General features: G+C 42.9%; 5 protein-coding genes and 1 long non-coding RNA gene across 14 annotated transcripts; 1 reads left to right on the top strand and 5 right to left on the bottom strand.

Annotated features, from left to right (window-relative positions):
* Positions 1-8,120: 8,120 nt before the first annotated feature.
* WNT8A (Wnt family member 8A) lies at positions 8,121-11,626 on the bottom strand. Its single transcript, XM_074838700.1, has 6 exons — positions 11,556-11,626; positions 11,431-11,464; positions 11,079-11,217; positions 9,990-10,115; positions 9,724-9,866; positions 8,121-8,687 (listed from the first exon to the last, which is right to left on the bottom strand). The coding sequence occupies exons 1-6, from the start codon at positions 11,624-11,626 to the stop codon at positions 8,121-8,123; spliced, it is 1,080 nt and encodes a 359-aa protein (XP_074694801.1).
* A 14,621-nt stretch (positions 11,627-26,247) lies between these two features.
* LOC141929275 (thymosin beta-12-like) lies at positions 26,248-28,608 on the bottom strand. Of its 2 annotated transcripts, XM_074838492.1 has the most exons (3): positions 28,579-28,608; positions 27,567-27,674; positions 26,248-26,578 (listed from the first exon to the last, which is right to left on the bottom strand). In XM_074838492.1, exons 2-3 carry the CDS (start codon positions 27,664-27,666, stop codon positions 26,541-26,543), a joined length of 138 nt encoding a protein of 45 aa, XP_074694593.1. In that variant the 5' UTR covers positions 27,667-27,674; positions 28,579-28,608; the 3' UTR covers positions 26,248-26,540. The 2 variants fall into 2 exon arrangements, with proteins under 2 accessions (XP_074694593.1, XP_074694592.1); XM_074838491.1 differs by lacking the exon at positions 28,579-28,608 and having other exon boundaries at positions 27,567-27,735.
* A 10,459-nt stretch (positions 28,609-39,067) lies between these two features.
* On the top strand, positions 39,068-90,443 carry FAM13B (family with sequence similarity 13 member B). 5 transcript variants are annotated; one of them, XM_074838119.1, is made up of 25 exons: positions 39,069-39,329; positions 50,189-50,355; positions 51,347-51,537; positions 51,995-52,207; positions 56,158-56,335; positions 56,939-57,083; positions 59,680-59,837; positions 66,635-66,676; positions 67,728-67,883; positions 69,834-69,969; positions 70,208-70,231; positions 73,687-73,754; positions 74,513-74,567; positions 74,969-75,116; positions 77,679-77,744; positions 78,815-79,025; positions 80,790-80,919; positions 81,400-81,481; positions 81,762-81,991; positions 82,337-82,420; positions 83,607-83,702; positions 86,042-86,125; positions 86,227-86,399; positions 86,831-86,932; positions 88,075-90,443. In XM_074838119.1, exons 3-25 carry the CDS (start codon positions 51,381-51,383, stop codon positions 88,196-88,198), a joined length of 2,862 nt encoding a protein of 953 aa, XP_074694220.1. In that variant the 5' UTR covers positions 39,069-39,329; positions 50,189-50,355; positions 51,347-51,380; the 3' UTR covers positions 88,199-90,443. The 5 variants fall into 5 exon arrangements, with proteins under 5 accessions (XP_074694224.1, XP_074694220.1, XP_074694223.1 ...); XM_074838120.1 differs by having other exon boundaries at positions 39,073-39,261; XM_074838121.1 differs by lacking the exon at positions 39,069-39,329 and adding an exon at positions 39,485-39,603.
* A 1,254-nt stretch (positions 90,444-91,697) lies between these two features.
* PKD2L2 (polycystin 2 like 2, transient receptor potential cation channel) lies at positions 91,698-105,014 on the bottom strand. Its single transcript, XM_074838353.1, has 14 exons — positions 104,858-105,014; positions 104,498-104,628; positions 103,048-103,301; positions 102,059-102,280; positions 101,245-101,473; positions 100,541-100,711; positions 98,853-99,034; positions 97,601-97,721; positions 95,966-96,067; positions 94,746-94,825; positions 94,586-94,652; positions 93,686-93,807; positions 93,150-93,281; positions 91,698-92,055 (listed from the first exon to the last, which is right to left on the bottom strand). Exons 1-14 carry the CDS (start codon positions 105,012-105,014, stop codon positions 91,698-91,700), a joined length of 2,328 nt encoding a protein of 775 aa, XP_074694454.1.
* Positions 105,015-108,574: 3,560 nt separating this feature from the next.
* Positions 108,575-122,323, bottom strand: MYOT (myotilin). 4 transcript variants are annotated; one of them, XM_074838785.1, is made up of 10 exons: positions 122,221-122,318; positions 119,885-120,487; positions 117,602-117,752; positions 115,019-115,120; positions 112,916-112,965; positions 112,214-112,346; positions 110,887-111,094; positions 110,249-110,414; positions 109,600-109,733; positions 108,575-109,170 (listed from the first exon to the last, which is right to left on the bottom strand). In XM_074838785.1, exons 2-10 carry the CDS (start codon positions 120,319-120,321, stop codon positions 108,998-109,000), a joined length of 1,554 nt encoding a protein of 517 aa, XP_074694886.1. In that variant the 5' UTR covers positions 120,322-120,487; positions 122,221-122,318; the 3' UTR covers positions 108,575-108,997. The 4 variants fall into 4 exon arrangements, with proteins under 4 accessions (XP_074694886.1, XP_074694887.1, XP_074694888.1 ...); XM_074838786.1 differs by having other exon boundaries at positions 122,103-122,239; XM_074838787.1 differs by lacking the exon at positions 119,885-120,487 and having other exon boundaries at positions 122,221-122,323.
* A 5,093-nt stretch (positions 122,324-127,416) lies between these two features.
* Positions 127,417-128,791, bottom strand: LOC141929404 (uncharacterized). Its single transcript, XR_012625016.1, has 3 exons — positions 128,688-128,791; positions 128,039-128,062; positions 127,417-127,485 (listed from the first exon to the last, which is right to left on the bottom strand). It is a non-coding gene; the product is annotated as an uncharacterized LOC141929404 (long non-coding RNA).
* Between the last annotated feature and the right edge of the window lie 3,174 nt (positions 128,792-131,965).

Here is a 131,965-nt window from a genome sequence, read left to right as displayed (position 1 = left end):
CGGAACTCGTTGCGGCGCAGTTTGGAGCACTGGCAGCCAGGCTGTGTGGTGGCACGTGGAGTGCAGCCGCCGTCCCAAGCAGAAGAGTTTGCAACCAGCAAACTCGGTCCACACATGGCCCGAGTTTGAGCCCGAGTGAGGTAACGCTTGTGCCTCTCCCCACTGTTTTACAGTCTTTCCACTAACCTCGTCATTATCATCTTTTATGGCATCCCATGAGCTATTGAAAGCATCAGAGGAGGAAATTAAGGGCCGTATACTGTCCAGGCTCTGTGGTCGTATGTCCCCCGACGAGCTATTCTCTCCTGGCTGTGCCCACAAGTGACTTCCATTAATGTTGCATAGGACACTGAAGAAAGACTAGAGAGAGGAAGAAAATAAAAGCTAAAATACTGCTCAGGATCTCCCTCTTTATTTCCCATCATGTCCTTCTCCTTGTAAACCTCTACACCCCTTTCTACAACAGATTTAGACATTCTCTTTTATTTTCTGGCCCTGTCCCACGTGGTTGCTACTCTTATTTGCATCCTAACTGCATTTGGTGAACATTTCCTAGCCGTGGTCATCAGTCTGCTCCTTACTGCACTTGGAGTTACCATCAACTCCTCCTCCTTTCCTCTCTGCATTTCAGCCCTCTGGAAGGGATGCGTTCGGGCCTAAGACCTAATATAGGGTCTTTTCTGAACTCCAGAAGTGTTTGGACTGAGTCCACTTTGGCTGGAAGTGCTCTTGTGGGAGGTTGTCCCAGAAGTCACCTCTGTGCCTAAATAATAGTTTAGTTAGGGAACATGTTGTCTTTCTTGTTCTTAAATTATGGGCCGTTGTGTGTGTTTGGATGAAGGGAAAGTGGGATGGGAAAAGAAAAGAGGAGGAAGGAATTAATTTTGAAAGTACATTGCAAGTTACACTTATTTGATTTTCTCTAATCCATCAATCTTCTGTTATATTGCTCATCTCCTTGGGGCTTGTTTGAAAAGGGGGAATTTACTGCACTGTAAGCCTGGGCAGTGATTTGCAAAGTGGGGGGCATGAAATGTATCCTAGGAGAGAGCAAGGAACCAGAAAAAGAGGTGGGGGTGTTCGTGAATCCCTCTGCAGAGGTGTAAATCTGCCGAACGTTACCCAGTCCCCCCCAGCCACCCGTGGGGGCATCTTTGGAGGGGAATAGCCTACCTTATCCACACCTCTCATACACCGTCACGTGTGGCCGTGCCAGAAGTGAGGAAGGATCAGCAATAAATTCACACCCTGGCTCCCTGTACACCTCTTTCTCCTTGGAGTAACCTTTGGATAAGAAACTTTCCCAGCAGACCTGTGCTTGCTGATCAGGCCTCTCGGGTGGAAGCGCGGTGTGAACTCATGGAGAATCTGGACTTGTCCTCTCCAGCCAGGGAGAGCAGATGTAAGCATCCCGGTAGGCAGTTATTGTAGGTGTTCTCCCCAACTGAGAAATGTTTGGGAAACACTTGTAACTCTTTTTCTCAGGTGTTGCAAAGAGGATTTGTTTTGTAAATAGTGAAGCTGTTAATTGCCTTGACTTTATTAAGAGGGAGCTGAAAAGGTGTTAACAAGTTTCTGTTGCACTGTGCTGGCGATGAGCCACCACAAGGTGCTGCTTAGGGGGAAGGTGGCAAAGTTGCTATGAAAGTACCTTTGCTCTCTAGAGAAGAAAAAAAAAAAATAAGGTGCCAGTTTAGCCAAAGACTTGGGGTAAGGTGTGAACTTCGTAGGAGGGATTTAACTTGAATCACCATGCAGTTCAGTTCCAGGGGATTCACTTTCTGTTGAGTAGTGTGGACTGGAGCATCCCCACAGCAGCACAGCTGGGAAGATCTGAGCTGGAAGGGGTTTTAAGGGTCGTTTTCTCCCTCTGCTTCTCTCAAGGCACAGGTAGAGGAGAAGCTCTTGGTAGGCACTGTGGGAAGCCCAGGTGCTTAGCAGCTTTGAAAATCAGGCTGACGGGGTTTAGGGATCTAACTTTAAGCACCTCATTTAAAAAGATGTTGCTTACAATTAGAGTTGAGGTTTCGAAGTCACTAAAGTCACTAACTGGTCACAAAAAACTTTCCTATACACTCCAGCAAGCCAGACACCCAAATCCCCCATCTTTCCCTGAAAATCCCTGTCAATAAATCCTGTAGAAGGCATCGCACAGATGCTTTTTCGTCCTTCTCTATGGGACTGGCACTAGCAGGGGCTAACCAGGGGCTGATTAAGGCCCTTTAACTTTGTCATGCTAAGAGTTGGTTTTGCAAGTCGAAAAGGACCTGTGACTTGTTTTTTAAGACTTTAGGGAATTGCTGGCACTCCCTGGGTTCACTGCACCAGATGCAGTGTGACCGGGAATCTACGCTGCATATGAAAAGGTCACTTACCCTGTTCAAGAGAAGAGATTCTAACACTTGTCAGCTTGAGTGATGGAGACTCTGCATTGAGAGCCATAATATTCATGTCAGAGAATTGCCAAGCCCATGCGGAAGTGTTGAAGATGGATGGCCTGGGGATATACTCCTGACACTTTAATATGGGGGGAGGATACAGCACGAACATCTCATACAGAATTATAATCCATGAAAGGGCACTGGCAGCGTAAATTAAAGGTAATCCACCAGACAAGGAGTTTAACAGCTGAGGCACAGCAGGCAGGGGTAAAGGAGGGCTGAGGGAGGGATACAGCCCTGCCCCTGCGGTGGGGGCTGCTGTGGGGCATCGAGGGAGAGAGCAGCCCTCAGCTGGGGTGGGAGCGGGGCGGGAAGGAGCAGCTCTGGGCCAAAATCTGGCCATCTCCAAACTGCTTTGCAAAGACCATCTGCCAAGCCTGCGCTTTGTGAATGAAATAAACTCAATTCTCAGCTTGCTGATGGTCGCTGTACAGTGACAGGACCTGTCAAGGGGAGGGGGATGGGGGCAGGTGTTGCTCGCCGTGGTATCTCAGCCTCTGAGCACCAACGGCCCTGCAGCTGGTGGGGAGAGGCTGGTGAGGCCCACGGCCAATGATGACAGTGTGAGTGCTCCATCGGAGCCGTCCCTGCGCTCTCTTCTGGGAGAGGGACCCAAAGCAGCCGCATGGATCCAATTCCTGTGGTGGGGGATATCCCCAACCTGTTGGGTCTGTGGGTCTGTGCTGCTGCGGCCCAGACAAACGCAAACACCATCCTGCCTCGGTGTGCTGGGGCTGCCCTGAGGACCTCCAGGCCCTCCCTGTCAATAGCAGCCTGGCATGGCCCACGCCTGAACTTCACCTTTCGTCCACGCAGCGATGGAGGCGACCCTGACCAGCACCGGGCGTGGAGTCGTGCCCGTGGTGCTGCCTGAAGGGGAATCAGGCTGCGGGGGCATTTCCACTTACAGAATCACAGAATCATCTCGGTTGGAAAAACCCTTGTAGCTCCTCCAGTCCAACCATTCACCTCACACCGACCGTTCCCAACTCCACCAGGTCCCTCAGCGCTGGGTCAACTTGACTCTTCAACCCCTCCAGGGATGGGGACTCCCCCCCTGCCCTGGGCAGCCCATTCCAATGCCCAACAGCCCCTTCTGCAAAGAAATCCTTCCTAAGAGCCAGTCTGACCCTGCCCTGGCGCAGCTTGAGGCCATTCCCTCTTGTCCTGGTGCTTGTTCCTTGGTTCAAGAGACTCATCCCCAGTTCTCTGCACCCTCCTTTCAGGGAGAGGGTGATGAGGTCTCCTCTCAGCCTCCTCTTCTCCAGATGAAACCCCCCCAGTTCCCTTCACCGCTCCCCATCAGACCTGTGCTCCAGACCCTGCACCAGCTCCGTTGCCCTTCTCTGGACACACTCAAGTCATTCAATGGCCTTTTTGGAGTGAGGGGCCCAAAACTGAACCCACTCATCGAGGTGCGGCCTCACCAGTGCCGAGCACAGGGGTAAGATCCCTTCCCTGTCCCTGCTGGCCACGTTATCTCTGGGAAGAGGAAACAAGAAGAAAAGCTGGTGGCTACTGCTCCCGATGAGGGTGCTGGGATGGGTGTCTGGACGGCAGCACAGTCTAGCCAAGAGGCGACAGGTGAAACGGTGGCAGTGATGATCCTGGTTGGGTGGGAAGGGCTGGGAAAGCTTGCTTGCTTAACCTGGGCTATTATTATGTTACAAATATCCCAACACTGGTTTTCTGAAACACCATTAGCTGAGCAGGGACCTCTGACATAAACCTGCCCTGGTCTGTGGTAACGCTAGAGCTGGACTGTATTATTTCTTCATTTAGACTGTGTTTCTCTTTCTCATTAAAAATGAAATAGAAACATGTCCTTTCCCACAATAAAGGCACAAATATGCTGCTGGGACAGTGGTGGTAAACCTCCACAAAGGCAATGGTGATTTCAGGCCAATTCGACTGCTGTCTCGCAGGTTTCTTATCACACAGGTTACTCTGGCCATGGCAGTGCCCTGCAAACAGCAGCTTTGGCAAAGCCAGTTCAAACGTGAAGGTGCTGCTCCAGGAGTGTCCAAGCAGCTCCACAACCCTGCCCAAAGTGTCCCTTTGGGGTGCCTGGTAGGGTGTGCCTGCTCCAGGGCACCCCCAACACCCCTTCCAGTGCCCCAGTGCTGTGAGGAGCCTTTGGCCTCGACAGGCAGAAGCAGTGCCCACAGCTCTTTGGGGGCAGGTGGCAGGATTTTGGTTTGAGTTCATACAGCACCTGGCCCAGATTAAGATTTTCACTTTTTCTATTTGCTATTACTGTGGAACAGCATTCAGGTTTCTCCTCGAGGTTTTATAGGGCCTGTCCATCCATTCCTCCAAGCATGCAGTGAGTTACAGGTGGTCAGGATCAATGTCCCAAATTGGAGTTGACTTTGGGCAATCATGGGTAAAAACATTCAGGTGTGAAGACATCATCAGTCCCTTCAAATGCTCTTTGGCTGTGGTTAGAGAATGAGCCTTTACAAATGAGCAGGTGATGGGACTTTGCTCTACTATGTGTGGTGCTATTTATTTTGAAAACTGCTACGTGGGAGTTTGCTGCCCAGGTAAAATCACTACTGGAATGATGAAACCAGCCTGATGGATCGTGTCCTGCAGGCAGTCTCAGAGTTTGTTACCCTGTGCCACTCTGTGCACGTGGCATTTCTGTGTATGTTATTACAGGAACAGAGTACCAGTGGGCAGGGGTGTAGGGGCTCCCTGACAGTGCTGTGATGGATTAAGATGATCCTGAATTTCTATTGTTTGTAGTGAATGTAGTGAGAATTGATGACTGTGGTATCCAAGCAACAAGGGGGAGGATGAGAGAGCTTCAGCTTTTCCAGGACTGTAATATCTCTGGCAAGGTGCAGCTTGAAGCTATAGAGTTGTTTTTTGTATTTGTTCAGACTTGGTATTATCTCTGCAAGCTACAAGAAGAGAATGGCAATTTGTATCATGGGATGGTACATAACTTTGTCCTGAGTTTGCTTCAATTTGCATTTGGTCTCTGGCTTTTGCATGGGATACGCTTGTTGCCTTAGGTAGTCTGGGTGCCAAAAATGTAAATGGATTGAAAAAAAGCAATTAGACAAATTCAAGGAAGAACAGTTCATCTCCAGCATTTAAATGCAATGGAGTGGATACGAGCGCTGGCTCGGCAAGCCCCTGGCTGTGTGTCTGTGGGAATGGGAGGGTTCAGCCCCAGTATCTCTGCTCCTCTCTGCAGCCCCAATTCCCCAGGATGGGGGGAGGCAGAGATCTGGTCTGGTGCTATGGGCACCTGCAAACCTGTCACTTCTTATTTTCTGCAGTATCGTTAGTTTGAAAAGATGCTGTGGAGAGACATGTAAAATGATACACAGCATGTCCTGACCATGCCTGCTCACAGGGAGTCCTCAGCTCCTGGTATCTACCTGTGCAGTTTATTAACCCTGCTACTGGTATACAGCAAACTGGTTTTTATGTGTGCTTGGGAGTTACCCTAGTGAAATACTCTGAGTGCTCATCAGCAATGACTGTCCTGTGCTCTGTGTAACCTCATTTTACGGCTCCATGGGATTTTGGCAGCACCCTGTGCTCCGCAGCTCCCAGGGCTGCCCAGGCATGGGGCTGGTGCTGCTGAGCACTGGCCTGGGACAGCAGCAGGTCAGGCAACCACAGTGGATAATACAAAAGTAAAGCCTGTTTTTTTGTGCAGACAAGCCAGCCCGTGCACAAGATGCAGGAAGGGGGTTTTGTTTGTCTGTTTTTATCATTTCCAGTTTGGCCTAAATTTTGGTGGGTTGCAAATGCTGTTGTGGCAACACTGTGCAAAAATCTTGGGGTTTTTTGCTTTGGCGTGTTAGTTATGGAAATTTTAGAAATATCTGCTCCCAAGGCAGCAAGAAAGCCTCCCAAACTGATGGCCTGCTGGCGTAGCCCTTCCAGCTTTAATGAAACCACTCTTTGCAAAAATAAATGCTTGGAACTCAGTTGTGCTTCCCAGCTTTTGTGTTTTACACCTTGAGCTTCCCGATTTGGCTTGAGCGTGTGTCAAGGCTGTGTTTGCACTGGGAGCCATAGGGATACCCAGATAAAATAGCATCAAAGCATTTGTAATGTGGGCGCAATATGCTGGCAGAGCTGTAGGGTGGTGGTTTTTTTTTTTTTTTGACTTGTCTCTCCTCCTCCTCCCCTGGCTGGAAAGCAAACCTGGTAGAGCATCCTTTGCTCCCATATCATGGGTGCGGGTGGTGGCACAGCCCTGGCTCCCTCCAGAGCAGAATCTGGGCTGAAGTACAGCCCTGGGGAGGCCAGGAAAAGAGCAGGACCCCTCCTGCTCCTGTTCCCTCCTGCCCTCCCTGCCGTGGTGTGGGGCTGTTTGCACCAGGAGCAGCAGGGAACCAGCAGACACATTCACAACTGTCCCCAAGTTTTCTCTCCTGCCCCTAGTTCAAAGGGCTTCTCTTGTGCCTCCAAGAATTTTGCAGTGAGTGCCGATGCTTTCCACATCAAAGCTGGGCAGCCTCGCATTGTCTGGGGGATGTTGGGCCTAGGCAAATTAAAGAGGCACTGGGAGCTTCAAAATCACCTTTAGCCAGGCAGTGCCTGCATACTCAGCACTTGAAAAAGGTTAGATATTACAGTGATAGGTATTAAAGCAAACCCTCTGGGGACTGAAGGCTGGAGCCAACTTTTATTGAGGTCTAGGAAAAAAACTTCTCGCTGGCTTTTGGATTAATGATGAGAAATCTTGGAAGTGCTGAGTTTTACACAGAAAGGGACGATTTTGCACCTAAGTCGTACTGCTAGGAAGCCAGAAAGGAAAAAGCCAATCCTTTTCATTGTGGTGTTTATTGTAAAATACAGTCCAAAATCTAATTCTTTAGGGATACCTTCAAAATATATGGAGAGAACAGGTTGTGCTAAGCAATAATACAACTTATTAATAACAACATTAGGCATAAAGAATTCTGAATTCTTACCTGCTAATTAAAAATGAAAAAAGCATAGGAATTATAAACTGCTTGCTTTCATCCAGTACAAGTACATGAAGTTACTGTCTATTGGGGGCAGGGGTTCTGGTACCAAAATACAAAATTTAAAAAGGAGGGGGGAAAAAATAAAATGAAATCTGTAAACACTGGCCGTAAACTTATCAAAGCCCTCAAAAGGCTGCAGTCTTTGTAATACACACCACGACACTGCAAAACCTCCTCTCCCATCAGAAAGTGCATAAGTTTTCCACTAGAAATGCTGCCGAGCAGCCACTGTGCATGAACGGCCCCAGCTGTGGTCCCTGGGGCTGCTGGGATGGAGCCCCCCAGCAGGACCCGCTTTTGGCCACAGTGTCTGTCCCCACCTCACTTGTCGTGGGGCTGGAGCCCCACTGCTGGTGGTGACACAAGGGGTTGAGCCCACCTAAAAAGTGAAATTCTTCCCTCTGTCCGATACACAGATAAAGTGGCTCCCAACAAGAAAGAAGCTACTGGTAAATGTTGGAGGATAAACCATGGAAGCAAGAAGGACCGTGGTCCCTCAGTGCCTGCGCCTTGTGCTTCCTCATCTCACAGCATCCATCCGCAGGAGGCCCCATCGCCTCGTGTGGTGCCCGCTCAGCCCTCCGGACCCTGGGGACGCTCCTTCCCACCCAGCTCCACTGGCAGCTGCCGAGCGTGGGGACACCAAAGCGTCCTCCTCGGGCACCACGGCTGTCCTCTATCTCTTATGGCCCTTGTTCCTCCGCTTGATGTGGTTGGGGGCGGCGGCGGCGGTGTCGCGGCGGGCGCAGAAGTGCTTGGCCACCAGCTGCCGGCACTGCTCGCACCGCACCGTGCAGCACCAGTGGAACTTGCAGTTGCAGCTGGCCACCACCTCCGTCCTCCTCTCCTCTACCCGGAGACCGCACTCGGTGCACAGCCGCCGGCAGCTCCTCTTCTCCCACTGCGAGAGGTTCTTGCCAGTCTGCAGGCACTCGCGGCCCTCGGTGCCGTGGTGGCCCAGGCTGGCGTTCCTCGTGCAGTAGTCGGGAGAGTCCTCCAGGAAGACGAGCTCTGTGGCGTGGACGTGGTGGAAGGTCTCCGCCGTGGCCCCGCGGCTGTCAGCACTGTTGCCGGCTCTCATCCGCCTCTTGTCCATCTCCAGTTTGTGGGCTTGGTCGTATTTTATCTTCAGGTAGTTCCCAATCTCACGGAACTCAGCTAGCTGGAGCCAGCAGGTCTGGATGCTGCAGCTGCCTGACACCCCATGGCACTTGCAGGCTCGTTTCATCGTGGCTTTCACAGCCTTAGTGGAAAAGGTGGAGAAATTAGGAGCAGCAGAGCATCATAATTTAAATCTCAAAATCAGGCTCTATGGCACTTCTAATTCAGGGGGCAGTGGGTCAAAAGTGGCTCGTGCTTGGCATGACTTCAGGTCCTTCCAAGCCACAAGCTAATGCTCTTATTTCAGTTCCTGGAAAACATCTGTCCTTCTTCACTAATTTAAAGAACAGAGATAACGAGTGGGCACAAACTACTGTCTCCTTGCAGGTGCTGTTTCTCCAGGCCAGGAAAAAAGTGCCTTTGTTGGGTCATGCCCTTCTCACGCAGCTCACCTCGCTCATTGCAGCATCCACGCATCATCCCTCTCAGAGGTTTCATTCAAAATGTGTGAAACTGCTTCGGAATAATCATACCCAGCCTCTCTGCATCTCCTCCAGGCCAAGCACTTCACAGATATTATCTACCTATCTCTCTCTGGTATTTATAAGGTCCCAATCACTGGTATCTATGTGAGATTAAGCCTCGACACACCCTATGAGATAGGTATGTTAAGTGTTGCCATCCTTGTTTTTACAGACAAGGAGGTTTGGCAAGATGCTGAGAGCCTCTGCTGGCCCAGGCAGGGAGTGGGGGGTGAGTCTGGCAGCCAGCTTGCAAGTGGGGCTGGCTCACACCTGGTTTCCCCAGCCAAATAGCTTGGAAATGCATATTGCAAGAAAATAAGGTGGTTCTTGCTTTGTTTTACAGACCAGAGAAGCACAAGGTGAGTATAAAACCTGTGCATTTCTGAATGAGTGGTGCGTGCTAGTAGTTACGTTTAATGCATTACACACAGCTGCAGCAGCTGGGAGTGGGAACAACTCTTACTGTTGAACAACTCTACAGTTCCTTGAGTTCAGGTTTAGGGACAGATTCTGGGTGTATTTTTTTTCCCCATGCAACACTACAGGGCCTAGATTGTCACAGAGAGCTGGAGACGGGGACCTGAACAGCCTACCAGACTCTCGGATTTTGTTTTCAATATAAACATTATTATCATTATAATATATTTGACTCACAAGTCTCCCGACTTCATTGTTGTGCAGGTTAATCAGCGCACGGGTATCGTGTCCTGTTTCCAAAGCATCCACAAAGAGCTTGGAAATCCTCTCCCCAAAATCCACGTTGTCGCTGCATCCTCCCCAGACCCAGCCTCGGCCACCTGCAAGACAGACACACGCTAAGTGCAGAACCGCCCCCTTGGGCCAAATTCTGCCCTGAAATCCCGGGGGTTGCATGCGGGGACGGAGAGGTGATGTCAGCCCGTCTTGAGACAGCAGCTCACCGACGCGGCCGTTCCTGGAGTCGTCGCAGCCGCAGCTCTCGAAGTCACCCATGCTGCAGTTCCTGGTGAGGGTGTACATGACACCGGCCGAGCTGATGGCGTGTACAAAGGATGTTTCCCGGGTAGCTGGGGGAGAGGGGAGAAGCTGTCACATGCAAACATAGACATCAGTCCTGGTTTACTGGGAATGAAGCTCTTATGTGCTGCAAAGGTGCAAGAAGGAAAAAAACCCCAACAGTTTGTGCTAAAGGTAAAGTGCTACAGAAATTAGGTGCTCATGACCGGAGTCTTTTCAGGCTTCAGCATCAAGGATTTCAGCAATTTGGCATAATATTATGCAGGTGTCCACACACGGGATGGTGGTTCTTGGCAAGAGTAGGCTCTGAAGGCAATGCCTCAGTCCTGCTCTGGCCAAGGTTAGTTGTCACTCCCTTCACCCAGCACTCAGTTCGTCTCTGTCCTTTCCTGCTTGGGGGTATGTTCCTGCTTTGATCTTGCCTGCTGGGGAAAATTGTCATTGATCTTGTTTTAGTCGGTGGTTGAACCTGTGCTAACAGTTGTCTGCACTCACACTTCTAATTTAGTTTCTTCTTTGGCTTTCCTAACAGATTCAACCAGAGATGCTGCTCTGAGAAAAAAGATTTCTGCTTGTTGAAGTAGAAAGTATTGAAATATATCCACAACTTTATGAAGACAGTTTCTCTGTGCATGTCTCTGGTTTCTCCCTTCCTCTCTCCTGCACTTCTTTTCCCCATTGCAAGCTCGGGTGCCTCTCGCACTGCGCTCCCTGGGATGCTGCACAGAATGTGGCAGGACCGAGCCCACGGAGCAGCGCTGTGGGAAGGACCGAGCTCTAGCCTAGCATGGATAGAGACCCAGAGAGAGCCCGGCATTCCTAAAAAAAATGTTAGTGCTATTTTTTACATTAATTAATACAGATAGAGAAAAACAACCCTGATTTTTGGGATACCAAAGCCCGAAAGGTTGGTTTCATTAGCAGCACCAGCTCTTTCCAGAGCGCATCCCAGCTCGTACCCGAAGGCATCCCGGGAGGAGGATGCTGGTGCTGGCAGGTAAAGGCGCACTCACCGCTGCGGAGCCGGTTGTGGGTGGAGAGCTGCAGGGCGCTCTCGGGGCAGTTCCAGCGCTCCCACCCGAACTGGAACTTGCACTCCTCCATCCCGCTGTGTGCCCCGGCCGCCACGCTGCTCGAGTATGTCAGGTAAGCCTGGCACGGGAAACAGCGGGGTTAAAACCCACCGCGCTTTACCATTGATCAATGAAAACAGACATAAATGGTTTGCGAGTCCTTTCCCTTGTTACTCTGCAGGATTTGGAGCCAATATGCTCTGGGAAATTGGGTTCCTTGGAAAAGTCTTATTTCCCGTTTGCAAAACAAAATTGCTCTATTTAAATTCCTGATAGACTGTATGTTAATTACCTTAGGTCCTGTCATCAGAAAGTTATTCACAGACCTGAAACAAAGAAAAGAAAATGAATCGCACAGTTTACCACAGGCTGAAGAGCATTGCTGAAAAATATCCTTTCCGCTGAGTTGGACCCTACCATGCTGCTGCGTGAAGAACGGCACCGTAGACCCCTGCGATGGAGAGGATGAGGAAGGTGCTTCTCTTCATGGCTGTCACAAGGAGCAGGGTTGGATCCCTTTCGCTGATCCGGAGCTCTCTGCACCACAGGTCCCCGAGCGAGCAGGGCCACCTCCCTCCGCTCCTTCCCAAGGTGAGCTATCAGGATGGAGGAAAGCTGCAGGAACCTACAACCCTGATATTTATAAGGTGAAGTTGTGAATAGTCAAAACCCCCCATTCATTTGCTACCCAATGACTTAATGTGGTAAAAAAGCTCCTGCTCCAATGGGTGACAAGGAACCGCCTAAGGTTGCACTTCAAAAGGCGGCGCGGTGTCCCTGGGAGCGGGATGGTCTGAAGGAGAGCAAACTTCCCTAACAATGGGAAACTTTTAACTCTCTTCCCCACCACCAGCCATCCCTTTCTCTTGGCCTCGAGTCCGCTTGCTTTCTCCTTTTCATCCTCTGCTTGCCAGCAGAGGCTCAGTCCCTGCGTCCCTCTGAAATAACAAGCTGATGCATTTCTATAGTTCCCCTGCTATCTGCCTGCTCCCTCCTACGAGAACTCCCTGAGGGGTTTTAACAACCGTTCTGTAAAGATCTATAGGGGATAGACCTCCCAGGCCTTCTTGATTTGAAGAGATGCATTTAACGGCGGGGCTTTTTACCCTCCTTGCCTCTTTATGATGAAACTTTCTGCATTTCCATCCTGATAACAGCGTGCACGACTCGGGAGTGTTTGGAAATCTCTCTAATTTACGCGGCTGCAGCTTGGGAACACTGTGTGAATCATTTATGTGGTTTGCTCCATGCTCCAACGCTGTAATTAGGGGAACAGTTTTCTGGGGTTAGTAATTTCCCTACGGTGAAGGCTGCCGCAGCAGAAGCACGGCTGCTCGCTGGCTCTGCAGGCAGGAGCACTGCCCGCACCCCCCGAGCAGAGCGAGGGGCCTCCGCCACTGCCGAGCCATCGGCTGTGCTCAGGAAAGGAAAATCCTTATCAGAGGAAACCCAAAAAAGCCTCTTAATAGTTATGGCCAATGTCATTAAGGGCTGTAATGCTGTGGACAGAGCAACAGCGCGATGGTGTCTGTGGAAACTTCTTGGTCTGTTTTCTTGTGGCTGAACGGTCCCAACTGGGGGCTGGCTCACCCTGGGCAGGGATCCTGCCTGCTGAGTGGGCAGTGTGGGTGCTTAGCCTGAAAGCAGCGCTGTGCTGTGCCGTGTCAGCAGTGCCAAGCAGCCTCCCAGCACGCGGGTGCAGCATCTGGCTCGACGGCAGGGCAGCGCTGCCTCCCTCCTCCTCCGCTCAGCTCCCTGGCTGACCCCAGGGTACACCCCTCTCCTGGTGTTACTGCAAGGGGACTCCTGAAGGGGCTGCAAATGTGAGGTTCAAGGGAACAGGGCTGCACTGCACATGGCACCGAGGGGGCTGTGCCACCAGCAAAAGGGGCCACACAGGGATAAACCCTATCTTTGCCCCCCTGGGCGAGCAGCTGCAGCCAGCGGCGCTATGGCCAGGCAGGAGTTGCACCTTAAACACATTTGTGAAGGACTTTGCTGTCTTGCCACGAAACGTGTGAAAGCGTTGCAAAGGCAGCAACCTGCCCTGTGGTTGTACGTGCTGCAGCACCGGGTGTCTGATGCTCAGGTCTATCGGCTCAGGTCCGGGGCGGCTGGGGGGCTGTTGCTCCTGGGAAGGAGGGAGAGGAGTAGGCATATGAGCACCTCTGGCTGCAGAAAGCACGGGGATTCTCCCTGACCTGCTCTCTGTCAGCACGTTAGTGAGCGAGAGGAGAGCCCTCTCCCTCCAGACCCTGCAGAAGCGAAACCTGGAGTCAGTTGGGCAAAGCCGCAAAAAACTGTTTGCAGCCAGAGGATTAAAATTGCAGATTGGTTGAAAAGCAAGGATGCAAAATACCTTCCAAGTGAGCACAAAGCTGGTGTAGTCCCGCCAACATGGCAAAACCCTCTGTGAGTCAGCATTTTAATCATTACCATCCCGAACAGATCCTACTTGTTAGAGCTGTCAAAGGACAATTACTGGGAATAAAGTGTTTCCCATGTATCAGTGAAGTTCATTGATTAAAGCCCTTGCATACGGTTTGGAAATCTGCCGTGCATTTTCTATATGCACACAGGTAATTTGGGGGTTTGTGTCTGGCTGTCCCTGGGGGCATATTGATTTTTTTTTTTTCCTTGTCTGAGGGAGCTCGTACAGCTAAAAAAATGTTGGCATGTCTGCTATGTCAGTTCACACATGATATTCCTATCACACGCCAGAAGAATAACAGCGTCTCTGGGCGTGAAGCTCTGCCGCGAGCAGCCCGGCAGTTGGCAGGATCACACAGCTATTTGCCTGGGCTATTGAAAATGTCCTTTCCAGTTAAAGTCACAGGGATCTTAGAAGTCACTTGTAACATTGTCACTTACGCTAGTTGTCAGCAAACAAAGCAGCGTGCTGGGACAAGCCTTCCTGTGCTGCCACAGTTTTTTACTGCATTTACAGCTCAGTCCTGGCGAGCAGGAGCCAGCACTTCTGCGGGGTCAGCCAGCCCGGCAGACCGATGGGACCGCAACAATCCCAGTCGTATCGCTGCTGGACCTTCCCACCTTAGGCAAAAGCAGACTTTGGTCTTGTTGTGTTAATAAATTTTACACTTATAGAGGTCTTCATGCAATGTCCTTGCAGTAAAGAGATTAAATATAGGTGCTCTGTTGGCAGTTGGGTAAACTGAGGCACAGAGACGGGTGGTCTTGAGATCTCAGGGCAAATCGGTGGCAGAGCTGGACTGGGTGTAGCTGTTTGGAAGCTGATTTCGGTGCTTTGCTCTGTGCATCACCGGGCACGTGTGGGCGAAGCCTGGCCGGGCTCTGGAGGGCTGCAGGGCTGGGTGCTCCCCCACCACCCGTGCGAAAAGCCCGCTGGTCGCAGCCTGGGTCGCCTGAGCCATAGGTGCCATCTGTGAAATGATGCTGAAGGAGTTTCTCTTTGGTTTTCCCACTGCCTAGAAACTTGCTTTAGGTTTGGTCTTTCAGAAAAAAAAATCTGAAAGGAAAATTCTGTTGAATTTACCTGGTTATGCAGAAAATGAGGTGTTAGTCGTTCTGGGCAGCCTCGGACCTCAAAGTCAACCGTCAGCCGCCCGGCACGGTGGCACCACGGGAGGTTGCATTGGCTCCGCGCGGTGTTGCAGGGCAGGCTGTTTGGAAAGCGGTGTCCTGAGTGTCAGCTGGACCCCTTGGCTTTGCTGATAAAATGTTGATGCTTTGTTTCTTATTTTCTTGCTACGTGACCAAACAGGATGATCGAAATCCTAAAATATTTCGGTATCTGCCCCCAGTCAAGAGACAGTAATAGTATATACAGCCCCATGCACCCATAAAACCCTCTTCACATCAGACTATGTGTTTTAAGGGAAGGCAGACACGAGATAAATCGGTTTATGTAAGTGCCACACGCTCTGCCAGGTGGCAGGTCCTGCAGTGACGGGCTCTCGGCTTGTCAGGACAGCGAGCCCCATGGCTGTGGACAACAGGAAAATAAAGCACAGACCACTCGCTAAATTGCCCTCGGCAGGTGACACATTCAGACCCCTAGCGTCAAATCCTGCATTGCTGGCTTCATTACAATAAAAATCCACCTGGGTAATTAGAAAGCCACCCCCTTGCTGGTGAGGTGGAGGATGTTTTATGGTGCTCTCCCACACCGCTCGCCCCGGGAAGCCGCCCGAGCCCCCGGTGGGTGATGCCACGTCCTTGGTCTGTACACAGCCAGCTGCTCAGCAAAGGGGACGTGTCCCTCTGCTTCAAAATCGCAGAGGGCTGAGGCTGCGGGACAGTCCTCCTGCATGCTCAGCTCTATGCAAGAATTGCTTTTTTTTCCAGTCTTCCCAACTTTCTCGATTTGGGGAGAATACACCCCCGTTGCTCTGCCTGCTGCACGGTCCCTTGTGGACTGCTGCTGTTCCCAGCAGGAGCAAACACCGGCAGGACCCGAGCCTGGACCCGGCAATGCTGGTGGGAGTTTTGACTGTATGATGAATATGTTTTGATTAATGAATGGTAATTGAGGATGGAGGTGAAACTGAAATCAGGTTTTATGCCACGCCTGTCTCACAGGCTTAGTCCTCTTCATTCCTATTTTGGCACATAGTTAGAAGTGGCCCAACGTTTACTGAAAAAAAGGGTTAAAATGTCTAGCGGTGCCAGCTTAGGGTGTGCTTTTCTAGTGCAAAAATTATCCTGAGAAGTTTTGGTCTCCTGTCTGCCCTCAGCACTTTGTCCCCCCCTCAGTTGTACCAGTGCAACCAGTTTCTCTCTTACTTTTAATCCTGATTCCCAACACGGCCTCATGTGCAGCGTGATGGGGTGAGCAGTGAACTTCATCAGAGAGGCCAGGAACGAGCAAGTCCGAGGTAAGAGGCTCTGCTACTGAAGGAGACACATCCTGGAGTAGAATACAGGACCATCAGGATGCTGAAAGCAGGATCACAGGAGGTTCTGGGTTGAAGTTTGGCCTTTATGTCTTGGTTTCAGGAAGCAAAATATTTGGTTTCAGAACTAAATTCTGGTTGTATCAGCCACAAGCCGGCTGGGAACATGGACGCTTCCCAGCAAATGGCTCTCAAGGTGATTTGGGAAGAGTGTAATGTCCTGATGGGGGTCATAGAAATGGCCCTGGGCCTGTGTGCCCAGGATGTTGGGTTTATGCTAGGAATGAGAAGATGGAGCAAACAAGGGAGGAAAAACCTCTTTTTTTCCATCAGCAAGAGGCAGAACAAGGGGCTCGAGGGGGAGTTTTCATTTGCTGCGGGCCCATCATGTGTCAGGAATGAGGTGGGCGAGCATGTCCCTGCCACGGCTGGGGGGGGACAGGCTGGGTCGCGGGTTGGGGCAGCTCCACCCCAACTAACAGCTCCTCCGCTTGTGGGGGCAGCGGCTAGAGGGGGGTGTTCTCCCTGCGAGCAGCAGTGCCCCTTTCCCTGGGGAAAGTTGCTTGTTGATCTCTGGATTCCCATGCAGTGCTGCCAGCCCTGGATCCCGGCGGCCATCCCCTGGCACCCGGGCATGGAGCTGAGCGGCTCGTCGGGCCGGGACGGCCGCTTGTCGGCGTGGGGCGAGCCAGGAAGGCTGCAACCCCTGGCCAAGATGTCTGGGGGAGGCTGCGGGCGCTGCTGTGCTGGAGGCGCGGGCGAGCTGCACAGCTGCTGAAGCAGAAGCTCACATGAGTGTTTGAGATGGCAACCTCAGCCCAGGAGCCAAGCCGGGATGTTGCCCATGGGAAGAACTTGCAAGCAGATAAAGGGCATTTCTTCCCCTTCCTTTCCCCTGGTTCTGCATGGTGTGTTTCAAAGCTGTACTTTTCCTCTACCTTCTCACTCCAGTGACTTCCCCACTCCCTTCCTCACCCATTTCCAGACTCCCAAAGGCAGCTCCCTTCCCCTCCCAGTATGGGGGCAATGAGCAGATGAGCTGCAGAGTCAAATGTCTATGTAAAAGCTCCGGCACGTCCCTCTGCGGGGGCAGCAGCATCCCCTCTGCACTGCGGAGGGAGGTGACATCTCCTGCCCCAAACTCTCCCGGCCCTTCTAGTGGAGCAAAACTTTTCCTTGCTGAGCATCTACCCCCTGGAAAAGGGCCGTTGTGGGGCTGTTGATCTGCCCTGGCTGAGTTTCCTAAATCCCAGTGGCTACTCCATGCGTCTGTCTCCACAGCATCCAAAAACGATGCAAAGCTATTTTGGGGCAATGACGTGTCTAAACTTGGTCCTGCTACATCTTGAGCTGCCCCAAAAAGCGGGGCAGAATAAAACACCCATGTTTAGATCAACCTTCATATCTTGGCGACTCCCGAGAGGACTCGGCTGCCGGTTGGCCCTGGAGAAGCAGCTCCATGACCTGATCAGCCCCACCTCACCTGCCTCCTTTAGGTGTGTCTTTCAAAGCCTACAGGGCTGTTTACACAGCAGCATTATAAAGTAGGGATAAGTGTTTTGTTTTTCTCTCCTTCTTTAAAGGAAGTGTCATGCAAAACGGTGTTAGTGCAGCAGATAGGTTACTGCCTGGGCATCTGTGTGAGAGGAACAGATCTCTGTCCTGGCAATGTGTCACCTCAGCAGATAAAAGCCTGTCCAGGAAGAGATTGGGCACTTGATACAGAGGAAAATTATCACCTCCTTCTTAATCATTCCTGGCCAAACTCAAGTTAAATTAACTGATTACAACCTGGCTCATGTGGTGCTCCCCAGCCTTTCCCAGCATGGGTCCTCACGCTGTCCCTTTGCGGTATTGGTTCTGTCACCCCTCCTGGCCCACATCCACTTCATGTCACAGAGAACAGATTAAACCCAAAGATCTTAACTTCTGAGCTGGAGGATACATGTGACGGTGCTGGCTGTGTCTGGCACACCAAGTGTGGGAGGTTTTGAGACTTGCAGAAGAAAATGGTGATTTGAGCTATGAATATTTTCTTAAAACTCATCTGTATTTCTTTGGACAGAGGTGATTCTGAATGCACAAAGCTGAGGCTTCCTCTGGAGGATCCTGGGCAAAAGAGTAACTTTAAAAGCACTTTGAGTCTTGCTGGGAAAAACAAAGTGAGGACAAAACTTGCTTCTGGCACCTGCTTTGCCCACAAAGGCAGTGGGGAACCTGTGCTGCTCGGGGGCTCACTCCCCCCATGGTGCCCACTGTGGCTCCAGCACTTTGCTGTTCTCCCCCCAAGGAAGCTCTGCTTGCCTTGCCTGTCTTTTCACAGGCATCGAGCTGCATATTTCCATTTCTTAATATAGTGGGGCATTGATGTCATGTTCATATATATGCTTTAATCAGTTTGCGGGTGAAGGCAGTGCCATGCATTTATTAATCTCTGATGTGGGAGGAGACTTATCCAGTGTTACCTGAGTTCAGAGTGAGGTGACAACTCGTGGCAAGGTCTCTGGCTTTATTAAACCAGTTTTAAGCCTTTACTGTTTGGTTTAAAGTTGACCTGATGGGAAGGTGTAAGGTGGGGATCTGCCTCACCAGTCCAGCTTGTCAGCATCCTCCAGGCATGGAGACTGGTTAGGACCCTCCGTAGGCTGACACCCTTTGAAGACAGATTTCCTTGATCGTATTCCCCCCTGAAAACCTGAACTGTGTTATTTTTGGATGGATGAAAGGGTGAAAACAGAACGTTTTGCATCCATTACTTCAGAGAGGGTGGAAATGGAGCAAAACCTACAGTGCTGGCCTCAAACACAACGGTGCAGTGCAGCATGAGCAGAGGGTGCAGCAGCCGGCGGGGATGCCTGGGTGATGTCCCCTGGGTGATGTCCCCCCGCCCCGGCAGTGTCCCCTGCAGGCTGGTGACGAGGCTCCCCCCTGTGGGATGTCCCCGCACCGCACACCCGTCCCAGCCTGTCCCAGCCGTCCAGTGGCACTTGGGTGGCCGGTGGACACATACGGATGGGACAGGCTTGCAAAGCCCCCTCCCATCTGAGTAGCTCAAGCAGCAACTGGGGTAAAAGCTGCCCAACGATCCCACCTGCTGGAACAACCTCCAGTGATTTTTCAATGCTCATTGCTCAGGTTGGCTGGCCCATCCCTGGGGATTTCAGGCTGTATGGATGATAAAAAATATCCATATCATGGCTCTGTGGTTCATCTGGCTGCGCTTGGTGAGAGGAGGAGTTGTATTTTAGCAAAATGCTCTTTCAGGGACAGGAAGGCTTGTTTGCACGCAACAATTGTGGAATAACAGAGACCATACTCAGGGACTCGGCATTGCACCAGACTTCTGCTGCCTGTGTGAACGGGAGGGAGGCTGCCCAGGCCTCTCTTGCGCACAAAGGTGGTTGGTATCACCGCTCCTGATTCACACATGGTGAAACCAAAGTGTAATGAGATGACAAGACTTGCTCAAGGGGAGAGACCTGGAGCACAGGTTCCTTAAATCCCATCCAATTCACCTCACTGGCAGCCCACCTCCCTTAAATCCCCCTCGGCGCAGTTGGCGTTGTTAATATATATTAACCGCAGGGTAAGCTGGGTGCTGCCCATCCTGAACACCAGCAGGTCTGGCTGGAGGCACCCGCTGCCAGGGAGGAAACCCAGCCCTGCTCCCACCCGTGTTCTGGTTCCTACTTGGTTTATGCAGAAGTTAACAGTTGCCAGGGGGTTAATCTCAAGGCTCAACAAATTGAGTTTCCGAGGGGTCTGAGTGTGGCACTGTCCCCCTAAGCAGGACCCCTCCCCAGGGATTTGGTGCACACTGAAACAGAGACCAAAGTCATCGTCAGGTATTGCTGGTTGGTGCATTTATCTTGGTGTTATAGAGAGAAATAGCATCCCTGCCATTTGAGCACGGCTCTGGGATTTATACTTTTTAGCCTGTTCTGAATACTGAGTGCTATTTTAGGTTAAACTCTCTTATTTCCTCCTCAGCCGTGCACCACTGAATGCTTCAGAACTAAAGTTTATAAAAGCAGGTAAGTTAAAGCTTTATTAGTCCTTTGTACAGCCAGGGTCAGAGCTGTGAGGAGCCAACGCTCACATTGAGGCAGCTCCCATTTGAAATAGTCTTCAATTATCTATTGTGAACAGGGAGGCAGATTCCCACGGCCGATACAGCCATGCTGGTGTCCTGACAGTTCCAATTCCCTGGGTATTCATAAAACACATTAAAAGAGAAGTAAAATTAAATTGGAGCCCTGGCTGCGTGTGTTGCGCTTGGGATGTTAAAGCAGCATGATAATAAAAGGGTGCCAGATGTATATTAAAACCGATTTTCAGCTGGGTGTGTTAGGTGATGCCAGGTGCAGACCCAAGCAGGGTGGCACACCCCTGGGAGGGACCACCATGCCATGCTGTGCCATACTATGCCATGCCATTTCACACCATGCTGGGCTGCCCTGGGGCTGCCCCGGGGCTGGGGTATGTCTGGGCAGAACCGTGTTTACCGTTCGGTCATGGCAAATCCCTACTCACTCACGCTGGGAGCAGTTTCCTCCAGGTTTTCCCCACTCTGAAGCCCTCCATAGAGCAAACACCTCCCTTTGCTACATGACTAAGATGTGGGGAGCGTTGGGTGGGCAAGAGCAGTTCTCCAGTGCCGCCCGCAGCCTTCCCGCACCCAGGCTAATATCATTTTAGCTGCCCCCATCTCAATCTGGACTAATGCTGCTAAAGTCATTAACGCTAATGGGGATGTCTGCCAACGTGGGAGAACTGCAGCTGGCACAGAAGTTGTTTGACACCTTGTCCCTCCGAATGCCCTCGCTCCTCGCCACCCTTGCCGGTACCAGGTGGGGTCCGTGATGGAGCTGATGTGTGGCGGGTGATGGCTGGAGACGGCACAAAGCAGCGCCATGGGCTCGGGTTACCCAGCTCCCACTGAAATAGGAGCCTGGACAGGACAGAAATAAAATGGTACAAGTCAGGAGGAGTGACAGGGAGGCTGGAGCTATTATAAAGCTATTATGGAGCTATTACAGCACTATTAGCTATTGCTACTCTTGCTCTCTGGAGAGAAGGGTCACAGGAGCGATGCTGCTGCCCCGGGCATCCCTGCGGCCTCCATCCCCTGCCCTGGGGCTCAGTCCCATGAGGGTATGCCTTCAGCCAAGGCATCTCATGGCTGATTTCTTTATTTCTAAATAAAATGTGTGATATAGGACCCACACATGTGTTTCTTTAACACTTTGAGGTGGTGGCTCCAGTGCTAGAAGGGATGGGGGGAGCAGCCATGGTCAGGCATGACCTGGAGTAACTCCCATGATGAGACAGAAAAAGAAAAACCCAATTCTTCTCTCTGAAGAGGAGAATTATTTCCAGCATCACGAGAAAACAAAGCAGACCAAGAGGGATTATTTTCCCCAAACAAGATGCTGTTTGAAAACACCCACTTGGAGTCACACATCATTTTTTTCCTCTCTGCTTGTTGCATCTTTGCCAAATCCAAAAATTTCGATACCAAGTTGGCCTCTAAATTCACAAGACCAGCTTAAAATTCCCGAGATTGTTGTTTTATTTTGAAAAATCTCATTTTTTTCATTCACTGCTTACTGCTGGAGCCCTAAAAGACCCCATTTTCATGTGTCTGACCACACTGGCTAGAAACCCCCTTTTGCCCCCTATTTTCTTGATTCCCCATCGATTGAATGAGTTCTGGAGCCGGGCCTTGAAGCAAAAACGAAGCATTGGGAGATTTGCAATTGATGGTAGGAGTTGTCAAGAGCTGTTGTCAGCACAGCATACAAGATGTGCGTGAACCATCCCCAGCAACTGTTCCTTCCCAAGCCAGCTCTTCTGACAAGACAGAAAGCACACGGAGCCGCCTTTCCCGGCACAGATACCCGCCACAGAAGATGAAACGAGAGCTTACCCTGCTGTCAGTTTGAGCGGCGTTGGGTTTGAGCTGGAGAAACACCCCCGCACATGCACACACCTGCTCCCACATACTCTGGCTCAGCCCCAACCATCCCCGCGCTGCGTTTCACGTTCAAGGCTGAGCAGGTTTTACTGCCGGGACACGTCTCGGTGCCCAGGATCAGGTTGGGACGGCCAGAGCTCGCCGGGGACCCAAGGACCTGCTGGGTGGGAGCAGGTGGAGCAGCCGGGGCTGGCTGCCCGTGCCCAGGCTCCGGGAGGACACAGCGGCTTTGTTTGCCTGTGTGCGGTGTGGGAGGCTCCCCCAGCTTGGCACCAGAAGGTTAGTGCTTTTTAAAAGACTATTGTTTTCACCCTGTGTTTTTGGAAAAACAAGGGGGGAGCTGGGCAGAGGCATGAAACCCATCCTGGCTTCTTCTGCCTCGAGTTTCTGCTGCTGTGGGCACCTCCCTGGCTGTGCTCCCGGCCCCCCAACCTCCTCCTTCCCACGCAACTGCAGCTCAGATCCCTGATCCCGCTGAGCTTGTGTTCTCTCACGTCTCCCCCTTGTTTCTTTCCCTGTTCTTCACTTGGTAGGAGAGGTCTCTGCTGTGTCAGGAGCACCACCAACAGCAGAGCAGAAACACACAAAGGTGTTTCTCCAAAGCCAAGACTTCTCTAGCCTTGGCCTTGCATGGGCATCTCAGCTTTCGTTGTGGTAAACCTGGCCAAAGCCAATTGCCCTCATCGCTGCAGAACCAAACCTAAACATTTGTTGTGAGATGCCTCAGTAACCATGGGGCTAATGACCCAAATAAGAGAGAACACACAGATAGAGTTGGAAAAAACCCCCACATGTGCTCTGGGACTTGGCCTGTGGGATCAGCAGGATCTCCATGGGGTTTTAGCTGGACTCCAACTGACACCCAGCACACACGTGCCTTTTTCTTGGGAGAGCTAGGTTTAGGTTTGTCCTCCCTGGCTTTCACTGTTATCAAATGCCTGCCTAACAAGATTTATTAAATCAACGAACTTCTGTATAATAATGACAGGAATGCAGATTTCTTCTGCTTAGCCAGGGCTTGCTGTGACTGTGCAGAGCAATTAGAGGTGACTCACAGGGGCAGGTGGACTTGGCCAGGATCCCAGGAGGGCTGGCCCTGTCCCCGGGATGCAGGGTGCAAGGTTGGCTTCATGGTGATGCCAAGAAAGCAGGTGTTTATTTGCATATAATGATTTTTTTTCTGTAGCTGGATTAGCATGGAAGGTGTTTTTCCTTTGGAGGAGTTGCAAGGTAACGTCTCATTATGTAAGGGATCCAAACAGCAAAGGGCTGTTGATAATTGGCAAAAATATTTAAGCTTCCCACCTGGAGCTGGTTGGGTTTGCTGATGAAGTTGTCTGCAGCTCAGGTGCCCACCAGCACAGAGGCTGGGGAAGGATCATAGCTCCTGGAGTGGGTGGCTGTCAGTGAGCCTCAGCGCTGGAGGATGCTCTGCCAGGGAGTGAAGGTCAGGAGCAGGTTAACACTCAGAAGGTGTTTCCTAGGTGTGGGCAAGGTGTTTGGTTTGGCTTGTCTTGTAGCTCCCTTCCAATGGCAGGAACAAATATTTCCTTAGTATAATCACTGGAATGATGAAAATTCACTGTCTCAGCCTTAAATGATGAGCAGCTTCCTGGTCTGTGTTCCCAGCTTGCCCCACAGATAAGGGCTGTAATGCTCTTTGGTTAAGATAACATGGAGCCAGACCTGTCCCTGCTCTTGACAAATTTTAATCCCATGATCCAGTTCCTGGCTGAAGTGGTTTCACACAGCAGCAGAGAGGGACGCTCCTCAAATTGGGGTACTGTAACTACATGTCTTTAGCTTTAAGCCTCTCTTCACTGCTAATGATGAAAGAAACAATCTCCACACCCTGCCATAAAGTCTGTTGCACCTGGGGCAGGTGGGTGAAGGGTGGGAAGTTCTGGCCTTTGACCCTCAGGAGTTTTTCCTGGTGTGAATCTGCTGTGTACTCTGCTGTAGCATAGCTTTTGCAGTCAGATCCAAGGGTGGGGAACTAGATTCAAGTGTTTCTTGTCTACATCGCTTTTCCAGTGGGGTGAGACGTGAATAAAAGCCCTGAGACTTTGGGTTTATGGTGTCAGGCTTTAAATTCGAATGGCTAAATTGGGAGGAGGTTTCATGGGGACAGAGTGAGCCCTGCAGTGGCACCAGGAGCAGCCCCGAGCCAGCTGCTTGAACAAATCTGGTAGGCAATGTTCTGATCTCTCACATCACTCCTTAGAGCCACACTGCTAATCCTTTGTATCTGTGCAAACATGAGGGGAGAATCTCTCTGTTATTTTTTTGCTCTGGCCAGACCTTCCTTCCCTTCCTCCTGCAAAGTGCAGACTTGAGGACGCAGCCCAGACCTTGAGTTTCTGGGAGAACTTGGAGGCACAGACACCGGCCTCCGGCTCCGTCATGCCAAAGAGGTTTTTGGTGATTTACAGTGTATTGTGCTGAGCGAGTTGGCAGATGCTCTGAACTGGCAGAGAAGGAGGGACATCGTCATGTGGAACAAAACACTGTCTCCTGGCAAAAACAAGGAGAAAGTCTAGTCTGTGGGGTTACCCGCTGAGTGCAATACGGTGCTTAAAAATCATCCTCTGGAAAAGTGATGGGTAACCTGGTTGAACGGTATTAATTATATGAGTTTCCAGTAGGTGTTGTTGCTCTAAGTGCTATCTCTGAATGCTTTCTCCATGAAGGAATCATCATCAAAGCAGATATTTAAATAATGTCAAAGGCTCTTTGACCCTGAAGCGTGCGGGGGTGAGGGGAGGGCATGAGTCACAAAGAAAATAGCACTGTTTTCCTTGTTGCTCAACCTTTCATATTCTTCACCTTTTAAATAAAAATGCGTATTAATAAATACAGCAGACCCTGAAAACCCCCCTCAGAGTCAGGTGCCAAGGGGAACGAGGTCCTCAAAGGAGAATGTGCAAGAACACTTGGTCATGAAAACAGCAGCAATGTTGAACTGATGAGTAGTGGTTGAAACAGCAGTCTTGGCCCTTTGAATACCACTGACATTAATGAGGCTCTCACTGAAGTCACTAGTCCTGCATGCCATGTGTTTTCCCTTGATCTCTTTGCCATCTCTGTTTGCTTTTTGTTGCCACTGAAAGTCACCCGTTTTGTGGCTATGCTGCTATTGTTTAATTGCAGTTCCGACTATTTACATTAGATGTCAAGTGTCAAACAGCCCTTAAGTAAATGAGAGCTTTCTAAACACCACCCCAACCATTCATTTCTGTTTTCTGAAGCCTGTAGGACAGTTTCTGCCTCACCTTATGCAGGTATAAACCCAGAGTAACCCTGCTGAAGTACACAGAATTATTCTTATTTCACAGTGCAAGTAGGATCAAACAGAAGCTCCGGGGACAGCAGTTTATCTTCCCAGAGTAAGCACTTGTTTTTCTAATATGATTGCAAATTAATTCCAGAGATAGCGTGATACCATGTAATTGAGAGTCCCCTGAGCTGGTACCAGAGTATTTTTGCCGAGCTCTCTGCAGATCCGTGAGGATGTTATTGCACCACCAGTAATGAAGATTTAGGGAGTCCTTGATTGCTTTGAAGGTTTGTGTCCTACGCCCCTGTGCTGCTGAAGGTCTCTCTCTCATCCCAGAAAAGCAGTGCAATAATAAATTTTCTTTCCTTCTCCCACCTTCCCTCATTCCTATATTGCTTGATATTAGATGGGCTAAAGGCTACATGTGCTGCAGTTGTCCCAAGGGTGATTGGATCTTGGCAGGCTAAAGAGAGAAAAAAGCTGTGAAGGGGGTGCTGCAGCCCTTCTCCCATCTGGGATGCTAATTTGAGTATTTCCTCAGCCCAACCATCAATTTTTCATGGAATTTGTAAGTGGGTACTTGCCTCTGAGACCTCTAATCTACTGTTGGACAGGACTGAAGCAGGCCAGCAGCTTCCCCTCTTATTCATGCCTGCTGCCAAGCTGAGGGTTTAAAAGCTTAGGAGCTACTAGTGTACAAAATTTGCCTCTCAGAGTTCCCCTGAAACGCTCTTTTGAGTGACACAGGGAAAGGGAGTTGAAGTCTCCAGGCTGCTGCAAAAGGAGGAGGGGGGTGTCTGGGGCTCTGGGAGTCTGCAGGGCTGTGTGCCAGTCTGGGGGACCTGTGGGTGCCTGGGGTGACTCTCCCCAACCTGGCTGTTCTCTCCAGCACAGTGTAAATGGCAATGCAACCAAAGTGAGAGGGATGCTAGTAAGAGTTGCAGTGTAAACCCTATTTCTGCAAGGCTCAACGACAGCTGATCAGAAGAAACCTGTTTATTGTGAGGTTTAGAAAAACAATTTTAATGCAAATTGCTTTTTTTGGCAAGTAATGGGGTTGATACAGAACTTGGAATTACAGTTTTAAAAACACAAATACATAGTATCTTGTTTGACAAACACAAAACAAACTTCTTCCCCAGGGAACATTAAATGAGCAAATGTTTGCTGAAATAAATAGGCAACAGACACGGGATGGGGGGACAAAAAAACCAACCCAACTCAGAAGCCAAAACCCCACTGAAGAAGCAGCAGTCACATCTTCAATTTTATGCTCAGGCTGTACTTTCACTTTGCTTTTCCTGTTCGATAGCTGCCAGAAAAACAGAGGAAACACAAACATCATCAATAAACATTATAACAATTCTGCAGGATACAGATTTCTACCATCATTCTTAAAGCCTTAAATGACAAGTCCCCACTTGCTTTCTTTGGCCACCCTTGAAATGTCAACCTGTTCCCACACCTGCATAGCTAGTAGGGTGCAATTCATGATGTGCCAACCTCCTCTTGTTTTACAGCTTTAGCATCAGTAGGGATGATAAAACGGAAAAACCAGGTATCTTACATCGAGGGACAGTGCGTGTCCGTGGCTATCAGTACTGACATATCAAAAGCGGTTAGTGATATTCTTCTGAAGGAAACCACTCACAATTTCTGGTTCAAATGAAGAGAAAAAGCCTTTTTCACATCTGAAGTTGAATGTGAATCATAACCCTCACCTGGCCGCCTGTGCACAGCGTGTGTGTGTGAAACCATGCATGAGGAAGATTGACTGTTAGATGAGGATGATGATGGGTTCCTCTCACAGCTTTATTCCCAGAGAAGGTGCCTGGAGCTCTCCTGGCCAGGGCTGACAGCAGGTAACAGTGGGGGGCAGCAGCTCATCTGCCTGGTAACATTAAATCCAGAGCTCAGGCACCTTGGGGGGATGCTGCCAGGCCTGCCAGAGATGTGCAAGGGTTCCCCCGTGGGTCTGTGCCTCCAAAGAGGCTGGTAACGTGTTAATTACAAACACTTTGATCTTGTTACCTGCAACCAGCAGAAAAACTGGTCTTGCTTTTAGCAGAAGCAAGAGCAATCCCATCAGAAAGGATTTTTCAGACAAAATGCACCATCAATTATAACTGCTCATGTGCTCGGAAGCCCAGCATGGAGTAGGAGTCTTAGTATTATCCCCAGTTAAAGTCAGGGATGAGTTTGAGCCTGTAATCCTATGATTAGTATTCATTTTGCATATGAACTGCAATACAGATTGTGTCCTTGCTACTCGTAGTTCAGATAGCCTCATAAGCACTTACTTTCTTTAGTGGGCAATGGATTTTTCTCTCTGGTTTCTGTCTTCTTCAGCTTGGTCTTGTCAAATGTTTCAATTTCTGCAAAATCTGGTTTGTCGGACATGATGGGTCCTGACAAAGAAAGGAAAAACACACCCGTGGTTTCATTAGCTAGTGCTGTGATATCAGCCATCTGCAAAGCACTTTCTGCTCGGAAGAAAAAATATGAAAATACCATAAAAACGTTTATTCAAAAAGCCCCCACAAATCTAACACCTCAATCTGGGACCTCTCCCCGTGGCTTGGCTCTTTCAGAGCAAAAGAGGAAAGGCATAAATAGAATTTTATCTAGATTTCTCAGATGGAATTTCTAAAAATCATATTTTGCACATGGAAATGAGAATATCTCAGTAAAGAAAAGACAATGCATTAATTGCCAGTAATCCATGGTGCCTCCTAACGTAAACCTCTCTTTTAAGAAATGCTGCTAACCAGAAAGTCTACAATAAACCCCAAATCCAATATGAACAAAGAGCTTAAATTATGATTTTGTTTTAATTAATAGAGTTTGTCTTTAATTCTGAGCATCCTGTCCTGAGAGCATACATACCCCCGTATCTGGATGAGCTGCTGTGGACACTTGTGCTTAACAATAGAGGACCGGTTCACCCAGCCCTTTGTTTGCTCTCACACTCAATATCCCAGTCACAGGCTCAATGGGTTTGATTATACTCTATTATAAGAGAAATCCACAAAGCACACCAGCATTCAACACTTCACCTGTCAAAACTTCCCTAATCCAATTACTGTTTTTAACAGAAATTCAAGTTAAAATCCAGCCTGGGTGTTATTCCCCTGATTTCAGTGGAGTTCCCCATCAAGGCAAGGTTTGGCCCGGAGATGGCTGATATAATTCAATTTTTTCCTTCCTGAAGACAAACAAATTTCATTGCTATCTGCACTGAGACAACAGAAGTAAATATTCACAGGAAAAAAAATTAAAAAATGAAAAGCTACTAAAACCACATGGCATTACCGTCTGGCTGCTCTCTCCTCAGCTGCTTGGTGGCCGTCTGAGGCAGTGTGAGTTGAAAAAGGTCAGGGTAATCCCTCCTCTCCTCTCCTCTCCTCCCCCCGCCCGAGCCCATCGCTATTAATATTGATTAGTTTAGTGCTGGGATTGCTCAGTGTTTAGGGAAAGGACAGATTGCTGTTGCAAAAAGTGCACGAGGGAGGGAAATGGGAAAACTGACATGGAAAACTGCCAAAATACATCTTGATTTTTTTTCCTTTTTTTTTTTTTCTCCTCGCTTACCAAGACAATAATATTTAAGTTTCCCTTCCTGCCCTTCTTTTACAATGCTGAGGTTTGGAGTTATGGTGAGGTTTGAAGTTCATTTAAGGGTTGGTGCTGCAGTTTGTGGGGAGTTTTTAGGTGAAATCAGCAATGTTCCTGGGGATCATCCGCCACCCGCCCAGGCTGGCAGAAGCACGTGCTCAGGGGGGCTCTAAGCACAGCCGTGGTACGACTGCCGCAATCGAGGGTCAAATCTGAGATAGGCATGGCCTCAGCACTGTGCTGGCGTCCAGGAATGTGTCCTGAAAGGAAGAGCAGCATATCTTTCATTCGTTCCCGTTTTGGTGGCTACAGACCCACTTGCTGATGCCTCCCTCAGCCTGACGGTGCTTGGTTCTGCCAGCCCGCCCGGGCAGCTGCCCACAGCCGACCTTCCTGCTTCACTCTGCAAGAAGCTGCGTTTGCCCATCCCGCTCGCGTGGCCGTTCCCTGCACTCGCCCATCCTGATGGCCTGGACCACGCTGGGCTCGCAGGGAACCTCTTCAGTTGCAGCGAAGGGAGAACGCACTGTAGGTGCCAAGTGATGGAATTCAGAAAAACCTTTAAAATGGCTATTAGCCCGTGCCTGTATTTGCAAGACACATTTTGTATTGGATGTGGACACTACCTATAGCCACCTCATAGAGCTGCTGCTGTTGAGAGCTGTGGACATCCCTATGGCTGTGACATGGCTCCAGCTGTGCAGCACAAAATTTCTTGGGGAATCTTTTTTCAAAGCCCTTGAGTTTGGGAGGGAAGGGCTGTGCGCATCCTTCTACATGCTGGTGTGAATTTCCTCTTGTGTAACTTTGGATGTCTCCATCTGAATTACTTGTCTAGACTCCATGATAGTCAATACGGAGGCAACTAACTTGGGATAAATTAATTGTGCCCTAGGAGTATCTGGGTTTCTCTGCTGGCTATAAGGGATCCTGGACAGCGAGCTCAGGGAGACAGAGATTTCTCACAGCTGATTGAGAGCCCTGGGAAGGTGCTGTGGATCCTTCTGTTGGCATAATAGGCTTAGGTAGAGAGGGTTTGAGTCTGGTATGTGTGCATGGAGAAAATGGTTTTAATGTGTTTAAATGTGTTTTAAGGACCTCTTCTTCCCATGATTGTTTAAATTAAAATAATGAAGAGGCTTGCAGTTGGACTAGATGATATTAAAGGTCTTTTCCAACCTAAAAGATTCTGTGAAATTCAGAAAAAATGATTATGTTTCCTCATCAGCATTCATAAACAGTGGTTCCTTTCCACTCAGTGATTCTTTCCTTTATCCCTCCTGTTTTCTGTATCTTCAGAGATTGCAGGGGTTGCTGCATGCCCTGGCAAACACCAGTCTAAGAGCACTTTTTCTCTGTACCCATTTCTGCAGTGTTTGAAGTAAAAGAGAATGGAGTACCGTCGTGGTGGAAAAACCTGCATAATGTTGCTCAGCTGGAGCTCCAAAGAGATGGTCTGGGTCCCACTGAGCTCAGCCCTGTGTAAACCTGGCTCTGCTGCTTCTGGACCTAAGATTGTCCTGGCAGCAATATAGCTCCAGTTTTGTTATGCTAAAAGCTCAGTTGACTTGTGCAGGCTGGCTCTGTTACCTCTGCGTCTGCACTGACTGTCCACGCAAAATCAGTGTGTGTGCATACCAGTCATATTTAGCATCAGGACTCGGTTCCCTTGCTTCCATCCCATTAGTCCAATCAATTGTCAAAAATAGAAAGCTGTGTTCTTGACCAAAAACCCCCTGGGAATAAACAGGAAGGCGGCCACTGGGTGAATATTCGATGTAAGCCGCAGCTCAGGTTTGGCACTGAACAGTCTCAGTGTCTGTTTAAAGAGAGAACATTAACCACTTCTTGTTAGGCTGGACACCAGATTTAGAAGATCAGAAAAGACTTTAAAACACAATATGAATGATTCATGAATTCAGGCAGTTCATGAGTTTCAGTTTTTTAAATATTTGTCCATTTTTACAAGTAACAATTGGAATTCTTATTATGAAGAGAGATTACAAGGGCAAAACCTCTTAAACTATTAAGTTTAAGTTTAATTCTCTCAGATGTAGTGAGTAAATGAAGTGTTCAGGACAGCAAAGCAGAAGAATCTCTCTCCTGGCTTTCTGTGTACAGTCACAAGCTCAGACCCTACCATCCACAGCAGAGCTCAGGCTTTTCTAAACACGCTAAGACAGGGTGGGCAAACTTTGGTTTTTAATTGCCTGATTTATTGGCAGACCTAGTATTAAAAACAGTTTGGGATACATTGTTTAGATTTTTAGGCTGAAGATGACCAGGTTAATATTGGGTAGGGTTTCTGAGGAAGGTGCAATAGTGTTAGTCCACGTAACATAATGATGAGAAAGTTGAAATCAGTAGATACTCATCTCCATAATGAACATCTTGACAATTGCATAAAGGGCCTGTCAAGTTTCTGTAGCCTGTAAGTACAGTACTGTGGTCAAACACAGCTCATGTTGGATTTAAGGCTCATGTTTACATACTGTGTGCAGGACAGAGAGCCATAGGTAGTTTTCATATGGAAAGTTTGGAGTTTGGCCTGAGGGCATTGCACAGTGCGTTGAGGCTGGTCATGGGAGGGAAAGATGGGTAGGTAGTATTTTACTCAGATGCCTTTTACTTTCTCTGGGAACTGAAATATTCTTGCTATATGAGCAGCAAAGCAGTTATTTGACAGGTTTTTAATGGCAGCATTTCAGAGTCACCACCTTCAGTAAGGAGAACGTGGCATTTGCCTGGCCTTGGGATGACTGTGGTAGCAATGAACCACAGCGGTCTGTGGGGTGCAGAGAGGCAGCTGGGTGATCCAGCATACAGAAGTGAGAAAAACCAGCAAGGCAGTGGAGCAAGCAAGCTATAGCATCTTAACAGATCCTATACACATAGAGCATGTAAAGCCATTTTGCTATGGCTGTGTCTGAAAAGCTGCCTCAGATACAATGGAAATTGCATTTTTTCTTCCAGTCTGCTGCCAAAGGATGAAGGGCTGAGTCAAACCTGCCAGGACTGACACCTCTGATACCAGTGAGTCACCCGCCACTGACAGCATTAAACCGTGCCTGGCAGCGCAAGCGACCGAGTGTCTGTCAAGACACCCACAGAGAAACAGGAGAAAACAAATACTTGCTACCAGGATGCAGTAATAGGTGAGAGGAAATGTTTATAGGGAGCTCAAGTGCAAAGAAAAATTTGGAGGGGAGTCTGAAGAGTGAGGCTGGGAGGTTTGAAGCCTGCTGCCGCTCGGTTTTTTTCCCTTGGCTGTTGTCACTTGGAAGCAGTGAGCCCAGCCTGCGCGGGGCTGGGGCTGCAGGGACATACAGATATCTATAAGGGCTACAGCCTTTCACGGGCCGGGGGGATGCTGTGCTCGTGTCTGGCACAAGAGGTGCTCTGGAAACGCCAAGTTTCATGGCGACTAGTGGGCAACTGGAAGAAGGGGTTTCTTTGGTGCAACAGTGGGAATCAGATTGCATCTATTTCTATACAGAGCTGAGGAGGGACAAAGCACCCTAACGCGAGCAGCCGGTTAGAGGAACAGACGCTCGAGCAGATCAGTGTCTGTAGCCGAGCCAATAAGCTGACACAACTGATTTTATAATCACATTAGTGCTGTCTCGAAATAACACACCCACTCAAATATAACAGTGATTTCATTTTCAAAATGTTGTGGTATTTTTGGTGCTAAAGGTAGAGGATTAATTTTTCAAGGTCAAAAGCTGGGCTGGAATCTGCAAGCACCCCAATTCCTTTAGGTCCCTATGAGCATTGAGCACCTTCCAGTAAGGTGGCAGGATTGGGTGTGTTGTAAGCTATCCTTAGAAGGTTTCCCGTCCTTAGGGGAACAGAAAAAAAAAAAGACTACAGCTTCACTGAAAGGGTTTTCTTAGTTCTCTTTGTGCCTTTTGTTCCGTCTTGCTGCCAAAAAAAATATCCATGTTTGGGAACGGAGACAGGTTCCCAGGCTAAGAGACAATGAATCCTGGGGGTGTAAGGAAGGCAATGATCTCTCTTTGGCAGAGTGTCTGCTGTAATGCTGCACTGCTAGGGTGTAAATACTCGATACTTGTCTTCTACTGTATGTTTTAGCATTACCTAAGGTATTCCATTTTCCTTATTGAGACCACTGAACCTGAAGGGTAGGTGCGTACAGAGGATGAGGGGAGAGGAGAGGCTAGTTCTAGATAGTCCTTCTGCTTGGGCTATTTTTTCCACCACCATGTTTTCCAAATTGCTCTGAAGTTTAGACAGACTATACCAGGAGTCCCATCGCAGCAAAGAGCAAAAAGAGAAAACATAAGCTAGTGGGAGTGGAGATTTCCTCTCTCCCTCTTTTTTGGTTTTATAAAACTTGGTATGGGGGTGAATTTTGAAAAGTTTAACCAGATGGAGATTCTTGCAACAAAACTTTCTTGAGGACTGACCCAAAAGTGTGTCTTCCAGCATAAAGTGCTTGGCTTCGGCCTGGCCTTTTCTAGCAAAATGCAGCGACACATGCATGCATTATTAAAGGAAAAAAAATTAATAAAAAAATGTCCATGCCCATGCTTCTCTCCCAAAGACAGGGTGGGTAAAGAAGCGTGTGATGTATTAGTCACATTAGTTATTATGCTATAGAGCACATGACAGTTCATGATGAATGCTGGTCTAGAAACACTAGTTTAGCATGACTTCCAGTCTTTACTAACAGTCTTTTTTCTAGCTCTCTCCTTTCTGTCTCTGGACAGAGCATCTCTTGCAAGCAGCAGCTCTTAGAGAAAGACAGAGAAGTCTTGGGTGAATGTTGGAAGTGTGCTCAAATGTGGCTCTTCTCAGCGCAGCTGGCTGCTCTGGAATTAAACAACCCACTGTTGGATTTCTCACTCTCTTTGCTTTAAACAAAAGGAAAATAACCATTCCTTATGAAGATTAAATTGTGGCACCCAGCGTGCAGCAAATAGATAATCCAAGATAAGATAATAAAATCCAGAGATCTACTAACTTGATATTAATTTCAGATTTTCTTTTTGCCCAGCGCAAAAAGGACAATAGGTGGCTCTGTCGTTACAATCCACGTTGTGCTGGGGTAGACACAGAGGAGTGGTATCCTTGACTTTGGGGACATCGGGTTGTGGATGTAGATTTGATGGGTGCTTAACCAGCACTTCTCTTTGTGCTGCCAAATCATTCCATTTTCAATAGCCTGGGACCTCCTGGCAGCTTAAGTAGGTTTTATGTTTTGGGGGAAAAAAGATAAACCCTGAAGTTTTTCAGCTGCTTAAGGAAATGAGGCTGCTGAAGCAGAGGAACAAACTAGGCAGCCAAGTATCTTTTCTAGCTGATATCCGTGAGCAATTTCCAGGATAAAAACTTGTATTTCTACTTGAAGGGATTCATACATCATCTTTTTTAAAAATAATTTTCCAATTTCATAAGCTTGTTATACAGAGTAAGCCAAACACATAGGTATTACGTACTGTGTACAAGGTCAACAATTATGTAAGAAAGTGGTGATCAGTTAGTTCCACATCTGTTAACTTCTGCCTGTTCTAATGAAAGCTGCAAGTATGTTATGTTAAATGCTGTTTTTCTTCTCTAAAATGTAAAAAAAAAATAAATTATGAGACTATTTTCCTCTCGCGACATCAGAAGTGAGCAGCTACCTCTTCAGAACCTGACTGAATCAGAATGTTTTCAGTGACTACTTTTATGGCTTTTTTCTTGCAGATATATATAAAGTGCAGAAATCAGTTGCAGTCTTATTAAGGCTGTGTCTTCATAACAGGGTTAATCTGAGCTCTGTGCACTCCAGCTGACTCCTCTGGAGTTAGGATACTTTGAGTGTGAGTGACCACACCATGGAAAAACATGGGAGCAGCAGAGAGCGATTGTGTTGGCAGCAGATAAACTGTGCTAACTTGAACTGTAGCCTTTCCCCAGCTCAAGGTAAAAGCATCACGGCAGCTCAAGTATAAATCCTTGTGAGCGCTAAGAACAGGAATTCAAAAGGGACGGGGACATTCAAGCTTTAATTCAAGTTAACTTTTAAGTGGAGACTACCTTTAGGGCATGAGTTCATGTCTGTCCACAGCCCAAGCTAGTGAATGCAGAGAAAAGCAAACAGGAATTAAAAACTGAAAGTGTGCAATATTGTAATTTTCGCTTGTCTGATGCATACATTGAATGATTTTTCCCTTTGGATGAATACTAGCTTGCATAAAATTCAAATAACTCAGCTGTCTACAGATGGGGGGGGAGTGTGGGAAGGGGAACAGAAGGAAGGAAATGGAACTGAGAAGATTGAATTAACCTTTCAATGTCTTGAATTTCAAGAAGGGGAGAATTATCTCCTGTTAAGTCTGCAACCATGTAATTAAAATGTGAACGAGCCTTAAAAGCCACATTTGCCCCATATTCCTAGACCCCTACTTTAAAGACAGATCTTCCAAAACCAAGACTCAGCTCCAAAAAGTATTCAAAGGCAGGAAAAAAATCTTATGCCGTAAATGTTTATTTTAATCACAGAACTCTGGTAGGAAAACGAGTAAAAATGTCTGACATTTACACAGAACATGTGCTTTTGATATTGCATTAAGTTTAAAAAAATCCTTACATATGTGTCTAGTAATGGCAGACAGTCTTTGGAAAGATGAATGGTTTTCTCTGTGCTGGAGGTCCTGTTTTCATAAAATAGATTTTTTTCACCTGCTTGAGCATTGTGAAGCTTCATTTGTTAATACAGGGCAAAGCTTTAAAAATGGGCTTTGATTCTGAGGTGCCCTTTTGGACACTGTGAGTCAGGAGAACCGGATACTTGCTGATTTGAGAGCCTCCATGAAGAGTTAGGGATGTCCAAGATGGCCAAGTATCTTGTGCTGGGCATACTGTAACAAAGTGTTTGTTAGAAAATTTTATAATGCTGGAAAAGAGGAACAAAGTAAAGACTCAGTCTGGGGATTTGTCTCTGTTTCCGGATGAAATACGCAGGAAAAGAGAGCATTTTGCAGAGCAACCAGCTGGAAAGTGTTACTGTTTGCTAATTCTTCTTTGGTGTTGAAAGGACTCACGTTTGTCAATATTTTTGTGAGATACCAATAGGATACATTTAGGACAAAAATTGAGCACTTCCAAGTCCAGGAGAGTATATCAAGTAATTTGTTTGTAGATGGACAATTCAAACCAAAAGCAAATACTTTGCTGACACACAGATAATTTCCCCTGCAAGCCCAAACTGTTGGCATAATACTGGTATTACAGCAGACAGTGTCTTGCTTTGCTACGCCTCAGATTTCCATTTCCTTCTAGTAAGATAATGACCCACTATGAAGGTAAAGAATTGCATGGCAGGTGATCAACCTTCAGCGGATTGGATGGCATTGCAAAATTGATTTAAGTTCTGGAGTATTCTAGCTCAGTTTGTACTAAGCCTTGTACAACAGTGAGCACAGTTGGGATAGGGCTATTTTTCTTTCATTTTCTTCAGTTTCTGATGAGGAGTAATGCAGGGCTGTTGTGGGAACTAGACTTCACTGGAAACTAAAGTGTTCAGAGAATATTTATTCTAAAGTCATACTAGGTCAGGACTGACATTGGGGACCCATGAAGGAAATACAGCTTCTTCTGCAATATATACTGGGAATAATGACTTGTGCTGATGAATAGCTCTTCCCAAAAACAAGGGAATTACACGAATAATTATTGCAGATCTAATGAGTTACTTCGTGAGCACCTAGCAGCAGAATCTCTGCAAAACTTTTAGGTTGAGCAACTTAACTGGCCTTGTAAAATGACACACTGAGCTACAGCAATGGCTCACCCCTCACGGTGTGGCTCTGGCCATGGATTTACGGATGAGACAGGGATGCCATGGCACTCCGGTCTTAGGAGCCAGACACTGAGCAGACGCATCTGCCAAGCTCCTGGAGCTGTGCAGCAGCTGGGGAATGGGTCCTTCTCCTCGTGAGCAGCCTCACACTGGGGCCTTGCCACTGTGCAAGGCAGGGTACTGTCATATGTCCTGACATGTGGGTGACACTCCTATGTCATGTAGTGGGACTGCAGCCATGCACCTGCACAACCCCTGCTCGTGCTGGGACTGCTCTGCGTGTGCCTGCAGGTTTGGAGGGGGTAAATGAACCTCTCCGAGCTGGACTTGCCTGGACTGCTGAAACCGGGCTGGGTGTCTGAGCTGTGCAGCCATCTGCAGATCATGTAAGCAGGAGAATTACAAAACGCTCCTATAAAACTTGAGCTGTGTCCTGAGATAGTGGAAAATGGATGGGGACAGCTACCACACTGCTCCATTGTCATTTTTACTGTGATTTGAGAGGCACACGCCTTCAATAGGTGTATTTTGTGGGTGTAACCACACAGCCGCTCATGAAGTTCTTGCCTCCCGTCCCTCTATATTTACTATCTTAGAGAAAGTGGCTAAAGCACCAGCACTCCCAGGTTCTCCTCAACCTTTCAGAAATAGGCAGCAAGAACACAAAGTGAGCAGAAAAGACTAAAATGGCAGCCTGGGACTGCATATGTCTGCCCCCTGCAAGGAACGTTGGAAGCGTCTGAAAGGAGGTAGGATAAGCTGGCACGAAATGGCGTACTCGGAGCCAGTTCAGAGGAGGGAAGACACTGTCTTGGACTCAAAACCAGCGAACAGGTGCTGTGCAGCGCCTGCCTACCTGCCTGCCTCTGCTGTCTGTCTCCTCTTGCCGCGTGTGTTTTCTGTGTCAGGTTTCTTGCAGTTTTATTCCTGTCAACTGGCCAACGTATCTGCTGAAGAGCCAGCTGGAGTCCGCTCTCTCCCATGTTTCATCAACAAAATTGCCAGCTTGTTCTGATTCAGTATCTTTATTGTTGTTGATGAGGCTAAATGAATCAGAAAGAACACAGCTATGTATACAAAATAGAAATTCGGAAATCTCATCCTGATGTGAGGAAATTTTATTAGCTGTTCAAGTGGAGAAATCTGCTGTGGAAGCAGACCGACAGCAAATATGGACCTCCTGAGAGGTCATTTCCCCTGACCCTACGCATTTTATTGTCTTTGTATGGCACCTCCTAATGATACCAAATCTTCTAGTAGGAAAATACAGTTTTAGATCTGCCAGGCTAATTTACTGTGGGATTGTGACTCTCCCTTCTTCGGATTCTAAATGTAAAAACTCTTAATGAGTCTTATAAATGTATCTCTAGATAAAATTTAGAATCCACGTTGGAAAACCTGAAACAAAACCCTCGCAGCTATTGACAATATGAAAGCTTCAATTAATCCCATCCTAATTCTATCGGGTTTTTTTCATTTCACATATTCTTTGTCAGCTTTTCATGGGAAGAAAAGATTGTCTTGAGAGGATTTTTACTAACTAAATCCTTATTTCCTTAAATGCTTTATTAAACCCACCACCTATGGCTGCTGGCACTGCATGACAGAAAAAGCTGTTGTAGTTTCAACGTGGCATGTGGGAACCGCAGACTGTCAGGCACGGCTTTTAACACCTCTGGTGTAAGCTTGCATCTCCTCACTAACTTATGCTAACTTAGTTTAAGGGTGCTAAATTTTGTATTTCAAAACGCATTAGCTCTTTGTCAAAGGGCACTTTGTTACTTCTGGCGCGCTTACACTTGGGAAATGTTTGGGAGCGATCACTGTTGACGCTTTAATTCAGAAAATTTACAGGAAATATTTTAATATGGTTACGAGAACTGCAAAACCGTACAGGAGCAGGAGCCTGCACGGTGACACCGACGGCCGTGGTCACTCTCTGGGCACCCCTGAGCCCGCACGGGCCGAGGCCGAGGGATGGCTGAGTCACTAAGGTTAAAAACAAGAGAAAAAAGTTAATCCCTGGGCTGCTGCTCGTTGTTCGTGGGTGCGGTGTTGCAGTCGCTGCGGCTCTGGACAGCCCGGGGCTATAACGGCCGGCGGACCCACCGGCCCGGGGCAGGCCGCACCAACCTGCCCCCGGCCGCCAGCTCCTCCCCTCCTGCCCTCCCTCAGGCGGCTCTTCCCGCCCGCGGGCCGCCGCTACCGAGCCTCGCCGCCGGCCTGAGGGAGCTGCGGCCCAGGGCGGGAACCGGCTCCCCTCAGCACCGCCCCGCTCCGCCCCGCCGCGGCGCCACCGGCGACCCCTCCCCGCCCCGCAGCACGTGACCCCGAGGGAGGGGGGCGCGCGCCTGCACCTGTCAGTCAGCGCGTCACTTCCGCCAGTTGCCGCCGCTACCGTTGGGGACCCCCCGCTCGCGGAGAGCGCGCTCGGGCGACGGAGCGGCTCTGGGGACGGACGGCGCCCGGGTCGGCAGCGCGGCGGCCGCGGCTGGACGGCGGGGGCGGCCGAGGGAGGCGGCCTGCGAGGAGAGCGGAGCGGCGAGGAGAGGCCCGCGCTGGCCCCCGGGGTAGGAAGAGGCGGAGGAACCTGCTGCTGGTGCTGAGGACGGCGGGGAGGGCGAGTCACCCGGCAACGGTGAGGGGGGCTGCGGGGGCGCATGCGCGGCGCGGCGCGGGCCGGGGTCGCCCCTCGGGGGCGGCGGGCTGAGGCCGGGTCGCGCTCCCGCCTCGGGAGGCGGCGTGTGGGGCGGGGAGGGTGTCACGACAGGCTTCAGGAACCTTCTGGGAGCGGCGCGGATCAGGGGCGCGGGAACTTCCTCGTCTGGGCAGCGGAGGTGGCCGAGGCGGGCGCGTTGCAGGGTTGCGTGGTGCAGAAGTTGCTAGAGCCTCTCGGAGGGAGCTGTCAAGTGGTGCGTTCGTTTCCCAGGTTGCACTTGTGTCGGTAGGACCTTCGAGGCAGCCCTGACAGCCAGCAGGGATTTCTTGGCTCCTCCAGCGGAGTTGTCTGCTGAGCCTGTTCCTCCTCCCACGGTGGATCAGCCTTATCCCCCCCGCGATGGGACTTGGCACGCAGACAGTATTAGCCTAGCAGCTCCCTGCCAGCAAAGTTGGTTCCAGAAGTTAAAGGGTAGTCACTAAATCTTCAGTGAAGACGAAGGCAACGCTGGCATGAAGAATGCTAGCTTATGGACTTAATGCTGCAGCCTGTGACCAAATGTGTATCTTCTGAGGAATCTGCCCGTGTGGGTTTCCATTACTCTTGGAAGCTCCTTAGGGGTTTAAACATTTGAGTGTAAATGCTTCTTGCCTCCAAAAGGTTGCTTTAACGTGAGATGCTCCAGTGTTAGGGTATTTCTTCCAGGTTTGAAAAAAACCCAACAACAAAAAAGTTGTAATCAAACGCTGCAACTTGAACTTTTACTACACAACTCTTGAGTTCGTTTGGTCTGGCTTTTTAAAATTTTAGACAAAATTTGTTACTGCTGTCAGACTCAAGACATAGACTCAAAAAATACTAAATGAAGAAAGTAAATGCCATCTAATCACTCTTGCCTGTTTAAAAAAAATAAACCGAATATATCAAAACCTACCCAGTTGTTTATTTTTTTCAGGCATGTATTTCTGAGTGTCCTCGGAGATGAAATAGTATGTGACTTTGAAACAAATTCTTGAACTGGATTAGCATTTAGGTTTGAAGTTTTTCTGTCTTCTGTGCAGTTTAATCTGCCAGCATAAAAAAAATTTTAAAAAGCTAGTTTGTTTGCCTATATTATAATAAATTCAGCTGTCTTGTTATTCCACTTGTTTTCTAGCTTGTTTTTTTTTACTGCTCATTGCTAGTAAATCGCTTTACATGTTATCTGTTGCATAGATTTGAAGGTATTTAGAATCTTTTTTTTATCTGCTTTGTCAGTCTATGTGTTGTCTAGCACCATAGGGATCCTTTCCTTCTCTTGACAACATCATAATAACAAAATAAATACCTCAGTGTTTTGAAAGCATCCAACTGGAAATTTACAGTATTATTTTAGAAAAATCAATCAAGTAGAGTGCCTCATGGTTACGTGTAAAGAAGTTGATTAGGAGGAGCTCATGATAATTTCTAATGCTTGCAAATTTTGACATGGACAGCATGTCAAAACATCTGAGTTTGGCAAATGATAGCTTTTATCTGCTCAGTCTTAGTCAGTTTGGGCTTTTCCTGTATGCGCTGCTTGTAACATCAGAGGACTTTCTAACAGCTCATTAAAAGACTCAATTTAACATTTTTCATGTGCGTCTCATAATATGAGACCTGTGCAAGCGGTGAAACTTTTCTTTCTAATGTACATAACAGCATGTTTGCAAAAGCATGTGAGGCTGAAGAAATATTCCATGCCTTTGGAACAGACATTACTAAGTTTTGTGAAACCCTCTGCTTTCTGTCTGTGAAGGCTTTTTGTGGTGTTTTTTTCCTTTTCAAATACTCAGCCCTTTGATCTGTGGTCAAATGTTTATAGCTCAGCAATGATGCCCTTTTCTAGGGCTCATTAGAAAGTGAAACCTGCCAAGTCTGAGGTGATTTTTTTAGTTTGGATTTTTTTTTTTGGTTGGTGTTTTGATTTTTCCCTCCCTGCTCCCCCCCCCCCCCCCCCCCCCAAAAAAAAAAAAGAAGCTGCAGCTCTAAGGAAGAGGAAGTGATGTCGGTGAGAGAATGCCTTCAAGTTGTCCTTAAATTCTGTGCGTAACACCAGATTATTTTTTGCTGCCATGTTAGCACACAACCCAAAAATCTACTAGCCATTGGGATGAGTGAATTGACATCTTGCGGGGCAATTCAGTTTTTGGATCTGTGAGGATGAAAGATGGTAAACCTTTTAACTTTTTTTCTTGTATTGCAGACCCAGTTATGTATTTATTAATAATTTCAGATGTGAGGACTGTTACTTAGGAACCAAAAAAATAACACTTCATCCAAATTGTCTGAGGAGGAGATAGAGAATTGAAGGAATATTAAATCTTGTATGAAGGGCTCTGAAAGAGGAGTATTTGTTACTTGTCATGCAGTTTTTAAAGTGACAGATGTATCTGTTATTCAGCAGAGAGGCTGTATGCCTCGTCAAAATTGTATTCAGGCAGAGAATCAAGAATTTTGCATTGCTATCTGTAAAGTTAGTAAAATTGGGCAGTTAATTTTTGAGTCTCTTGCTGACTATTGTAAGTTATAAATTTTACCTGCAAAAACTTTGAGAATAATGATTAGCTGTCTCAAGGTTTTAGTAAATTCAGATTTGGCTTTGCAGTTTTGTACTGGCTTCAGAGCCAGCTGTTGGGATTTGTGAAAGTTCAGTCAATTCAGATGAATTCTATGTATTCTTACAGCCTAAAAGGGAATGTATTTGTTACTGCATCTTCTACCGGGCACTTTTTTTTTTTTTTCTGTAGAGCTGATTTGTTTTGAAGTCTTAAAAAACAGTTTAGAAGGTGATTATGGTGCTGAAAACCTGTTATGTTTGCAACATATGGGTGGAGTCATTCAGTACAAGAAATGGGTAATATTTTGCAGCTGGATCTAGGACCATATTTTGATTATAGTGAAATGTATAGTTGTATTGTGATAGTAACAAACAATTCTGCTCTTACAGTCTCTCACCTGTGAAGGTGTGAAATTTTATCCTGTATATTTGTCTTTAAAGGAGGAAAAATATGACAAACTTGAGCTTAAAATAAAGGTACTGCATTATGTTTGTGTTCAAACAGCTTGTAACAAAGACTGTGGCTGCAGAGGCTTTTTTTTATATCGAGAGGTTTAAATGGTTTATTCCCTTCACTATCTGGACATTTGTGAGGACATTTGGGTGGGGCAGCTGTTGAATGGGGACAGAGTATCTGGTGGGAACCCTGAAGCGATTGTCCAGGTTCCAGTCTCGCTAGCTGCTCTCTTCATGTGTCTCTGCTGTTCAATGTTCCCTGCAGTGTGTTCAGGATTAAAATTTGTGCTCAGCTGTGTAGGATAATAATACTTGGACAAAATTGAAAAGATGAGAGCTGGAATCCTATGAATGTGGTTCTTTCTTCCTTTATACTCTTTTTTTAAGCGTGTATATGTGAAAGGTTTTTCCCCCTTTTTGCTGAACTTCACATTTCATTAAATCTTTTGTTGTCTTGTCACTCTTTTAATGTAATCAGGTTACCCAATTATAGTCTGCTATGTAATTTCTAACCTTGTGATTTCTGCTGGTATCTTCAAATTTGGTCATGATCAAGTTGTGACAAGAATTGGTTGTGGAGGAGACCTCATTAGCAGTCCTCTCCCCCCCCCCCCCCCCTTCTTTTTTTTTTTTTTTTTCCTCCCCACCTCCCCTGCAATTCAAAGAGTCATTGCTGCAGAATTGAACTCTTCATTGAAATGTCTACTCCTTCAGTGGGGATGCTAAGACTGCCCTTTATTTTGGTGGCACATGGTCATCGTTCTGACAGAGGCAGTGTTTCTGTAGCTAATGGGCAATGTGTTACATTTTGTAATGTTTTGAGTTCCGATGTATATTTCTGCTTACCTGTTTGGGAGGTGGAGAAACAAGCTGATGATAAATGTATGTAATAGGATAACTTATGTATAATAAATTAAGTGCATTATATATTTATAGTTTGCTTTTTTGGTGTCTCTGAGGTAGCCTAACTTCTGTTCCAAAGTCTGTCTTAACAGCAGTGACAGTTGTAAAGCTGTTTTGGTTTTATAATGCGAACCTCTCAAGTTGCATAGTTTTACTGGTAATTTCTTCCTGTCTGTTACATTACTGTATTTATTATAATGCCTTTGCAATTACGTTCTGTATTATCTGATGTAGTGGCAATTATACATGTGTGGTTGGTGGAGTAGAGCTTTACTTTGGGGGGAGGCAAGTAGGATGAATATAATTAGCTGTTACACAAGATACAAAAGCCTTTTTATTTATTAACTACTGTTGTTAAGAATGTGATGGGATCTGTGTGAGCAGGAAGTTTCTTTATAATTCTGCACATGTGCACTGGCAGCAGCAGCTGAGAGCAAATCTGGCAGTGTTCAGTGGTGGGTGTGAAGCAGTGAGCAAACATCTACTTTTTTCTGGTATCGCTGATGGTTTTATTTAATTCCTCTTGCTACAATATAGTTGTAGAAGGATTATGCGTTGCTGCAATGCTGTTAAAAAGCCTTTGGATTTTATCTAGTAAGTTAATATAAAATGTTATCTTTGCATATCAAAACACTGGAAAATCAGCTAACATTTTGATGATCTCTCAGCTTGCTCTTGTAAAATGTAAGAATCTTTTGGAATGTTGCTTAAATCAGTCATTGAGGCTTTACTGATGTTACTGCAATACAGTTGCTAAACGCTTAATTTGCTTCTTAAAATTTGAAGTTTTGTAGGTTTATTTTTTTCCTAAATTTTGCATTTAGTCTAACTAAAGCCTGCTCACTTTTCTGCCTCTCGTGGAGAGGTAGGTAGGATGTACCTCTTGTAAAGATCTGTATTTGTTGATGGGCTTTTTCAGAGAAAGTGTAATCAGGTTCTGTCCGCTGAAATCATAGACTAAACTTTAATGACTGGAAAATTAATTAAGACTATGGAAAACTAAATACTACATTTTTTTGGCTTATAAATTTAAAAATTAAAATCCCAAATTCTATCAATTTTAGTAATATGTTTTTCAGAGGAGCTTTCGTGAGTTGTTTTGTTTTCTTCCATGGGATGGACATAAAGGCTTAATTTGAATTGTTCTGATTTGTAAATTAGAAGGCTTGCTACTGCATATCCAGGGAACAAAAATCGCATTACAATTGCACTCTACTAAATCTGATGATGTATTTTTTGTGCTTTTATTTGCTTTGTCAGTATAACCAGTATTTTGTTAGTTGAGTATTTTCTGAGGCTATCTCAGAAGCACTAGTGGCAGATGATGGAGAATTTCAGCTAACTGAGCTGGGGTCTAGTGTGTGTGTGAGAGAGCACAACTGTGAAGGCGTATATATGCAAGTAGTGAGTTTATTAATTAAAGAGCTGGTGTTCATGCTTCTGCTGACTCCTTTTGTGATTGTGTGCAAAACTGCAACAAGCTTGTTTCCTTTTGATTCCTATTTAACCGAAAAGTAAATGTGTCAGTGAGGAGTTAATAATTGTACTGAGAAATGAAGGGAGCAGGAAAGTTGCATCTGCTTGAAAAGACATTTGTTCTAACATGGTTTCCTTCAACACTGCAAGTGAAATTCTGTGGTTATACCTATTTTAAAACATTATGCTTTTATGGGGGTGGGGAATGTATTCTTAAGAAGACCAGCTTGTTAAATTTAAAATAATAACTGAGCACAATTGTCTGATTTGCCAATCCAGACTTTTGACTAAAACGCCTTTCAAGAGCTGATTTCACTGACAGCTAAAAAGAGGAAATCTTGCTTTAAGAATCTGTTTCAAAACCAGCAAGAGTAGCTTAAAACTTCTTTCTTTAAATGATTTTTGTTTTGACTACTCATTTATTAATGAATACTTAAATGTTGCTTTAAAATTGAATATTCTTTTTACATGGAGGATATTCTGTGTGTCTCTCTTCATATTCGAGCACTTGCACAGCTCTGCATGCTTTTAACTACGCTCTCAAGACAAGTATTGTTTGTCCTTTTCTGTGTCCTGAGTTTGTGGTAGTTTGTTTGCTTAAAGCTTGGGGTGGGTATTTTTTCAGTTTTTCTTTTTGCTAAATTTTTAAAGTTTTCCTCTAAGCTGTGTCCGCTGCCCCAACTTGGCCATCTTTTCAATATTGACTGGATTAATTTGAATGAGCAAAATACTCTATTTTTACTTGTTAGCTGAACAAAAGCTGAAAGGCTTTTATGCCCAAAAGCATTGCAACCATTGGGAATGGTAACAGTAATTTGAGTATACAAATGGCATAAAAATCGTCAGTTAGTGTCAGTTGTTATGGTCATGGCATTACATTAAAAAATTTAAAAATCCGTTTCCTTTTTTCTTGATAAAACTTAAGAGCAAAGAGCCAAGTGCTCGTTGCCAGTTTTTAAAAAACATAAATTAAATAGCGTGTAGTACAGCAGTTGCCAAATGGGGCTGTATGTTCTACAGCGAGCTGGTACAAAGTTTCCCAGGCAAGCCTTCTTGCTCATGCTCACACCTGGCAGCTGGCTCTGGATGATGTCATTATGGAGGAAAGTTTCTGGGATTCCAAGTTGGAATCTGTGTCATACGTTTAGGCCATCATTTGAAATGCTTAAAATCTGTTATAACTTCAAACATTTCAAACTGAGCTAAAGAAATTAATTCTTTATTTGGATTTGAAAGTAAGTTTACTATATGCATCCAGAGGGAAATCACAGGTTTTGTTTAGTTATAAGTAATACATTCTTTTTATTTATCAAATATAGAGTAAGAAATCAAAAACTTTGAGACACCTTAATGTTTTTGTGGAATTTTATTTGTAAAGAAACCTCCTTGTATTGCAAAGAATGAGCATCGATCCTCTTTGTACTGAAGGATGTGTGCGTGTTCGGTTACGACCCTGTGTGCAGGCATGTGTGTGGCTCACAGGGTGACAGCACTGCGGGCCGAAAATCCAAAGTCTTAACTTGAGGTGTATTTCCTGAGAAGTAGAGACAAGTGGTTTTGTTTCCCTATAACACTTTTTTTTCTATCTGAAAATCTTACATTTAGTTTTTACTTTTCATATGTTACAAAAAATCACTAATGATGTCTGCTAATTCCACAAAGTAATATATTAAAAACAGAGCAGAACGGCTGCCACTGTTAGCTTCATTTTTGGCTTCACAGATGATACAAATTTCTTCCTAGATAAAACAAGCAAATAAAATAATTGCTTAAATAGTTGAGACTCGTGGCAGAAATTCTACACGCAAAATTGATGTTTTCATTCCTATGGCATGGTTTCAGTTTGTAGCCTTTTTTATTTTGGTTTTACTTCTTGTTGTTTCATTCCTTTGTTTTAAGGAAACGTGGTGGAGCCCTGAGGACTTTAATTTAAAATGACACCCATATATTTGTAGCTCAGCCAGTAATGTAAAAGCTGAACTAAATTTAAGTCTAAACTTTCATATGTATTCCTCAAATATTAAGTTAGCCATGTATTCTGTGTTTTCTTTTGTGGCATTTCATATGTGGGTGTGAATACTTCTTTAGTTGCCAAGATAAGTGAATGCTATTATGATGGCAAAATGAAACTCATGGTGCTGTTTTCCCAGCAGACTCTATGAAGTACTTGCCTTATTTAAAGAAAAATTCAACCCAAAACCCAGATTCTTTTTAAAAAATAACAGATGAGAGCACTGAAGTACACAATACAGAATGAAACTCTGTGTTTTACCCTCATTTAAGATGCTTGGACTCAAGATGTTGCAGAGGACATAGTATAGTTTTTTTCAGCCTCTTGTAAAATTGTGGTGCAATATGTGGCCATAATGAGGTGTATTTTTTTAGTTTTCTGTACTTAAAGTTTTGTAGCTTAGGGGATCTTTGTAAATGTTTGTAATAACAAGGGGTGGAGGTAGGTTGAGAAAGAAGCAACCAGAATGTAATAAAGCACAAGCTAGTTGGTTTTGTTGGTTTTTTTGGGTTTTTTTTTTGTTGTGTTTCTCCTGATAGGACTTGTGAAGCATATAGGTTGTGAAATTGGGAGGGGGAAGCACATGTTCAAAAGGGTCAGGATAATACAGACAAAAGTAGGAACAGTTGACTGAATGCATCTGCCCCTGTTTTCTGAGGTGTTTGATCATGGCAAACCCCCCCCCCCCCCCCCCCCCAATGTATTGCTTAGTATTTGTAAAAGACTCTAGAAATAATTTTGAAGGTTATATATCTTGTCCTAGGTTTCATACGTGTCTGCATTGAAGTGGTGTATGTCCTGATTCAAGGGATGGCAAGTGGAAAAGGTGTTGATCAATATAAAAAGTGGAGATATAATATTTAATTATTAACAGTTTCTGAGCCTGTCCTTCAGTTTTACAACGTTGGAAATAACAGGAAATAAGACTTGCTGGAAGTCAGATAACTTTTCAGAAGTTTCTAGCTGGCTAAAGATCAGATGCATTGTATCACAGCTTGTGAAGATTGCACCAAAGCCTGGATGAAAAGGCAAAAGACTTAAATGCTCTGAAAAGAAATTCGTGTGTATGATATATTGAATTGTGTGTGTATATAAGGATGTGTGTATTGGAGAGGGTGAAAATTAGGCTTTCACTAGTTCTTCTAGGTGGTGATAAGCCATATAAAATTTTAAAGTAAAAACTTGGGTTGTAAATCCGGTTTTGCTCTAACAATGAGACAACCAGGCTGTTTCAACTTCATTGTTATGTTGCCAAGCTAGTTAAAATAGAAGTCTTTCTTTTCTCTTTTTTTTTTTTTTCATGTCTCCTGAATGAAATTAATATTCAGGTAGCCTATTTGTCTGTAGCACCTGGTGAAAATGGTTGTGCTTTTATGTCAGCTGACTAAGTGCAAAGTTATATTTGCTAAGAAAGCTGCACCTCAAGATTGTTCATTTGGTGCTGAATTATAAAGAAGTGGTTGCTTCTAATTTGCTCTTTTTATTAGGTGATGTTTGTTTTGAAGGTTTGTTTGTTTGCTTTAGCAAGGGAGCCTGAAGCATTGTTGCAGATCCAGAAAGGATTTTTTCTCATCTGCTGTTAACCCCACAGTTGTCTAACATGAGTCTTTCTGGTTCATTGTGGATAGGTTGACTTTGTTAGAACTTGAGAAAATAGACTGTGTGCATCTTCGTATTTTTAAAATCACATGATATATTAGGATTGATTGAAATCTACTTGCATGCAAAGATTATGTTGACTATCCCTTAATATACCAAAATAAAAATGGCTGGGCAGTGTCTACATAAATTATAGGAGAATCATGAATTGCAGCTGCTTCACTGCTGGCAGGCTCTTTTAGTAACCAAAATACACAATGACAGATTTGAATGTGATTGGTTAAAACAAACACACACACAAAAAAGTAAAGCCTGTTGAGTGGAATATAACCCTTTATTTTCTGTTGTCAACTCACCTGGAGTCCTGATCTCAAACCAGGATCCACTTGCACGAGACACATAACAGATTTGCAACCTGTGTGTAAATACAAGACAATAGATAAGAGACAGATGATAAAAAACTGGAAAGAATATTGGTCAGTATTTCTTACATCGATAGATTGTAAGATTGCAAAAATTTAAACTCTTGTAAACCTGAAATACCTTTTCCTCTAGGCCTCAATGCGAGAAAATTTTGAAGAGGAGGATGAAGCACTCTTGTACAGAGCTTGCGGCCAGCTCCCTTAAAACATGGGTGCAGTTTGAGGAGGATTGGGATCAGGAAAACATTTATTCGACTGTTGAAAGGACTCTGGATTCCTGGTGTCATAGGCTAATAAATGGTCTGGCATTTGGTACTGAAATGAGAGTAGCAGGTTGTAAGGACTTTGAAAATGAAGATGAAGTTTATTTGTTCTGATGTGAAATAGAAGCAAGAGCCAGTGTGGGGGAATAAAGAGAGGGAAGGTACTTTTCTCAAGTCCGTCAACTGAATTCTCATATGATCTCAAATTATGAAACAGAAGGTTTCCTATGTGTACTTTCAAGCCAGGGAAAGCCTTTTTTATTGTCTAGTTTTGGTGATCTGTGTTGTATTTGTGTGTGTATGAGCATGTTGCAGGCTAGTTTTGCCCGGTTATAGTTGCTTGAGTTGTAATTAGAACAGGTAATGGGTGAGATCAGGGGACTGAGATGACCCTTTGACTGTATCTGGATGTTAAATCAGCTCCATTGTGTAATGAAACTGCAGTTTAAATTTTTGGTATCACAGAAAACCGAAGAGGCTATTGCTGTGGTCCATAGCTATTTTGAGAGCTGAGAACATGAAAAATGTCCAGATAATTGGGATTGTAAAAGGTGGCAAAACCTGGGGGAAGTTGCTTCCTGTATCCAGATCTGATTATCACTTGGACTTTGAACTGGCAGTTAGAACACATAATCAACTTTATAGAAAAGGTGATCTGTGCTGCTGCAAACTGGTTGACTCTGTGTTGTTCCTTAGTTAGGACTTTGTTTTTGTTTGTGCCGTGTAAAGATAGTGTGTTAAACCAGTGCCTTCTGGTTTAAAGATAGGGTGTTAAACCAGAGATCCTTCTACAAATTTTATAGCCATTAGATGTTTTCATATGGTACGTTCTATAAAATACTTTTGTCTGATCTCCTTAGCCCTTCGTGATTCTTTGGAAGAATGAATGAGTCTGAAAATTATTTCATAATTGTTAAGGCTAAGTTTGGTTAGCTCCTAAGTGAAAAAGGGGATTTGCTTTTCTGCATGCTCTCCCATGAGCCATGCTAATGTGGTCGTTATGCTATCTTGTTCAGAACAAGAAACTGATGATTGACAAGGAGAATTCCTCAAACGTGATGTTTAGACTTGTGACTGGGTTTAAAACTGTTGAAAACTTTATGATCTAATAATATTTTCCTTATTTTCAGATTAACTGCTGAAGTACTGATCGAGTTCTGCTATTCTTCAATGAGGAACTACAGGCTGATCTTTTGCCATAATCTTAAACAACCATAAATGACAAAGGAATGCTTGGTCAGTGAGGGCAGCTGGCGCAGAAAACGTTTTTCAAACTCGGCTGTTTAAGTACTCTGAGGTTGGTTTCTTACACTACTCTACTCTGGCTGTTAAAATCAAAAACAACCAAGAAAGGCAGTATGAATTTCAGTATGTCTAATCTGGTAGAATTTATCAATCCATTAGTAAACAGAGAATTAAGTTTGGTTGCAGTGCTTTGACAGTATGTACTTTGTGTATTATGTGCCATCCTCTATGAAAATGTTGCTTGCATTTAAGCAAGAATTTTTTAAATTTATTTTGAAAAGACAGTTTTTTCTTTGTGAGAAGAAATATTTTGGTTTTGACAGGATAACAGTTTAACTGAGTGACTTACGCTGCCTTTGGTAATACCTTTGATATCTATCTAGATCCTGTATCAAGCAAAGACTTGCAAGTGAAGCTTGAGCTTCTGCGTGATAGGAAGAATGGTATCACTGAGCATCTAGAAACTAGTTTTGGGGGTTTTGTGTTCATTAAAATTTTTAATTTGATGCAGGTGTTGAAAGCTTTATTGTGTAGACCGGAAAATGCCAAATATATTAGAAGTTGATTGCAGTGCAGTTGTGTGTCACAAAATACTTAATCAATTCATGTAACTAAAACTTGGGGTTTTGGTTTGGTATGATCCACTAGTTTAATTTCCTCTGGAGAGGCTTTTGTGTTGGATTTTCAAAGCCTGACAGATAAATACTGTCAGAAAATGTACTGAAGAATCTCGCTCTCCCAGAGTACCTTAGAACTTAAGTAACGATGTTGTAACTAGAATTTTCTGAGTTTTCTCTGCTGCTATATGTATTCTTACTAGTCCTCTATTGAGGATTGAACAGAACACCTCAGTAATAGTAATTTTATCTAGTTAGCTGTATTTAGAGTCATTACAGAACTTCTCATTAAATCAGTGAGCTGATTGAGAGAGACTGGAGAGTATTTGCATTAAGTAATTAAAGCACATTGTGTTACAGATCAATATGTTCAACAGTGTACACTGAAGTATGATTTTTTGGTTTTAATTCCTCTTTATTTGACAGAAAAGACAGCTTTGATTTTTGGCTGCAAAAAGATATGAGGAAGAGCTCCTCCCCTTCCTTGAGTAACTGCAACTCTGTTCTTGCTAACAAAATATTTGGAATTCCACTTGATGAGCTGCAGCAAGAAGGGCAACCAGACAATGAGGTTCCATTCATAGTCCGCCATGTTGTGGACTATATTGAGGAACATGGTATGTATTATCTTGCTGTACTTTAAATAATATATTTAGCTGTTATTTTTACAGAACAGATTGTGGTTTTTGAAAAGTATTTATTTTCTTAAGTTATTTATATTTAATTGGATATGGTTTGGGTTGCTTTTTTTGGTGATACATACTTCCTTTATTCCCTCTGTTATGTTTGATTATCCCTCTTTTCTAGCTAGGACTGATGCAGTCAGCTCAGTAGGGTACTTCATAGGAAATGGTGTGGTTCAGGTACTGCTAACATTTACCTTATTACTGTATTGTTAGCTGGGCATAAGACTGTGTTTGCTGGGAAGAGGACTGCTGCAAGTCTTGCAAAACTGTTGTCCAGAAAGTCTTTCACTCAGTATGTGAATTGTGCATATCTGATTATCAGTATTTTCTGATATATTTGTCCATACTAGATTTAAAAGTTTATTTCTGCAACTTCTTTCTAACTCAGGGGGTCTGGAACAAGAAGGACTTTTTCAAGTCAATGGGAATGCTGAGACAGTGGAGTGGCTTCGGCAACGATATGATAATGGAGAAGATGTGGACCTGGTTAAAGAAGCAGATGTACCCTCAGCTATTAGCCTTCTTAGATTTTTTCTTCAGGAACTTCCAGAGCCAGTTATCCCAGGCAGTTTGCACATACATTTGATGCAACTTTCTCAAGGTAATAATTATTTTTGATTCAGTGTTTTTATTTTATTAATTTGAGAGTAAAAAGCAGTATTAAACTGAGATTTGTAGTGGCACTAGGGTGTCTGTGGTGGTCTTTGTAATAAAGTGTGTATCAGGAGGCATTCAAATATATGTTTTCTTAGCACAAAACTCAAATAAATCGGTCTTTTTTAGGAAACTCAATCTGAATTCAAAGACACAGTTTAACCATCATGCAGGAAAATAGTGAAGCTGCCACATGTCCTGCTGATTAGTTCTGAATATTCTATATTCTTGTGTGTGAATACTGCGACCCTGGTCAAAGCCACTGGAATCAAAGTTTGAGAGTTTCCCAGCACTGCTTTAAAAGTGCTGGGGAATGCTGTTGTCTGTTTTTCTCTTATTTCCTCTGAGTTTCACTTATTCTGCTTATGCTTCCATGGCACTTAAAGCTTTTGTCTACTAGAGAAGAGATCTCAAGCCCTATACTCATGTCATATTTGCTCTGCCGCTGTGGATTTTTGTCAGCTTAAAATTCATTTGTGGGAGGAAAAAACCCAACCCTGTCATCCCCATATTGTTGCTAAGTATGTTTTTTCATATACTGCAAAATCTTGCCCTTTCAAATCAACACCAGTATGCTGGCATAGTATTTTCTTTACCAATTCCCAACTTGTCTATCTGTAGCTACTCTCCTGGGTCTTTTGGCCTCTGCTGTGTTGAGTGGTGTTGGAGTTGATTCATAACTTGACTAGTAAAAACACTCGTCTTGCAGCACTACATTAGTGATGTTCTCAAAGGGTACGTCGATGTTGGAGCTCTGCACCCTGTGACTAATGAGGGTTCTGCTGGTTGTCACTCTGCAGGAGTGTTGCTCATTTTCCAGTGTCAGTTCGTATTTCTCTTCAAGTGCTGGGCTTGTTTTGATTTGCAAGATGCATGTTTTTGTTTGATTTAATTTTCTGTTGTTGAGTTTATTCCTGATAAGAGCTTGATAGTGCTTACAATAGTCCTGTTTGTTCAGAGTGGGAATTGGTTTGTAGGATGAGTGAGAATAGCATAGTTTTCAGATGTTGTTACACTGTATTTACCAAGTGCTGAAGTGGAGGGTCATCTGCAGCAGTGTGAAGCTGCTTCATTTTCCTCCCTTGGTAGCCCATATATCCTGAAACTTTGAATGTGGAGTAGCCGGTGAGCAGAGGCTGAACGCTGATGTGTGAGGCACGCAATAGTCTTGTGCTGGAAACAATTTTTGGAAGCTACTGACCAGAGAAGCTTCTTAAGGGTGAAGTGCTGTTTGCTTGTTTGTCCTGGGCAGTAGTGAGATGCTGAAGTGGGTAGGGAATTTCATTAGTGATATGTCTGCTGTTTGGTTTGCGCTGCTAATGTCAGGGTTCATTGGACCTAAGTAGGTAGTAAACTTGTTGTTTGTTTGGTTTTTTTTGTTCTCTCCTGAAAAAGATGATAAATAATAAAAGGCTTGTTAGGGCAGTAATGCAGAATGCAGCTGGTTGCTCAGCTAATGCTGCTATGCGCCTTAATTTGCAATGTTATCTGTCAGGACTGGAAATGGGATTGAGGTATAATCGGTTGGTGTGACAGAGTAATTCCCTTCTATGATTTGTAAAATATAATGTGAAAATTGTGTTTTTTCCATCTTTGATTAGATAACTGTGGGTGGATTTGGGTTTTTTTGGGAAGAGTGCTGTTCTTCAGCATGCAAGTCCCCGTTTAGTTCCCTTTTGTTAAATATACAGAGAAACTTCACTTAAACTTGCAGCTTATTGTCTTTACTGTCTTTTTTTAAAGTGTAAAATAAAGTGATTTCAGACAGATTTAGTTAACTGTACCAAGGAAATCAAAACACATAAACCTTTAAACGTTGTTTCCTGATACTAAAATTAAGAGTTTCAGTTTCCTCTGCTCAGGTTTTGGCTTTTGATATTTTGACTGTCTGATAGAGATGTCTCAGTTTCCAGAGTTAAAATAGCAGCTGCATTTTAGGCAGAGGAGTTGCTTACAGAAATGCAGAAGGTGGTAGTAATTTTGGATCCATATGTTACTTCTGGTATTTTCCCTCTTTAGTAGGCCTTCCATATCGTTAGGTTAAGCTTAGTTCTCAAAACAACTTAGTTATACCACAAGATGTGGCCTATATACATCTTCTGAGACTCGTTCCATGCAGGCCTAATGGTGGTTCCTTAAAGGCAAGTGATTTTACTAACTGCAGTGTGACTTTGACCCCAGTGCCCTAGGCCATGTGTCCCAGAAGCGTGTATCCATGGTTTACTGTCAGAGACTTCAGTTAGACATAAGAACGTTCTTACTTTGGGTCTCTGGCTGCTGCTTCTTAGAACCTAAATTTTGGGACAGACTGGTTAGACAAAACACCTATATGTGTATGTGCAAGGTGGTGGGTCTATCACCTCTCTCCCTTGCTCTCTTTCTTTTTGAAGGTCTGCTTTGTGAAAGTATTTTTTTTAAGTTCTCTTTTGCTGCTCTGTGTCCTAAATGCATTTCTAGAGTGAAAACTAACAATAATGTATTTGTTTTATTGTGGTGTTGTGTTGAGAGAACTATTTTTCTGTGCCTTAAATACTGTAGATGTTGACTCTGAGCAAATGAAGCTCTGCACAGTTACTCTTTGGTATTACTGTATGTACACAACAGGGAAGACTTTGGTTTGATATAAGGACTAGGATGTCTCAGCTCTCATCTAGAGAGACAGAGTGACTGCTCATCGTCTTCAAACCTCTTTTTCCCTTTCTAACTGATCTGGGAAGAGTTTTCAAATGCACGAGAAAGAAGGGGAGGCCTGTTAGTATCAATTCTTTTCCTGTTTTGCTTTCCTGACATTTCCTTTATATGGAATTTCTCTGTTAGGTACAAACAATTGCAAACTCTTTGAACCTTGATGCCTGTAAGACATACTGATATGGGGAGATATTTTGATGAAGGATATAGTTAAATGTGGGGTGAGAATGAGGAAGTTTTGTAGTGATCCCTTTTCAGGTCTGAAATTGAATCAGCAAGCTACAAGCTAAGTATGTGTTAAAATGATTGGACTGACATCACTTGTATTCATCAGTGAAGTATCATAAAAGGAAGTAGAGTGTTGAGAATGGGATGCTTGTAGAGGAAAAAGTGTCAAAGTAACTTGTCTGAAACGGGGAGAACTTAACTAGCTTTTAAGTGAGCTTGCTGTCTCTGGAGCTGTTGCTGTCGTGAGCTCTTCTGCAAAACAATTGTTATAGAACAGTGATAAAATGAAAGGATACGGGGTTACTAGCCCTATGTAATCAGAAACCTACATGAGCATTAATTGGGGAAAACATGCTGAAAACTACTGATCAGACTTGCAGAGGAGAATATGGTGGAAATCATTGGTTTAGGTTGTCAATTTCTGCTTCTTTAGAAGAAATAGTTTAATTTATCATTAGGGAAAGCAGTCTGATGGTACTGTGCTATGGAAACAAGACTGGGGAGGGTTTTTTTATTTTTTATGTTCCCCTGTCTCTTCACCACCCCTCCAAACCTCTGACATCATTGAAGAAGAATAGGAAATGAGTTGTCAGCCTTTCTTGGAAACATCAGAGAGGAAGAGATGAATCCAGAGACTGAAATGAGAGGATGAGATGCTGGGACAGATTGTTATGAAGTACTACCACTAGAAAAGCCCTTCAGATATGTGGGCTGAATGCTTCAGTTTTTGGGTTTGGGGTGGGTTGTTGTTTTGGTTTTTGTTTTGTCTTTTTTTTAACTTTTTCCATGGAGAAATTTAGTATGAGAATCTCAGACTGAACAAATGTGAGTGAAATTCTGACATCAGGCTGTGGTCTGACCAAATTAGTTGTACTTCAGAAGTAAGTAATTGTTGTCAGAGTCAAAAAGTTGATCAGTATCAAATGTGAAAAAGTAGATGTTTTATTTCTGTGATTAAAATATTTTTATTACATTTTTCAGATTATAATAATGAAGATGAATTTGGAAGAAAGTTGAGGTTCCTCTTGCAGCAGCTTCCACCTGTTAATTACAGTTTGTTAAAGTTTCTGTGTAAATTTTTAGCTAATGTAGCATCACATCATGAAGAAATTTGGTCGGCAAGTTCTTTAGCTGCAGTCTTTGGCCCAGATGTTTTTCAGTAAGTTAGTTATAAAAGTTCATGTAGTGTTTTTATGTGAATTCGACGGTGTAGATCTGTAGTCTAAAGTCTTTCCTAGTCCGTGGGTAACAGTAGCAAGTACACGATATGTTTGGGGTAATACCCCTTTCTGTTCCCCCTCACTCACCTGTTTTGTCTCACAGTTTTTGCTCAGATCTAAACAATAGCTTGTCTATGAGCTATGTCATTAGAAACCACCAATTTGATTGCTGCATTACTGTAATTATACTGAGGTTCAAAATACTTAGAGATAGTGCGTAAGATTACTATTTGTAGCAAGAAAGCAGTTCTGGGAGAAAGCTGTTAAAAGTACAGACGTATACTGGGGTTTCATCTCTACAGGAATACTTGAATTTTAAATGTTCCTCGTGAAAAGTTAATTGACTAAATAGTTGTTACTTGATCACTTTTAAATATAAACTAGTATAAACCTTTATAACACAGCTGTGTGAAAGTATGCTTAAAATTCTGTGTGTTCAGAATGGATTAGGGATAATGGTGTGAAGTGTAGCCCCTCAGTCGTAGAAGTCATTCACAGGAGTTCTTTGGGGAACTAAACTAAACCAGTGTTGAAATCTTTAGCATTTACACAGATGTGGAGGATCTGAAAGAACAAGAAATAGTTAGCAGAATAATGGCGGGACTTCTGGAGAACTACTATGAATTCTTTGAAAATGAAGAGGAAGATTTTTCATCTACTAATGATTTAAGCTCAATAACTGAGCAGGTAAGAATATTTTAAATGGCAATATGGTATCACTGAAGTAACTTATACACCCTTTATGTTTATGAAAGATATGTTGAAATATAATTCTTTAACATGCCGTTTGGTAGTTTCTTGCAAACTGACAAAACTTGGTATTTCTTAAATGCATTTTCTTGACATAGGTATTGTTGCTTTGTAGTAAGTACAGCTGTGCTCTATAGAAAAGACATAAGAACTAAACCAACAACGATATCCTGCCCAACATAGATGTTGATATGCTGTATAAACAGTATAGCTTTTTAATTACCTTTTTTGGAAAGGAGAACTGGTTTTCAAGCAAATGCAGAACCATGCTGCTGTTGGTCTTGGTCAATAATATTTCTAGGTGTGTCTTAGACACATGCAGGGTCTCGCACTCCACTTGATGATGTTATCAGCTGTAGCTCCCTATGGCAAAATTTTAAAGTGGTGTTTCTGATTCTAAGGCTTCAAAATATCGTCTTGACATTAGTGGGGAAAAGTGTTGAAATTAGAGAAACAGAGTTGAGTAGAATAGAAATACTCTGGGTTCTGCATTGCCAGATTCACCTGTCCATGTGACTGATGGTATCCATTATCACTCTTATGCCTTTCCTCACAATTTTAACTTTGTGAAGTAAAATACCATGTCATTCTGGCATAAATAGAGATGGAGAGTTGTTAGGGAAGTTAAAATACGGTAATATGATACAATCTTTTTCTGTTGGCGTGTATTTCTAATTCTAACAAGTCGTGGTATATAAGTGATAATGCGCAGAAGTACTTTTTGTATCATCAAAGCCAGGTTCATAGATTATTAATAAAATCTTGGCTTAAACACTTCCTCAGAAGTATGGAAAGCTATAAACTGAATTTTCTCATGATCAGGTGGCTTAACAAATGATTTATTTTCTTTAAAGAGGAAAAAAGGTAAATAACACCAGCAGTTGCTAAGGAAGGTAACAAGAAATACTGAATTTTTAAAGCCCAACTATCCCATGAACCCCTCCTCTAGCGAGACAGATAAGGCAAGTACTAGGGCAGCTGGTTGCTTGCTCTTCACTGCAGTAGACACCTCACCCATTGGTCTGGTCTGCCAAGCGTGGGCAGCAAGTTCTGGATCGAGCAGCTTCTGCTCTGCTAGAGCTCCGAGCAAAGTGCTGCAGCTTTGCAGTGTTTGCTGTCTCTAGCCCTTTGCAGGAATGTGTCTAGCGCGGAGAACTGTCACGACCCTGCTGCATGCAGGAAGCTGTTCAGTGAAGCTGGGCTGTAACTTTCGCAACCCGAGGCTGTGGACTGTCATCTTAGCTTGGGATGACTGCTCTTTAAAGTCTAATTAGTTAATCTGTACTCTCATGCTTTAAAGTTACTGACTTGTCTGTGGGTCATATGTTTTAGCAAAAGGTTTTCCCAAGCATAGCAGCCTGTGTGGTGTGTTTTGGTTTTTTTTTTTTTTTTTTCTCCCCTACTTTCGAGGCCTGTTGGGGTGTCCCTTTAATTTCGTGGTGTCTCCACCAGATGTCAACAGTGTGCTTCTCTCGGGTCCTGCTCCCCCCGGGCTACTGCGGGGTGGGGGGTACAGAAGGGCTGCTGTCCCCACGTGGGTCAGTGGCACATCCTCTTGCAATTACAGGGGAAAGTCAGGGATAAATAAATTTCTTGCCCTGAATGTAGTGTCATATAATGCATTACACCCCTTTTAAAAAGAAACACACATCTCCTCTCTGCCTTCAATGTAATCTCAAACTTCTAAAGTTTCAATTTTTCTTATTTCAGTGGTTTTGTTTTATACTTGTGTGTCAGATACTATAAAGTGTGTTTTCTTGAGGCAGCTGTTGCTACTTTAATTTTTGGGTTCGCAAGTTTGGGAAACCAGTAATCAATCAGAGGAGCTTTGCAAATCAAACAGGATCACTTTGTTGTGTTTACCTTTTTATGTTTTAGACATAGTTGCTTTTTAAAAAATTAAGGTGGCTGTATTGAGTTTTCAGTTGGCTGTATTGTTTCACTTTTTAAATTGGCTATATTACTGTTTCAGTAGAAACATCATCTGTATTTGGAAACAAAAAAAACCCCAAAATACACAAGAGGCTTCATAGAAACTTCTCAATACTCTTGCTCTTATATTTGCCTTTATAAGTATTCATTCAGTACTTTCAAAGTTTGGGGTCTTAGACTTCAAATCCTTTGATGGAAGGCAATATAGAAAATGCTTCTCATATATGAATAAGACTACCTATGGAGTGCAGGTGAATTATCTGTCTTTGTTTTATACATAGAAGAAGAAAGGTTCTGTGCCTCGTGACTTCAGTGTGGTTGGGATTTTGTTGTTTATTGATTCTGCTTCTGTTCATTTTCTGCATCAGAGGTGCTTCTCTTTTCAGTTCTTGTCCAATGTCTCAAAAGGGTTATGTAGCTTTTCTATGATGTGGAATGTATGGTTTTATATAAGAGCAAGTCTAGTGTGCCTGTTTTTCTAAAATTGAAAAATGTTCTCCTCTTACACGTATGTTGTTTTTATACCTCTCATGCTCTTTTAATTCCCTGGACCTCTTAAAAGAACTTTTCAAGCCATTAACTGTGATTAAATCTTTTTTAGATCAATGATCTCTTGGAAGAGGAGGAAGATGTAAAGCTTGAGCAGTCTGAAGAACTTCCAGAAGATGGCACAGAGAAACCTGTTGAAAGGCCAGCTGTGGTGCATCTAGATATGACAGGGAGTCTCTCGGATTCCAGGAGTGTTACAGCATCAACAAGGTAACTTGTTTCTGCCTTGGAGTTTGGATTGGATTTGAAGTTTGGAGTATAGTCTGTTCTGTCTGGGAGAGAGAAGCTGTCAGGCTTTTGAGATAAGTGGTGTGTCTACAGACTGAAGCTTTAGAAGTAGGTGCAGTTCTTGTAGTAGTAAAATATGGGATAAAATAACTGTTCCCAAATTCACCAGAGGCATGCCTGTAGAACTCAGATTAACTGTGGTGATTTATGCAGAGAAAGGGAAAAAGGGCATATTTTAGTGAAACTGTAAAGTAGTATTTAAACAGTAAATTTTGTAGCAGAAATATAAAAAGAATGTGAACATTGGTAGATGTAAACCCATGCTGTACCATCTTTCCACCACTCCCTTTCAGTGGGAAATCCTAGGACTATTTCTTGTCACATGCTAGTGAGCAGAGCTATGTCCTTACATGACCCTAATTCTTCTCTAAACCTGTGAGAATGTCTAGGTTTTTTTATGCCCAGTTTGGTCAGGTGTTAAATGAGGAAAGTACCTTCTTATTTCACTAGAGTGCAGTGGAATGTATTTCATAACCAATTGTAATGAAGACTTTGTAGATGTGATTACTTCCTGAAAATATGCTAGAGAGAGAAAACACTAGGGACAAAGAGAACTATATATGAGCAAAAGGATAGTGGAGAACAAGTGGGATAATATTGACCATTATGATTTTTAGGTTGGAACTTAGAGGTTCTAGAAAGGCCTTTAGTAGGAGCAACGTGGAGAAAAGTTTGAGCATGTTAAAGATGGTATTTTTGTAAAGTTACGGGTTGCTTGCAAAAAAAACTTGATTTGAGGATCCAGAAAGTTGTCTTAATTTGAGTTGAAATGAAGACTCTGGATACCCTGTTTTGTGAAAGTTGACTTGCTAATATATTCGTAAAACACCTGAAGATCCCCCTTCAGTTAATTTAAATTCTGCTAACCAAATTTATGTCAGACGCTGATATTTCTTTGTTATATCAGTGTAGGAGTGTCATGACTGGCACCTATGTGCAAGTTGAGGTTTAATTTGTAAATGCTTTTTAGAAAAAAGTTATTAGAAAACCGCATAGAAAGCCAAGGTCTCGCACTGTCAAACAGGTACAACGGCTGCTGAAGCTGGCGGGCCCTGCGTTACCTGCCTCAGAGCCAGGCTCTGTAGAGGGATCTGTTTGCCAAGGGCTCTGCTGGTAGGGAGCTGTGAGCAGGTTGGGAAGTTGCAAAGCATAATACAGGCAGGAGTACTGGAGTGGGAGTCAGCTCTTAATTAAGACCAGTCCTCATAAAGGAGATGTGTAAACTTCAAATCATACTTCCATTTGAGAGCTTATTTGCGCTTGCGTGTAATACACAGGTTTATATTTTACTTTCTTGTAGTATGCAAGTTTTTGTTTTTAAGTCTGCTTTACTTCTACTCAGAGTTTACATTTTATGGATAGTGAATTTTACCTTTTCCCCTCTGCAGCATGTGCTTGCTATGGGCATTGCATGTAAGAACTTGTAGGGAGGGGTGAAGAAGAATCTATAATAAAAGTGTGACTAAAAGCAGAAGAAATGCAGGGAAAATCACAAGTAAGTTTACTGCCTAAGACTGAGTAGTGTCAAGACTGAGGATTTCAGGTTGAAATCTGTTCAGCTGCTTGGCTACACACTTCCTTCTACTTCATTGCAAGGATTTGTAGAATATAAAATAATGAGAGAAACATAATTCTGTTTTGTAATTTAAATTTATTCTAGTAGTTAAGTGTCCTTATCAGCAATAGAACTGTTTAATTTTAGTTTGAGTTAAATTAAGAAAAAAAAAGTTGCTGCAATTGGAATTTCTACAAAAGTGCTCCTTCTTCCAATAAAAGTTTTAAAGCAATTTAATTATTCACAGGTATTTAGTTGCTTGTGGAATGTGTAAGCGCAGCAGCAGTGACAATCTCAACATGTTTGAGAGTTTAAATTTGATAGCCTGAAGAGAAAAACACTTTTACTCGATGTTTAGGGTTAATTAAAAACTAATAGGCATTAATTATGGTTGGCATTTTACGTAATTTGTGGGGAAGGATAAGGAGGAATCATGTAGAAGAAGAAAGAGAATTTTGACTGTACAACCAGAACTGCAGGAAACATTTAAAAAAAAATAATAATTACAGAGCATGAGAAATTATGCTTTATTAAACTTTAAACCACTATAAATACTGTAAATATTTTTCCAAATTTAAAGGCTTTCATGATATGCATTAATGGCCTTCTTTTGTTTTAGTTTCTCGATGTAAAAAAAATAAAATTAGTAAATGTTAATGCAGGGTTACTGGGATGTTTATCTTGACATAGGGTGTGCAGCAGCTTATAAAGGAAAGTGGAGGAGAAGTAGACCTTAAATATGATTCTTGCAGTTGCTTAACCTGGAGTCTTGTTGGCTCTTTGCTGTTGTCAGATTTGGGGAACTGAAGATCTGCGTATTTTGGTCTTTTTGTGGAGAGAAGGAAAAGAACGCTGAGGTTGCATGTTCTGCATGTTAAAGACTTGTTATCTTGATTCATACGATGGGTTATATGACCTTCCTTCTAGTTATTTGGACTATAACTTGCTTATAATTTTGCTCACTACCTTTTTTCATTACTCATTTTGTTTGTTCTTCCTGAAACATATGACCTTCAAGCACTGCGTGGTGTTAGTTTGACTTTGAGTTAGAGAGGAATCTGGTGAGAATGTGGATAATCATTAATGCAGTTTGATTTAGTGGCTGCTTGAAAATGGTATTTAATATAAACCTGTTGAGCATTCTTTAAGCCTGTTACCCAGTCAGGGAGCATTTGTTGCACACAAGTTAACATTGTGTATGTAAAGGAAACATCGTATTCTCTGTTACCAGAAGCCTTTTCCCCACGGCTCTTTCGGTTTTGCTGTCCTGACTTTTGGAGGAAAGAATTACTGACTCAGCGTTGCAGCTGACTTTTAAGACATGCTGTTGAAATAATCACTTTAGAATCCTTCGCTGTCATTATTCCAAATCTTTCATCACTGTGCTTTGCCAAGCAGTATTGGCTTTACTTTTTTGCAGTTCATCTCAAATATTGTCAGAAGCCTAATATAAAAAACTCTTGATATGTTCTTTGGTCTTTTCAAAATTATATGTGTAAAAATATGAGATATGACAAGTAGTAAGTTCTATAAACAGCTAGCTTTGTCTATATTAAGTGGAATTACAGGGTGACATCCTTACTGCTTATATATTTTTGTTAACCCTTTTCTGTTTTAATTAGCTCTGATCAGTGAGAGGCAGGCAATAATATTAACAGCAACAAAGTGAGACAAAATGCGTGTATAGTAAGGCTGACTGACTATAACAACTGCCTGAATTGCTAGAAAATACATTATTATTTTAGTTTAACACTCTCTTTAACATCCAAATACTTGTCCCTACTTCCATCCTAGAAGATCTCTGAACAACATGTTGGGAAAGCTTTCAAGTGTTGATTGGGCAGCTTATTGTCAGGAGTGACCTCATGTTGCAGTCTATTTCTATTTAGACTGCAGGGTTTAGTGCAGCACTCCAGAAGTACTGTCTGACAAGCAGCCATTGAATCCCAGCAAGCAGTATGCATAACCAGCAGCCAACATCACGCTTTGCTGTTTTCCAAATGAAGCATTTTTACATGAAGTGCTCATTTGGGATAGCAAAAATAATCAGAATGGCCTGTAAAGTTCTGCTGCACAGGTAAATATATGAACGGAAAAATGTTGCTTTGATAGGATTGCAAATAAGACTTTTTGTTAACTTTAAAATTATGTGAGATTAAATGTATTTTGGAGAGATATTGTGAAATGAAATAATGTCACAATTGATTTTTTTAAATGAGATATAAGAATCTTTGTACAGCCAGTAAATTACCAAGAAAAACTTTGAAATGTTTTATCTCTAGTTAACGTTAGATGTATTTTTCTATCTTAAGGCATGTTTTTACCAGGACTTTTTATGGGTAGGGAGACAGTACAAAAGGGATTCTCGGGAGAGGGTTAGCACTATGAAACAAAGATGTTTACCTTTCTGTGTCTTGCTGTGTCATGCTGCGTTAAGGCTCTATGTAGCAGTATAAATTACAGCTGTTAAAAAGTATCCTTGAGCTGTGGTACACTGGTTCGGAAGTTGTAATGTATTTTCAGGTAAGAGCAATTGACACATTTCTTTCAAAAAGTGCTTAATTGCTAAAGTGATTAGTTGAAGACGTAGGATCGTCTTTACGTAGTAAGAGGATTCTTCAGGCTTTGCAATATTGCTGATTTATGCACATCTTTTACTGAGTACCTCTAATGCACCTAAAGGTGTTTAATAAAAGCACTGGTGAACAATCCTATGCTGGGGTCTGAAGGTTATGCAGTAAGATGGAAAATTTTGTTGTGAACCATGTCTGAAATATTTTGGATTCTTTGGAGATGAGTTTGATTCTCCCCACTCTTGACACAGTTCTTCATTGTCTCAAGTGGTAGAATAAAAGGATTCCAGGTCGTCACAGTTTCCTATAAATAGTATTTGTACTTGTGCCCTTGACTGAATTTTTTTTGCTCTCTTTTACAACTAGAGTGTTGCAGTGTTAGGTGCTCCGATTGCCTCCCCCCCTCCCCAATTTATCCTAAGAGTGACTGTGTTTTAATAGTAAATTGATTTAAATGTGTACAACTATGTATTACTACTTCTAGAAAGCAAACATACCTTTTATAATGCAGCTTTTGTAGAATTTACTGAAAATACTGACATTGGATACTTAAACGCACTATTTTTGTGTGTTGAAATCTTACTGGTTTTGTTCTTTGAGATTCTTGCTCATGCTCCTCCTCTATCTTGTTCCTGAAGCTGAACTTATTCACAGCTTCATGTCTTCATTTTTTTATTTCAAGTATTGTCAAAACAAAAATTGTTTATCAGTAAACTTAAACACTTGGTATAAGTAGTAGGAGTATGCTGAACTGTGCACAGAAATATCAATGGAATGTAAATATCTGAAGTTGTAAACATCTTCTTACCATTTCTTTGTTAGAAAAAAAACCCCTGAAATGCGAGTGTGTTCATCCTCAGTTGTTTGATCTGGCAGCTTTGAAATGAGTGGCTACAGATCGATCTGGCTTCTACATCAGGTGTTTTAATTTTCCAAAGCTATATGGCAGTGTCTATTTTGAAATAGTAGTTTAGAGCTGCCTGTTCTGTCAAAGCATTTGGAATAGATCTGCACTGTTTTTTCACCTAGGCAAAAACCCAAATCATAAAGTGAACTTGATTAAAAATTGAATTTCCACTTAAAAAAAAATAAAAATTAAAAACTCTTGTGGGCACCTGCTTGTTCAGTCGTTACATGGTGATGTTTAAACACAGTGCACTTTGATACTGACCCAGTACAAGTTGTTTAAGGCAAAAGGGCATAATTATTTTTAAATAAATACTTTAACCACTTTCCTTATCAGCTAGTGTTTAATTGAAAGTCCTTTATTGCTCGTGTTTCATCTACTTAGAGGAAGAGAAAATAGAAAGCTTGCTTGAGGTGGTCTAATTATTTTACCTCTCTGGTGGTGGAACTACTAATAAACTTGATAAGGTCTAACCAAGATATTCCTTGCTGTATTAAAACTATTCTTGGGTAAGCAGAGAGACTATCTACATTTTTTAGCACAAGCAAGACTAATATCAATCAAAACTATCTTGTGGTGGTAGTACCTGTTCAGGTCTCCAGTGGAGCGGCAAGCTCCCTTGAATTTCAAGAGTTACTTTATACATTGATGAAAATAATATTTAAAGTCAACTTTGGCTGCCAACAATGTTGTTGCATGGTAAAGAGTAGACTAAAATTTTGTTTTTCAGCTTTTTGAGCTTAGCTATATATAATAGGAAGAAAAAGCATTTGTTTACTTCCTTCCCCACCTCCTAGTTGAAATAAAGTTAGTATTTATTTTTTTTCTAAATGAGACATGTAAGTTGCAACTCATTGCTGTTTACAGTAGAGTTTTTTCCTTTTATTTCTTTCTTAGCATGTTTACCGTTCCTTTGTCTAAAATGTAAGTATTCTGTTTATAATGGCAGAATTTTGGTCATATTAATGGAAAATTGAAGAGGGAGTGCATACATGAGTTAACTTCCTTGAACTCGCTTGTGTTAGTTACGCTGATTTCCACCCTTCCACTCCCCTAGGAGTTTAACATTCTAGGCTGAAGTGGCATGTGCTAGATTTCCAGATGCTTTACAGATGGTGAGCTGGTGTCTCAAAACCTTGTGAAAGTACCTGCCCCACACTTGAAACGTAGCTGTCCTTGGAGAGTGCTGCAGATCTGTTGAACGTTGCAGAATAAAATTACTCAACAGTCTGACAGGCAGGGAAGGACTTCTGTGAAATTGCAACTGTGGAGGAAAGCAGAGTAATTTGGAATTTGCTTTAGGCAGCAAGGTTAGAATCTGCATTCTTAAGCAAGGTGTCAGGAAGTCTTTGGAGACTAAGTGATTAGTATTTCCCATGGGAAAGACTGTATATCTGAGAGCTTAGAGCTTCATAATATACTGAGTATTGACACTTGAGAGACAGAAATCTGCATTGCTACTTCTGTAACTTTCTGCCTTATGATGGCATTCTTTAAGATTTCTTCATCTGAATAATAGAGGGGCTACAAATCAGTGTTTTCTTTACATATTTATTCTACGTTTATTAGCCGCATTACATGGAGTCTTTAGGTATCTTCTAAGTTGCTTTCTGGTGACTTTAAGACTTTTATTTAGTGTGATGAAGTTTTTGCATTACATTAACTTATTTCTTCTTTATTGCAGTGCTCATATCTCTCCCATAAGTATCTTGCCAGCCTCTGCAGAGTAAGTATAATGAAAATATAAAATGTGTTTGAATAGTGCGGTTACTAGAACAGGCATAGAAGATATGTCTTCTTTCAAGAAAAAGAAATGCAGTAGGTTTGGTTACAGTTATGAATGAACATATTCCAGTGTGAAGTGTTTCACTTATGACATTTAACACTAACGTAGGAGAAACCTAATGTCTGTCAGTGGTGTTGACTGCAGAAGCATGAGAGCACAGTATAGTAGAATCTAGATTCCAAACCACTTTGGGTTTTATGCTTAGATACATCATAGGTGTTTGACTTTCAAATTATGATGGCATTCACACTGTATTTTCAGCAACATTATATTTTAACAACTTCTAGTTGTTAATATTGAGTACAGCTCAGTGGAATTGCATGTACAAATGTGGAGGAGAATTAACACACAAGTCCAGAGTTCAAAATGGGGTAAAATAGTTTAAGATTCTTACAGGAGGGTTTTTTATAGGCCTAATTGCATATTTTGGATGATCTGGCGAAGAAGCACTCAACAGAGCAGTCTGTTTTTAAAGAATGCAGCTCTTTTCTTGATGTATCTTTGGGTATATCCTGTGTCCTTCATCAGGTACTTGCTCATTGTCTCTGCTGTTCATTAGCTCTTGCCTTTTAAGATTACAGCCCCATTCAGGAGGGGTTACAGCCAGCTGTGCTGAAGTGGTACCTGCTCCAGGGTTGCCTCTGACCCATTATAGATACAGGATTTTTCTGTCATGTTAACATGTTAGGCTTTTATAAGTGTTTGTGTATAGTTATTAAAAAATAAAGTTAGTCATTGTAGTCTGTTGGTTACTCTTAAAATACTGTTAATAGACTTTGTAATATTTTATGTCAATCTTATGAAATAAAAGATAGTAGGTGCAATAATTTCCACTGCCTTTTTGGAAAAGTTAGTCTCCTTTTGCGTTGAAGTAACTGCCATCAAGAATTCCTGTCATGTGTAAAGTTTTTGTTATCTCTGCCTTTCTGCATAGTTGATCAATGCAAAAGGAGAGTTCTTAATGTAAATTTTCTGTCTTTTTTGTGTTTAGTATTTTAGAAAGAACAATTAGAGCAGCTGTGGAACAGCATCTTTTCGACCTGCAGAGCAGCTTAGATAACGATCTTAAACATATACAGCAACACAGACTGGGCTGTAACAGTGAAGCAAAAAATCCCAGCGGGGATGAGGAAGGATCTAACAACCAGTAAGATTTTGTTGTATCTGTAATGAATTCTCCAGGATTGTACATATTAACGCCTCCAAAACAATCCCCCACCTCAATCCAAAGCAAAAGTTACGACTTTTGCAATTAACTTCAATTTATCTCGTATTTTAAACCAAACCAACTTCTGTCACTTGCCAGTAATCAACAGGTCTTGAAGCAAATATTTTAAATTGATTGGATAGCTAAAAATGTTGTGAAGTATAACTGCTTCACTGCTGAATTCTGTGCAAGCAGCCCAAGAACTTGAATTTACGCAAGTGCTTTCATTCTTACCTCACCGATGTTACTTATGACACAATTTTACCGTAGGAAAGCTTTTGTAGATACTGTTGCAGTTTCTTTACCCTATCTTTCCATGTCAACATAGCTGTTTTACTGCTGTGGCTGCCAATGTCAATGAAATGGCTAAAAATGGATAGAACAAGCACTGTGGGTCTGTTTGCATGGAGTTCCAGCCTCATTTGGTCAGCTTTTATTTTTATTGTAAATCTTGCCATGTTATGAGTGTAGCGATTGCCATGGCAGCATTGAGAAGCTGGTACATTTTGGTGCTTTATTAAAAATAAATAGTCACAATTAATACCCAAACTCCAAAAATGTGTAGTTAACATTACCTAAATTTCTTTGTTGCTCAGAGCTTGAAATACATGAAATATTCAGAGACTTGAATGCTGTTTTCTAAATTGTTCAGTCTTTACTGTTTTTAGAAATCTTACCTGTGACAAGAGGTCAGGCTGAAGTTAGCAGTTGATCATAAAAGTAATAATCATTGCTGGTAATAATCAATTAAAACTGAATTTTAGTGTTAGAGATTTAATGTCTTTGGGTAATTGCCTGAAAGACCTGTTGTAGCTGAATTCCTTCAGCTACAGCATAAGTGTTTTAAAGGTTGGCTGACTTCATAGAAGCGGAGGCTAAAAGCACCATCACTGCAGGTTTGGAAGCAATATACTCTTCTGGCACAGTGACTATTTCAGATGCTTCTGATCATCATTCCAATGTGGATTAACCGTAATAGAGGATACATGATCGTGTTCTTGAAAGAGGTCATCTGGGTGCTTTAAAGCAGTGCTGCCGGCAGACTATGCACAGGGCAAATACCCAGTTAAAGGAAGAACTAAAAAAATGCAGAGATCCAGTGCAAATTTCTTCAAAGTAATTTAAAATAAGGGCTGGAATTAAGAAAAAAGAGTTAAAATGTTAGTTTCTGAACCAGCCTGTTTAGTATCTATACTATGTATCTGATGGAGGAGGAGCATTTTTAAATATAGTTTGGAATTCTTTGTGAATGAGGAGAAGGAAGGCAAGGAAGTCAAAGGCTTGTGATGAATTAAGAATCATGTGATAACAGGAATGGTGGCACGTAAAGAATATATGGACATAAATATGGTGTAAGTTAGCTTTACTCCTAGCTGTACTGTTACAAGCCTTAAGTTGAATTCTAGGAAGATTAAATGTTAGAAATAATGGTCTCACTGGAGGGGAACATAGTGATACTACCTATAAACTAGCTGGCTTCACTATTGAGAGGAGTGTAGCCACAGCAACTTCGAGGCATTGCTTCTGGCTGTTGACACTTTTATTCCTTAGGTCAGCATAGTAAGTGGGGGATTTATGCCTGACCCTTAATACAAGAATCAAATAAATACATTTTAATGTGTCTATCATATACTGTTGTAGAAAACCTCAGAAGTATATATAAGCTACATAAACAATTAAACTTGCCTACAGGTTGCTGAAATTGTAGATATTACCAGTATCTTTGGTCAGAATAATTTTGTTGGAAAAAAAAAAAACCCCACACCCTGATTTTTGCTACTGTTTAAGGAGAGGAAAAAAAAAGGACAGTGTTGTGTTGTTTTTCTTATTTTTTTTTTCTTTTAAAGGTCGAACAACAGGTTGCTAAAGGCTTTCTGTTCTTATCTTTAGGAATGAGGTTATTGAAGATAATGACACTGGTAGCAGTGAGAACACAGCAGACTGCTCTGAAGTATTGGTTTGCACAGATTTAGACAGCGAAGCTATGAAACATGATACTCTAACTGAGGAAGAAGAAAGCGTTCAGGTGAGAGGAAGAGCCTCCTGTATAGGAAAATCATAAATTGCTGTGACTTCAGCAAAGTGCTTTAGAGATCCAAGTTTTCCTAACAGCTCTGATGTAGCCTTACATGTCACTGTTGCTCTGTGCAGTTAACTGCCTTCTCTGCTGTGCATGTTTCGTAGACAGGCACAGAGAAATTTTTGTGTACTTTGGTGCAACTTGTTTGGACCCTGACTAATGTTTTTCTGTTGGTCTTTTGCAGGTACCAGCCCTTCCTCCTGCTCAGGTAAGTCAGTGTATCAGCAAGCATAGCACCGGTTAGAACAGCATCTGTGTTAGTAAAGGCTTCCTGAGGAGCAGAAGATCTAGAGCTGTGGTTGTAACATAGCCCACAGTCAGTCACGCCTTTTACTGTATCAAGAAGGGGTAGAAGTAACAGTCACATTGAGATTCTGCAGCTAATTACAGCCTTTCCTCACTGTTTCCAGATTCTTATGTGGTAGGCATAGGTGTCTGTTCTTTCCAACATATCTTAATCTCTTTCTACTTCAAAGAGATTCTGTTGCTTCTCTTTGGACCTGTTTGCTTAGATGTTTGACTTCTGCTGTGCTGATAGCTTGTGTCCCTCCATACTGATGGGTACACTTAGAATTCTTACACTTGAGGTGTTCAGCAAAAGAAAAATGAAAGAGAATTAGCCTTGTGATCTCCTGAAGAGGTTCAACACTTAATATTGTCATCTTGAAAAGTATCAGGATTGACCATTTATATTCCAAAGCAGAAAAATCTGTCTAGAGTGCTGCATGAGCGCATATTAGGATGTGATGCTAACATGCTTGTAAAAATAAAACTTAGTTGTATTGTTTAAAAACTGCTTTCCTCAGAGAATACAATATTAATGATACTTGAAGTTGCTGAAAGTTGCAGAAAATTAAAAAGAAACTGAAATCAGAAAGCAACTGAACATGTAAATGACAAACCACAGGATACTCAAGTGTCACAGATTTAATTTTGGCTTTGCTTTTACATATTATACTTGAATTGAACAGCTACGTGTCACTGAAAGAAGCAAGTATTTCATACAGTTTGAATGGAAGCCCAGTATTGTAGCAACTGTAAATGTTGAAATAATTGTTTGCCCTGTACAACAAAGATGCCTCAGCTTTGCTTTGAGCTGCAAATTATTAGATCTTCACCTACAGTCAAATGTGAAGGTTTGTAGTATGTAGGGCCTGAATTTGTAATGATGGCCTGAACTGTACCAGCATTTTTTATTAGCGAGCAGGCATCAGTCTCTTATTCAGGGTATCTTTATGTGATCAAGTGATGCTGTAAAATATGTGCTGACAAAAATGAAATCAAGTAATATGCGAGAGAACATAGCTTCTACCACTCTGTATGAAATAGCACATATGCAGCTGTCAAATAAGCACTTCTAATGAAAAATTCAAATTAGTTCCTTGATAAAACTTTTCTTGTCATAAATCTAAATGATGATTCTGTGGGTAGAGAGCTTTGTTATACATGTGTAGAGAACTTTCTACAATGGTTTTTAACTTCTTGCCTGTGAGTCCATAAATCTTTCTGAGGGTTTCCTGAAAGATAACTAGATAAGCAAACCTATTGTTAGTAGACTTAAATTAACTAGAAGAATTTAATGGGTCTGTGAACTTGAAAAGATAGAAATGGATGCCTTAGCATAGTGAAACTGTGAGTCTTGTCTGGAATCTGTGTTTTTATTAAAACAAAATGTTGCCGTAGCGCTTTTCGCTATTGTAATGTATTCTTCTCTTAGCCTTCTGTTTGCTTTCGTGGATCCCAAATGACTCTTTTGAATCACCTAACAGGCCAAATTTTTCAATTGTTCCTGCTAAACTAGCATACTGTTTTAGAATCCCATTCTGTAAATTAAAATTTCACAGGGTGTATTGATTGTCCAGGTTCTTTCCTGATGCATGAGTGTCAAATCTTGTGATAAAAAAATTTTTGGATTGTTATCCTATAGCACAAAATGCCCATGGTGTTTTAATTAGTATTTCATCCAGTTCAGGTGAATACTATGTTTGTAAGAACTCTGTTGAAAGTACAGGGTAGAGGTCCGTATTTCTGCCATAAGTCTTTTTCTGACTGTCTGTTGTAAGTCTTCTTTTACTGGTAGTATTTGTTTTAGGTTTTCAGTCTTTTGATGTCGAAAGCCTTCAAAAGCAGTAGAGAATGAGTTTCTCATATTAATTCCTAACACTTTACTTCCTTCTGACTTCCTAGTTAAAATATATGCTGAGCTTTAGAAATCAGAACTCGGAAGATACAAATGTAGATGGAGAAACAAAAATTGCAAATTGGTGCCTTTTCAGTGCGTTTTTATGCAGTTTCAATGGTTTCAAAGAACAGCTGAGAAATGTGAATTTCACTTGTGAAGTCTGTGCACTTCAGAGTTCCAAGTACGTTACTGTGCTGAGCATATAAAGGGGAACAGGATGCTTGGGAGTGCACGGTCCTGTGTAGATGCACTTTTGTTGTCATACCTGATGTCATTCTTGGCCTTTTTTGCTTTTTGATATATTTCTGTCAATTAATATTGGTGGTAAGGTGGCATTCTGGGGTGAAGTTTTGGGGTTTTTTAAATGTTAGTTTCTACCTTCTTGTTAATACACCATTTCAAATGTTATTGGAGAGTTGTATCTTTTGGGGAGACGTTAAAGGGAAATGAGAGGAGTTTGAGGGACATGTAGGGTTGTAGGACATGAAAGATGAGCACGTTGGCTCTCCTTTGGATCTGAAATGGAAACGGAAGCAGCTGTTTCCACGACTACAATAAGTGTGACTTGCACAGCTCATCTCCAGGGTGGAAATTACCTGCTGGAGTAAGACAAAGGCACTGTAATTAGAAATTGTTTCCCTGAATTGGACTTTGACTTGAGGACTGAAATAATGTAAACAGAATAATGGAGTTTTGTCTGATAAGGGTGAATATTACTGTCAGCAGTGTAAAACTGGCAACTGTTACGTATATTTGAACTCTCCAGGTAACTTTATTTTATATTCAGACATTTTAAAGATAATTTGTAAGAACTTCTTGAAGTCTGAAACCAAATGTAACCTGTTATTTTAAAATGACATATTTTGTATTTCACATTCCTTATATTCCCCCAAATAAGATACTTTTTGAAGAAATCAAGTACTGGGCTTTGGTGTAAATACTTCAAGTAGTCAGTCCTTTGCCAACTTTTAGCGAACAAAATGGTGACAGACATTCATCTGAACTTGTTTTGTGAGATGGTGTCATAGAAATGCCAACATTTCTTCATCCCCTTCCAGTTCTGTTGCTACTTTATTTAGTAACAGGGATTAGTAGCTCCTTTTAGAAAGTCTGTCAGACTTGTTTCATTTCATATATGCTGAGCACAAGTCTACATCCAACTCAGTTATTTTTGAGACTAGGATATACTTACTGCCATGATTTTAGTCACCCCAAACTTCATGCTATGATTTGCAGTAGAACTGTTGGTGTTAATATTTAAAGGAAATAATAAAAAATGGTTTGTCTGTCTTCTAGTGATTAAAACACCTGGTTACTGGCTTCACTTTAGATGTAAAAAAATTGCATGGTTAGATTAAATAAGATTTCCAAAGCTGTGCTTTTAGTTCTTGAGGGTTTTTTGTGGTCAGTGATGATTACAAAAATGTTTTCAGCTGAGAATGCCATTCCCAAATCTTTCTAAACATACTTTTTGCCAACAGACTGCAGACGTATTATTGAAACCATGTGATAAAGATGCAGATGTTGATGGAGAAAATAATAGTGAAAGGTATGTATTTTTCTTTTGTTTTCTTTCATTCTATGTGGCAGAATGTGTAATTTCAGTTTTGAAAAGTGAGTGTACCAAACTGATTTGTGACAACACAGTATAACATAAGGGAGGTGAAATTAAACATACAACTTTTCACATGTGAAAACAGGAGAAGATGGAGTTAACCTTTCATAGTGGTGATATAGAAGCCATGGAACTTCATGCACTTAAAAGGGAAAATAAGCACGAGCCTATATGATATATATCGTGATTTTTTTTTTTTCTGTGAACAACCCCTATGTTCTAGGCAAGAGAATTGGAAGAAGAAAAAGTTACTTACTTTCAAATATTTTGGCACATTTTATTGCTCTTAGTGATTGAAGAATTAATGCTGGTGATAGTGACTAGCCAGAAAACTCTAAGTTCATTTGTAGTTTGAGTTCAGCACTGATCAAAATTTGAGTTCAAAATATTTACTCCCAGTTTGAGAACAAGGGTCTGAGCTGGTTTTACTTCCAACTTGGTTCAAGTCCAGTTGTTGTTTACATGCTTCAGCTTGAAATTCTGTGTGAAGAACAAAGGTGAGGGGGCCAGGTTGGAAACAGTGTAAGTTTTGCTCCCCAGAATTTTAGTTATTCCTTTAAGGAAATACATTGCATATCTGCTAAAACTGGACTAGTATATGTAAGAATAAAAAGTAAACGGAATGTATAGTATTTACTGTCCATTAAGAACTTGTATTTAAAATGATAACTAGGTCTGTGTCTTCTTTTTAGGCAAAATAGTATATTGCTTGGTGACAATGATAGCATATCTTCAGAGATGTTTCTGGTAAGATTATGGTTTAATTTATATACAGATACACAGCATCTTATGAACTCACATGAAATACAGACATGAAGAAAAACAGTAAACGGAGCTTTCGGCATCTTATGTTGATGGTCTGCTGCGAGGTTTGCAAAACCTCTGTTGGAGATCTCATCTCACTCCACAGAAACTTTTGGCAGCAGAGCAAGCTTATACTTAAGCACCTCGTGAGGAATGTTTTGTAATACAAAAAATTGACTGCTACTGGGGGTGTGGGGGAAGCTTGTTTATAATTCCTTGGGTTAAGAAAGAAGAAAATTTTTTTCAGAAAATTTCCAGAAGTTCTGGAATTAGCACTGATTAGGTATCTGATTTCCAGTTGCTAAATAGTAATAAAATTGTTCTGTTTTTTTATTTAAATACAGGATTCAAGTAGCAGGAGTTGTGATCTTAATGCAAATACTGATTCAGAGGTGTCGGGGGATGGCAATGTTAATGTTTCTGAGGAAGCTCTGGGTGTCCAAGTACCACGTCTGGATCTGAAGAATGTATCTGATGGTGACAAATGGGAAGGTAATTTTCACCCTTTAGCTCACAGTATAGTTAGCTAGTAATGACGAATAGAACATCTGACAAAGTAGAAGCAGCAGCAAACTTACGCTTTTTTTCTTTACTTCAACCTGAAGAATACGTTCCTATACACATGGTAAGATTGACCAAGTCATGACATAGGTCCCATCTTGTTTCTGAACTATCTGCAACTTAATTAAGAACCATTAAAAACAGTCAAGAAAAAATAGTCAAAGGAGCAACTAAAGAAAGCAAAAAAGCCTGTTTCATACTAGAGGGATATTTTTTTTTTTAAAGTGACTTATGGTTCCCAGGACCCTGAGTCTCTCATCCAAGTCCTTAAAAATGCTTTCTCTGATTATGCCATGTAGTTAATCTTCACACTGTCTTGTTCGTTGCTTTTTTAAAAAATTACTGAAGTTCTAATACTAGCTGAATTTGACTTAAAATCACTAAACTACTAAACACAGCAATTTGTATTTAATTTATTCTGAAAAATCTGTTGTTTGTTTTATTTTAAACATCAGGAATGTCAGATGTTGGTTTCCATATCATTGGACAACTTGAAACAGCTCTGAATTTTCAAATAAAAGTTAAAGTTGCAGATGGATATTATTTCTGTGCCCCTTCTCCCTCCATTTTTTTGGATTTTAGGAAAAGCACAATATTTGAACCGTAGTTTTCTCTTGGGCAGGATTTCTTATGTTTGTGACCTTATTCTTTATGGCCTTCCAGGTTTAGCAAGCCCCTAAGCTTGTGACTTTACTGAACTTTGCTGCTCAGATGTCTAGTAATAACTGTTTAGACTGTTGTTTTACTCGTGTAAAAACATAACCCCTTTGTAACCAGAGCAAAACACTCTTGTCAGTATCTTCTTTTCAAAGTACTTATCTTTCTATGTGTTCCTTATCCTGTCTCCTTTGCCTGGTGTTGATATTCTGAATCATCACACCTTAAAAAAAAAAATGCAAGCGATACAGTTTGCCAAAATACTGTGAACTGCCCCTGACAGTACAATGGCCACAGTCCACTTATTTCCAATTTTAAAAACTTGCAAATACAGCTTGGTAGATAAATACAGATCTACTATGCAGGGACGAGGGACAGGCTGTTCCAGTGACAGCTATTCTTTGAGATGCCTGTAAGTGTTATGATCAAATGTCAGTAAGACACTGGTGACAAAGAATGACTGCACTTAACTTCTGCTTGCTGTGTTATAAATATTAAAATTAGTGAAGTATACTTGGAATGTGTGTAGCTTAACAGTGCAGCATACAGTTGTAGTGTGTCAGCACATAAAGCTTTGTCCTGAAGCTCAAATAGTGATAACTTACTGGTAATTTGTCACCAGTGTTGCCTGTTTTCCAAATTAATTGCCTGCATACTTCCCTTTTAACCCTTTTACAAGTGATGGGGTTTGCAGCTTGTGATTGGCTTAGAGTTGTAAAATATTTGCTGGTTGGCCTTCTTGAGCCCTAGCAAACTGTACATTCAGAGTATGTCATGTCATAAAGAAGTCAATTTGCAGGCATCCAAAGACACTGAGTCCAGATTTTCATTCTGGTTGCCCAAGTTAATAAATTTGTCTAAAGTTTAAAAAATTTTTTTTAAATTTAAATTTAAAAAAAATCCTGCTGACATGCTCAGTGTTTTATTTACATTAATTGCTTACTTGCACATTACATTTTTTTGCATCCTCTATTTGTGTTAATCTGATTTAATATGTATTCTCAGAAGGTTTGTGGCTTCCATTTTCATTATTTCCTTAAATCTGCTCATAAAACTTGCTTTGTTTTTACTTACCCAAATAGCTTTATGACCCTTACTTTGAAAAGAAAGTAGCATATGTGTATATAAATTTAGCTTATAAGCTTCTTGGTAGTAAGATCATGATTTTCTGCAAGAGGTGTTATTTCATTGCAAAGTATTTTAACTTTGACTGTTCTTCAGTCCTGTTTAGATGGTTATTGGGATCTCAGCCTTCCAAGGCACTGCAAGCCCTTGTGGCATTCCATGGAAGTAGATTGGCTTTGTAAAGAAATCTACACTAGTCCAAAGATTTGGGTTGTTAAGGCCAGTGTGATAGAAAACTTAAAGGTCTGTTACCAACAGAGTTCTTGAAAATGAACATCAAATCTTACTGGCTTAAGACAAAAATGCAGATCAGTTAATCTATATTTCTGAGTATTTTTTCTGCATTTGTCCTGCTTTCTGGAAATCACCACCATCTCTTATTTATGAGCTGTGAGCAAAAACATATTTAGAACTTGTCTTTTGTTAAAGTGAGGATGCATGAGACTCTTATTAAACTACAATAAGTCTTTACTATTCTTGTGTCAGTTCTTTGTAAACCTTTTCAGTAAAAAGCTCAAATTCGCTAAGGACTGAGCATCCTTACCTGCCATTGAAATTGCTTGGAAGCTGAGAGTGCTCAGGGCCTGGCCCAAAAACTGGGATGTTTTTCCCTGGTACTGTATCTTCCTGCTTTACATGTTATGTATAGTTTGTTCTGACTGTGCTGTGTGTTCACTTTAGTATTTTTGCCATTCTTTTTCATTTTATTAGCGCCATGCCCTATCACTTTTCCCCTCATTGATTTCAAAACAATGCATCTGCAGAGAGAAGGGGAGGGTAAGTATGGTTCGCCATACGTTCAGTTATCTGCCTTTTGATAGTTTATGGTTTGCTTTCTAACTAACCCTTCACCTGCTGTCCTTTATATCTTGGGAATGTTCTGATCTGCAAAGTTTTTGTTTACTTTTTTCTAAAAGGTCCCCTTCTTGTACTGTGTAAACAGGCAAGATTATAGCTTAAAAACAAAACAAAAAATCCCAACAACACTTAGTAAATGTACAATGGAAAGCAGGTACAAGGGTTATTTTTTTAAAGATTACGTTGTGGGTTTTATTGTTGTTCTGCACACTTTGAACCCAGTTTTCAAATTTCTGATTTGAACTGGAAAATAAAGGCAACTCTCTGAAAGGAGAAGGGGGGTGGGGTTTTAAAGGGCCTGGAAGGCCATGTCAGCTTTTTGTTAGACAGCAAGAAAACCATATCTGAGAACTGTAAGGGATGTTAGCAACTAACTTTTTATAGGGATTTAAAAGAAAAATTGATTGTTTTGGAATCCCCTGCCCGAAAGAGGTCACCTTCCCCAAATTAAGAAATCTCTTTTTCTCAGTGGTGTCAAGATGGATTTAAACTTAAAAACCCAACAACAGTCCTTTAAAAAGACTTAAGCAAATGGGTATTGTGCCTGAAGATTATTGTCAGGCTCACCTTCTTCAAAACCAAGAGGACAGTCTTTCAGAGTACATGTGTAAGGTATGAAAATTAATTTCCACCGCAAAATATTGCGGTGAGCAATAAATATGTTCGTCTGACTTTGGATTTCTGATAAGTAAATAAGGCTCTCTTACACTGTTGAACTGTTCAGAAATGCATACTCCCAAGATACACTTTGAAAAAGGGATCCTAGTGTGCATACTTCATTTCAGTACCTTTTTCTTTCAATTGTTATATGACAGAATTTGTAGCTTTCTGATGTATTTCAATGTCTTTATTCACTTTGTATATGACACCACATCCTTTATAGCATACAAGACTAAGCATTGGGTACGCATTTTTTGTTTCCTTTTGACTCTTGTTGATAGTTCTGTTAACAGAAAAGTACCATTTTGTGTCCCTTTTTTATCTTCTAGATCCATTTCCTGCTTTCAAATCTTGGCAGGAGGACAGTGAATCTGGAGAAGCTCAGCTTTCCCCGCAGGCTGGAAGGATGACTAATCATCCGTTGGAAGAGGACTGTCATCCGATATTGTCACATCGGAGTTTGGATTTTGGGCAAAGCCAACGTTTCTTACATGATCCAGAAACATTAGATTCTTCATCCAAAGCACTTTCTTTTGTTAGGTAGGTATTTTAATGCAAATTTGGTGGGTGTTGGGGCAGGAGATGTTACTGCCAATATGTAAATACAGCTGTTTAAGAACCTAATGGGTTTTCACGATATGAATTAACTGAAGACCAAGGTCAAATGTAGCATTATATGGTCATGGGCTGTTCTGCCTGCCCAGGAACTGCCATAGTGAGCCAGACCAGAGGTTCATCTGGGATGGTATTGTATCTCTCAAAGTGGCCACTGGCAGATGCTGAGGGAGAGTATAAAAATAGGGCAAGCTTGCATAGATTTCCCTGGCATTTGGTCAGGGCTTCTGACAACCCGCTGTAATGGCACTTCCTGGGCTGAAGATAGTATTTCTATCCTTTGTTTACCAGTCTTTACTGGACTGGGGGTCTATGATTTTATGTAAGTTTTGCCCCCACCCCTTAGTGTGAATTATCTATTTTCGTGTTGCATAATTTTGGATTTGTTTTACATAGTATGTTGTCTACTCCCAGTAAAGAGAGCCAGGTTATACAAACGATTGCAACTAAAGTGTGTAGTATGGTCTGGGCAGATTCTTCATTTGGGCTGTGGAAGGTCTTCAGAGGCATGGGATAGCAGTACAGTGAAGAGCTGGGTTCTTAATGCAGGTCCTTTCCTGCAGATTTGGAGGATCAAGCCTGTTTAACCCAGTGTGTGAAAGCGGAGTTGTAACTAAACAAGCTGCAAGTTATTTGTGTCATACTGGGGAGTGTGACCTTCCATAATTATAAACAACCTGCGACCTGTACTGTCTACTACTGTGAATATGAAAGGGAATTTAAGAAGACTTTCCATGCTTGTTAGGGAAGAAATAATCTCATAAAAATGAGAAAATCTGGAACAGGAAAGGCCAAGTTTAGAGACTCCAATTCTCTGTCTGACATAAATTTATTGATGCAGAAAGCTGCTTGCCCAGTATCTCCAGTTAGTGCGGAAGACAGCTGACAAGTACTGTTAAAACGATGCAGAAGACTGACCTGCAGAAAAGTGCTGATTGTAATAGCTGTTCTCCTCATTCTGAAGCTAATAAGGATCTACACTAGGAGATTATCAGATTAGTGTTTCTAATATCTTGAACTACGTAGATGTCCCTAGCTGTGTTGAGGGGTCTTTCAGGCACCTTGTGTAATAAGTGTATTAGAAAATTCTCATGGTCAGTCTGGAGATAAAAAGGCTTTTCACAAGCAGCAAATGTCAAGGAGCTGAACAAGTGCAAAAGATGATTTAAAACAAGAATCACATACTCTAGAAATATATTGGTAAGGCCAACAGATGATGTAGATGGTTTTTAGATAAGTATCTAATAACTTGCCTAAGACAGTTAAGTGGAGCTGTCTTAATTACCAAGGATTGTTCAGTGGCAGCTTCTAGCCTAGGCTTTATTCTGTGCCCGATACTTCCAGAAGTACTGAGTATCTAGTAACTTGGATAAGTAGCCTAGCCACCAGAAAGATCTGAACTGCTCTAATGACAGTGTAATTAATGGTACATTAGCTTATGACACTTGAATTTCCAATGCTGTTTTTCTGTTAGGGGTATTACTGAAATTAGAGAGGAAAAAATAACAGGTCACATTTTGAAGGCAGCAGATCAAAGCATTTTGATTCAGTAAGTAAATAGCTCTGAAAAAAATGGGTTATGAACTGAAGAAAAAAAAAATTGAAATTAGTCATCTGTTACTCAAAAATACAAGTTGCTTGCACTTGTTTAATTATGTAAATGACATTTTAAAAACGTTTTTAATACAGAACACGAAGAGCATCCTTTAGCTCAAAAGATGACAAAAGGGAAGACAAGACACCTTATCAGCTTGTCAAGAAATTACAGAAAAAAATAAAGCAATTTGAGGAACAATTTGAAAAAGAGAAAAACAGTAAGGTAAGTTACCACTTCTGCTTTTCCTCAGAATAAAGGACTGCATGGTAGAGCTAAGTTACTTGTAGTTCATCACTAAATAACTGTGGGCTCACAAATGAGAATAATTTTGTTATACACTGCTGTCTGCAAAAGTGAACTGAGCAGCAGCCATACTAGAAAATGTGCCATAATGCCTGAGCCCGAAGAAGGGCAGGCAGTGATGTTTCTGCAATGAGGCTGAGAGGGTATCAGATGAGATGTGTGGAGAGAGAAGCATCTTACCACTCTCTGGTTTGACTTCTGATGTCTTGATTCAAGTTTATTTTCACAAGTGTTGTCTGTTATGTTGGCACTGAGATCTGATCTCCTACTAAGAGTGGCATCCTTGTTACTAGTCATGTTTGCTGTCATAAATATTACCAAATCTTGAAAGAAGTATTTATAAACAAGATTTAGTATGTGTGTTTTCATAAAATGTGGTTTGTTTGTATTCCTTTTCAGCCCTCCTATAGTGATATTGCAGCCAATCCAAAAGTTTTAAAATGGATGACTGAACTTACCAAATTGAGAAAGCAAATAAAAGGTAAGGGATGCTACAGTTTCTGGTGTTCTACAAACACAAATTTTCTACATGACTAAAATGGTGAAGTCATTCAGTAAAATGCCACAGCATAGTAAAAAGGCTTCATTTCTAGATTCTGAACTATTAAAAAATCAAAATCCAATTATTCTTGTGTCATTGAATTCGTCAGAAGAGAAACTTTGCCTATGAAAACTGTTATATTCCTTTCTTTCCTATTCTAAAAGAACTGAGAAAGTTATTTCTTTTAAACCTTTGGATTGAGCAATTTTTCTCATTTCAGATGCAAAGCAGAGGAGCTCGGATGGAGAATTCATACCTCAAACACGTCCACGAAGTAACACTCTTCCAAAAAGCTTTGGTTCCTCTCTTGACCAAGAGGATGAAGAAAATGGAGATGAGATGCGGGTTGTGCAGAAAGAGAAGAAGCCCACTAAGGAAGCTACACTTGAACTCATTTTGAAAAGATTAAAGGAAAAACGAGTTGAAAGATGTTTGCCAGAAGATATAAAAGTAAGCATAAGATTATGGATAGGCTGTTTCTAAGAGAATAACAGAGGGAAATAGAGCACTGTCAGACCTTGACAAAATGATGCCTCTGTCTAGCAGCCCTTTGCCAAGCCCTTGTATTTCAGACTCCGTGGGGAAATGATCGAGATGAACCATGAACTACATTTTCCTTGCTCACTCTTTATTAAAATATTTACAATTATGTGCTGACAATATTGGACAGCTTTAAATGGATGAAGGTGGGATGTATGTTAATAACTAAGTTTGGCTAAGGCATCTGTATAGCTGATAGTGTAGAGAAACTGTTAAAGTGACTTGTGTTTGATTAAATGTGAATTATTCTGACAGAAAATGACAAAGGACCATTTGGTAGAAGAGAAAACATCTCTCCAGAAAAGCCTCCTGTATTATGAAAGTCAACATGGACGGCCGGTAATACTTGGTTTACTTCATCAAACTATATTAACGTATGCATAGACAACAGTAACTTTTGTGCAGTAGTAATACCAGAATTTAATGCTGGTGTGTGGGGGTAGGGTTTCTTCTCCAAAACACAAAATTACCTGTTGATTTCCGTGTTGACATTGGAGGAATTTATTGCACTGACTTCTTGAAAAAAAAAAAAAATAGTATGTGTTAATGGGCCCTTTTTTCACAAATCAGTAGGTTATTGGGGTTTGCAGAGTGATTGGTGTGGTTTGGTGCCTTATATGTCTGTGAGGCAAAGAGAAGTCTTAAAAATAAACAACACTATTGAATTTCCTGGGAAAAAGTCTGAAATGTTATTCTGGATTTCACAAAACCAGAAATGAAAAGACACTTTTTCTCCCTCCAAGTCTGTGGCATGTATCTTACATAATTGGAGGTATGGAAATTAGAGTGACTAGCAATTAGTGCCTGAATTTCTGGGTTTTTATCTTGGACAGTGTTCAGCATCACTAGTCCAATCACAAGATCTTTCCGGTTACTGTTCTATCAGCCTTCTGGACTTGGCACACTAGCTGTAGAATCAGCGCTGCCGTATAAATCTGACCAAGCCTTTCAGTCTAAATGCCAACGAAGAATAATGGTCTTGGAGATCTCGGCACTGGTTCTACAATTCCCTTGGGGAGAAAATGCCAGTAACTGTTCAGGATAGCCGTTAAGATTCATTATGTTAGGGTACATAGTGCCCAAGAATTGTGAGTAAATCAGATATCAGATAAAATCTCTCTACAGTTTCATCTTTTTCTTTTTTTCCCCTGTCATTTCTGTAGAATCATCATCATGGCGAGGTGCACATTCTTCTCCCACAGTTCTTGGTCCCTTTTTTTCCTCTTTTCCACGGGTCTTTAAAGATAAAAGGTTTGCTTCTGCTAAAGCTCCCCTAACTTTTAGGAAGTCTTTAAAACTTCATCCTGAAAAATATAGGGAGTTAAAGTGAGGAAAGAGAGGAGGAAAAAGCACCCACTTATTCCCCTTTATCTGCATAAACCCCATTTCATACATACAACTTAAACTAGTTTTATGTTCCTAGTTGGAATGTACGTGGCCTGGCATGAGAAGCATACCGCTCTGTGTTTGCTTGTATAGTATTGAGTGACTGGTATAATTAATTCTGTGGTTTCTCTGCCTTTAGGTTACTAGAGAAGAAAGACATATTGTGAAGCCACTTTATGACAGATACAGACTTGTAAAACAAATGTTAACTAGAGCAAGCATTACTCCTATTCTTGTGAGTAAAACAAATGCTATTTCTATTTTTTTTTCCACTTTTGAACTGCTAGGCTGCCTTGAGAAGAGCTAGTAATACTGTTCCATAAAAGTTCCTTCCTTTCTTGTGGAAGATACAGGATGTTGTTGTCACTGTACTTGAGGCATTTGATTTACTGCTGAGAGCAGAGCAGTTCAAAGCTGTCTGTGACCTTGATGGCTCTTAGGAAGTAAATGGTTCTTGGTGGAAGTAAAGAAGCTGTTCTAACTTGCCGTGGCCGAGGCGTTCCCAAGTCCTGCTAGGTGTGGATCCACAGGACATATTGTACTTTTAGTTCTCCCAAGAATAGTAACAGCAGTTGCAGTGAAGCCTGCCTCTCTTCTGTGCTGCGGGTCGCTGTCACTGGAGGCACGAGTCATAGGGTGGCCGTAAGAACCATTTCATTCCTTCATGCTTCCCCAGTGTGAGACGTGTTATCAATGTCTGCAGCATCTGTGCAACATCTGCGCTTTTTCACTGTTTTCACTTCATTTCCTTCTCACTCGTGGTGCTTTCTATTCTTTTCTTTCCTCTCTCTGTGGCCTTGTAAGAGATGAGGAAGAAAAGTTTTCATACAGTGCAAAGGAGGTTGATGTAACCTTGTTTGCAGTGCCTGTACAACAGTTGGGGGATGACAGCCAGATGGCTGGCTTTGTTCTTCATGAGCTATAATCAAAATCTTGCATGTTGACCCAGACTTGCAACAGAATGGTTTTGATATTAGCTATTTGACCCTTTTAGAAGGAAGGGATTGCATATCTGACACGAGATAATCTCTTTACATACAGGCAGTTCTCTACCAGATTTACATAGCTGGGCAGTGGCTTACTCAGCAGGAACTTAATCAGCTGTTTACGTTGACTCTGACGGTTCTTAGCTGTCTCCTTTAAGCCAAAGTACGTTGAGATAAAGGGACCAGTTCAAGATCATTCCTTTCTTGCACCTACACTTTTGGGTAGCTGCTTTTATAGAAAAATGTGGTGTACATTGCAGTCATATTTCAGAGTAAGGGCTGTTAGTTATATCAGTATCCCTTTTGAACTCTATAAACACAGGTTACTCTTAAACACCTAAGCATTTCTCCGTGACTGGTGAGTGCCATGAAGGTTACTGGTAGTGCCCTTGGCTGGTTGAGTTTTATCCCACCTCTCACCTCAGAAATCTGACTCCCTAGCCGAGATGCATTTTATATGATCAGTAGCCTTATGACTATATCGTAGTTGTTCAGTTTTGGTTTTGTTTTTTTCTTTGGCTGTGAAATAAGGGGAGGGTTGATAGCCAACCAAGAGGGTTTTAAATTCAGAAGAGATCTTGGTAACATAATTCCTAATCTATGCTGTAGGCAACATCTGTAAAATATTTTTCACAGGCCTCTCTGCCTTTGAAACCCCTAAGAGATATGTGGAGCACTCTAATTACCAAGGATTGTTCAGTGGTAGCTTCTAGGTAGGCTGTATTCAGTGCCAGATGTTCAAGAATTGCTTTTTGGTTTATGTGACAATTGCTTCCATGGTATGTCTCGTATGGTATCACGGTATACTAATCACATACACTGAAGACTGTATGGAAATGTCCAAAGAAGCAGAAAGTTATTTACCTTTCATGAACTAGTTTTTTGACAGGTCATTGTCTGTGTGGCTTTTGTGTTCCACCTTCCTCCTGTTCAAAGAGTCCATCTGTTGAAATTGCTTATGCTGTGGGGGGATAACGGATGAGCGGGGCGTAACTGCAAGCATGCAACAGGCAGCTAACACTGATACCTGTGCAGCACAGTGGCTCCTCTTCTAGCCTGAAGCTCAAAGGATTTTGACTCTGAGGTGTCAATAGATAACTCTTACATAGCACTTCCAATTGTGGGGCTTCAGAGTGGTCTAGAAAAAGAAACTGGCAGTATTGTTCCCAGCGTCTGTCTGGCAGAAGATAAAAAATGGCTTTGGCATTGTGTAACTTCATTTTTACAATCTCCCTGCGGTTTGGTTTGGGAGGAACAAGAGTAAATATGAAATTCAGAGGTATCTTTGCACTTTATGAATTTTCTAGAAAACATGGAGAGGGAGTTAGAGTGAGTGCTTTTTATTTTGAGTCAGAAAAATATTATTAGGGTTTCAGATATTTTTACTTCTCTGTCAAGGATACTTGGGGCATCTGAGCTTTTTGAGTTATATGGTTGTTTTGTCTGTGCTCTGTAAGTATGTTCACAGTCTTTTATTTTTCTGAAAGAAGAAAAACCTTTAGGTATTAGGTGGCTTGAACAAAATTCTGACTGCACGCAGCATTTAATGTTGAACTGCACATAATGAAACAAACTTAAATTTTTGCAGGGGTCACCATCAACCAAGAGGCGGGGGCAGATGTTACAGCCCATTATTGAAGGTGAAACTGCTCATTTTTTTGAAGAAATTAAGGTGCGTACAGTGCATTTAAAAAAAAAAAAAAACTTCCCAGCACTTGTAATGGGGAACTGAAATATTTCATATTTGTTTTGAATTTCTGCTTTGACTTTCAGGAAGAAGAGGAGGAAAGTGATGGTTTGTCTGCAGACCTGAACGATATCTTAAAATCTGCTGTCCAAACGCAGTCTGTTTTAAGCCCGGTTGAAAACTCTGAGTCTGATGTTGAAGATGGTCAAGAGAAGCTGACCCGGGATCTCAGGCTGTCAAGCACCCGCGCTGCTTCTATGTATGTAAAAAGAAGTGACTAATTCTATTACAGAAGTTGCAATTATTGCACTTAACAGTCACGATACCATATGTGTGATGTTGGGTGGAAGGGAGTGACATGTTCAGCACTTGTCAGGAAGTGTTTGGCTTGAATGAGTGTTCTTTCCTCTGACATGTCTGATGAAGATCTTTTTGTATTCACTGAATTGTTTAGTATCTTCTAAACCTTCTTCAGCCTTACTCGAGCTGTGTAGACAGCAAAAAATTTATACCCTTTTATTAACTATGAGATTGTTCTCAATATTTCGCCATCAGACAGAAAGCATATTCCTTATGAGCAAGGCAAATTTATTATTAGTGCAGCTAGCTCACTTGTTTTTGACTATGCTTTGAAGAATTTAAATTTTATTGTATGGCCAACAGTGTTTTTCTTTCACTTGAAATTTTTAGGCCTGAATTATTGGAGCAACTGTGGAAAGCCAGAGCTGAAAAAAAGAAGCTACGTAAGACATTACGAGAATTTGAAGAGGAGTTTTATCAGCAGAATGGAAGGTTTGTTTAGCACAAAACCAGATGCTGAACAGCAGCCTCATTTTATAGCCAAGTATTTTTTTTTTTTTTAACTTTCTATATGAATGTTGCCAGATGGAATCTGATAGTGAAGGAAGTCTGCTCTGGAGTTTTGTTTCCTCAATTACAGTCTGTAAAGCATAATGTTGAAAATAGAAGAAGTGGGTTTTTTCCATTTAAAAAAATTTACACATAAAAATACTTTTTAATAAATATTTTTAAATGAACACACACCCCTGAGATTATCCCTCTGTCTTTAACATAGGGCAAGGAAGTTTGCCTATTTGTCCTTGGTCCCAGTAGGTCAGTCCTGACAGTGGATAACTGCTTTAGCAATAAAGGGGGATATAATTTTTATTCTTCTCTGTGTTGTTTAGTTCTTTTAGGCTTCTTATTCAAATATATGTTGTTACGAATTTGATTGAACTGTGTAATAGGAGGTTTCCTGAGGTGTATCACCTCATGAACAAAACTAACAACCCTCAAAGAAGGTCAGTCACTTTTCTGACTGGCAGACGTTCTCACTTAAGGAGATACACAGCAGAAAGTATAGTTAACTGTAAACTCCTGGACCATTGGTCACACAAATTCCACTAACATGGCTTCATCATGCACTTACATAACTCCTTTTGACTGTAATGGCAAATAACAAGGTTAATAATGAAGGGTTGATTTAAAAATAAGTCAGATCAATAGATTAATTTATTATAGCCCAGTCTTAAATAAATAATTCTCTGTTATCAGTTTGTGGGTCAGTCTACATACAGTGAAAATGTAGATAGACTTAAATTTATTTGTTTTTTTCCGTAATGTATACACAGGATCTGAAATGAAAGTCTTCATATCCTGTTAATAAAATCTCCAGAAGAACCTAAGAGAACGATTTATAAACAATGCTGCAGCAGTTGGGCTGAATAAATGCTGCTGTGTTTTCTGTTCAGTTTTTTAGGTGATGGCAATTTTAACTGCAATGAACTAAAATACAACAATGTGTCTATTATTGGAGAACAAGCTGCCAAAAATGTTTTTATTTGCTCTGAGATAACTGCGCTTAGCTGCTTTTGTGTTTGGCTTGCTGCAGTATGGAAGATTTTCTTGAAACTTAGGTGTGCTTCTTTTTACAGGAACGTACAGAAAGAAGATCGAGTTCCAATGCTGGATGAGTACAGGGAGTACAAGAAAATTAAAGCCAAACTTAGGCTGTTAGAAGTCCTTATCAGCAAACAAGATTCTTCAAAATCAATTTAAATTATATTCCTCCAACCCATTGAATAACATGATGTTTCCGTATACTACCACTGTACTTAGTGGGTGCTTGTGTTCATTTGTCATGCACTGTTGAAAGAATCCCGTTTGTGCACTTTATTGTGGTGCCACTATAACATGTCTGAAGGGTAAGTAGGTCCTGTCTAGAGAGCAAGTAAGATTTCTAAGTTTGGGACTGCTCTATCCAACTTTAGCAAACACAGTTTCCATCAAAAGTTTTGTTTTACAGATGCATCCATCTCGTTCCAAAACAACCATAGCTTTTTTGCCTTTAGCATTCAAGAACTTTGAGACTTTTGTTATTACCAACTTTTTGCGTTATTGAAGAAATTATTAATACCATAATGCTACACTGAACTACTCCTCTTGCCTATTTTTTATTATGGGGGGAAAAAAAGTCAGCAAATTAAACATACAGCTCTTTTTCCTGGAACATTTAAAAAACAGACTGAAATTCCTTTCAAAGGACTGCTATGGAACAACTTTAATTTTTGGTATTCTAAATTGCACCTATAACACAGTAATAATTAACATCTGTGGATTTTGCTCATTAGTGGTCACATTTCCTCCTTGATAAGGATGACAGTGGACAAACCAGAAAGTGACCTTGCTTAGTGTCTTTTAAAACATGGAAAACTGAGAAGTTATATCACATGCTGCCTACAGGACTTACGTTACTGTTGTTCATTTTATCATTTTATCGGTTATTGTTTATCAACTAGTGGTGACGTAGTGTTTTGTCTGAATTGGATACTGCATCTCCACTTTCGGAAGATTTGAGGAACATAATGAACATTTCAGTGTATGGAAAATCTGGTGGTGCTCAGACTTGCGTAGCTTCAGCAGAAAAGAGCTGGCTTAGGACAGTTAAAATCCCGCTGTATCTGAAATAAGTATGATGTCAAGGGCTAAAATCAGTGTAGTTAATGTGCACCACAGGGTGAGCTGTTGGGTTTGAGTGAAAAAATTACTGCTGTTTATCATGATTTTGTTTTACAGTTGGAGAATAAAAATAAGTTACCTAACTTTTATGATGTAAGCAAAACAGTTTATGGGCCTTGCATGATTTAGCTTCAGAGTTGAAACTAAGTAATGTTTTGAGTATCACATCTGCTGTGCTGAATGATGATTTAGCTACTAGCTTTATGCTCTGCGACAGCCATCAGCAGCTGGTTTTGATCTGGCAAAATCTAAGTGTTAATTTTAACTGGTGCTTTCTCAGTTGTTTTTTTTCTTCAATGTATCAGTTTGATTGTGGCCATGTTTTGCATGCACCTACTCTCACTGCATGTTTTTATGACTGGCTAATGTCAACACAGCTATTCTTCACACTGCTTTATGAAAGACCAAAAATGAACTTTCTCACAATGCAAGAAATGGCTGGCCTGTAACCTCATAGACTTGCTGTTCTGTCATGAAGCATATGAAATAGGTTGAAAGTAGGATTTTTAGTGCTCAGATTTCATCTGTGTACTGTAGGATACTTCTTGTTTTGTTTTACTCTGCTTGTAGGCATGTAATTTTGGAATTCAGAAAAAGAAAGCACTAAAACTATTGAGCACTGGTGGTATGCCTTTTTTGGGTTTTTTTTTTTTGGTTTTTTTAACTGCAAAATGATCTGGGACCTTAGAGAATGATGAGGTTAAACTAGTCTTGAGACCATTTATAAATTTTACAGTTCCATTGTGCAATGTACACTTCAGTTACTTTTCTATCAGTCTGCAGACACGGGTGTATCCAAACATTGAAACTAATGTGTACTGTATAGTGTTGTACATGAATGTTTGTGTTTTATATACCACATGCAAAATGTCAATATGCACTATTTAAATGTTTTAAATAATATATTCCTCCTTTATAATGCTTAAATCTATATGATTCCAATATTTTTATAAGTGAGTGAGTGATCAGACTGGTTCCAATTCAGAATTAACAGCTGCTTTGTGTTTGTTATGCAGTGTTTGGCTGTTTATTCAGTATAGTAGATAAGCATGGCAACAGTTATGCTGAGTGTGTTTTGTGCCATCCTTGTTGAGCAATAAATAAATGGTAGAACTAGGCATTTTGTGATATAACAGTTTTACTTTGGTAAAAGCAAAACCTATATATCTATATGGATATATAGATATGGAATATATATAACTAAACCAGATATAATTGCATTGCTATGTCTGGTGCTCATTGTATAGACTTTTATAATAAAAGTACCTTAACCTTTATTGTCATATATCTGTTTCTCATCATGCTTTCTCCTCCACTGCCATCTCTTAAAAACAAGGGCCGAGTCCTTCGCTGCTCCTGTACGTGTTTGTCGTGTCGGGGTGTTGCTGCAGCAGGTCCCGATCCCACGCGTGCTGGCGGTGGCTCAGCCGCTGCGACAGCCCTTGGGGAAGCTCCAGCAGTTGAAGCCTTATTTTCCCTGTTCAGACTGTGCCTCCCGACAGGGAAGGGACCAGATCGGCTCCTGAGCTGCCAGCTGGGCTTATGGTGCCATGTGGGGCTTCCGCTCCTGCTAGCGTGCTGGCCTGCTGCGCGATGCCACCGAGCAAACCGTGAGTCTGGCTCGTTCCTGCTCTGGCGGGAGCAGTTGTGGGAGTCGATGGGGCAGAGAGCACGTTCAGCTGTTACTGGGCTAATTAATTCACTGCCAGTGAGTACACCTTCAGCTGACGAGCAGTATTTGGTTCTGTCTCTGTATCCATAATGATCTCTTAGCCTTCAAATCAGTACCACTGCAGTCACTGCTGTGTGTGTGGCCAGAAAACACTGTTACTGCACACAATTCTGTAAACACAAGAGGATGCTTTTCCTCAGGACCAAATAGATTTTTTTTTTTTTCCCATAGTATATTGATGTAAGTTCATACAAAAAGTGATTGATGTCTTTCAAACTGACTTCCATTGTATTTTGTGTAAATCCACCTTTCTTCAGCCTAAGGCCTGGCGGTGGACAGAAGAACTCCTGAAGGTGAAGACTCTGCTAGTGGATGTGTGACAGTGCAGGGAAATGGGAACAAGAAAAATGAGTAGGAAGTTGAGGGAGCGAGTGGGGGAGCAGAGACAGAAGGCAGCCTTTGGTACATTCCTCAGGGTGGGACAGAATCACCTGCCCTCTGAGCCCATGGCTTTCCTCTAAAGATGGGAGGAAAAGGAAGCAGAAATTCTTAGGATGCTGGCCTGAAGAACGAACAAGGTTGCTACAGATCTGTTCTACAGTCCCCTGTTTTTCCTTAACATTATTTATTCAGTGAAGCTTGCTGTGATCAAGATGCTAACGAGAAGACAAAAATCCTTTAGTTTATTGCATGTGGATTTGAAGCATTTCCCACTAAACCACTAAGAAGACTTTAATGAAGGAAGATAACCTGGTGTTGAACACCATTAGCCAAAATGGAGGAGAAACATATTTTTGAGGGTGCAAAAAGCTCAGTGAGACTGAGACAGATCTTCCTTGCTGATGCAGCAGTTCTGAGAGCACAGATCTATAGTATTCCAAGCTTTACCTCTTTAAACAGGTTTGCTTGAGCCATTATGTTAGTGAAGGGCAAGGAGATTTCTGGGAGAAGTGAGGCAAGGTTTAAAGAGGGCTTCCTGTGCCCCTGAGGGGTAGAGCAAGGCTGAGGAGTGCTGGAAAGCTCCTCCATGAAGTTCTGGGTAAGTAACTGTCTACAGGTTTCAGGACTTCTTTGTAGGAGAGGGCGAGGAAGGCTGGAGCTGCCAGAGGTGCAGTCCAGCTGCTTTCCAGCGTGTTGGGCTGTGGAGTTATCGGGATAAACAGATCGACAGCCACCTGCGTTTGCTGGGACAAGCGTCCTGGGATCCTGCATAGCAACAACAACCCTTTGGAAACGAAGGGAAGAGACGTTTTATTTTAAACTGGTGCCTTTTAGAAGAGAGAGGGCAGCTTGGCTTGGCCAGGAGGCTGAAGTACAGAATCAGTGAAAACCCCAACAGGCAAACCGGCGCATGGCTGTGTTGTGCCCAAGGGATCCCTTTTGGGTCCCTTCAAAGCCCTGTCTGCTCCCTTGTCTGGGACACAGCTGCTCTGCCCTGCCATTAGACACAGAGAGACTGCAGCACCAGGCGGCTTTAGAATATTATAAATCCTTGCAGAATTTCTGTCAGATTGAGGATACTTTGGAGGCTGGATCAGGCAGGGGCTGCGTGGTGCAGGTGGGGTGTCGCAGCCTGGCGCTGGCCCTGTGTCTTCTCACAGTGTGTTCAGAGGGCACATGGACATGTGTTTTATTTCTTCCTGCAGCTGAGTCCCAGCGATGAACAAATATTAATGACTACAGAGCAGCAGACAGCTTCTGGCCCTCACAGAATGCCTTGTCTCTACGGCAACAGGTATAAATGGATTTAAGAATAAAGAGGGTGTTCTGGAAAGTCAGGCTGGTGCAAGGGTGATGCAAAGCACCCTCTAGTGGTACCAGCTGCTCAGGCCCGACCAAATTGATTTCCCCCCCCCCCCCCCCCCCCGACAGAATAATTTTTTTTCTAAAGGCAACAGTAACCTGTTTTGGAAGAATTGTTGAGAAATAAGCATTAACCTCGGCAGCAAATGCACTAGCAAAAGAAAGCAGTCGGGGAAGTGAAGGCCAACGGCCCGTGGGCTATTCTGGGCTCAGAGGAGAGTGAGGAGGGCACAGGATGCTGCCACTGCTCGTGGTGGCACAGCTCTGGCTCACAGCAGCTCCAGAACAAGGCAGAGGAATAAATGTCGTTGAGGCATTTGCAGAGATGCCTACCCAGAACCCTGGCAAGGTTGGTCAGTTCTTTTCAGTTAAAGCAGCACCTGAAACTCTCAGAGAAAAGACCCAGAAGCAACAATAGTACATCCCTTTATTAACATTCCTGCTTCTCTTATCCAGAAATAGAAAAAAATAGTGGGTTTACTTAAACTGTGTGAAGAGTCGGGCCATCTCTGTTACCAGACGAGCTGCTGCGTTTTACTGTGGCATCTTGCCTGAAGTACCTTCAGTTGTTGCATTCTCTTAACCCTCCTGAGTTGCACATTAGTGTTATTTAATTTGCTCCCCAACCTCATCGTGTACCTGAGGAGCCTAGAACACACAAACACAGCCGCATATCCATGAGACCATGCTGCCCTTACACTTGCATTTGCAACCTTCCTCTTGGTTCACTTGTGTCAGCTGCCAGGGGTCCCAGCCCTGAAACATCCCCCTCCCTGGGCTGCCACAAGATGTTCTAGAAGAGTGGCAATATTTCAAATTCTTCTCCCACCTCATTCTTGACTAATGTCCTTACAGGCTGCTCTACTAAATTCTTTTGTTTCCCTCTTCCCTCCCTGAGGGCAGCTGTTGTCAGCCACTGTAAGAGCACATAAAATATCTTAAAATCACTGACCTTTGTGTCTCTGGGGTTGTCCCTGGGTGAGGGTTTCAGCTAGGGGTAACATCCCTGGGGATGGGAATAAGACTGCAAGAACAGACGTGCACACACTTACTGCTGAAATTGTGCAGTGGAGACGTAGCTCTGAGCTGTGACTCTGTCCATGTCCTCAGTAGATGGAGGCTTCTCATGGAGTCTTTCCTCCCCTTGCTGTGACTTTGATAAACTCAGATGGCTCTATGCAACACCAGAGGGATTTAAAAAAAAAAAAATCACAAAACCAGCCCCTGGGACATGTCCTGTGGGGAGGGGGCATGCATGCAGGAAAAGATACATGGCAGCTTTGGGGAGAAAAATGTTCTCCATCTGAAAGTTGATTTTCCTTCTGTCCTTTCCAAAAAAACAGGATTGAGGAATACATACTTCTTTTCAGAGTTGGGACTGCAAGCATGGTGCCTAGTAATGTTTACAGCTAGCCAAAGGGCCTTTCCCTCTCTTGTAGAAGTGATTTTTTTTTTTTTTTTTAAATAAATTTTTAGAAGTACTTGCACAGGCTTACACCAGATACGGAACACCAAAGTCTGCTGGAAACCTTTTTGTAAAGTAAAAGGAAGCTACATAATCTTCCTTCTTGCTGTAGATGCAGCCTATGACCCAACAGATTGTTGTAAAATGTGTTTGTTTTCCATACAGCTGTTTCTGTTTAACATTTGGGCAAATGTCCAGCTCACAAGTTTATACCACTGCTAAGACACACTGACCTCACCCTGCTGCCAGCTCTGCTAGCGTAGTGTATGACCTTGCCTGAACAAGCTTTCATTTGATGTTTTGGGTGTAATTAGTGATTTTTCTTTATAGGTCTAGCTTTTGCTATTCCTGTGATGTTAAAAATAGTATCCTGTGGAGAAACAGCTTTTATAAGTAACAGTGGGGACAACTGTGACTCCTTTTGTATTATTCAACTTGGGAAATATAATCAGCAGTTTCTAAGAATATAGGAAAGAATAAAGCCTACCTTTTCACTAGCGCTGTTGCCATTGGAAAGCTCAGAACTATCCCTTTGAGTGGCTGAAAATTCCTTGCTTGTTGTTCACACGAATGAGGAGAGAGAGAAGTCCTGTGAGAAGAGGTCTGTGCTCGGTGCAGGGGGGTAACAGCAAAGGCCGAGATCTTACCTGTCCAAGCTCTCCTCTGCTGCATTTGTATCCATCTGCGGTTTCTTCAGCTTGAGCATGACAAGGACTTTATTGCAACCCTGAACGTAGACAGGGGAAGTTGGGCCTGTTAAAGGGCTTGTGTGTAACCAGAGACACTTTTGCACAAGAATTTGAATGCAAGGAACAAACTGTCAGCATAAGGCCTTGGCAGTTAAACACAAAACTCACCAGTCCATTGCTTTCTTTGCTCCCTTAGCTCAGAGAACTCACCCTGCTCTATCTCAAATTTGTCATGAAATCCCTGAAGGTAATAGCCAACCAAAGCCAGTAAGAGTTTCTGTTTTCAGGCATATTCTGTTTAATCTTACTGTAGTCCTGGGTAAGTAAGACTGAGCTTGGGTGGGGGCATCTAAGCTGTGCTGTTGCTGACCAGACCGCTGTATCCTGGCCAGGGACCTGCCTTCCTTCTCTGTAATGAAAGCCAGGTGCTGCAGAAGCAGCAGAACTTGTCTCTGCGCTGCTCATAAAACCCTACAGGGAGATTCCACATAGATACAGCTGCCAGCCCTCCTCTGCCGCGCACTCAGGGCTGGCCAACTTGGAGCAGCACAGTCGGAAGGCGCAGGTCTCCCATCCCACGCCCAGCTCAAGCTGATTGATCTCCCTGGAGATGCTGAATTCCCCAGTTTAAGTCAGGTTTTGAGGCGGTCCCAGCAACAGGACTGCACGCAAACTCTCTGGCTTCAGCGTATGCGTTTGGCAAGTCATAGTTTCAAGCTGAACTGAAAAGGAAAGATTTGTTCCTCTTTGGTGCTCATTTCTGGCATGTAAAAACGGTATGAACTTTGTGGAGTTTTAAAGGTATGTATTTCTGCTTCTCTGCATGAGAAGATCTTAAGTTTCTCAGTTTGGAAGAGCAGCAACAGTAAGCTCTGAAGAAAGCTGATGATGGGATAGATCACAAACCAGGCTGGCCTTAAATAATGCTTTTAAAAAGGAGAAGGTACGTCCCTTGCACCCGAACTCATACGCTACGCTCAGCGTTAGGCGCTCCTGCGGGTTTGTGTTGTGGAAGGATGTCTGTACCTGCCAAATGTTTATTTAAAGTGAAAAATCAAATACTGCATGCTCTTAAGTGGTTACGGCCCAGCTGTTTAAGGCTCTTTGCTATTGATGTAGCTTAGAACTCCTTCTCTTATCTTGAATTAAATGAGGCACTTACAGAAGTGTTTACTTACCTGTCTGAAGAGGTCTCTGAGCTTAAGTTCTTGACTGGGTATCGCTTCAAAGGCTGCTTTGACTTCTGAATAGGTGTAATTTATAATAGCCAAAAACACGTTCTGCACAGAAAGGATGCAGTTAGATATTTGTTTCTGGAAACTGCGTTTATATTATGCTAGGGCTGTTGTTTTGGGGCTGTTCTATGCTAGGGTACCTAACTAATGGAACTGAAGGACTTTTCTGGGTGCAGATGTGCTTCTAATGCAGTTAAATTATCTGATAATCTTAGGGTCTTAGAGAATATTTTTGGGAGACAAATAATTTATTTCCTATCTGCAGTATCAGCTAAAAGGCCCAGTTCTTTGGAGGTAACGCATTTCCTGTTGTCTACTTGTAGCTTTTTCAAATGGTGTTTCAATCTGAACTAATTAATGAAACCATCAACCTAACTGATAAAGCCAACAGTCCCATCAAAGTCTCTCTTTAACCTTCCTACCTGACAAGGCTGACATTACAGAGTTTGGAAGAGCACCCAATTAAGTTTTCAGAAATTAAAATCTCAACAAATGGGTGGTTCAACAGAGCGAAAGGTGCAATGTGCTTGTTTTGTGGTCCAAAAGCCCCTTTCGTGGCTGTTTGGAGGAAGGGAGAGCAGCGCAGTGTCTTGCCCGCTGGGAACTCCTGCAAAAGGGTTCGGACTGTTGCTCTGCCCAGGTGTGCTGAGGGACAGCCAGGGCCAGCCCACTGCCACCCTGGGGTGAAAAACACTGTCTCACAGCACTGTGCCACAGTTCTTCTCTACTGCTTCTCTTTTGGGCTAAGGCCAACTGCATGAGTTTCAATAAGGCCAAATGCCGGGTGCTGCACTTGGGTCACAACAACCCCCAGCAGCGCTACAGGCTTGGGGAGGAGTGGCTGGAGAGCTGCCAGTCAGAGAGGGACCTGGGGGGGTTGATTGACAGCCGGCTGAACAGGAGCCAGCAGTGTGCCCAGGTGGCCAAGAAGGTCAATGGCATCCTGGCTTGCATCAGAAATAGCGTGGCCAGCAGAGACAGGGAAGGGATCTTACCCCTGTACTCGGCACTGGTGAGGCCGCACCTCGATGACTGTGTTCAGTTTTGGGCCCCTCACTACAAAAAGGACATTGAATTACTCGAGCGTGTCCAGAGAAGGGCAACGAAGCTGATGAAGGGTCTTGAGCACATGTCGTATGAGGAGCGGCTGAGGGAACTGGGGTTGTTTAGTCTGGAGAAGAGGAGGCTGAGGGGAGACCTCATCGCCCTCTACAACTACCTGAAAGGAGGGTGCAGGGAGCTGGGGATGAGTCTCTTTAACCAAGTAACAAGTGATAGGACAAGAGGGCATGGCCTCAAGTTGCGCCAGGGAAGGTTTAGACTAGATGTCAGGAAGTATTTCTTTACAGAACGGGTTATTAGACAGTGGAATGGATTGCCCAGGGAGGTGGTGGAATCCCCATCCCTGGAGGTGTTTAAGAGTAGGGTCGATATAGCGCTGAGAGATATGGTGTAGATGGGAACTGGCAGTGCTAGGTTAATGGTTGGACTAGATGATCTTCAAGGTCCTTTCCAACCTAGTTGATTCTGTGATTCTGTGCTTAGGCAAAAGGGTAAGTATTTTAAGATGGTACCTACCAGCAACACGAAGAACACAAAGAATACAAATGTGATGAAGTAAATAGGTCCAAGGACTCTGTTTGCCGATTCTATGGTGTGAAAATTAAAATCTCCCAGCACAATACGAAACTGTGTAAAGCTGGGAGTAAAAAAAATACCAGAATGAGGTTGACTGGCTTCTCCTAAAGAGAAGTATTGTAAACATTATTTTAAAAAAGCAATAGGTGCAATTGAGAGTGATTCACCATTACTTAAGTCACTGAAATCAAAAGGCAAGCCAGGATAATATAGCAATGGTAAATTGGGCATTTAGCATATATTTGAGAATTTGAAAGTACAAAGGAATTTTTAAGTGGCTTGTATGAGAAAATACTTTCATTTCGGATAAATTACCTGTTTGGGTTTTTTTTTAACATTATTTCCCTTCTGTTCAAGCTCCATGATCCCTTATCTTCTTAGTACAGAAGGTCAGTATAGGTTCCTATGTGCCCTTATAGGGGATTTTATTCCTAGCTAAGACAAATAAATACTTATTTCTCTGTATTGCAGCATCTTGGAACTATCTCACATTTTCCTGGTTTAGAAGTGCCTTAATTTTACATGAAAAGCTGATTTCAAACAACCTGGCACACTAAATCTCTCCAAAGTTGTAAGAAACATAGCCATGGGCCAAATGCACACTGCAGGTGACAGGTTAGGGTTGCTACAGGGTGTGAGGAGCTGGCACCTGGAATTGATCTGATGTTGTTGCAACAGTGAGTGGCTGAAAAAATTCTGGGGAAGAAAGTAACAGAGCCAGCAGACGGGATCTGGGGACTCTTGGTTGGATGTTTTCTTAGAAGGGCAGCAATTCCTGTTTGCAAACGAGCTCAGCTTGTGCCTTGAGCCTCTTGGGCCTCAAGCAGTTCTGTGGTTTTCATGCTGGGGGCTGTGTCACCTACCCAGTGGCACATCTGCTGGGTAGTTTCCCATTCCAGCTTTTGAAAGAGGCCAGGCCTGCCCGACTGCCCAGGGGCCTGCTTACACACAGCCCAGTCGCATTGAGAGCTGTGGGGACTAACAGTTTACGCTTCCCTGACCTGCTTAATGTATGTGTGGTCTCTTCTGAACATATGAAGGCTTTTGGAAACAGATTGTAGAGCCAACAAAATTGGTTTTACTCTATGAAATAAGCTTAAGTGTTAGAGACCTTAAGTTCTGCTTAGCAGAAACTGGTTTGCACCTGCACCAACTGGGGGTTTTGTATCAAAAAGTTTAGAAAGTAGCATACATGCAGTTTTGGAAACTGGAAAACTCTTCAGCTTGTGACCCGAAGGCCAAATAGCCTAACTGGGCATAGGCAAAGAAAATGGTGAAGAATATGATGGCAAATCCAGTGAGGTCTTTGGCACAGCGAGATAAAGTGGAGGACAGCTGCGTCATGGTTTTGTTAAAGTTTACATATTTAAATATCTGCAAGAGAAAAGAACTTATTGTTATTGGGGGATCAAAATACATTGCAACTTCTGAACAGAATTTCTGGAATGTTGTATGTAATCATAATTTACAGGTTAAGTCTTACCTAGAAATAAGTCGCGTGGTATTTATCTGTAAGGAGAACTGGGATTGGGTGTGTTTCTGGAGAAGAGCAATGTTCTGCAGGGCAGATACGCTCATGTGCCAAAGCTAATAGCGTGCAGACAGGACTTTGCTGGCTACTGGTACATGTATCAGCTCTAGCAGAATCTGGGCCCTCGTCAAGGAGGCCGCAAGCCACCCTCCTGCATCCGAGGATTCCCCAACGGGCTGAGTTGGTGAGGAGCTCTCTTTGGGTCTGAAACAAGGCCTGAACAAAAGCCTTGTTCAATGACAGTCATTAATTATAAACACAGTTGTGCTAGTAAATGAACAGTAATCAGTCTGAGGGGAGGGGGATGCAGGGTGGAGGTGCAGCTGGGGTACAGAATGGACATAACGAGGAAGACTGTCCACTGAACTGGTTAACAGCCCCTGCTCCCTAACAGCTTCTTCCTGCAGCCTCGGCCTTGGGAGGTGAGGGAAGGCCAAAAGCCCCTTTCGTTTAAAAGGACATGATTTTCCATGATAGCTTATGTTCAGGTATGTGGGGCATGACATAAAGTGTGATCTCTTCTGGCAGATGCGAGCACCTCCCCTGCCTGTTTTGCAGCCGCTTTGTGCTGGGTGTTTTACAAAGCCCTTAGGGGAGAGTGGGCCTGTGAGCAGTGCGGGGCCAGGCAAAGCTGTGGGAGGTTTCACCCAGTCACCGGGAACACCGAGGCCACCCAGACCAAAGTCACTGATGTCTGCTGGGTGCAGACCCCAGCCCGGGCCAGCAGGGTCTAGCAGATTAGGGGCAGTGGCAAGCAGACATGCAGGACTGGTTTGGCCCCAGAGCACCTGGTTAGGAACAAAAGTAGCCACTAATCTTAGAGAAGTTGGCTACTCTGTCCAGAGGTCAGCAAATCTATTTGCAAGTAAGAATGAAATTAAAGGTGTCCCAGCAAAAAGCTCCTTCTGAATCAAGTTCAGACACATTTTGCCTTCCTCTGCAGTTAAAAAGTAGCAACTGTTTTCATAGCTTTTGTATCCAAAAGCTATGAATAGCTTCACCTATTACAGCCATGCCGTCTGTATAGGTCAGGCTGTGACCTGGATAACATTGGGTCTAGGAAAAGACTGAGTCTGAGGAGGCTGTTTGGCCATGGTGATTTCCCAGCTGCTCCAATGCAGACAGCTGCCCCTATGCAAAGTCTTTTTTCAGATGGGCTTGGAATTTGTGTGACCCATGTTTATGAGAAGGAGGTAATTTTAAACTCTTCTGGAATCTTATAAACAAAATTCTCCTTTCAGCCCTACCTTTGCAATTCACCCATGAACATGTACAAGTGAACATTCATGCTATGCTTAGAAACATGATTCCTGAGTACAAAAAAAGGGAAAAAAAGCCCAAACCAGTACCTTTATCCAAGCAAAGAAGACGTTGATAGCAACCATGTTGTTGTAACGGACTTGCCAGAATGCAAGGAAATAGAAGTCTGGATATACATGGTCATCAGACAGCAGCTCTTCCATTAGCAGGGACACTTCTACAGTGCGGTAGATGTTGAAGGCGATGGCAAGCACAGAGGTCTGAAGGAAAGCAGAAGCAAGTGAAACTGAAGCCCAGCTACAGCCCCTCTCTTCACCCTTGTCACTTTGCACAGGAAAGATTGTACCGGTTTCAAAAGGCCCTTGGTTAGATTTGAAGAACCTGAGCTTTTTGGATGTTTTGTCATAAGCTGTATATATGATAGTACTATTAGCCAAGTCATTTGTAATTGTACTGTGGTAATTCTGGGTTTGTGCTATGTAACATGCTGCGTACGTTCTAATTTTACCGTGTTAGCTCTTTTATGCACTAGTGCTTCACTGCTCTGCAAAGATTAAGGCTAAAACAAACATGATGGATAATGAGTAGACAGGATATGGAACCGCAGCAAGTTGGCAGCAAAGCTAGAAAAGAGTTTGAGTGTGCTGAACCATGGTGGGCTGTGTGGCTGCCTCAGTGTAGGACATTGGGTGACTGACTCTAACCAGACTTGGGCTGTCGTGGCTCGTTGGCTGTCTATCCAGCGCCAGCCTAGGCTGGCAAGCACAGAGGTGAAAGTCAAGGGGTAGCTCACCCCCAGTAGCAGCAATTCCAGCCAGTTCCAGGCACTTCTGAAATACTCCTTTTTCAGTTCTACCATTTTTATAGCTTCCTGGATTATGAATGTAATGATAAAGAGGCAAAAGACGATTTCACAAGAAGCCAGGAAGTAATCATAATATGTCACATATCTGAGGAGCTTCACAGAGTAGATATGTGAGGAGGTGAGGACACCCCCAGTAGCAGGGAACTCTGCCACCAACCTGAAAAAAATGGGGAGACCGATGTTAGTTACCATCCCTTTAAATCACCTCAGCCCTTAATTTTCTAATATTAATTATTAAGACATTAATAGTATGTTACTGGAACTCCTACAGCTGTAAGATCTTCTTGTAAGGGCTACACTAAGTCCCCCATGTATTACATAGTAGGGAAGGTTGGGGGAAAAAAGAAGCTCTTGGGATACCCAAGCTATGGGTTGGTTAAAAGCCTTTAAAGAAACTGTGTCTCAAAGAGCAAACGTTCACCCTACCCTGGTCTTTTCCTTCCACTAGCTGACAAGAGGACTAATAATGCAGGCTTTGACCTTGCAAAAGGCTATGAAATCTATTCCAACAGACAGCAGCAACCAGACACCAACTATTCACAAAAAAAAAAAAAAAAAAAATTCTGCATCTGCTCCCTGGACTAACTGAATTTCTGCATTTTTAATGAACTACTGTCTTGCCAGCTGCTACCTGAGAAACATGGTTACAGAGGCCTGAGGTGACCAGCTTTTCCTTGTGTCCTCGGGGAAGCATCATGCCTCAGTAAACTCGATTACAGATGTACTAAAGGTAAGAACTCACTTGATTACACAGAAGAGGTTTAAGTTAGCGTTATATGTTGAGAAGTCGATAAATACAACCCTGGTTCCTCTAGTGAGCCAGCTGTTCTGCCTGAGAAATGCCAACTTCTCCATGCTCTCCTGCTTTGATCTAGGTAAGGTGAACATATATCCTCCATTGTTGTACAAGCTCATAGATCCCCAGTACCACGGGGATAGTGAGGAGGCCGAGGTGTATTTCCATCTGTCGGAAATGGGAAAACAAAGCTGTTCAGCTTAGGGAACCTGGACTGAAGGAAGCTTTAACTTTTATTTGATATAATCCTTGTTGTTGTGTTCTTCTGCATCCACAACTGACCATTTAAGTCAGACCTTTAAAAAACCACTTTTCTTTACATGGAGTATGCTTGAGACATATGACCTTAAAATATTCCCATTTCCCTTACTTGCTAAATACTCAGTACATTCACAAAACATCAATTGGTTATGAATCTGGATTTCACCCAACGTGGGCCAGACAGTTTATCATCTTAAAAACTTTATAGGTAAATGAAATATTTCTGGTTTACATAGTTCATTATTACTGTGGCATGTTCACGTGTTCTTTCATTGGGTTAAATGAATGCTAAATGAAGTGTGCGAAGCACGCCTTTTGGCTCTGTTTCCAGAGCATTTTAACATGACTCCAATTTATAAACATGGGATTTAAATTCAGGCCTCATATAATTGAGCATTTCTTCAGAGATGTTGGTGGAGATAGGCCCACTAACATGTGCTCCTGCTGAACTGGGCTCGCTGTTTCCAGTTCTTCCTGTCTCTCCGCTATAGATTTCCCATGCCAAATTCCCATCTATAGCGTTGGCACAAAACCAAATCCATGGTTTATTTCAATGTAAACAAGAGAAAAACTCAGCTAATTGCATGCATGGTTGTTACTAACTGAAGAATACTGGTATTAAGGATTCGGTTAGGTTTTCAAAAACATTTCTGAGCTGAAGGAGGATGACTTACTCGGATCCGTTCCCTAGGCCGAAGTCAGACCTGTCTTCAGCTCGATAATGATAGTCACTGTAACAGTCTTCTATAAAAGTGTGGAAATATGGGTAGATGGCGCAAGAGTTGTTGCGTACTTTCAGCTGGCGAATCTGGGCTACGCCCAACAGCAAATTCTCATAGTAAATATAGCTCTTGTTCTGGGGGGTTAACGTTGCGTTGTTGTACCATTTGTCCCAGTAGAGTCCATCCAACAAGGGTCCCTCTGCAAACTATACATACAAGTTTCAAAAGATTTAAATACCAACATTACCCCACTTTTTAGCATACAAATCTCTACAGGGTTCTCAAGTTACTTACAGCTAGAGTCTAAAGCTAGAATACAAACAATTCCCACCCATATGCTGTCTTATAAATACGATATATTTACATCTTTTCGCTATGAGACAATTCTATTCCCTATGCAATTCTATCAGAGATGTGTAATGGGATTAATTCAGGGTAAGACTATAACATACGTCTGTTTGGGTTTCATTGAAAAATTCTGCTGAATTCTAAACAAATATGTTTAAACACAAACATTATATGTTGTTTTAACAAAATCTGTTATCTTAATCTCTGAAGACCTGCTTTGGGATATTTCTGACTAGGCTTTTAGTCATCTGAATCTACATGAAGAAGTATTTTTTTTGAAGGAGTGGTAAAAAAATCCCTCTTTTTCTAGGTGTTTCTTAGATGCAGGTAAAGAGCATTAAATGTGTGGAGAACATTATTCTGAGTACAAAACAACATGCCCCCACAGTCTGAGCATGTATTACAACCATTTCTAGTACATCAGCACGTACATTTTATAGCAAGGGCTCATTATTTTACAGACTTGCAATGACAGACACTGTGATAAGAGGGTGTGTGCAATTCTTCCAAATGAATTGTTATAACTAGGAATTTCCATTTTTAAGGAAGAGTAGGATGAGAAACTTTGCCTTCTGCTGTCACTTGGGCAATGCTGGTAATTTTTGGGAAGTCCTCCACCTAGTATTGGAAACAGAGATAAATGTTTTGCAATTGTCACTGAAATATGATGTAATGTAACAGCACACCAGGTGAACCAAATAGTGCATTTTCCTGGCTGTCCCAGTGGAAATCATAAATGCTTTTTTTTAACACCTGAAAGTCAAAAGAACTGTAAAGCTGAAATCTTTCTGGTTTTATTGAAGCTTTTTTCAGACCAAGCCTAATATTGAGAATATGATGCAGCAATTAATTGGCCTATTGTTTTCCTCGACTGATTATTCGTAAATATCAGTATCATTGTTTGTACCCAGAATTTCTCCAAACACATTTTAAGAAGTTATTTACCTTTCTTCAGCTGAAAGCACAGCTAGCACGTGGTTTTTAGGAGACTGTATTGCTTCGAATTAACACTTGTTTGCTCTCTCAGAAAACATATTTTTAATGAAAGCCTTACCCTCCAGAAATCAGCTCTGCTCCTGATATTGCTGAAACCACTACTGTCATCCCCAGAGGAGGGCTCCAGGAAGACATAGGACATGACTCTGTTCAGGAAGTACCTTTCCATGTTCACCATGCCAAATGTCACTGGAAAGAAGGGGCAAAGAGGGGATGCTTGAAATCAGAGGATGCCCACAGCTTCTAACCTTGCTTCTCTGCTTCAGCTGTCGTTAAGTCACGCTGCTAGAAGGCAGCAGTCTGAGCAATTTCGACTGAAGTGACACTTTTGGGTGGAAGACAGGAGTAAATACTGAAAGAGGCACAGCCTGCACATTAATTATTTGTTAACAGCCACCTCAGTCATTTGATCGCTTACCTATACAGAGGTTTATCAGGAAAATGATGTAGATGACCAGCTCCCGCAGGGTTGTTTTCAGTTCCACCTCGCTGCTGTAACTGATCCGGGATTCCATGGCACCTGTGGGGGAAATGGCGGCGGGGGCTGAGAGGAGACAGAGGCCAGAGCCCTCCATCCCCGGCGAGGCCCGCAGCCCCCTGCCCTCCCCCAGGGACGCTGGGTGACAAGGCCTGGGCAGCACCGTGAGGCCCCGGGGTAACAGCAGCTGAGGGGGAGCCGGGGCCGAGCCCTAAGGGGGGCTGGGGCCTGAGGGGAGTCGGGGCCGGGGCCTGAGGGGAGCCAGGGCCGCCTCACGCACCTCTGCTGCTCAGCCGTGGGTCCACCGCGGGCTCCATAGTGGCCAGACTGGGCCGGGGCAGCTCCTGGCGCTCTCCGCTTTGAATCCCAACGGACCGAGCCTGTCCTGGTTTGGGCCAGGATAGAGGTAACTCCATGGGCTGAGAGGGAAGTAAACAACTGGCCACGTGGCAATTTGCTACCAGCTGAGTTCAAACCACAACAGCTTTTGGCGCCCAATGTGGGGCATGAAGTTTGAGATAATGGCAGAATGGGTAACAATGTTGATTTCTTGTCTCCTTAAGATTTTATCACCTAATTTGCATTATGTATTTCCCATGCTGTTGCTCACAGTCCGTGAGAGTTGGGTTAAGATCTTGTTTTTGCTGTACTGTGTGATGCTCATCTATGACAGGGTGCTGTCATCGGCCCTGGGGCTATTTACAATTGTGTTTGAGGAATTCAGGAATTTCAGATACCTTTGGAATGCTGATATTAACATGGTCGTTTTATTGCTAGGAGCTAGTGTGTTCCTGCATGTGGTTCAGGTTTTGTTCAGGGTTAAGCAACTATTTAAGAGTATCACCTGGAAACCTACACCAAGATTGGAGAATTACGAGTGGATGGGAGTGTGGAGTAGCATGGGCAAGTACCTACAACAGTGGGCACCTCCAGTGTATTGGAACTTCACTCCTGCACAAGTGCAGAATCCTGAAGAATTAGTAGAATATTTGGAAAAAGTATGTTGTCACCCAGGTAATTTCAGAGAGGCACAGCTCACTGCAACATGCTGGGGCTTAGCCCACGCTTACCGAGTGCTATTAAACACTGTTCAGCACCCTCAAGAGGAAGAGAAGGGCTCTGCACCTGGTAACCAAGTAACAGACAGTGCAACCACTCCAAAGTCCACAACGGAAACTGCAGCCACTACAACCCCGACCACAGGTGCTGCAGCTGAACCAGAGGATCAACCCATGACAGTGTCAGTTGCTCCCATACAGAAGAAGAAATACACAAGAAAATCCCCTCGCAGTGTACAGGGTGATGATGAACCAGGCCCATCACGAGAACAAGAGGAGGAGGCAGAGCCAGGGATAGTCACCCGATCCTTATCCCTGGGTGAGTTGCGAGACATGCGAAAAGATTTCAGTCGCCATCCAGGTGAGCAACTCGTTACCTGGCTGCTCCAGTGCTGGGATAGCGGGGCCAGCAGCGTGGAATTAGAGGGCAAGGAGGCAAGACAGCTAGGATCCCTGTCGAGGGAAGAGGGCATTGACAAAGCCATTGGAAAGAAGACACAAAATCTCAGTCTCTGGAGGCAACTCCTGTCAAGTGTGAGGGAGAGGTATCCCTTCAAGGAAGATTTTGTATGCCGTCCAAGTAAGTGGACCACTATGGAGAGAGATACTCAATACTTGAGGGAGCTAGCTGTGCAGGAAATGGTTTACTATGACCCAGATAATGCCCAGCTACCCACAGATCCAGATGAAGTCCAATGCACCCGTCCCATGTGGTGGAAGTTTGTACGGAGCACACCCTCATCATATGCCAATGCATTAGCACTAATGGACTGGAGAGATGAAGAGGGACCAACTGTGGATGAACTGGCTCGCCGACTACGACAATATGAAGAAAGTCTCTCTTCCTCCCTTGTCGCGGCTGTGGAGAAATTATCTCAAGATTTCCAGCAATTTAAAGAGGACATGTCCTACTCCCCACCTGCACGGACTAGAATCTCGGCTATTAGGAGCAGTTGTTTCTCTACTCGAGGAAACTGGTACACACCATGGGGGAAGCTGTGGCATCGCCTGTGTGACTATGGAGAAGACATGAAGTAATGGGATGAAAAACCTACTTACCTCCTATAGAAGCAGGTATGTGAGTTGGAAGGAGGAACAAGTACAAAACAGGGTTCTTTTAGGAGAAATGCCGCTCTGGTTTCCAGTAATCAAGTGCCCAAACAGAGCAGAAAGGTTGACTTTGCTCATGATCCTATGAGAAGAACTTCTGACTTATATTCACAAGAAGTAAGTGATCAAGATGAGACTGAAATCCATGCACACCACACCAACCCATCTGTCATCAGTGGCTATTATGACCAACATTAGAGGGGACCTGCCTCCAGCCAGGTGGAGGACAGGGACAATCGAGTTTATTGGATTCAATGGCCTGGCATGTCTGACCCCTAGCAGTATAAGGCTCTAGTGGACACTGGTGCTCAATGCACCATAATGCTGTTAAATTTTAAAGGAGCAGAACCCATTTGTATTTCAGGAATGACAGGGGGGTCTCAACAGTTGACTGTATTGGAGGTTGAGCCGAAGTGGAGAAGAGTGGGAAAAACACCCCATTGTGACTGGCGCAGGCGCCCCATGTATTCTTGGCATAGATTATCTCAGGAGAGGGTACTTCAAGGACCCCAAAGTGTATTGGTGGACTTTCAGTATAGCTGCCTTGGAAACAGAAGAAATTAAGCAGCTGTCTGTGTTACCTGGTCTCTCAGAGGATCCTTCTGTTGTGGGATTGCTGAGGGTTGAAGAACAACAGGTGCCAATTGCCACTACAACAGTGCACCGACGGCAATATTGCACCAACCAAGACTCTGTAATCCCTATCCATAAACTAATTCATCAGCTAGAGAGCCATCAGCAGATGTTTTGGAAGGATGGCCCATAGACTGAGGGAATGATATCTATGAAACCTGAAAAAAAAAAAGGGGTGGTGATTCCTTAGAATGTATTTGGAACCTGAGCACGACGTCAATGGTATGGAATAAGGTGTGAAGTCAAGACGTTGTTTTTTCTGTTCTGGAAGATGCTCGTGGGGTTTGCTGACTAGCAGCAGGGTTACAGTGCACCCTCCGGGAGGAGTTAAGCCAGTTCCACCCTCACAAGTTTTCCTTTAGCAAGTCCAGTTGCAAAATCTTCATAGATTAAGTTTGTTGGAGTTTGGCAAAATCAGGTTCCATGGTATTTATTATTATTTTGAGCAAGGTGGCTGTGAATAGCAGCATGCAAATCACTTAGATGATTCAAATAAACAGCTTGTTGAGAGTCAACAGTCAGGTAAGTCACAGCCACTCCTTGCTTAAAGGAGCAACGAGGGAAAACATGGTCACCATAACGCTTCAAATTATACAGGGCAGCTTTTGGGTCAAGTGTACAAGGAGAAAACACATTGATGTTGCCTCACTGACATGTTTCAGTGGTAAGGGTGTGTCAGCACCTTGTTTACACTAAATAGGTTATAGCTATCAGATGACAAATAGTGGGGGGAGCAGACAGGGGTGGGGACCAGGGGCAGACTAAGTAGGGTAAGAATCCATCTTGGCCAGGCTACAGCTGATGCCAGACACCCATAAGCTGGTTTTAACAGATCAAGGAAGAATCACAGCTGATGTTGGTTATTTAAAATTTTATTTGCCTCTAATTTATTCTCATAAAAACACTCTAGTCTATTTGGTTTTAGTATTCAGACAGTACAGACTTCTGATATTATCAGGAGTGATATTAGAGAAGCAGTACAAACCAATCTACTTTAGCATGTAACCAAGCACAGGTGGAACTAAAACCACCCACGCTTGTAAAAACTAATTAGCCTGCTTTCTTGGGCTTTATAGTTAAAATACAATACTCAGTAAATGGTTATAGTCACCAAACCATATAAATAAAATCTAACATAGTAAAATGGGAACAGCTGAATGTGCAAGAGTCAAAGTAAAAATATGTAGATAGGTATTTTGCTAACTAGAGCAATCACCAGTTATCTGCATCTATGTTGTAATTGTCTCTTATAGGTGTGAGTTTTCCTCTTCATTTTCAGTTAAAGTTCATCACTTTCATACAGTCCAGACTGCTCAGCCAAACGCTGAAACTCTCCTTCTGGTGAGAAAGCTTGTTTCACATCCAGTCCTCTTCCATTAAGTGCCAAATACTTGCTAAAAGTTGGTCGAACCCGTAACTGCTTTGGGGCTGGAATGGGCTTGTTTGCATGTGCTGGAAGAGAGAAAAAAGCCTCTTTCAGTGTCTTCCCAGAGTGTGGGAAGACCAATGGTAGAGCAACCCAATTGCTTTTTACCTGCAACATAAATTAGCAAACCACCCTTAGGAAGAATTTAACAGACAAACCCATATCTCAGACACTGGAGATTTATATTCACCCTCCTTCTTGGTATTAATCAAATTGTAATCTTTAAACAGTGCAGATAGCAGATGTAGACAAGGCACAAAGGACACATCACAGTGTCTTGTTACTAAACAAAAGAGTTTTTCCCAGGATAGTTACTTTTTGTCTAGTTCAGTATGTTTGGAAAGAAATCCTCCCAGCAGTCGAAGCTGCATGAGGTTACTCTTGAGGGCCTGCTCTGAGGACAAGTGCCCGTGGCAGCTTCAGCTGTGGCTGTGGCACTGTGATGTGGTACTTACTTGCAACCTCCAGCCTGGCATGGCATGTGGCCACACCTGCTCCGTTGACAGCAGATACGGTATACCAACCAGCATCTTTCTTGTTTGCATTATGAATCAGGAGGCAAATCCTTCCAGTATTGTCATGTAATAAGCTAAAAAAGGAAGGTGTTTATGTGTAAGTGCTTGGAGGGGGAAGGAGAGAAGACATTGAAATCAGAGTCAGTTTACATACTGAGAAAGCCCTAGAATGATTCTTGCAGGGCACTGCAAACTAGACATAATCACTGCATTTGTGTTATTCACATCATGTGTGATTCACATCATGATACCCTTCGGGTGGCATCAAGGCCCTTCTGTAGCCCCATAGCCTCTGAGCATGATGAAGGCATTGCAGGTTTCAGTCCTAAAGCCATGCTTCTCGCTGGGCCTTGTAACTGCTGCTAGAATTCAGAGGGGCATCTGGTCACAGTTTTCTCTCTGTGCCCTCAAAACAAGACTCTGAGCATCGTGCCTGTCCAGTACGTGGTCCTGTTCACCACATCATAACTGAGGGGCAGATCTAACTTTCCAGCTTGCTGCTTTTAGAAACCAGCCAACTCAACTTTGACTTAACAAATACTGGTTATTGTTTTCTAACACACCAACGGCCAGCTCATTAGTAGGATACCTTATTCGGTCTGTATTATATTGTACCATTTCGTTGTTTCTTTTCCAGTAAATCCGAGGTGTTGGGATAGCAGAGATCTGACATTCAAGTCTGGCTGTATCTCCTTCAAAAACCTTTTTGCTTTGTGGCTTGAAGATGAAAGTTGGAGGCATGTGGTGTTCTTTTGCTAAATTGAAGAGGAAAAATAAGGAGGAGTTACTGTAGGTATTGAATGCTAATATCAGGCTTGTTTTTTAAGATTTCAGAATGCTAAATTCAGGAGGGCACATATTTCTTACTGCAACTGCTTAGCCTATAGGCAATTCCCATGAGCATAAGGGTATAGTAGACGCAATCCACTTTAGGAGGTGAGTCAATCAACATATATTATCAATCCTGGGAGATTAATAACTCCCAAATTCTGGACATCCCGCTACATCTAAATATCCTGCTAGAAGTGCTTTGAAGAAATGTGGCATCCCAGATGTAGGTCTTAAAATAGTTTGGAAAAGGTAAGGTGTTTGTTATCGTTTGAACCTGAGTATCTGGAGGTCTACCTCTGCTTCTTAATTGTTTTATGTCCCAAACACAGAGGAAGGCATTAGATTACTGAGATTTTCCATGTGTGACCAGGCAATTATCAGTGCTCTCGGTCTTACCAATTACTTCCACTTTTACTGCGAAAGACGATTCTCCTGCACGGTTGACAGCCACACATTCATATGTCCCTGCATCAGATGATTTGACTGCTTCAAAAATAAATGAGTGGAATCCCTTTTCTGACACTATCATTTTATGGAACTGATCTTGATGAACCATCCTTCCATTCTGATACCACATCACATCTGGAGTCGGCAGCCCACTAACCTGTGAAGGAGAGGAAAGCAGTGAAGAGTTAAACAGCTTTAAGACAATAAAAGCCCTTCAATGCTATAGGGAGTTTGATGCTGATAGATGATCAAATCATGATCCTGATGCAAAATTTTATAGTTGTGCCTAGTTTTGAATATTAATGTGTTGCTGCACAGAGAGGAAGGCTTGTGAAATGCCATGGAAAGATGAGCTTTAGCTACAAGACAGTAGATGCTGCTCCTGCAACTCCCTGTTTTTCCCATCTTGTAAGGTAGTTTTGATTAGGCCAAAGATACTCATTGTGGGTTCACAGAGGGGGGGAACTCACCCTTTTAATCCCACAGCTAGCACTGTCAGCAGTGCTGACATCCACACTGTTTTGATTATGTAAATAAACTGTCCTGCAGACATGCTCCAGGTTGTCCATGAGATTCAGAAGTTAAGCAAGTTGCAGCAAGATGTCTAAAGGTCATGCCTAAGTCTGGCAAGAGTTTACTTAAGGAAAGAGATTGGAAATGATTAGGAAAAACCAAGCCAAACCACAATCAGCAGTGAAGTTGCATGTGTGGAAAACCTAGGTTCTTTCTTACCCTAGGGCTGGTACAGTTGCCATGCAGTTTCAGGCCATTCTGGTGTTTTGTTTGTTTGCAATTAAGGCATTTTCTTGCCAGATATTCTGCTGCAGCAAGGGCACAGTTACCTCAGAGAAGACTCATTAAAGTCAGGCTAGTCCTGAAGAGGCCTTGCTGGACGTGCGTCCATGTGTCCACTGAAGTCAGTGGAATCCCAGTATGAAGTACGAGGTTCCCTCTCAAAATGCCTTTTTTCAGCAGGGCCTTAATATTCCTTTTTCCCAGTGAGGTCTAGAAAGTCTTCTGTGGTGGTCCATATTTACCACTATTTAGCTTTAACCACATTCTTATGGAGCTAATTCCATTTACATTTTCCAAGGGAAAATGCTGAAACATTTAGCTATCTCCTATTTTTTGGTTTACATTGCCTGGAGAAACCCTGCACCATCTGCCATTAGTGCTCTGGCTTATTAAAGTGCAAAGGCACTGCAGCTCAGAGACCTCTCTTCATACCACACCCCCCACAGAGCTAATGGAACTGAAAGTGAAAGGCTGGTATTACTTTGAAGTCAAGCCTGCAGAATCGTCCCTCCTCAATGATTATGTCTTCAGGCACTTGTGTAAAACGTGGCTGAAAAAACTTTTCCTGGATTGAGTCGTGTCCACGTTCATCTCCTCTTGAGGATGGTCTGCTCCTAAAAAGTGGATAGAAACAATTAATTGTGGAAAAGTTACCATAGCACAAATGACATCGAAGCACTGATTGCAGCTGGAGTCCCTCCGCATGTTTAGGAATCCAACGCTACAGTTCTGGTTTGTTTTTCAGCTGTAAGACATGGGTTTTGATCAACCACTTCTCTTGCTCAAATTGTTCAACACAGAAGCGTAACATACGAAATCTTCATCTTTGGACTGATATCCAAAAGAATTTCAAGAGCAATGTATGCTTTTTTTATCATGCTATGTTTCATCATTTACATTGTAGGACCTTGCTTTGACTGGAGATTAATCTAGAATACAAACCATATTTGCCCTGCGTACATGGAGTCTTTAAACCTCTAGTGTTATGCTTAGAATTGACTGGGTTAAGGTCATAGTTGTCATCAACCATCTGCAAATGGTAGTGGTTTACTTGAAAGGAAATGAATGAATTTAGTAATTACTACTTTCAAAAAAGTGGTAAGTAGTGAAGTAAAACTAACATTGTCTGGAAACGTTTGAAATAAGGTCTCGAAGAGTAGCGCAGCACAAGTTTATGCGTTACCTTATGTGTGTTGTAGGAACCTGCAGCCTGATGTTTTCTGCATTCTGGTGCTTGGAAAGAGAAAGAGGAGAGGTGAGTTAAATTAGAGAGACAGTTTTATCTACGAACTGAATGAGAAGCCATTTTAAGTTTGTATACTGATTGCTGCTTAAAAGCAAACTGAATACTTCAGAAGTCATTGGGACAAGAGAAGATAAAGGAACTTGCATCAGGAGCTAATATTCTCTGTTTTCACCCGAGGCTTTGCCATGACAGTGACAAGGACTATTAATAGAATGGCACAACTTCTCATCACTCTACACAGGTGATAGGTGCAGCAGTTCTGTTTGGCACGCAAGGCTTTTGGCCAGCCAGTAACCTTTGTTAGAGGGGTGTAGTGCTACTGGCAGTATCTAAAATGAGAGCTAAGTACAGAGTGTCCTTCCCTATAGCAGGAATAGAAGTGGAATCGCTGGCAAGAACACTGTATTGTGCCCACTTAAATATGGTACCAATAGCAATGGACACATGCTGAGCTGGAAAATATTTTTCTTTCTAGATCACAGCACCAAGTAAGCTCACTGACAACTCCATAATCACATGAGTAAATCTGCTAAAGTACCCAGGATTGATTCCTGCTAGGAACTTGGATGTTTGGAAAATGCAAGCAGAGTTGATTACCAGGGACTCATTTTAGCAATGGGGTCAGATAGAAGAAACACTGCATGGAAATTTCTGGGGTGTTTGCATTGAGCCTTTAGGATGCTTGGTTCCGTGCTCTGTAGCCCAGTCCTATGGAACATTTAAGCCTGGGTTTAGACTTCAAGTATAGAAGCAGTCTTCAGTTCAGGCAAAGCATTACATGAATGAGGGTTTTGCTGGACCAAGCCCAATGTTGAGTCCAAAGTGTAAATGAGCAGATACAAGCAATTTGCAAGTGCTGTACAATTACTATTTGTCTTGTGAGATGATGCTGTAGTGATGAAGTTACTGGTAGTTCTAATGCTCTATTATAAGGACTGACTGTGTAGTTAAGTTCCTGAGGAATCAGGAGGCTGAATGAATCAGTGACTACGATATTTAAAAATAAGACTGAATAGTGGGAGTAAGATCTCCCAAACATAAGCCAATTTCTCCTTCCAATACTCCTTTTTATGCAGCATTTCACACAAGTGAAAAGTTGTCAGTCATCCTGTTTTGACTGAATGTTTCCTTGTTCTCTGCAAAAGATGAGGCTTCCCTTGCTCTCTGACATCCATAACATTCCCTTCTTGCCTCTTGTTGTCAGGTGATTGTTGGGGAGAAATAGCTCCAATTGCATATTCCTCCCTTGCTGGGATCTTAAGTGTCGCTTGCATTGAAGAGTTTTGCTAACTGCGCTCGGGAAGGCGTGTGCCAGCCTCTCTGCGTGCGTGCAGCAGGAGGGATGTTTTCTTTGGCTGCACAGGTACCCAGTGCCACATCACAGACATTTCCACTACCTTTGATCACAGAAGTGTCAAAGAGAGCTTTTAACTGGCCTGAATAACCAACGAATGATGCCAGTCTCCAACTAAAATGCTTTTGAAAATGCCAGTAATAATAGATTCTTGTCTATCAGCATGTGGGCTGCTAAAATAACTGCTTTGCCTTCTCTTAATGGTTGCAGGCCCTTGGAAGGGCTAAAACCCAACTGATCCCACACCAAGGCACTGCCCTCTTGCAGTCAATGTCACTTATTCCAGTGACAGGTGTAAATCTTGCTGTCCTGGCCAAGTCTGAAGTGGGGCTCTTAGAGAGCGGGTACCTGTCTCCCTCGCTGTGCTGCTCCCTGCCCGTCACAGGCAGGGTGTAACGTGCTGTGCAGCAGCTGTTGTAATTCCTCCCTGGAGAGGTCATTCCTACAGATAAGGCCCAGCAAGGGGATGGTGCTTAAATTCCCCACCTCTGCCACCACCCCCCCCCCCCCCCAAAAAAAAAACCCCAAATCCCTACTATACAGAGCTGTGCCAGTGAGAGCTGCCCCATCCCCTCCCCTCCCCTGCATGGGTACCATATAATCCCCATCTCTGCCCTATTCAGGTACAAGCAGGTCACAGCACAATCACTAGGAAATCATTGTTCTAGAGACAGGTCCCCGTTTACCTGTGCGTTCTGCATGTTGTCTTCACTTTGTGTTTCCAACACAGATGCAGCATTTACTGGTCCGAGCAGCCTGCGAGCCATTCTTTCTTCATAAGTTAATCGCTTAAAGCAGAGTGGAGAGGAATTCTAGTCAGAAGTCCATTTACTATTTCAGAGCAGCTTGTAAGAGCACATGAATATGCCACAAATTCAGGGTGTTGTCAATGAAAGCAGTGGCTGAATAGAAACACCACGTCTGTTCCAGAGGGTTTGCAGTCTGTGATGCCTACTGAAGTCAGCCTCAATATATACAGTGCTGAAATGCATAAAGATTAAACTGCCTGTTCATCAAAGCCTCTCTAATGCCATCTGTGGCCTTCCACTCCTCCTCTTTCTCTGCTGGGATTATTTATGGGTAACTGATGGCATTATCTCAGAAGCCAGAGTAAGTCCCAGGGCACCTTTCTGTTAGCACTGGGAAAACTTCCCAAGTCATTCAGCTGTGGATTTACTTCAGGAGCTAGAGGCATGATGGATGCTAGCGTCCCCTACTCCTAAAAAAGCAAGGGCCACGCCAGAAGCAGACACAGACAGAGAGGAGCACCAGTACCCCTGAAAGCACAATGGAAGTTTATGTCAGTGCAACAGCTGCCTTACGAAATGCTGTGTGCTGTCTCGGGAGGAGGCGAGAAGGCGTTTCAGTCACGTAACAGTAAGTTCCTACAATACGGATGCAGCACATGGAAATAACTATGAGCAGAATTAAATTCAAGTTCTGTTGTTCGGGTTGCTTTAGAAGAGTATGTTAGTCCCCTGAGCACCAGAACACCTGACACTTCTTTTCCCACAAAGTTTACCTTAGGTTTGGATTTTGTCATGTGAGGACAAGCTCTGACTGAATTTCACTGTGTACAGAACGTGCGTGGCTACTCCTGGATAAAGGTTTGGGGAGGCTTGTGGGACTTTTCTTTAGAAAAAGAGCAAGAGAGACCTTTTGCAAAACCTGTGAGAGCTTCATATCCCTGAGGTCGTTACAGCTGTATCAAGTGTGGCTGAGATTGACCAGTTGGTTTAGACATTGTTAGAGGACAAGGGGAGGAGGACACAGAGTGGTGATTGCATAAGCCTTATTTTTAGCCTGGTTTCCTATGGGAAGAAAAGCTGGCATGCAATGGCAAGCTTTCTTACAGCAAATAGGGCATTCCTGTTAGGGACACATTAAGTTAGATTTGACCTAATATATTTTTTCTTTCAATATTTAAAATTATATATATATATATGACACAAACCTGTTCCCACTGATGGTAATGGCAAAACTCCTTTCTACTTCAGGGGAAAGAAGATGAAAACTATAAACAGTGGGCTCTTTTTTTTTTTTTTTTTTTACTAGTCTGTGTCCAGCCAGCAGGAAGATTCCCACATCAGAGACCTGCTTGCTGTAGCTTGCTGTAATGTACTTCCCTACTGGTAGGCAATTTTTTCTCCTAGATTTTGATTTCTTGGTAAAGGAGATTGCATTTTGTCCTTTTGCAGAATAAATAAGTAGGTGCTGAGACTAAAGAGACCTTCTTATAGGAGACAAACTTTATGATAAAGGCTCATGTAATTTCTTTGATTTGTTGTTGTTCATATAAAAAGAAATCAAAGAGTGTGGTGATCACCATGTGTGGTGATGGTGTCTAGAATGAGCTTTCAATTTTTGGTACTTCTCCAAGTTTCTAATGATTTGGGGTGGTTTATAAACCCCAGCGTTGAAAGCCAGGGTGAAATCGTGTCTGGAGAACTGAGGGATTCTCCTTGGGTTTCTAGTTGTCTGTGGATGTGATGTTCAGCAGGATCCCCAGCAGAGAGTTCAGGTTTGTGCCACGACTCTAAACATGTCCCTTTCTCCTTACCCTAGCCTTATTAATTTGATTGCATAAATTCAAAGAGAGTTTGAATGGTGTGTGTACTGGCCAAGAAGGTGGGGTAAGAGGGAAAGGCAACAGCAGCTCAAAGCCGTCTTGCTGCATCAGATGGCTTTCAGAAGTCAATGCCTCCCTTACTGAAGTCAAAGGAGATGCAGACATGTGGTTGCCACAGCAGATGCCTGCAGACAGATTTACAACTCTTGCCACACATCCAGGCCAGCTTTCATCAGGCACTAGCCATGTGCTGCTCCTCTACTGGGAAGGGCCTTCTCAGGGCTGAGCTGGCCCACCAGCACAGCTATTTGTGTTCTAATAGCAAAAATAAGAGGGTGTTGGCAAATGGCAGAGACTGGATGTAAATCTTTCAGAACCACAACTTTTACACCTGCCCTGAGCCATGATTAAAAATGGAGTCACTGCTGGAAGAGATTTTTTTTTTACATTTCTAATGGAAAAATTCAGCCACATCGCACTGAAGGAATATTCTGTTCATAAATGGCTTGAAGAACTCTTGCTGGGATCTGTTGAGGCTCTGAGTAAAGGTGTTTGGGCAGTGTTGCTCCTGCATTTCTTTCTGCTTTCAGCTCAGTTTGGGGGCGCCAGCAGCTGGGGCACTAGAACTAGTCTCTGCATCCCTGCTTGCACTACTGGGAGTCAGAGCAAACTGGTTCTTTAATCAGCAGGTTTCCCTTACCTGGTTCCCATTCTGGAGAAGGTTGTCTTTGCATCGGAGTTTCTTTTCCAAGTCCTGAATGAGGGCCTCTTTTGTTCCTCGAATTTCTTGGTCTGATGTCTTCTGCATAGAGTTGATGCTAGCTTGTTTGTTATACATTGGTTGTGAGTAACTACTCATGCAGGAAGAGAAAACAAAGTTATTCCTGTAGACCTGCTTGACTGTTTGCTACAGCTTCATAGAATACACACAAAAATGGGAACCTGTTACCTAGAAACTGTGATTCAAATGAACCCATAAAGCATTTGGGAGATAGATAGTCTAGGTGGCATAACTGAGTATCAGAAACTTTAGGGGAAGCATCATGGTCTAGCCAAGTCATTGAGTGTCCTCCCACGATGCTTGCAGCCGGTTGCTGTGGGTGGCTGTTCAGCATCCCTGCATCCTGCAGCAGCCCCTGCCCTGACCCAGAGGTGTGCAGTAAGGCTAGCAGTGTTTTGAGGGAGCCACTAACTCCACTGAGCAACGCGAGTCTGTCCAGGAGCATGTTCTCCCTCAAAACCTGCATTCCTCTACAATTTCAATTGTTAAAAAGGCCCTGGGTGCTGCAAATCTACAGCAAGGTCACAAGCTAGTTGATTAGGTATGAACAAATAGCTTATTAGTTGCCCTCTTCTTCCTGGTCCCAGACAGTTACTTCATACAGCATTTCTGTCCAGAAGTTCAATAGCCAGGCTTACCCCAAGCTAGGCTGGGTCTTTAGGAGCCCTTGCTGCAACCCCCCGCATAGCCTGATCCTGTAACCCGCAGTCAAGAGACACAATCAAGTCTTGGAGTTAGATAGTAGAACTGATTCTGAAAAGTGCTAGGAACAGAGGAGCATCCCTCAAAATGGGTTGCGAAGGTCTACTAGAGGTCACAGCACTCTGTGCTGACAGGATCTAACCCAGTTCATTACATGCAGTGGGACCTCGAATGCTGCAGTTGTATTTAACAATTATTTTTATTCAAAATCCTCTTCCTCCTGTCACTTGGGAATTTGTTCTGCTGATTAGAATAGGGTAGAAGGGTTATAATTCTGTTACATATTCTCATGGCTGCTTGGACTTAAATTGCCCAAGTTATAACTTAAAAACTGTAATAATTTGCCCAACAGATTAATACGTCTCATGTCCCTGTTTGCCCTTTTGTAGGAAGATCAGAAAAATAATTCCTCAACTCACAGGAAGTTGCATTTAAGAGTAGCATACATGAAAAGCATAGTGAGGCACCAAAGCCCTTTGCTATGAAAATAACCCCATACTACATACAAAAAACCCAGTGGTTACTCCAGATGCATACCTGACCCACACGTGCTCCTGCAGTACTTTTAAGAAACATTCCTGAGTGCCCCAGCTAGCCCACTCCGTCTTACCTTTCGTCTTCCCACAATGCTGCCATTCAAAAAAACTCCAGGAACATTCAGATTTCCTGAATACGAACTGACACTTAAACCTGAATTTATACCCAAGCCCCCCTGCCCCTATCACCTTTCTGATCTCTTCGGTTGGGTGTTTGTTGCCTATTCTACACTGACTTTCCCCAGGACCTCCAGTTAATATTGGCAGGAATACAAGTTGGTGAGAAGGCAGACCCGTCTCCTTTTGAGATCACGCTGACCTTGGGAGATATTTGGATTGCAGCCCAAAAGTAAAATGATATAATACATATTCAGGAAAGAATTTAGTCTTTGGTCTGAAGGGGTAAAATTTTCAGGTGGCTGCCTTTCTGTTAGCATGTACGATTAATGAAAGCTGTATTGTAGGTGAGCGTAGAGTCCCATCATGATGTTGAACCTGAAAATACTGCTGAGATTTACTAGGAATCCTGAAGTTGTTTATATGTGGGAAATACTACTGCCTTCCCCCCTGCCTCCCTGTTCATAAGCCATGTTTGTTGAGAGAAATTCATTTGAGACGGGTGTCCGTCTTCTGAATACCCTTAAATGAGAGATTTCCATCAAATCAAACTAAACTGTTCAAACTGACACCAGAAAACCTGCACAGCAGCCCGTGATGTGACTGCTGTGCACTTAATTCCTGGTGGATACCCGTCTCTCCCACACAGACACCAAGGGCAAGCGCTCAGCCTCCTGACCCGATTCATGCAGAGTCCTGCCTCGAACATCGGAAGCCAATGGGAGTGGTACCATTGGCTTCAGCCAAGCTGGTGTTTCTCCGGACGGTTGGATTTGGGATGGTCAGTGCATGGGAGAGGCCAGGCCAGAGGAAAGCAAGGGGAGGTTAGAAGCCTGTATATACTTACTGAGGTTCCATAGGAGAAGGAGTTTGGCTGTTATAGTCGGGCTGCGAGGGTAGCACTGAGCACAGGAATGCTGCGGGGGGTTGGTTAGGCATGGATATAAGCCGTTGGCCAGATGATGAGCTAGCAGGAGATTGCGCAGATGCAGGTGTGACGGGATATGTGGATTCCTTAGGGGCACTACAGGAAGGCGAGGAGAGCGTGATTGAAGAGCTCAGCGATGACGAGGAGGAGAATTTCTGCCCGCTTGGGTTACGAGGCTGTATTAGGATGGAGGACTGTTTGATTTGTCTGCTTGACTCTGTAGAGGCTGCAGGTCCTGGAGGCTGCTGTTGCCCTTGACACACATTCTTAGACTGGATAAAGTGTTTTGGACGTTCGTAGTTAAACATGGTTGGTTGGCACATAGAGGAAACGGATGGGAAATTAGGGACACTCATAGGAGAGGTTTCACGGCTGTCCTGGGTTTTTGTTGGTGATAACTGGCTTTGGATAGGTGGCTGGTAAAAACTAGGTGGTAGGCCACGAAAGCTTTCTTGGCTGGGCTCCTGGATAGAATGGAACCCTTGCCTTGCAGAATAGAGGCTTTCTTGGTGTGGATTTTCCCTTAAGGAAGACAATACAGATAAAATAAATCGTACATCACCATTTGAATCACAAAAATACTGTGTCGTGAGCAGTCATTAACAATCCAAAAAGTGTGAAGTTCAGGCAGCTGACAGTTAAAGCTTGAGCTTAAAATAAGGAGATTTAGGATTGATTAGAACTATTGCAGAACCGTACAAACATTTCAGATGACAATAACACATCACGCACTGTACTACAACTCAGGTGCAGTGCTACCATAGCTATTTTACCTGCAAGAGCCCAGTAAATTCTAAAAGAAATAGCAATTGTTTTACTGAGACGACCCACCACCTGCATAAGTCTACAGATAATCGTGGTTACTACTGCTAAACAAGGTAATTTGACACATATCATCTTAACTAAAGATCTCTGGATCCTGCAGTTTTGTGCCTGTCAAAACACTAGATGTACTATTACTCCAAGAATTGTCTATTGGTGCTGAGAAATTCCTTACACTACAGGGAAGGATGAAACAGGTTCCACTTTCTTTTAAGCCTAGAACTAAACCTTTGAATTCAAGTATCCTGATTTCTTCTCTGATAGTTTTTGAATTCTGAGCTTTTTATATCCAGTTGAGATTTGGAATTGGAATGCAAAGGACTGTGCTGCTCCCTTTGAAGTGATTTCCTGAGATTTGTTGTTAAGGCTAATAATTGCCAGAATGACGTAGCTGCAGGATAAAGTAGGGCAAGCTGAGCCACTCAGAGGTCCTGCATTTATTTTGCAGTTCCTTGATATCAAAACCCGGGCTTTCCACCAACTCAAAACCCAGGAAACTTTCATTAGAGTGAACTGAGCAAGTTTGTTAAAACCGACAAACAACTTCAGCTCCAGGATAAATAAATAACCCCCCAAAATAAACTTAAAGCTACTAATAAAAAAATGAGCATATAAATCCACACAGTTACATGTGCTGGAAAAAATTGTAATCTTGCCCCACTGAGATCAGCTGTTTCGCTGCTATATATACACAGTATATTGTATTCCTCTCATCGGAGAGCCCGAAGAAGGGCTCCACGAGGTCATAAATTCCCATGGGGGGAGATCCACTGAAGACATCAGTCTTGCTTTAAAGACTCAAAGCTTTCATTTCCTAAAGGTAATTATCAGTATTAGTTGTAAATTAGCTGTATGTAAACAGAGGTTTTCTAGTAAAAATTCCCTAACTCTCCCCTTGTCATGCTCTTGGAATTTGAAGCTGGCTCAAGTTTTTGGAGCTCGTCCACACTATGTTCTCATTCACTGGTGCAGAAAACTTGTTGAATCTTGCTTTTGTATCATTTTTTGATCACTGCCTGTGTACAGATTCATTCATGTTACCTACTACAGAAACCAGCATTTACTTCGTTTTCTAGAATATTGCACTCAAACAAGGTACAACGCACAGAGTCACTTGTCACAGCAATGGCTATGTTATATTTTCCTCAAATCATTCCACCTTGATTTGGGTGGGGAAAAAATACCTAAAGAGACTTTTGACTTTACAAGACAAAACCAGTAATAATAGAGACACTTTGCTTTCTAAAAAAATTATTCCTTTTTTTTTTTTTTTCCCCCCTTGCTGCCTCCCAAGTTACCTTTGACACCTCCTCACCTTAAAGGTACGTTTTCACCTCAGCATTACCCAGCGCGTTGCGATTTCTCATGCCAGCTCCCTAACCAGCTTCGAAGTCAAAAGTGATGTGGAACAAACCCCAAGCACAGCACCTTACCTACAGCCTAGGAGTTGTCACCTGGGCTCTAACCGGTATTTTGGGAAGGGACCGTCATTCACTGACCCGGACTGTCATAGTAGCCTCTGCGTAGCGTTATAAGACCAGAGGCTTTAATGTGCTGCCAGCAGATGACACCGCGGGCCCTGCCTGTCCCTGCCCACACCACTGTCAGAATAAGAGTCTCCACCAGCGGGGACACTTCATTTAAGGGCCAAAGCCTGGGTTTTGGCAGGTGCCCACGGTCAGCAAATCACCCGGGTGGGCAGCGGTAAAGCCTGCCTGTCCGCCTTGCTGCCTGCCTGGTGCTTCCCCTTCCCCCCGGTGCGTCCCTGCCTTCACCAGGAGAAGGGCTGAGGAACCCGGCAGCTATTGAACAGAAAAGCAAAATGGTTTTGCCCATAACAGCCCTCAGGGAGTGGCGTGGAGGGACTGCTGCAATATGCTTAAGCATTCCTAAACCCCACATCATTATCCCAATGAAATTCCTCTTTAAATTCATTTTCTAAGTGACTGTAGCTTATTGCCTCTGTAGTAACAACACTCTATTTCCACTGTTAAGGCTGTGTGCTTGAAGGAACAGATACTTGAAAGCCAGATATTGTTTAAATGTTAAATGTTGTTTAAACGTGTATTATTTATAGATATTTATTTGGATTATAAGATGCAACTATGGTGTTTTCACCAGAACAGCAACACATCCTGCTAGCAGATTAGGTGATTTGTATCCCTTTAATCAAAGGCTTCAATGCTTAATTACATTTTAAATTAACATTATAGTGTTCTAAGTATCTTAATTATACCTTGGCAAATAATGCATGCTATTGTTTAAAAAAAACCCCATACCTCATAATTACTGCAGCTCAGCTGTGTGTGGTCTTTCAGTTGCCTTTTCCCTCCTTTCACTGTACTGGTGTCTTTCAGCACACTGATCTTCAAGAGTTAATCCACATTTAGTGTTTGTATTTAAAGATCAGCCCATGGTTTGTGAACTAAATTCTACATAGCAGGTGTTAATTGAGTGCTAATTTATTTAAATTCCTCATGATGAAAGTGTTTAAGGGAGGAAGTGTGTCTCTAGTTGTTAGAGAGATTATTTGCTTTTTAAGTAAAATAAAAATCTGTAGTTTTCACAGAGAGAGTTGAGTACTTAAAAAACGGTAACTGTAGCATGATCATTTGCCCTGTAGGAAGCTGTGAGCATGTTAAAGGTCAGACTCTTCGCTCAGGCAGGCTCCCTGGCTTCCCATTGACTTCAATGAGGGTGCAGTATGCTTGTTTCAGAACTAAAGTTGGCTGCAAGGCATCAATTTAAGGACAGCTTTATGCACTTAAAAGACTGGACATAACTAAGACGACTTGTGTGAAAGAGAAGGAACAGAAAAATGTGAGATCCAGAAGGTAGGAAAAAAAATGAAAGAACTAGAAGGTGGAATGATAAAGGCAGAGGAATAAATCTCATAAGCCTATGCTAGGGTAACTTAATAGTGCTCTGGCCAGCGCTGCGAGGTGTTAGAAACCAGCTTTTCTGTCCTGCTTCGGTTTACTTGCTATGAACGGTGATTCGTTGTGTCTGATTGGGTTCTCCTAGTTTCTTGAGTCATATAGCAAAAAATGCCTAGAAAAAAAGTTAAGAATCTTTTGCTTATTTATTAAGGAATCTTAAAAGCTACCTAAAAGACCTGGCAGTATACTTAGTGCCTGAAGCTTCTTTTTTTGCTTGGATTAAATTCCTTTATTAAAGTTAATAACCAGTATAGATTTTGTTCTGCTTCTTTAAGGCTGTGAGGACACTGTAAGCTGCAGATATAAAGGGCTCAGAAAGGAGTAGCTGGTAGTGACAGTCTTCTAGAATTGCATTTTTTAGCTTTTGCAGAGTGGCTGTTGCTAAGCAATAATTTGGAGAAGTATGAGTACAAGGACTTCATTCATTTTATAGTTATTCCAAGTAATAGCTTTGTTCTGTCATCACTGTCTTTGTTGGTGTTTCTTTTTGTCTCTGGTAATACAGTTGCAACCACATACACTATATGAGAGAGTTATAGGGCTAAATCTGCCTAACAAGACAGTTATTCACTAGAGGTTATTGCTTAGTTTGAGGTAACAGCAACATTTACAATGTTGAGGTCCATTCATAATGATGTTTCAAAGCACATAGCAATAAGACTGTAAGCTTTAAAGATATTTAAATTCTTAGAGATGGGTATATCCAGAAATCTTAATAGTTTCTCTCTCTGTATCTTGAGACGTGTAAATGCCTTCCAAAGTCTGCTTCAGCATTGCTGTCAATCGAAACCACTCTGCAGCTCTATACACTAGTTATTGTTTTATATAACCCAAATTTTTAAAAGCTATTACATAGCTGATGTTGGTGGTATATTATATCCCTTCATGCAGGACGTCAGGTACTGCATTTCAATCTAACCAGAACTTTAAAAATAGAAATGCAACCCCAGCTCACTGGTACTGCTGCAAGCAATAAACTTTACAAGTAGTCATCCTAAGCAGCAAGTATCATCTAAAAGAGCTTCCCCGCAGGTTCCTTGTTAGAAATGCCAAATACAGGCTTCGTGCTGCCATTGAGAAATCTGGAGAGGGGTTGGAAAGCTAGTCCTATTCTAAAAGGACAGCTAGAAAATGTCTCCTACTGCCCCCATTCCTTCCAAGAGATAATTACGCCAGACATTTTATAAAAGGTTTTCATGTTTGCTTGGCAGACAACAATCTGCCCTTGTTTAAAGCAGTCATCAGGTAAAGATAACAAGCAATGCAATGTCGGCCTGCATTAGATGCTGCCAAGCAAGCAGCCTTATCTCCAGGTGTTTGGGCCTGGGGTAGTTGAGCATGAGTTGACTTGAATACAGTGCTGTGTTCACATGCTTGGCTTGTGGTGTTTGAAGGCAACAATAGCACATGCACAGCTTCATGGCAGGCTGCAAGCAAGCTCTTGGCAGCTTTGCAGGGCTGCAGCTCCTAAAGTCTGTACAAGTTAGCTTCGGCCAGGGTTTTGATTCTGCAGTGGGGTTTGCTTAGGGTACTGGGTGATTTCCCTGGAGCAAGCCTGGATTTCATGGAAAGGCTTGAAGCTAAACTGGGAACCTCCTCTTGGTGATCTGCAGGTTATTGAAGCAAACCCATTTTTACTCAGTGATTTAGCAAAAAAATCCCTGTGCACAGAGAAAGCTATATTGAAGTATGATCTCCCCCGTAGTGAATTTGGAGGAGGGTGTTCAGAATTGTTAAAATAACGGGTTTAGTTAAAGTGACTGAGTACATCCAAAAATAATCTATAACACAGAGAATGCTTTCTGTCAGGGCCAGCCATTTACACACGGTGTAACAGTATCGCTGCAATGCAAGGCTGGCATTCAGCTGAGAGAGGAGCCACACGTCTGCCTCGCGGCGCTCGCCTTCACAAACAGGACTGAGGAAACTCCTCTGTAGTGCTGGGTTTGGACCTCTTAACTGTCACCATCTGAGGTCTTTGTTATGCCTGTAAACACCTGAGAAACCACAAAAATCTGGGATGGAATTGCTAAGATATGTGTTCTAACTTGTTTCTCTGGAACAATTAAACAGGATAAGTAATAATGCAATAGGTACATAGCTACTTGAGAGCTGCATTTGGGACAGAAATTGAATTGAGTCTTGTTATAAGATGGAACACTTTATTCTTGGGGGAAAATCTCCATCTTCTGAGCAGGGAGTGTCCCTACCTTGGCGTGGGACGGTTTTCATTCTATCCAGTGGGTCACTGGTTCAGTACTTTTCCTCCACGGAGTGCTTTACAGGTACTGTCTGCACCACACTTACAGAATCTCAAGTTTTATTGCTGTCTTTCAGAGTGAGAAACAGAAACACGAGGTGATGCCACTTGGCCAAGGCTACAGAGGAAGTTGGTGGTGGCAGAATTGTACCTTGATGTTTCCCAGATACTGTGGGCTTTGCCTCATGCTCTGCTGTGGGGCCAAAGCTCTTCTAGAGGCTAATTATTTGGGGTGATGCTTTAAAGTTACAGACAGGCACTTCTGAAAATGCCATTAGGCGCTTACCTGAGCCTTTAGATAGTTACATGCTCTGTCAAATCGAGTCTGTGCTGTTCTGTAGCTGGGCTGGTGTTACACATTCCCATTGTCATGTAGGCAAACAGCTGAGGTTACTGTGTGTGCATGTTTCCCTGTCAGGGTATGGGGCACAGCAGCTTTGCAGTTGTATTGCTGGGATCATTAGAAAGTTCAGCCCCTCAGTATTGTATAAAACTAACCCAGGGATGTAATTTTCTTACCGCAGAGGTGAAGCCTGAGGTGAATTCTCATAAGTTCCATGAAAATCTTCAGCGTCGCTCTTGGAGTTCATCTGGCTGAAGTTTGTGGCTTCTGCTCGACAGCCCAACCCCGGGATATCTGTGCTGTAGGACAGCAGGCCAGCCGCCTCTCGGTCCTTGGCTCCCGTCTGGCTGTTCCTAGGGAAGGTGGGTTTCTTCATGGTGACTTGCACAGCCGGCCTGCGGGCAGCACCCGCAAAGCCTTCCAGCTCTTTTGCTCCTGAAAGTAGAATTGTCCACAAGTCAGGTAGAAAGCAGTGGTGGCTCATTGGTACAGCATGATGCAGTAACAAGGGAAGGGAAACTGGTATGTCTGTGCAGGTGGATGAGTTCAACCTGCCTGGGGTCTGCGTAGACCAAAACCTGCCCAGCCGCATTAGCCAAAGCTGACTTCTCACCAGCGCTGGTGAGCTTTGGTTTACAAGCAAGGTGCTGTTCTGTTTGGAGATGGCTTTCAGCACAAGCCAGACAAGTCCTGTGTTTCAATAACAAGGTATGAATACAGCCAGTGCATTGGGCTAAGCTGGAATTTCTGAAAGGATGAAGCTCAGGGATGAGACTCCTCTGTGAGGGGGACCATCATCTCCACCTTGTCATCCTTCACCCAGGAGGAAGAGCGGGCACAAGCAGAAGTGCAGAACCACTTGCATCCAGCTTTTAGAGGTACCCAAGCAGACTGCATTTTTGGGACACTTCTCTTGAGCCTACAAAAGTATTTGGGTCTGGCTTCTGCTTGGCAAATATCTGTCAGTCTGCCTGATGTTGAGCAGCAGCAAATTCTTTTGTGCTCAGTTGCTTAGCTCAGAAATCCTTGTACTTACCTGGGGAAACAGAGAGACGTGCACTGGATGCCGCAGATCCAAATTCATTTTCAGCAACACATTTAAATACTCCAGAGTCTTCTGGAAAAGCTTCAGTAATAACCAGGGTACAGACTTCCTCTGAAATAACAAGTTCAGGCATGCTGTTGTACCATAAAAGCCAAATGTTAGCTTGTAGGAACTGGTCCTTGCAGAAGGACTGTTACTTAGTGATGGGGCTTGGCAGCAATAAAGTGCAAAAAAGTGATGTAAAGGGCATAGGAAGTCAAGGGATTCAGAAAGAGCAAAGTTGAAGGAAGAATCTTTCTTCCTGTGACTTTAATGAAACAAGGCACAAATTTTTTGCTAAATTGTGTCTTCTCTTGCACAAGTTTAAACCCCAGAAAAGCTTGTAGGTCAGAATGGTTAACATGTTTTCCCTTAATATATAGGGTAATCTTCACTGGCTGAATGTAAAAGAGATGATACCTTTTTCATTGTGTTGTGAAAAAAATTGGGGCCTTTCAGGTGCTTGTGTCAAAACTAAGAACTTGAAAGCTCTTAGCCTGACACTGAACGCTATCTTCTGGCTACCCTTTGGACATTATTGTTTTATCTTGGATGAGGTGGGAAATACTAAGTGTGGGGTAATTGACTGATGAGATGTCTAACAAAAAATGCGCAGTGTACTTACCAGGAAGTGCTGATGAACAAGCCTCTGCTCAAAATAAGAGAGAAAAGGAATAAATGGTTATAATGCCAGAATGGAAGAAAGAACTTCAGCCCTCGCTCCCTTTCCCACCTCAGCTGTCACCCCGGTTACAAAGGGACCACCTCCTTTTCTGTCCATCAAGGGAAATGCCATCCGGATAGGGGAAGCTCAGGTTTGGCTGGGAAATCTGATGGTACAAACATCTCTCCACTGAGGTGATATAGAAAATGCTCCACTGACTTTGGAGTTATTTACTGGGAATTTGGCCCACTGGAGCTATGACCTCATGCCTGCGAGTATCATAAATTGTTTAAAATGCGCTTATACTTTATTTTTTCCCCCCTGAGTTCATCAGTGGTTATAATATACAGTGACGATCCCTCCATAGCTCAGTAGTACTTTCATTAATAACTAACAGCGTGGCAATCTCCTTCCATTGTGCCTGGTCTGCCCGCGCGTTGCCAGGGGAAGCGCAGGCTCTGTACAGCAGTCTGTGACTTCAGGTCATCTGATACTTGTAAACTTAACTCTGCTTCTGTGAACATGTACCATCTCCTCATTTTTATAGCAGTTCTTGTTCCTGTCTTATCGCTGTCCCAGTGAAATCATCAACAGACATAGTAATACCTACTTTTTCGTAGGATTCGGAAATCGGCAGAGTCTATTATCTGATCATATTCTCTGTACCAGTGAACCTGTAAGGTGGGTGTAGCGCGAATGCGACATTCAAACACCACTAATTGACCCTTTGTAGCTCTTATGTTTTGTAGACCCTGGAGGAGGAAAAATTGGTGTTAAATGGCTGGCTATTGAAGCAATTATTACAGAATAATATGCCCCTCAGTGAAGAAGATGATCTCATGCCCATATTTTTATTTTACTTACAATAGTGGATTTAATGCATTTGCAGTGGGTTGGGAGCGGAGGTTTTTTCACCTGTAGACCAGTGCTGCTTAAAAGGCTTTAGCTTATGCATTTAAATAAAGATATAAATGCAGGAAAAACATCTATTCCAGTGGATACAACATGATAAGGGAGGTTACTATGAGAGGTTTCTACCTCAGTCTTTGTAGGAAATAAATGAGATGAATTCATGAAAGTGGTTCTGTCTGTCTGGATCGTTTACCAATTAAGATGTTAGTTTGATAGCATCACTAATGAAGCATGCTGGCTTTTTTTGAATTGTAAATGAACCAGTGTTCCAGCCTCCAAATACCTTCTGATGGAGCAAGAAGACTCAAAATCTAATGCTAGTAGTTGCAGAACAAGCTACATCATTCAGCCAACCTGTGCTCTTTACCTTTGTAAATACAGGTGTGCTTCCATAGGCAGACCCGGTCAGGCTTGCTGAGGGACTCTGCATCTATAAAGCAAAGAAAAGTGATTTTTATAGCCTGAATTTCTCATATGCAGAAATCCATCTGTGTTGCTGGTACTTTACTTTGAAACAGAAGATGTCAGAGTGTTTTATCTGTTGTTCATGTGCCAGCCTAATAAATACCCTGTGGAGAGTCTCCATTCAAGAGGTCCAAGAGGAAATGCCTCGCTGGACTGTAAACATCAAGTTAGTGTAAAGAGGAGCTGATAACCAGTAAATATGGCTGGTCTTAGAGCTATAAGCCAAGTAGTTGCTCACATCTTGTAGTCTCTATGTACAAATCAGTGTTGCTTGCCAGTTGTCCCCTTCTACAGAGATCCCTACCTGGTTTAGTTGATCCCAGGTTTAGGTCTTCTTGGCTTGTGTGGTATATGTGGTAGCTACAATGAGGCAGAATGTAGAGAAATGAACAGAAACTTTGATACTCTGTTCTGACATTCTCCTTTAAAGCTCAGCTGATGCAGAGGTTAGAATAAGGTCTCTAATTAAACAAGAAAGGCAGTTTTAAGATGATCAAATATTTGCAGTGCAAGATATGTCCTTGTTCCATGGTGGAGCATTGATGTGCACTCATATCCATCTCATTTAGCTTTTGAACCATGTGTCTTGCCTATAAATGTGCAACCGAAGTACTTGGGTTTGTTTTGCCATGGCACTGGTCTTTTTTGTAATCTGTCTTTTCTCTGAAATAACCCCAGTTATCAGCTTTTTCCCTCCCAGCCTGCCTTAAGATATGAGTCTGTCTCTACATAGTCTGACTTCGTCAGCTCTTGACCAAATATGTGCTCTAAACCAACTATCTGTTCTGAAGTGAATCTTTGAAGTAGGCTGACAAATGTCTAAGCTGTATGGCAGCCCCTTGAGCATTTCCAGCCCTGTCACCTGTTCCATCAATTCTTTTAGCAATTCTGGTTAGGAAACGTTCCAAGCCAGAAAGCCCTTTTCCAGAGCTTAGGGTCCAGATCTTGATATCCGTGATGACCCTTGCCTCTTAGTCACTTGCTGAAGATGTGCTTGAGCTGATCCTTGCAAAATATTTCTAGAATACTGTAAATAATAATTTAAAAAATCCTTTTTGAGGGTCAGTAGATAACAGCTGAGTTAAAGTGGTGTAACTGGTGAACTGAACGGCTGCTAGAGATTTCATTGGCTGAGGAACCCATGGTCAACAAAACACAGGTGGCTTTCTGCTTTTTCCTGGTGTGGGGGGAAAAAATAAACAGGGCAGGATGGAGACAGAGACTTTAGAAGGCTCACTATACTTGACCCAATGATGTTTGCACTTACTGTGACATTCCTCTGGCCCTGCCAGGATGCTGAGACTTGCAAGGAGGCTTAGCCTTTGGATTTACCGTCTGAACCTGGAGAGACAATCATAAATCTGTGTTTAGAACTATCTCCTTTTCCTTACAACACAGTGATGACTCTGTTTTGTGAACTGAGCATATGCTGGTTGGAGAGCAAGTGGTATGTGCTAGAGAAAATAGAAGCATCCTTTGTATTTGAGGGTAGGCTCAGGTCACCTCCAGAGCATGGAGACATTTAACTAAGGTTATTGATACAGACCTTTGTAAAAGACTCAAGTCACCTGTGAAACCTGGCTCCATGGTGGAGTTAGGGGTTTTCTGCATTTGGACAGAAGAGTCTAAAGAAAATCCTTGTTACTTTAGCTAAAGTGGAAACAGTACCTCATAAACCAGCTGCCAGATGCTTCTTGCATAAGGACTGTAGGATACTGGATTGACACAAAAAAGTAGTTACTGGCAGCTTATTAGCTCACAGTGGTAATAAAGTCTAATCTTTGTTTCCCTTTTACTATGACAAGAGAGATTTTTCTTGGTGGATTACTGCAGGCTAACGATCCTGCTTTCCTGGGCCTGGCTGCATCAGAAAAAATGCTGGTCCTAATAAATAACTTGCAGCAGCAGCAGTGCTGTTGTCGTACGCTCTGCTTCTGGAGTGAACGTTAAAAATGTTCACTGGACTGCGAGACAGCAGCATGTGTCAGACGTGGAGACAGTGTTCCTACGTCTGTCTGCCTTGAGCTACAGCTGCAGGGAAGGAATTGAACCTGGTTTGTCAGCAAGGAGAAGGCATGGAATTAATTGAATTGACTTCTGCTGGCTGTAGGAGCAATATATGTCTCCTGCTGATCTGTTTGGTGTGATGCAACACTCCTGAGTCACTGACTCGCTAAAGGGTGCCCTGGGATTTGCGTTCCCCATCCATTAAGCCAGCCATTCACCCTCTCCCACTCTTAGCACCTGCGGCGTCAAATTCAGAGCCTTATTCTACATTGTCTGGTAGCTGATGTTGTCACATACTGCCAAATCCTATGTTTGTGTCTGTCTGTGGTCATGCAAACAGAATTTTAAGGTATTGACAGATGGTTACAAAACTGTTGTTTGTTGTTTAGAGATCAGTTGCTAAGGCCACTGTAACTGTCTCCTTGTGAGCTCCTCGCTGGTTGAACCACTGCCTTTGTGGCAGTTTTGCTTTGTGTTTGCAGCCTGATACAAACCAGAAGTGAG

Source organism: Strix aluco, chromosome 13 (assembly GCF_031877795.1).
Source record: "Strix aluco isolate bStrAlu1 chromosome 13, bStrAlu1.hap1, whole genome shotgun sequence".
Classification (NCBI taxonomy): domain Eukaryota; kingdom Metazoa; phylum Chordata; class Aves; order Strigiformes; family Strigidae; genus Strix; species Strix aluco.
This window is presented reverse-complemented; position numbering and strand designations above follow the sequence as displayed.

What these genes read in the sequence shown, in the direction of transcription:
- WNT8A (XM_074838700.1), bottom strand. Translation starts at nt 11,626, where the DNA reads ATGAAGAGAAGCACCTTCCTCATCCTCTCCATCGCAGGGGTCTACGGT. An exon ending in GTTCTTCACGCAGCAGCATG is followed by an intron (nt 11,465 to 11,555) that starts GTAGGGTCCAAC and finishes TCTTTGTTTCAG; the next exon opens with GTCTGTGAATAACTTTCTGA. An exon ending in TTCTGATGACAGGACCTAAG is followed by an intron (nt 11,218 to 11,430) that starts GTAATTAACATA and finishes TTCCCGTGCCAG; the next exon opens with GCTTACCTGACATACTCGAG.
- MYOT (XM_074838785.1), bottom strand. Translation starts at nt 120,321, where the DNA reads ATGAGTGTCCCTAATTTCCCATCCGTTTCCTCTATGTGCCAACCAACC. An exon ending in TCTGCAGGCTTGACTTCAAA is followed by an intron (nt 111,095 to 112,213) that starts GTAATACCAGCC and finishes TCTCCTTCACAG; the next exon opens with GTTAGTGGGCTGCCGACTCC. An exon ending in TGCCAGGCTGGAGGTTGCAA is followed by an intron (nt 109,171 to 109,599) that starts GTAAGTACCACA and finishes TCTCTCTTCCAG; the next exon opens with CACATGCAAACAAGCCCATT.
- FAM13B (XM_074838119.1), top strand. Translation starts at nt 51,381, where the DNA reads ATGAGGAAGAGCTCCTCCCCTTCCTTGAGTAACTGCAACTCTGTTCTT. An exon ending in AGGAAGAAGAAAGCGTTCAG is followed by an intron (nt 69,970 to 70,207) that starts GTGAGAGGAAGA and finishes GGTCTTTTGCAG; the next exon opens with GTACCAGCCCTTCCTCCTGC. An exon ending in CAGCCCTTCCTCCTGCTCAG is followed by an intron (nt 70,232 to 73,686) that starts GTAAGTCAGTGT and finishes TTTTGCCAACAG; the next exon opens with ACTGCAGACGTATTATTGAA.
- PKD2L2 (XM_074838353.1), bottom strand. Translation starts at nt 105,014, where the DNA reads ATGGAGGGCTCTGGCCTCTGTCTCCTCTCAGCCCCCGCCGCCATTTCC. An exon ending in GCAGAGCTGATTTCTGGAGG is followed by an intron (nt 103,302 to 104,497) that starts GTAAGGCTTTCA and finishes TTGTATGTATAG; the next exon opens with TTTGCAGAGGGACCCTTGTT. An exon ending in TTGTGTTCTTCGTGTTGCTG is followed by an intron (nt 96,068 to 97,600) that starts GTAGGTACCATC and finishes CTTTCTGTGCAG; the next exon opens with AACGTGTTTTTGGCTATTAT.
- LOC141929275 (XM_074838491.1), bottom strand. Translation starts at nt 27,735, where the DNA reads ATGGCTGATATCACAGCACTAGCTAATGAAACCACGGGTGTGTTTTTC. An exon ending in TCCATTGCCCACTAAAGAAA is followed by an intron (nt 26,579 to 27,566) that starts GTAAGTGCTTAT and finishes TTTTTCTGGCAG; the next exon opens with CTATCGAACAGGAAAAGCAA.